Raw genomic sequence first — 144179 nt, forward strand, 5'->3', positions numbered from 1 at the left:
CCCTCTTCACTATACCCCAATCCCTGATCTTACCAAGATATTTGTTCAAGATACAGATTTGTGGGCCCCAGTCTAGACCTATTGAATCAGAGTCTCTAGGAAGAAGGGCCTGGAACCCTTCATTTTGAATCAAAACTCCTGGTGACCCTTACAGCCACTGGATTAGTCAACCTTACCCTTATCTTACTTTTTTCAGAGGTCAGGTTCTTTAAGATGACTGCTGTTGCTCATGCTGAATGCTTCATTTTGAATACCCTTATGAGAGTCTTCACATGGAAAATGAATTCCTATTCTTCTTCTCAGCTCAGCTGTCACTTCCTCTGTGAAACATTCACCACTGTCCTTTGCCCTCTGTTCTCCCAGCCCCTCATGTATCCAACACACCCCAGCTTTCCCCTCTGAGCACCCTTAGCTCTCTATACATCTGTCATGAACTTAACATGTTGCCTCGTCTACATATTCCCTTCATCTACCATCACAGATTGAGTTCCTCCAAAAGACGAACATTGTTTTTAACCCTCAAAACTGGCCTGTGCCTGGTATCTAGTGTGCACTTAATAAAATAACCCATGAATGAATCTGGTTTAAAACTTACCAACCTCATGATTAATAAATTATACATTACTTCATAGGCTGTTATTTATGCTTCCTGCATGTATGGATTTCTATAGATAAAAAAAAGCAACCAATCAATTTTATATAATTTTATTTATTTATTTTTTTCCCCCAAAGCCCCAGTAGATAGTTGTATGTCATAGCTGCACATCCTTCTAGTTGCTGTATGTGGGATGCGGCCTCAGCATGGCCAGAGAAGCGGTGCATTGGTGCGCGCCCGGGATCCAAACCCGGGCCGCCAGCAGCAGAGCGCACGCACTTAACCGCTAAGCCACGGGGCCGGCCCACAACTAATCAATTTTAAGTATTCAATTTTACCAACACATAAAAAGCCTAAGAGAATAGCCATGTACATTTCAAGACAACCTGACCAATTAATTGCAATTTATTTTAGAATCAATTATGCTGTGTTAAATGGTGCACAGTACTACAAGAGACATTAAATGACGATTTTATATGCATGCATGTTGACTTCTTTCTTATTTTATCTGGGCAATAATTTTATAAGGAACATGAAGGTTTTGTACAAGTTTCTACATAATGGGGTTTTTTTCCCCCTATAAGTTACAGTCAAAAATCCACCTGCAAGAGATTGCACAATTGTCCTGGACATCAAAAAATCTATCACTGAGCCCAAAACAACAACCACCACAAACAACCTAAACTCCATAGCTTCTCTTTTACACCCATACTACTGAATCATCACCGTGAGATTTTACTGGAGGCACAGTGTGCCATTGCATCGTGCCAGGACGTGTTTATGATGCTGAAGTGTTTGTTGTGATTATATAAATTAATTCAGAATACATAATTTGCCAAGCCTGATTTATCTTTCATAGTTCTGCCAGGAGGAAAGTGTTCATGAATTGAAAGAAGTTTGTGCGCTGCTTTTTCTGAGCCTCTCGATTTATCCATTGAAATAACAAAAGCCTCTCACGTCTTTATCTGTTTAAGTGCTTCATTCAAGGTTTTCAAAGTGCTTTTCAAGCACAATGCCATCCCTGCATTTGTTCCCAAGCTCAGGTGTGGATGGAATCAACTTTTGCAGAAAGAAAAAGAAAAACAAAACACCAAAGCTGTTTAAAGTCTCTCAAGCACCCAAGGAAGCAAGTTTAGAAATTAAAAAAACAAGAGTGGGGGGCTGGCCGGGTGGTGCAAGCCATTAAGTGCGCACAATCCCCCGGGGCGGCCCTGGATTCGCCGGTTCGGATCCCGGGCGGGCAGTGACGCACTATTTGTCAGGCCATGTTGTGGCAGCGTCCCATATAAAGTGCAGGAAGATGGGCACGGATGTTAGCCCAGGGCCAGTCTTCCTCAGCAAAAAGAGGAGGATTGGCAGATGTTAGCTCAGGGCCGATCTTCCTCACACACACAAAAAGAAACAAGAGTGAAACTTTCCTTGGGTTATTCATTTATGGGCTGTGGCTTTACTTACAGCAGTAAAACCAAAGTCTGATTTGGAGACTGTCCAAGATTAAAAGGACAGAAATTAATTTCACAGTGAAGCTGCAAGTTTCAGTTTTCAAGCGAGTGTATGAGACCCTCTTGTCATCTGACTAAATGATCATCTTTCTAGGCCTTCATTCCTCTTACATTAGATTTTAGTGCTCTGACTTTGAGCTCTCCTTCTACAGACGGGAGAATGAATATTTGCTTAAGTCCTACTGGCAACTGAGGAGGGCCCAAGTGGCCTGAAACACTCAGTGAATCTGTTCGTATTTTCTTGATCACTTTTTATGTTGGGGCAAAAATGTTTTATTTTTTTCTAAGTTACCGCTGAAAAATTTCCCAAGAAAGTTTTTGCCATAGACAATGCTTTTTTAGCGACCTATCTCTCTTTCCACCTCAAAATATAGACTCAACTAATATAGAAACAGGAAAAACTCAAGCAATGTGAGAAATCTAATGTAATTTTACAATGATGGAGTAGGCTGGCTTGAGGGTAAAAGAGGATGAGTCTGAATTAGTGAAAAAAATTAATTACACTTTAAAATAATGTTGCATCACTTTATATAACAGAAGATTTCTCTTATCCCATTTTATAACAAAATTAAAACAAAAAAAACCTGCTCCTGTTGGTGACAACTGTTGTGGGTCCTGTTCCTTTAACTGAGTGGCCTCTTCATGGAGTCTTAAAAAACCCGACCACAAGGCCTGTTTTGCTACTGGCAAGTATGTATTCTATGTCTAAACCTTACTTTATTTAAGTCCTGAATTTAGTACCATGCAATAATTTGCACGTGTCTATTAATTACCTATTACAGAACTCTGTGCCCACAATGTACAAATTAGGCACTCATTATTGCTAGATTATGCACACGAAAATTCTCTTCTGGGATTTTGACTAAGTTGTTCTTTAGGTTCCCTAAGCACCAGAAAAAGTGCTTAGTAAGTTGCTCAGAACATTAAGGTTGAATTTGTTACCACCCAAATGAGGATTTGTCTGCTCGCCGCAAGACATGCCAATAGTCAAGAGGCAAGGAGGTAGGAGAGAAAGGACTTTTTATTACAGCTTGCTAGCAAGAGGGAAGATGGCTGATTCATGCCAAAAAGAACCATCTTACAGAACAAAGACTACAGCCCAGTTACATAGAAGGCTGGTCTCCAGGTTGGGAAGGCATCTGGTCTCAGGGTGGGGGCATCCATCTGATCTCTGAGTGGAGGCATCTGGTCTCAGGGTGGGGGCATCCATCTGATCTCTGAGTGGAGGCAGACATCTGGTCTTAGTTCCTGATAGTCTTTTCTTTTACTGGATATGCATCAGAGACCGGAGCAATGCCCTATACTCTGATCTTTCGGTTGTCATTGATGATGGCTATGAGCATAGTCTCTCTGCCTGGGGGTCATCACATTCCTACAGGTTACAGGAAATAATCCACCCAGAAGAGATTGCACAATTGTCCTGGACATCAAAAAATCTATCACTGAGCCTAAAACAACAACCGCCACAAGCAACCTAAACTCCATAGCTTCCCAAAAGCTCTCAAAAAGGAACTCAAAAGAACAAAGTTATTGACTTATTGCAGCTGGGAGGGGCCATAAAATCCACAGAGCACGTCAGTTAATCAGAGGTCATTCAAAGTTACAACATGGTTTATTTTCTACAATATAGCTTCCCTTACATCAACCTTGTATTGAGCTGATATCAAACTTACAGATCAAATCTACTACTCTTTTATGCTTCATGTTATAAATAAAAAATAACGAACATAGTAGTGCTGAAAAAAATCAGATTTAATCTTTACAGAATATTTTTATATATAGACAGATCCTTAACATCACTTGATTTAGATTCCAAAAAACAAGTTGATAAAAATACATCTTAAATTATTTTTATTTCAGGGGGCTGGGGGGGAAGGGCAAAATAGGTGAAAGAGGATAGGAGGTACAAACTTCTAGTCATACAATAAATGTCATGGGGATGTAATGTACAGCATAGGCAATACAGTCAACAATATTGTAATAATTTTGTATGATGACAGATGGTTACCAGACTTATCACTTTGTAATGTATATAAATGTTGAATAACTATGTTGTACACCTGAAACTAATACAATATTGTACGTCAACTATACTTCAATAAAACAAGTTTTATTCCTATTCAGTCTGTATTCATTTTAAAATAATAACTACAATATAGTGAGTACTCACTATGTCCCAGATGCTATCTTAATCGCTGGCTATGTACTATTTTATTTAATCTTCATGACTCTAAGGCAGGCACTCATGTCATGCCCAAATCACAGAATGGAGTCATGGAGACTTAAAAGTACACAGCTCACAAGACTTTGGAAACTGCTTCCACACTGCAGGTGATGACCCATTAGAAGGGGTCATCAAGAAACCAATTTTGGAAATCACTATCAGCATAAAAAAAATTAAACAGAGTAAAATAGAATAGAACATAACAGAATAGAATAGAACAGAAGAAAATAGCCCAGGGCATCACAGATAGGGAAAGTATTATTTTGTGAGACTTTTGTTTTATACATACATGCACATATATATATGTTGTGGGGGAGGTATAAAACTCCCACCATCCCCTCTTAGTTCTTATGGTGGCCAAACAATTAAAATAACATAAGGCAAGTTAACAGGAGAAAATCAAATTTAATACATCTGCATGGGGAATTCACATAAGCATGAAAAATTCTACAGATAGGCAAAATGAGGTATATATGTCATTCTGGACTAAGGAAAAGAGGGCAGGGGTCTGGGACTTCAAAGAGAAAGGAGGCAATTTACAGGAAGATGAAAAGACTTAATGTTTGGTAAACAAGTGTTTGTTGGGCCATCTAGAGACAGTGAGACAGAGAAAGGACTTTGATCAAATGGGCCTTGCTAGGTTTCTCCCTGTCTACCATACCTAGTTCATATTATACTATAGTTATCTATGGTGATAGCTCCTTCCTGGAACAGATCCTCTATCTAAATTCTTTTTAGGCAGTTAAGGGGAGAGGTCAAAGTTCCCACCTGAGTCTTTTGTTTTTAAAAAAATAATCAGGGCCGGCCCCGTGGCTTGGCGGTTAAGTGCGCGCGCTCTGCTGCTGGCGGCCCGGGTTCGGATCCCGGGTGCGCACAGACGCGCTGCTTCTCCAGCCATGCTGAGGCCGCATCCCACATACAGCAACTGGAAGGATGTGCAACTATGACGTACAACTATCTACTGGGGCTTTGGGGGAAAAAATAAATAAATAAAATTATAAAAAAATAAAAATAAAAATAAATAATCAGCCTGGGGGCTGGCCCCATGGCCTAGTGGTTAAGTTCGGTGCACTCTGCTTTGGTGGCCTGGGTTCAGTTCCCGAGTGCTGACCTACACCACTCATCAGCAGCCATGCCATGGGGGCGGCCCATGTACAAAACAGAGAAAGATGGGCACAGATGTTAGCTCAGGGTGAATCTTCCTCAGCGTGCACACACATACACACACACACACACACACACACACCAGCCTAAAACAAACCTCAAGCCAAAGAGTCACATTTTGAGGCGGCAAATTTTGCTTCCCTACAGTGTGAACTAATTCTTGATGTCAAAGTACGTTTCTCACTCGGGGTTGTGACTTAAAAAATATGAAATATTAACCATGCTGAAATCAAAACCAATAGCAATCTGATTCTAAAATGCTGAACATTATAGCTTAATTTTTAAAAGATATGCATAGTGACTATCATAGGATGGAAGATACATGTTGGCTCACAGCTAAATATCCTATTCTGTTTTTTAAAATTCATGTTAAAAGGAGAAAAACATTGTAAGATTAATCCCCCTTCTATCAGATTGAGAGAACTCACAACAAAACAATAATGTAAACACAACATCTCATTTATTTTTGTCTGAAGCACAAAGGAGCTCACTCAGCACAGGAACAGTAAGCAAATCATACAAATATTGAGAAAAAATGTCCCGTGAATACATACATATATATACTAAGAGCAGCGATCAGGAGTTTAACAACAAAGTAAGGTGGTTTTGGATAAAAAATGCTTTCTCACAGGCTTTTGAGTAAGAAATGGACAGGCAAATCATTGGCACATATATCTGTTACTCAAGTCACTTGAACCCTGTGGACCATGAAGGCCTCGGAATTTATATTTAGTTTCATCGTTGGCCTGTTCAACTTTTGCATTTCACTAAATTTGGACCAGATTTGCAAACTAACCCGATTCTTGATCTCTCACACTCAGGGTTGTGGGAGGGAAAGGGAGGAAAGGCCGGGTGTGAAAACACGCATGGACCCTAACACTGGGGTTTTCTAATAGTGTCTGTTCATTTGTGGACTTATTTTCCACGATTCTCCTTTAGAGACACTAAAAAGTGTCAGGGTTCAAAGTCATACCTAAAGTTGGCTAGGTAGATCTGAAATTGCAAATGTCTCCTTTAAGCCTTCAAAAAAAAAAAGTGTTAAAAATTCACAACAGGGGCCAGCCCCATGGCGTAGCAGTGAAGTGCGCGTGCTCCGCTGCTGGCAGCCAGGTTGGGATCCCGGGCACGCATCGACGCACCGCTTGTCCGGCCATGCGGTGGCGGCGTCCCACATGAAGTGGAGGAAGATGGGCACAGATGTTGGCCTGGGGCCAGTCTTCCTCAGCAAAAAAAGAGGAGGATTGGCATGGATGTTAGCTCAGGGCTGATCTTCCTCACACACACACACAAAAAATGCACAACAATCCACACAATTTGAAAATTATTTCAAGACATCGCACATTTCTTAGTCCACTTTTTAATAACTCAGAACACTCTTTTTAAACATATGAATGTTTCCAGCATCATCAGAAAATGGACAAAATGAAAAGATGTCCAGTAGGCTATAGAAGCATCCAATTCTGGATATATTCCACGTATAGCACAAGGTAGAATTGACACAACGTGCCTTCCAGCTTGCCTTCAAAGCTTTCCATATGTCTGGTTCTGAGGTGAAAGATTAAAAATAGCAAGAATCTGGAAAGGAGTGAAGATTCAAAATACACTGTTGGATCTCACACCCATTACATCTCCTCTCTGAGATCTCAGCTGTAGCTGCCCACAGAGACATTGAAGGGCACGCTTCAAAACGAGCTAAGCATAATGGAGTGTCTTCCCGTTGTTTTCCTTCCTGTACCGCGGTGAATTCTCACGGAAGCAAAAAAAGAGATTCGATGGGGTTCAATGCTCACCACAGTAACTTAGAAAGACCTCTTCCTGGCATGAAGGGAGTTTGTTCCAAGATATTCTCTTGGATTCTAAAACCTTTGACAATTAAGTCAGAGAAGAAGCTGGGAGAGTAAATAAGAGCAGAGTCTGCTTGGTCTCAGTTTACCATTACTAGGACAACCTCTCATGTCCTAATCCCATGTTTTACTCTCTCTTGAAAATTCAATTCGCCTTAGCTGATTAGCAAGCTTTTGTGTTGTAGTTGCAAAAATATTTTTTTAAAAGTATCATAGTCAATACTATTGAATACAATTTTACCTGCCAAAGTGTATTCCATTAAAAATACCATGAAACCTGAGGCAAAAAGTGCAGGGTGGGGTGAGGGGGCTGATAAGAAGTTTTCATTCTTTCTTTCCCGTCAGAGAGCAAAATATTCAAACATGAAGTGACACAGAGGATTGGCTTGGAATACTGCCTCTCCACAGTTCAGAAAATCAACCCACACTAGGCAAAGGCAACATTTCACAGTACAGAACATCTGGCCACATGTATGGCTAATACCTATAGTACAGCAAAAAAGCAGATGCAATATTCAGGAACACTGCACTCAGAGAAATAAACATATAAGTTATAAGGGATGCAGGGAGGTCAAAGTACATGTAAACATTTCAACACATTCCCTCTTCACTAGAAAAGATATTCGGGTCTTATACTTTCAGGGCTAAATTTAATGTTTGACAGATTGGTTGTATATGGCCATTCTTCCTGCTTCTGAAGCTACATTTACGTATATTTACTACAGATTTAGGATATGAATCCTAAATCTAAATGACAGCTGATGTTCAAGATCAACAAGTACACCTGTAAGGAAGGTAAGTGTAGGAGCTCACCAAGGCTGGGACAGCTGCTGCCTACCAGTGGATCTTGCACTTCTCATCCAAATTCTTAAGCCCACTCACGTGGGTTAGACAGCAGGTAACCAGTTCCTTCAGCAGGGACTGAGAGACAGAGCGGAAAATACCCACCAGCATTCCAGAGAAATGGGGAGAAATTTGTGGGGGGCATCTTTGTCGTGGTTCAGGAATTAGAAATTCTGGAAATACAGAGACTGAGACTAGAAATTGGATTTACTGAGTTACTTAATATCCCACAGCACAAACTCTGTTGTTTTTTAAAAAATAAGACCACAAATGTGTTTTATCTTTAGGTGTAGTGCATACACAAGCAAATCTAAAAGTGTTTCCACCAGGAAAAAAAAAAAAACTGGGGAAATTACTTCTGAGTTGGCATGACTACGTGAGAACAAAATTTATAGTACAAGAGGGGGAATTTTGTTCTTAGTTCTGTAAAGACGGAGTTAGCTATATTACATAAAGTTCTCTACGATAAGGTAATAATAATGAGTCACAACTAAGCCCTAGGTATGAGTGTTATGATATATTAAGAAAATCTACTCCTTTCTCTTGTTGGTTTATAGTATTTGGTATTAAATGAGAAAAATATAGTATTTAAATAAGATTCACATCCATACTTCTTAAGGATTTATCATAAAGTCATAACTTGTTTTTAATTCTAGGTTATGGGAAAGCACACTATAGAGTTAGGAAACATAAAAAGACTCTGCTTTGTTTAATGTTCCTAGATGTCTAGTACAGATTAGGTCCTATTAATATAAATATTACGTGAGACATCTATATATTTTTCATTATCCTAAAATTCTAGCATCCTGAAAATTATTAGGAATTAAAAAGACAATAGGATACAATTGAAAAATAGAGTACTTACAATATGTAGGGTTTAAAGATTTTTAATAATATTTCTTTAAGAGGATTTGTCCTTCATCTTAAAGCTCTAGCAGACTGATATCTGAGTATGAAATTTCCAGCAACTATGGCATAGTGCTTGGGGAGAATAGGTCATTGCAATGAAACCCTTCTTTTTGGTATTGACAACTCCTGGATGCCCAGCACTTGCCCCAATTTATGAGACTCCAGTCTACACAACAGTGGAGTATGGAATTTGTTTCTCTTCTAATAAAACTGAAGCAATAAACAGCATCACACAGTTATACATTAAGGTGATTTTAAAGTACACAGAAATATAACTATTTATGCCATGTAGTTATGTGAATAATATTCCTAAGAGACTTTAAACCTTTAATACCCAACTTCTGTCAAACATGTTGAAGCACAGAACTATATTAAGAAAGCACGTGGCATTCAATTTCTGACATTTCATCCCCAAAGAAGGCAAAGCACAACAATAACAAGTCTCTGAAATGCAAATTCCATTAAACGCAAATTTCCAGAAAACAAAGTCAATCTAGAAACACGTTTTAAAATTCAACAAGTTCTCTTTTTAAATTAGTATGCTCAGTACATAATTTTCAAACACAATCTGAAGTGATCTCCCAAAGTTTGCTCATAGTCTAACTTTTTCTCCCTCATTAAAATATACTTACTAGTTCATTTTCCGTTTTCTGATTCTCATATTTATTGGCTTAAAATATCCAACTTTATAGGAATGTCTTTTCTCTCCACATTTCCAAATATGAAATCAATTTTACTTAAATCTCATAATAAGAATATCACCAGGAATAACATTCCCTTATGTCTGAGCTTAAAGTAAATCTGAACAGCTCAAAAGGGAGAAATTTTGAATCCTCCCAAGCAGAAAGTTGAAAATTAGTGCAACTTCCTTCAAACGATTTGTCAAGTGAATGCTGTAACTAGATACAGAAAGAGATAGTCACCCAAGAACAAGGTGCTGTGTTTCGACTTTCTAACCCCGCCTGGGCACAAGGGAGACGCAGAAGCACGTTATCCCAGGAGAACTGGCAGATGCCGAGGGTCTTACACCGAGCTTGAAAAAGGAACCACCTGCTTTCCGCCCACATAAACCTCCTCAATGTTTCGGTCATCCCCTGAAACAAAAATCAAGGGATCATTTATGAAGTGCTTTTGTGTCATATAAGTATTTTATTTGCCACTGGGAGGGATTTAAAAACAAAAAATACTTCTAAGAGAGAAAATACGAAAAGCTGCCTTTTTTTCCTCAGATTGCTTATAATCTAGAGAGGGAGACGTGACTAATGGAAGATGTTGCATCTAATTTGAGGATGAGGGTCTGAACTCTGCACCTAAGGCAGAAATCACATAAAGCTGAATTGACCACCTGTTGCTGCCCTTTCAGCAGAAGTGAATGGTTTGCATTTCCAGCCCCAATAGTAAAGGAAATACTTATCTTTATACCTAGAATCATACTCAGCACGGTGAGATGAAGGATTGTGCAAGAACTGAGCTCAAGAAACACCACGTGTCTCTCCCATCTCAAGTTCACTTAGGGCTCAGAGCTCACTCAGCTGGAGCGGGAGGCAGGGTAGAATCTTCCACACTCTTTATGTCTCTCAGTGAACAGAATTGAATGTACATTAAAAAATGTGTGTGACGAGACTCCACCGCATACTTATCACAAATACAACGTGGTGCGGCAGACTGGAGAGTACAGAAGGAGTGCAGGAGGATGGGACGCGATGACTTCTTCGCCTTGGCCTGCCATCCCCCAGCTTTCGATTTATGTTCTAGAGGACCATGCGTATTTCAAATAGTGCCTTTAAATATTGTGCCATAAATGCACTTGATGTTGAGGAACATTAAAAAAAATCACTCAAAGCAAATGATCACACATAGGGTTTAACATATGGTACAATAAATACAGAGAACCATACCCAAGAAAGAGATAAAGAAAGATTTTATTTAGCACTGAAACGTGTATCTACCTACCTAGATAGAGGAACTTCTGGATAACAGCCTAAAATGCAGAATAAAGATAATAATGAGAAAGAATATTTTGTACATTTAGAAAAGTAAATCCACAGCCAATAGTGGTTGGCAAAGCCCAGAAATACAAATTTATTTCTCAATGGCAAAATCTACTTCTATTATTGAAAAAGAAATGGTCTTTTGCTTAATAAACAATATTGGCTCTTGACAAATGTTTATCCATCGCCTGAAAGTTCTTGGTGTATAACCTTGAAATCTTCAGAGGAAAAGTGTTAACATAAGTTAAAGAAATTAATTGAATAAAATAATTCAAATATTTCAAGAGTTATATAAGAAAAATGACTGGATGAAGGGGACAGAGCCCTATTCCCACAAATTTACTTTAATGACGGAGTAAAATAATAAATAATATGAAAATAACAAATGGTACCAATGTCAAATAATCCAGCATCTTTCTTCTAAAAACCTCTATATGTTATATTTAGTATCACATTTACTCTCATAAGTGGATCAATTTATAAGTGGTTAATAGCTAATTTTTTTAAGAAAAATTCAATATCTTATAAAGAATTGTCATTAAAGTAAGAAGAACCAGTTTATTTTATACATAGGAAAACATTCCATAAGAGAAACAAAGTAATGAAACTCGTTTTCTTATAATTAAGAAAATCAATGTAGCATTATGGTCAAGAGGCCAGATTCTGGAAGTCAGAAAGTCCTGGGCTGGAATGCAAACTCTGTCTACTAATTACTAATTACTAGCCATGAGTCCTTAGGTAGATCATTTAATCTCCCTGAAGACTCACTGCTCCATAAATTACATGGCAATATTAACAGTGCCTACCTCTCATAAGAGTTGTGCTGATGATTAAACAAAAATGATGTATGAAAGTACTTAATCTCATGCCACCTAGCACATTGTGTGTCCAATAAGTGCTAACTATATTATGGCTTCTTTTAGCCAAATACTTTCAAATATACAAATATATTCAAAATACAAATACTTTGTTAATATCATTATTGTTAACATTAGTGTCATGAAATTATAACAACTTAAAAGGACCTAGCTTCCCTTTAAAAGATTCTCCTGCATTCCATTAAAATGTTTCAGTCTCTATTTTTTTCCTACAGGGAAGCTGTTGTGACCACTTCATGAAATAAATGTCTTTCGATTAACGTTCTTTTACTTACATCAGAAATATCACCAACAAAATCTCCACAAAACAGGTCAATGGGAGAGTCAGATGCTTTTGGGTTGATCAGGAGGGCATCAAATTCCTTGCCCACTTCAAAGTTTCCGATCTCTTTATCCAGCCCCAGGGCTACAGGGTGGAATAAATTAATAAACAGTCAATATTTCGAGCCATCAGACTGTGCAAATGTCCCAGTTTGCATGGACAAAATCTGCAACATGTTACTAGAAAAAAATTAGTATCTTAATAGTGAAACAGAAAAGCTCTCTCATTGCAATGGGTCACAAGACTTTGACTTACAGAAAGCAGAGTAAGTACAGGGAAAGCAAAATCTGAGAATAAAAACAGTTCCCTCCATCACCACGCTCACGATTCTGATGATGTCTCTCTGTTTCAGCTCTGCCAGTGCACTGCACAGTCCAGCTGGTCTATGAGTCTCATTCATCCCCTAAGAAACGTGATGACTGACATAATATCTTTCTTCTTCTTCCCTCCTAGGCTCCCCCCAACTTTCCAACTCCTCTTCCTGCTCTCTTTCTTCTATGAAATAGCTGACAAGATCTATTTTCTTGGCAATGAAATGAACTTCGAATAGACAAAAAATAATTATCCTTTTGCATATTTGCCAGTGCAGGCATATCCATCAGAAATTCCTTAGTTTAAATCTTTTGAATAGAAAAAATTCACTTCTGAAAGTAAATAGATCCTCCTAACTCAAGAGTCCCAATGTTTTTGAAAGCAGACCAATTTCTTTGTAACCTCAAAGATTTTCTGGCTGCCAGAGAAGAATGATATTTCTAAAACAGGGCATAGGTCAATAATGTCTATTGACTCGATCCATCTCATAGCTAGAATTCATGTTCCATGAACATTAGATGCCTAGGAAGAACATCTTTCATTTTTATGATTTAGTTTCAGAAGATGGAGGTAATGGGCTTTCCTAGTCAATAAAGATATTGAATCTAAAGCTTCTTAAAGCCTGTAATCTGAGTCACTGAGTGTACACTGAGGTACCAAATGGAAGCATGCATTAAAGGAAGGTCAGTTGGGATGCAGCATTATTTATGTGAATTTTTACATGTGTTTGTTGTATTCTGTCACTGTCAGGATATAGTCTGATGTGAAAACAATGGATCGCATACCCCTGTTAGACAATATCTGATACATTATATTTCTACGTATGAATATACAGAAGTCTTTTGGCAATTCTCCAAGCACTGACTTAGAAACCCCACTTGTTCTTAAAAGGCTATTTAAAGGGCAACTCTTTTATGCTCAGAAAAGAAAAAGATTTAGAAAAAGACTTAGAAAAAGAATTCTAAAGAATTCTTACAGCAAGACAGGAGTGCAAAACTAATTAGAAATGTTAAAAGCAGTTAGATGAGTTCTACTAATTGCATGGGGAAGGACTGAATGTAATAGAAAATCACTGGAAATTCTCTCCTCCTTCACCAATTACACTCGACTTCTTTTGCCCTTGACAAAGAAGCATGACAAATATGAGTTTTTAATGACTGTATTCAACATAAAATCATTGTGTGTTTAATAGGCCAGATAACCAGGTTCATTTGCCAGTGTTTGAGTGATATATATAACCTGGCTGGGCTATTTGTTAGGACCTGGAGAGTTCAGGCATGAGCTAACCAAAAAAGACAGAATTGCTTCCAATGAATTTGTAAACTGATCTAAGTTCAGATTATTGCAAGGAGGCCTAGCTGGGCTGGTAAGTGACTCAAATGCATTTCAGGAAATGCAGTGTTGCTGCCTTTGGAGCAAAGGTTGCCTCTGTGAAGGTGATTTACACACATCTTGATCTTGAGAGCGATGGTCAAGGCCGTGGCAAGCTGGGAAGACGCCACATTTTACACAGAGATCCATTCACCTCATGCCACTCAGACTCTCGTAGAGACACAAGCTAAGGAGAAGAAATTCCATACCAGTAAACCCAGTGGCCCAGAAAATAGATTAGAAAGCTATTACAGCAAGGTAGAAATGATTTGGTAAGCAACCCATGCCAGCTTGATCAGACTCAGGATCCTGACGAAGCAACTCACAGAAAGCCTAAAATTAAAAAAGCATTATTTAAGTAGAACTCGTTTGCACCATGAAAATAAGATGGCAGGCCATCTACTCAAACTCAGATGTGCAGACACTGGGGTGGGGGTGGGGAATGTCACACTCATTAAAAGAATGGGTGATTTAGAACTTGGAACTTTAGAAAATGAAATCCTAAGACTTAGGGAAATGCAAAGAGCACGACTTCTACTTGTTTTTCTTGAAATGTTCTTTATGGCATTCAGCCTAGCCCAGAACATTCAAAGAAGAGCCAGGAAGTTTCTCTTCCTAGGATACCCTTGGCCTCCATCACCCTCCATTTCTAAGACCCAGGGTATCTACCGTAAATCTATATAAATATCTCTATCTGTCTCTATATCTATGTTGTTATTTCTCACTAGCTATCGAAGGTTTCATGCTATGTTCACTATCATCCACCCAGATTATACTATAATACTAAAGCAACCGAAAGCAATACAATTACCCATTTTCTATTTTTTCCATAAAAATATGGTTACATTTGAGAACTGAAAAAAGCTGAACAAAATTTCCATATCAGCCAACTATATTTTTACATCTTTCTCCTTTTAAAGAGGCTTGGGTAATTAGCATACTTAATTATACAAACAAAATTCATAGTCTGAGCTGGGATTTATACAGGAAGATATCACAGTGGAAGCATGAGAACCTGCACTCTGGCATCAGATTTTCTGGATTCAAATCATGGCACGCTATAGCTTGACAGTTGTGTAAGCCTCACTCAGGTACCTTATCGGTAAAATGGAATTAATAACAGTGATTGTGAGGATTAAATAACAACATACATAAAACATGTTGCAGAGTGCCTATCACATGGTAAGTAAGACTTGGCTATTATTTTTACTGTTATTATTATCATCACTCAGGCCAATAGAGAGCGTGTCATGTGACTCAATGGAAAAAATGATTATTTTAAAGAACATGTATGCATGTGGCCAATGCAAATATCCATTAAAACAATTAATATGATAATTGTGTACCTAGTATCTCTTCTGCCAAAGACAGGGAACTAGCTGAAAGAATGATGCCTCCACCACATGCTTAAACATATAATTTACTTGTGAAGTTTCGGGGATGCTAAGTGAGGTGCAACAGTTATGAATACCGGATGTCCGCTGATGCCATATCACATGCCTTCATACTGCATCCAAGGACATGGACTGGCACGGTTGTAACACTGTTCCAGAGAGAAATAAAATAGTCATTACCTTGGCTGCCTCCGAGAGTGGCTAGTCTGAAAACATCCTTGAGGGTGAGGCTTTTCGCATTTATGTTATTAATTGAAAGGATATTGGAAACCATCACTGCTCTTCTGATTGCATCTAGCATGGAAGATGAATAACCACCAGCCACATCTATAGTAGATAAAATAAAGCCAAAACAGTAACCTTATGAGATAAATGGAATATTAGGTATATAAGGGTTTTTTTGTTTTGTTTTGTTTTTAGTGACAGATATCAGTCTTACTATATTAAAAAAAAAAAAAGATCTTATCTATAAACACAGAATAGACACAGATTAACATTTAAAGGAATTTAAAACTTTAAATCAATTTAAATTAGTATCAAATGTGCACCTGTATTAGTTTCCTATGGCTGCTGCAACAAATTACCACAAATTTGGTGATTTAAAACGGCAGAAATTTATTCTCTCACGGTTTTGGATGGCAGAAGTCTTACATCAAAGTGTCAGCAGGCCCACAATCCCTACAAAGGCTTTAGGGAAGAATCTTTCCTTGCTTTTCCAGCTCCCAGTGTTCCTTGGCTTGTGGCTGCATAACTCCAATATCTGCCTCCACCTGCAAATGCCTTCTTCCCTCTGTGTCTTTATGTGTCACTCATTTTCTGTTTCTTAATAAGGACATTCATCATTGGATTTAGGGCTTACCCTAATTCAGAATGATTTCTTCTTGAGATCTTTACTTTAATTACATCTGCAAAGACCTTTATTCCACAGCAAGGCATATTTACATGTTCCAGGTAAATATCTTTTTTTTTGGGCGGGGGACACAATTCAACCCAGTACAATGCCCAGATGGTTAATAAAGTTAAAAGAAGAAACTCTTACCTATTCCCACTTGCCAAATACCTATTCCCTAAAATCTCACAGAAATTGGTCAAATATGCCTGCATAGTTATAAAGATAATTTAGATAACATAATATGAGATTTAAAATAAGCTCACAGTTCTATGCTCTAAAAACTTATCCTAACTCTATTCCAATTCAGATGAGAACTTTGAGAATTAGAAAGCCACTTCTTTATGATTATTTTTCAGGAAGAGCTTTTAAAATGAACTTATGTATCCTGGAAAACCAGTGTAATAAATGAACAATGCTGATGTAGACAGCTTTATATGTTAGTTGGCATCATTAGATGAGGAATGAGATTTTTAGTGACTTAAATAAAGTCCCTAATCATAACTAAACTGAAATATTACCTTTGACAAGAACTAATGTAGAAGTTATTAAATGAGTTTATATAAATAAATGTCAAGCAAGTTAGCATGTGTTATTAAAGGAAAAGTACATCTATAGCTAATAGAATACACTTTGTATTTCAAGGATTCCTTCTGTCATTTCTAGGTAGACATATATAATTCTTAGTGCCTATATATATTGCAAAGATCAAAAGTAATAGCCTATTAAGTAACAATCCTAGTTGCAGTTCAATTTTAGGTTCAACTGTCTTCCATGTCCTTAGATAAACTTGGATGGAATTTTTTTAGAAAATGCTTTTCTTCAACCCAGAACAGTATTGCCAGAGGATCATACATTTCCTTGACAAGTTTTATTACATCTTCTTAAGCTATTAATCCATTTTAGTAACCATCCATTAAACTTTCATTTTACCATGCCATCAAACTAAGAAAACAAGTGAGATGTGGGAATAATGCACATTAAGCTTTGAAATACTTTGTCTACTGGTTCTTTCTTTATTGCTAGAAAAAAGAATACGTTAAATGTAAAGGCAGAATAAAAATGCTGTCACCGTATGATATGGAAACATGTAAAGATGGAAGATATATTTCAAAATATGTGGACAAAAACACGGAAAAACAAGAGTAAACCCATTAGGATGGTGTGAATACGGAAGATTTAAATACGTGGGGTTATAAGAACAGGTACAGAAAGTAGTCTTTTCCTCAATATCTAATCAAAACTATCCTTATAGAAAGAATAAAGATAGGTTAGGAAACAATGCTATGCAATTTATTGAGAAAATTTTGAGAGCTGTCTTATTATGTTGCTGACTTATAGGATGATTTAATCATCCTATATTCTTCTGGTTGTTACGTTAATGAGGTAACTTCCAATGAAGGAACAATACCGTGCAGATTAAAGAATGAACCTTAGACCACACGAACCACGGTATTTAGTCAGGCCCATTTGTGTTAAGAGTCAAGCTTTTCTTCCAGGGATTTCCATTGTGATAGTAACTTCCAGATCCCACCTTGCCCGGTGAGCTCAGTGGCTTCCTTCTCTCTCTGTAACACATTTAGTGCAGGCAGAATCCCTACTTTACTATATAACAAAAGGCAGTGTGATGGGGTGGAAAGAGAAATAATGAACTTCACATTTTACTGACCTGGTTTTAACCTGGGATCTGGAATTGTTTTGCTTTGTTGACTTTTGGTCAGTTACTTAGTATCTGTGAACCTCAATTTTCTCAGACAATAGAAATAACATCACCTACCTTAACAGTTGCTGAGAAAATCCAATTAAATAATGTAAGTGCTGAGGAATGAAGACCAAAGGATGGAAACTGCATGGGGGAATGGTGGAGGGAAGAAAATGGATGCATTTCCTCAGAAAATCTATTCCCAACCCCATGCCCCTCTACCATCGTGGTAAAGAATGGCACTATCACTTGCATGCCAGAGTCAACATAAGGACACTACTATTTACAAGAAGACTCTAAAGAAACCATACAAGAGTAAACTCTTGAGCCAGAGGGCAATGGAAAGATAAAAGGAAATGATTTTATATGTGTATTTATTTCTTACGCATTCTTTCATTTATTGACAATCATTTACTGGGCAGCTTCTATGTGTTTGATTTATTTAAGCACTCATAAATAAAACCTATGGGCTCTAGTGGAGGACAAAGAAAGGAGGCATATAAACAAACAAATATTAACTATAAATTGTGTTGAGTTAGTGAGAGAGAAAATGGAGGTGGAAAGCCCATTTAGACAGGATGTCCAGAGAAGACTTCTTTAAGGCAATGACATTTAAACTAAGACCAGAATGAGAACTCGGCCATGTAAAGAAAGGCATAAAGGGCACTCCAGGCAGAGCAACAGAATACACAAAGGTCTTTTGGAAGAAGGGAATGCGATGCATAGAGGGGATTAAAAGACAGCCAGTGGAGAGAGGAGAGAGTAGTGCGGGATGAGGCTGGGAGGTGGATGGGTGCCAAACCACGCAGAGCTTTGTGGGCCTTGTAACAAAGTTTGCATATTCAAAATCCCACTGAAGGGTGGTAAGCAGGAGGGGGTGAAACGGTCAGATTTTCACTGTGATTCTTTTGAAAAGAGAAGACTGTGGACTGGAAGGGTCCAGGATCAATATGAGACCAATTAGAAAGCTAGTGCAGGAGTTCAGGCAAGAAATGATGGCAGCTTGGATCGGATGGTGGTGCTGATATGGGAAAAGAGGATGGATTCAGGAGATATTCAAGAGTCAGGAGGTTGGACATTGTACTCGCTTAGACATGGAGGAGAAGGTGATGTAACGGAAGGTCCCAAAGACAATGATCAAATTTTGACATTGAGATATTGAAAACTCTGAAAAGGAGAGCCATTTAAGAGAACTAGGCTTAAATGTGTTTTGGAATATAATGAAGTTCAAGGTTCTATGAGGAGGAGTCAAAAGGGCAGGAGAAAGTAAGCAATTGAAAATGCATGTTTGGAATTCAAACGAGGAGTCTGGGCTGGATCTAAAAATCTGGAGTCATCTGCAGATATGTAATCATGTGAAGCCAAGGTATGGATGATGTCTCCTAAGAAGAAAGCATAAAATAAAAAGAGGAGAGAGCCTAGGACCGAACCTTGAAAAAAGCTTTTGAATGTCCAGGGAGAGGAGAAAGGACCCCCCAGAGAAAAGAAAGAACGGCTGACAAGACAGGAAGAAGGAAATCTAGAACAGTGTTGTTTCACTGAATCCAAGATAAGATTGTTTGGACAAAGGAAAGAGTGGTCAATCACGGCAAATACTACTCATAAGTCCACTCCGTTAAGGACAGAATGGCATCCTTTGGAGTTGGCACCAAAGAGACCACAGTGGTAATAGCCAGGGGAGAAAGGACAAGGATAGTTACGCTGAAGGGTAGGGCAAGAAGCGAGACTGAAGTGGCAGAGGAATGGACCAGTGCCTAGAACGTGACGGCAGTGAGGTTCTCACTCTTTGAAGATGTTTTGCCGTGAAGGGGAGCAGAGAGGTGGCGCAGGAACCAGAGCGGGGTGTCTGATTAAGAGAGAGAGGTGTTGTTTGTATCTTTGCTTAAAAGATCAGAAGATACTAGAGAATGTTTCTGTGCTGATAGGAATGATCCAGTAGGGAGGAGATAATCATGATGCAAGAGAGTCGGTGGCCAAAGGAATTACTTTATTAGGATACTGGGAGAGGGAGAAAATACAGAACACTCCAGAGGGTATTTTGGTTTTTGCCTTTGGTGAAGAGACTTTTTGTTTTTTTAGCTGTAGCAGGAAAAAAAAGAGAAAATGCAGGCAGATGCAGGAAGGTGTGTAAATGTGTAAATTTGGTGGTGCGAAGATGAGGGAAGGGTTTTTGATTGTTAATATTTCCTGAATGACTTATGAGATGAAGCCATCAGCTAGAAGTGAGGAGGGTGGGAGTTGGAGTAGAAAGTTTAGAAAGAAATAAGGAAAGGCTGTCTTGGAATATGGGACTATATGCCTATTAGAGAAACATAATTGTCTATTTGGGTAGTGCTGAGGGCCATTTGGGATTTGAGAGCAAAATTTAAAATGAAACCCCACTAGAGAATTTTTTTCCAGCAACTTCTAGCTGCTCAGCTGTGGACACTGAGAAGGGGAATAGTTGGGTTGGGCTTTTGCAAAGTGAATATAAGGAAAACGAGAGGCACATGAGAAATGAGGAAGTTCCTGAGGGAATGATTATAGTGATGTACTCCGGCATCTAAGATGGGTAAATTAGGAATGGAATAATGGAATTCAAGAAAGCATGGAATCACTGGATTGGAGTCTACAAGTTGATCAAAGAATTGTTGCTTTGGGAGTAACGGAACAAGAAAGTTAGAAGGCTAGGAAACTGTCGCTAGAAAGTGGGACACGGGTCCCATGTATGTCGTTAGTTTCAATGAATTTGTAGGTCTTGTTGATGTAAACTTGTCCCATACTTTAATTTTTTCCTTCAGATTACTGTTTTGTGGTTATTTGCTATGTCCCCTTTTTCTGAGACAAGATTTTATACACTTCTAATTTTGCTCCCACTTGCCAAATATATCTTCATCCACTCAACCTTACATACAAATCACAACATCCTGGTTTCTGTTAACAAAATCAGAAAATAGAAGAATTTTTAGTACTTGGAAAGTTCTTTTGCAGAGCATATATTATTTTTAAAATTTACAATAAAATATTGAAGACATTCAAATGATATAAAGAATACATAACACCAAAACTCAAGGTACCTGATACTCAGCTTCAAAATTAAGTATCATGTGTTCAGGTCACAGGAACCTCTTCCCAACCAGAGGGAAACACCTTCTTGATTTATGTTGCATTTTGAACTTTTTAATGTTTATATGATTTTGTTGTTGTTTTTTATTGACTTTATTTTTTTGAGCAATTTAAGGTTCATAGCCTGATTAGTTTTTGTTTAAAGATATTATTTTTAACATTAAATATATCTTGAGATTTAAAAAAGAACATGCTTTCATTTTTTAAACTCCTTTAACATTTTTTGATCTGATTTCTATTTTAACTGATTTCAGCCCTCCCTGACAGCCTATCGTACCATTACTTTACCATAGCCCTTCATTTTGCCTCATCACTCATTGGGTGATGTAGATTTTCAAGTCATTTTTTCAAAAGGTTCATGGGGAGAATATTATCCAAACTTGTGTACATCTGAGAATTTTGTTGCCTTCACACATGAGGGAGCATCTGGTCTGATACAATATTCTTAAATAACAACTACTTTGCCTCCAAAACTCTTTCTTGGTCTTGATATTTTGCGTGACAGCAAAACACCTGAAACCAAACTAGTTTTTAACTGTTTTATTGATAACTGACTTTTTTCCCTGACTCACTGTTCTAGGACTTTTTAAAAATTTTTCTTTGTAATTCAAATATTTTGCCACAATATGTTTAGCTATGATTTAGCCTTGAATGGGGTAAGTCCTTTCGATATAATACACAGTTCTTTCTTAAACTCAGAATAGATTTACCCTTCAAAGCTCTGATTATTGCTTCTGCTCCAATTGTCCTGGATCCTTGGTCAGGAAGATTTCATGGGTTGGTGCTATGCTTTCTGTTCTCCATGTGGATCCTTCTCAAACACCCCCTTTGATCTGTGGTCAACCTTGTTCTCTGCATCACTGATTTAATTTTCTGCAACAATAATTCTACTTCTCATAGCTTCCTACATGGTTTGTTTGTTGTTTTTTTAATTGAGGTATAATTAAGATATCATAAAATGCATGGAACTCAAGTGTCCAGTTTGATGAATGCTAATAATTGTATATAGCCATTTAACTACCTTTCAAAAAAAAAAGATATTAAACATGTCCATCACTCCAGCAAGTTCCCTCATGGCCCTTTCCAGTCAATTTCCCTTCCCACCTCCACCCCTTGGCAACCACTTTCTGACTTCTGTCAACATAGGTTAGCTCGGTTGTCGGGATTTCATACGTGTGGAATCATACAGTATGTGCTCTTTTGTGCCTGGCTTTTTTTACTTAACAAAATATTTTTGAGATTTATCCATGTTTTGCAATATCAGTGGTTTGTTCCTTTTTTTTAATGCTGAGTAGCATTCCATTGAATATGCCACATTTTGCTTATCTATGCTCTTGTTGGCAGGTGTTTGGATTGTTTCCAGTTTTTGGCTATTATGAATAAAGCTGCTATAAGCATTCTTGTACAACTCTTTTTGCAAACATACGTGTTCATTTCTCTAGGGCAAATACCCCAAAGTGCAATTATTGGGCCATATGTAGATGCATATTTAACTTTATAAGAAACTGCGAAACAGTTCTCAAAAGTGTTTACCATTTACCCTCCCTCCAGCAGTATACGAGCAATTACATGCTTCTCAATCTTTTTTTCTTTTTCAGTTTTCTTCTTTCATTTTTAAAATTTCCTATTCCATCACAACTTGTGGTCTTTTCATAGTGCCATGTCTTCTTGTACTCCAAAGTTGATGGCAATTTTCTGAAATTTTCTTCTGGATCCTGAAGTAGATCATTTTCAGAGATAAGCCCATCCTCTTATTCTTTTTGATACTGCCTTCTCTTATATTGCAATATTTTCATGATGCTTCAATAAGTTTCTCCTCTCTAATACTTGAGCAAGTACAGATCTGCCTCCACTTGTTATAGACAGGGTGAATGAACTGCCCTTGGACCTGCTCTCTGTCCATAGTATGAGGTTAAATAATCTTCTGAAGTCTACAGGGGAAGGGCAAGTTAATATATAAAGGCCATGTTTAAGAAATAGTGCAACAGGTGGCTGTTGCAACAGAGACTATGTAAAAATGCAATAAATAGCATTCTCCAAATTAATAAGCAAATACATTATATCTAACCAAACATTTGGTCAATATACTAACGTTGCTCTTTCCCTTTTAAGCCAATCTTTATTGACTAGTGCAAGGTGCCAGGTATATGCTAACCACTTCACATGCATTTTTTTCATTTAAGCCTTAAAACAAGCTTGTAAGATAGACATTGTTATGATTGTTGTTGTTTTTGTTATAGAAATTAGAAAATGAAGCCTTAGAAAATTAAGGTAATTTGCTCAAGGTCTTACAGCTAATAAATGACAGTTAGAGCATTACCAAAACGTTTTAGGCCATCACTATACACCCCAAAGTCAAGAACTGAAAGTCATGTGATGAATTTAAATCACGGAGACCAAAATTCTAGAAAATTTGAAAGCAATAGCTACCTGATTTTTATATGTCTGCTAAATTTTTCATTAATTAACTATAGTGTGTAACAAAAACTCTTGGCCATTTTTTTCTTATCCATTAAAGCTCTTCAGTGAAGTAAAGCAACTGGTTTCCTGCCTCAATACTTGTGACTTTATCTAGATATCACACAATCTTAATGATTCAAGGCTTAAATTAGAATTTAAAAAAAAAACTTAATTCCTTTGATTCATGTAAAATTGGGGAAAACTTCTAACCTAGCACACCTCTTTAAAAATATAAATATATCATTTTGTATTATTGTATGTCTTACTAATATTTCTTCGTATAAAATTAATTGAAACTTAAGTTATTGCAGAAAATGATGAAAACCATCATTGTCAATATGCAAACATCCTGATGCTCTTAAATAAGAAGACAAATGCATCCTGATGTCCTGCACCTGTTTTTTAAAAAATTTTAGTTCATTCACACAGCAATAAAAGAAGGTTCGCAGTATATATACCTAGACATTTAGGCCTGATGCACACTTTCAAAGTGAGCAGCACTGCACACACTCAAGAAAAACAATTAAAATGTACTGTGAAAAAAAGGAGACATCACTAATTTATCAGCCACCTAGAAAGTCCTTCAGCCTAGCAAACATCAGACTGCCTGTGGGAATTGGAATCTCATTTTGTTAAACACTGCTTAAAAGCAAAGCAAGTTCTTAACATATCTCAGAGTTCTCAATGCTGGCATGGACTAAACTTGTGCTCACAATGGCAAGGTCAAGTAATTTTCTTTTGAGACTGTATTTGTGATGACACAGTTATTGAAAACTATAAATATACAAATCTAAACCATTAAAACCTAGTCAGAAGGACAAAACAAAAGGGAAAAAAAAATCAAGGACTTTTTAAAAAGAATCTCTAAAAAGCTTGAGAAAGACTTATCCTTTATATCCCAGTCTCTCAACAGTAAACGTGCATAATGGCTTTCAGGAGTGTTATCAACACTTTTCCCTTTGCATACATCATCTTACTGCTTCCACCCTCACTATTTTATTAGCTCAAGATATTACTACCAGATAATAAAACTAACGTTTTTTAACAGAGAACTGTTATTGAAAATTTAGTCACATTAGAAAGTTATGCACATAATCGACCACTTTGCCATGGCTCCCAATGGCGACTACTAACCTGTACCCAGCCCTATTTTCACATCATGGTCCAGGACTTCCAACACATTGAGAAAGCCACTGCTGATCCTGTAGAGAGAGGAGAGAGTCAGAACAAGGAGACCCAGGTGGTTCCAACAAGAGAAGGACACCAACAACAATGATGGCGCTATCCCGGGAAATTGCGTTTCCGGTCACATCAGCTCTAATGCTGACCAAACACAGTCCTCAAATCAGACCATCTGAGTCCTGGAGGAAAAAAATGGTCATAAAGGGCTCTAAATGCTTAGGCTGAAGTTAATCTCAGGAGGGTACAAAGCAGCAAGAGCCAGAAGGGAAAGCAGGGAACCATTTGTAAAGAAAACTAAATGAAGAAATTAAATTTTACAATTAGTTCAAAAGTCTTATGAATTTTTATATTTTTTCAGCTTTATTGAGGTATAATTGACAAATAAAGTTGTAAGATATTTAAAGTCTACGACGTGATGATTGGCTATACGAATTCATGGTGAAAGCATTCCCCGCAATGAGTTAATCAAACATCCATTACCTCACATACTTACTTTTTTTCTTTTTTTTTTTTTTGGTGAGAGCATTTAAGTTCTGCTCTCTTAGCAAATTTCAATTATACAATACAGTGTTATCAACTATAGGTCTTTAACCTTTTTTCAACCAACTCATCCATCTATACTAAGAAGTAGAAATTATAAACACTGCCTTTCCTTTCTGTCTGGAATAATTTGTTACCCTGAATGAGTAGGAACTTGCAAGATCAAAGAAAAGGGGGCACAACTGGAAAAGGGGGCACAGGCTGGTGAGTCAAGGCTGACAGTTCAAACTCTGCCTCTGAGGACAGCAAGTAGGAGAGATGGTTCCTGGGCTGAATTCCGGACCTCATGACCCTGAGCTTAAGAGATATGCTCCCTCTCTAAAGAAACAGGAAAACTAAAGTGATCCTTAGAAGTCTGAGAAGACACAAAGGTCATAGTGGTCTGCTCGAAGACTCACATAATTGTAATTTTCAAAGCCCCAGTGCACATGCAATAAAGCTCTCAAAGTTGTTGGAGAAAGAACAGCAATGACCATTTAAACAGAAACATATCCATAAAGAGACCTAACTTCAAACCCAAGGAATGTTAAATCCTTTTCTCTAGGTGGTCACTAGACCATAATTATGGTCAGTAAGCTGTACATAGGCAAGATTCTCTGTCATGTGTGACTACTTTATAGCACTATGTAAACTAGAAGCCTCTGGAACCTCTCAAAACACTTCAGAAATATATCACTGTGGCTCTCATGTCTTTCTCATACTGCCACTGAGGTACACCTTTTTCACTGGCAAAGTCCCTAGACTTCCAACTGTCCGCACCTCCAACTCTTTACCGGGGACTCTCTTTAGCTGCTAGAGCCTGCTCTGCCATTGTTTGGGGAAGGTCAGAAGCTCTATGGGATTAACGCCCCTTCACCCCTACTCAGCAGTCCTCCACCAATATAACTGGGGTAAACTACCCCAGCTCCCCCACTCCTTGGGCAGGATAACTTGGTGGTCTGTTTTGCACACCGGCTCCCCGAGTTTTCCAGGAGCTTACAGTGGTAACTTGGTTGATGATGCACTCTTTACTGACTTTCTTCCCTTCTCTGTCTTACCTACCTAAAGGTATTTCCTGAGATCACCTCCCAAATAAACTACTTATGCACAAATCCTTTCTCATGGTCTGCTTCTGCAAGAACCCAAAACAAGAGAATATCAAGTAACCCTCAAAAAAACTAAAATCTAACAGAAGCTAAATAAATTTGTTGAATGAATATATGAATGATCCACCCCAACCTGCCTCCAAGGGGGAGGAGCTCTGGTCTGGATCAACTAGCACCAGAAATGAGAGACCCTTTCTGTATGTAATTCTGGAGCATGGATTCTTAGCCTAGCATCCATGGATCAGCATCATGGGATCTATGAATTCTCTTAAATTAGATTTTTTTTTATACATATAGGCTTTTTTTCTGAAGATATAGATCATAACTTTCATCTGATTCACTTATGGATCTATAACCTTTCAAAAGGTTAAGAACCAGATATACATAAAGCTTTTGCATTCTGGAAAATTACAATAGGACAAGGTCCCTCTTATGTGAACTGACACTGTCAGACCCAGCACTATGACATACACCGAGAGCATTGGCTTCTAGTTGCACTGCGCCATTTCTGGTAGTTTGTACAGCACAAAGTAACAGGAAGTCAGTACCCTCTCCCTGGAGCACCTGGCTGGCGTGTGCGCCCTTTCAGTCCTTAGCTGTAAATTCCAAACGCTATTGGTTTTGAACTCTTTCTGTTGTATTTCCTACTGTCCTGTTTTGTGAAAACTCGGAAATTTTAAGAGATGTGGTGCTCTTCAAATGCACACTCTGCAAAAAATATCCTCTCTTAAGTGCTCTCTTTCTCCCCACCACAGCACAGGTAAGTGTCAGTCTATCCAGTCCCCGTCCCAATCAAACATGACTACAGAAGAGAGATACTGGAGGAATGGCTGAGAAAACAAAGGCATTTGGCTGCTAATTTGCAACCTAGTCATTCAAAATCTACCAATCAATTATTGCCTACTTACGATAAATTAGAATTGGGACAATGTGAGATCGATGCTCCTCGTTCTCTGAATACATCCAGTTCTTCTGCGGAAAGGTAACAGCCATGTGCCATCACTGTCTGGAGAGAAGAGTGTCCCATGTGGAGTTTACCACTTAAAAATGCTTAAGTTAGTCCTTACTCACAATAAGATATTATAGGTACAGATACAAGCTGTGACTTGTCTGTTAGCATCTTCACAAGAACATTTACGATTACCTGTACGTATAAAATCACTGCATACAAATTACACCTAAAAAGAGGCCTGTAAGAACATTGGATTACAAAAGCCTTGCAAAATTGTGGACCTCATGTTGTTTTTTTTAATCTATAAAATAATGAGGGTTGGTCCAGGTGACCTAACGCATAGGATATCCATCCAGTTGGAAGATATTGTGATTCCTTCATCTCCACTTTAAAAAATAACCAAGTTACTGTCTTTTCTAAGTCTACAGGGTGAGCAACTGGTGAAGCTGTGCTCGTTCCGATTCTAATCAGAACTTTCTAGAAGCAAGCTTTCCTTTCTCAGTACATGGAAGCTATGGGAGTGATCCTGCAAAGAGCTATTCTTTGTTGCTGCTCGTTATTAAATATAGGCACCAATGGTCTTGACACATATAACCAAATAAACTTTATTTTATCACCTATATTTACCTGATTTTCATAAAAATCAGGAAATGTGATATCTTATAAGCATTAATTCAGAAGGTAAAATCGATCCAAGAAGGGAGGCACTGCACACATAAAAACTTCTCTTAATTTTTAGTCTTGGTAATATTTGTGGGTTTTCATGAATAAGACTTTACTCTTTCAAAATTCTTTTTCCCTCAGTACAAAACCTGTATCTAAATAGCTTTCACTTTTGGGAGGCATGGTTCAGTGACCATAGAATTATTATTAAAATAAAATTTTCCCAATCTCTGTGCAAATAAAATTAACATGCAAACTGAAAGTTAATTTATTAATCATATGGAAATATATGTAAAGGAGGATGAAAATTATGGTGTAGCATTTACAAGATTTAGGAGAGTATTAACCTTTCAAATTAGTCAGATTCACATCTCCATTCACATAGTCCCTAAGAATTTATTTGCTGCAGTAGCTAAACTCTCCATGCAGTTTGTACATTTCACGAAGGCCCAGGCCAAGGGGTATGTCGTTGTAATGAGGTCCCTCCTCACTCACATTAATTTTAATTAACTTAAAATTGTTTAATTATAAGAAACAATACAAACTCATTTTTTTAAAAAAGCAATCTCAGAGTGTTTAAAAATAAAAAATAAAAAGTCCTTCTGTTTTCTCCCCCAGGAAGAATCACTTTTAACATTTAATGTGTGTCTTCCAGGCAATTTTTCCTAAGTGAGCATGCACCCACACGTATATACACATACATCAAACAATATTGGACATTCTTCCTTGCAAGCCTGTATATCTCATTCTTTGTGAATGCAGGACAAAATTCTAATCATGCATGTTCTATAATCTAAACAATCCCCCACTGATAGCCATTTTTTAACTTTCATATGTAATTAATATCCCTATTCATATTCCTTACAGAATGGATCCTTAGAAATGCATCTGCTAATTCAAAGAAATGCACGTTTACATTCTAACGGATGCTGACAAAATGTCCTTGGACTAAAAGACATTCCCACACCCTCAATGAGGCCTTCAGATTTATTTACCAGGATGAAACTTCAGTCCCATTTGTAACTATATATACACACATATGCACATGCTGCGCTTTACTCTAGTTTGGGAAATGCACGCATGCCATGGAAATCTGAAGATTATTACCGAGATTTTAAAATCTAGATAAATATGCCCTACTTTACACAGATTATGTCATGATATGCAATTTACCTTATTTGTCAGAAGATTGTTTTTGTCATACACATCTGTGTAGTTTTTATAACTGGGATATAAGTTTTTCACAGCTTCCATTTCATCACGATTTTCACTTATATGGCTCTACAAAAAAAGAAATAATATTTTCAATTTTTTAATGTAAAACACCGTTAAAAATTATATTTCCAAACTCAAAATGATATGGATGGTTTCTACTTGCTTATATAAGGGACCACACAGAAAGACAACGAAGATTGTACATGTGTTTTACTTAAAACAATTATATATATCATATATATAATGTCACATATATACAACAAAGAAGCTATGAACATGTAATGTTCTAACTCTAACCCATGTAATAGTCTGCCAACAAAGTCTTTTGAAATTCCAAACTATAGCAAGAACAAATAAAAATAAAAATACTCCTTGAAGAGAGTCAGGAGCCTAGCTATTGGTTATTACCTGTCTCTTCTGGTGTCGAGAGTTTAAGAAAAGAGTTCAGTGGCCATCAAAAGGACACACAGCATGGTTCACTCATAAGAAAACTGGAATTTGAATAAAGAGAGCTGAAATCTAGCCTAAGTTCTGACCCTAGTTATGTGTCTTTGGGCGAGCCAGTTCTTTTCTTTGGGCCATTTTCTCATCTCTCAAATAAAAGGGTTGGGCTAGATGAACGATTTTCCAAATTCTTTTAGCTTTGGATATGTTATTCATATAAAAAGTCATAGAAATCCACTACATAATAGGCATTAATAAGTTACTTCTCAGGATGAAGCAGGGTTGGGACTCTGGGACCCTGTCTCCATTCTGTTCCCTTTGCTGGCTTCCAGAATGAGTTCTTCTGCAGAAAACAGTTTGAAAATAACTGAACTAGTCACTAAGAAACAGCCCATAAGAATCCACATGCAAGCAAAACAAGTGAGTCCTGACCCCCACACCAACCTTTCTCCAGGGCACCACAAAACCTGAGAGGGCATTGTGGGGGGTCAGAATTTGCGACCCCAAAATGTGTCTCTCTGGCATGATTATTTTTAAGAACAAAAGATTCAGAAAGAAACTTTGACCTTCCCCCTAACTGCCTAAGAGAATTTAAGATGGAAGGCCTGTCCCAGGAAGGAGCTATCACCATAGATGACTCTAGGTGTGGCAGACTGGGAGGAATCTTGCTAGGCCCATTTTTATCAAAGTTCTCTCTCCAGTCACATTGTCTATAGATGGCCCAGCAAACATCTGTTTATCAAACATTTGCTTTTCCATCTCCACGTAAATTGCTTTCCTCCTCTTTGAAGTCCCAAACCACTACCCCTCACTATCTATCAAAGTTCCAATGATATTTTTCACAGAAATAGACAAAGAATCCCAAAATTTATATGGAACAACAAAAGACCCCAAATAGCCAAAGGAATCCAAACCACAACCCCCAACATCCTCCTTTATCTTTAACTAAAGATGATATTTAAGGTGGTGGCTTCAGCCATTTTGGTGAGTTACTCAGATTTCCTGGGTTTCTCCCATGTATACATATTATTAAACTTTGATTTTCTCCTGTTATCTGTCTCATGTCAATTTAATTCTTAGACCAGCCAGAAGGACCTAGAGGGTAGAGGAATAGTTCTTCCTCCCCTACAGCATAAAGTGTTTTTGAGACATGACACTTTAGTGTGACCACTCCAACCCCTAGCCTAAAACAAAAATAATTTCAGACCAAATAGTGATGAGCATATATTATGGAAAATAACTCATGAGCAAGTCACCACTTCCAAGAATGGCAATGCCATTTCCCTGTCTCCATGAGGAAGAGTATGCACAGCCAAACAAATAAAAGGAAAAAGAACAATGTTCTAAAACCAGAGTATTCCACCTAGAGGATGAGCTCTATACTTGGCCTTGAGGAAATCCAGAACACTGAAGAAATGCACGGACGTCAGAAGAGAAGAAAAGACGACCAGATGATTCGTGTCATTTTGATAAATTTGAGTAAACGCATATCCACACATACATACACCCCCAGCGAGGATATACTTGATTTTGTTGTGTGTTGATGGGGTTCAGGATGCACCATTTCAAAATATGGCACCTTGGCACATTGAATATTTTAAGCTGAAGGAGGCTGAGAAAACAGCAGAAGCAGGAAGGTCATGCTGATGTTCCCTACCCTTCTCCCCTGAAACAGGTCATAAAACCCTCCTGTGAGACGTGCCCGCCCTATACTGGGAGGAAAGGAGCATCCTTACATCTGCACACAAGAGGACACTCAGAAGAATCCTAATAAGCAGGACTTGCTAAGCTTCCCACTTACTGCACTTCCCTCCTAGTCCCCCACCTACCATGGTCTGCCACCACTGTGCACTCGCCATCAAATCGAGCATAAAAATACTCAGGTCTAACTGTTCCTTTGGGTCTTCATTTCCTTACAAAGGCTCCCTGTGACGTAAAACTTGTATTTAATACATTTCTCCTGTAAATCTGTCTTTATCAGTTTAATTTTCAGACCCAGCCGGAGACCCTAAGAGGGCCAAGGAAAATGTTTTCCTCCCCTACAATTGTGTGGGATTAGATCAAAACTGCCACAACCACAAAAATAAAATGGAGAAAGATAAGAACAGTTAATGAGCCCTGAGAAGATAAATCTTTAAAAAACAAACAAACAAAACACTTTCCACCCTACAAAAAGGAAAGAGTCAATGTGTTGCCTTTCTCCTGACTTGCCCTTTGTTATAAGATAGTCAACTCACAAGAGAGAAAATTTTAGTGCACTATGTAATGATGCTTGGATGGGGGAAGAGGAGCTCCCAGCTCCCAATTTTAACCCAGCTGGAAGCTTTAAAAAGTGTTTTATTTCTACATTGCAACTGCTTAATGACAAAGTAAGATATACGTTTTTGTTCCTGATTTTAAATTAAGAAACTCGGCACAAAAGGGCTTTTAAATGCATTTTTGTAAGGTAGAAATTAGGCTCTTTTTGCTTTTCAAATTATAAGTGGTTCCTCCAAAAATGAAGGACTAGAACACTGAGAAACTATCAAATAAAAGAGAAGTAGAAAAGAAATGCATTAAATTCTCTACAGAGAATAGGTAACCAGTTTATCATTGATCTTGCTTGGTTACTTACGATGTCCTCACCTCTCAAAGCCAGATCAGAGAAGGTTGAGGATAAAAGGAACTTCAGGTTTCTTAATGAAAAATTAAAGAATTGGATTTAGGTGGCTTCCAAAAGGGCCCTTCCTGTCCTATGATACTGTAACTCTAGGAGATCTCAGTAGGAAATTGGAGATTACTGCCAGAATTTAGGGTACTGAGAAGTTCTGCAAGGCTGGACAGAGGCACAAACAGGAGAAAAACGCCCACCTGAATGTGCAAATCATGGGTCTTCGCGATGTTTCCAAGTTCACTCATCAGAGTCTCAGAGCAGGAAAGGGAAAAACGTGGTGTCACTATGGGCTTCACTCTAGAATACTGGAAATAATCAAAAACAGTTGGTAAGGAAACTATGGATATAATGAATGTGTAGCATGCCCCTAAATGCATATCATACAAGAAGATGATTTTACATCTTTTTTGGGGACAGTCTCCCATTCTAAGAGTGGCTGGAAGTGCTGGGTTTCATGGAAACTGCTCGTGGCTGAGGACAAAGGAGAGTGTATTCTGTAGCACCCAGTTCAATGGAAAAAGATCCCACCCCAAATGGTAGACTCTCCCTGCTCCATATCCACATGGAGGCTCCGCTGAGGCCCACACTGGGTGGTCTTTATGAAGAGAATCGGGAGGCAGATGGAGAAGTTCTAAAGAAGAGCACTGGGGAGACTACATGTGAGGTGGTAGCCTATTCCCCTTTCTTTATCTTGGGGAGGTGTGCTGGCCATGGCCTCCCTGAGGACTATTCAGTTGCAGGATTGGCTCTGATGTCACCTGAGGTGAGGGGCCGAGCAGGAGAGGACTCATAGAGGGGTGGTGAGGATAAGGATCCACAAAGGTTCACCTAGGTCTCCCAAGTTTAAATTGAAAGAAATTCTGAGGTTTTCTATGGTTTCCAGTCAGACCTTAAAAGATGGTAAGGGATGGGTCTGGCTTGCCAATCTAAGAGATTGCACAACGGAGCCACGAAGCAGCCTGCTGAGGTGGCGGCAGGAAACAGCACTGCCTTCATAGGCTCGCTGACGCCGGGATGCTGCAAAGGGGGGGTGCCTGGCTGAGTGCGTACAGGCCATGTGACATGCCACACACAGATGGACCAAGGCAGCCAGGGCTGGGGCGTCAGGGTGGATATCACCAGATCAGGGGGAACATGAGGCCAGAGCCAATGTTGATGTAGCCAACAAACTGTGCCACAACTTCCAGTTGCCACCAATCTGTCCACATCCATGAATCCCTCTCCCACCTCCCCAGAGACCAGTCTTGTGAAATTAGAAGTTTCCAGAGGAGAGGGAGGGAAAACCACTGAGAAAGCAAAAAATGCCTGACCTCACTGAACTGAGTTGATGGGTCCTTTGTGAAAACAATTTAAGATTCTAGGAAAACACTTCTGCACCCATGGGATAAGCCAAACGCACACAGACTAATCTCTGCCAAACAACTTAATAACGAACCCTACAACCAACACAAAGGCAATCCCAAAACACACTGGGAACAAGTTTACTTACATTCCTTTGGAGCATTTCTGACACGAATCTGAAATAAAGCAATGAATGGGAGGTTAGAAAATTTAGGCATTTTCAAACAAATTTTGAAAAGGGTGGAAACAGGATCCTTACATGTCCTCATTTCCATGCAAACATTTCCAACACTGCACATGTTTCATTACCACTAATTAAAGATTAACAAGTGGTAATTACTCTGCCTTCTCATTTGCAGCCAGAGAGATGGAGTGCAAAATCACAGAGAAACGCAATCTTATCATCTAACATCAGCTGGGCTATTCACGAGCATTCCCGCAGCACTCAAGCCTTTCTACTGGCTTAAGCTCTGTTTGAGGGAATATTGCAACATATTATGCTCCACAGATATTAGAGTCCTGGACTCCTGTGCACCTGGAGGTATTCAGAAGCCATGGGGCTCTCTACTCTTAATTTCCCTAAAGTGGAAGCTACTTGTTTACGTAACATCATTTACTCCAAAGGCAGGGTCCTACTGGGCAGGGATGTTGGAGTAAGACAGAAGGAATAGGCCAGGGGTGGTTGTGAAATGGGTGGTGACAGGGGTGGTGATCTTACCAATGATTCCTGCAGGGATGGTGATATCTGTGGGGCTTATGAAATGGCTATTTCTGCCCTGGCTGGAAATACTTACTAGCTATAGCTTCCTGCCTTCTGGTATTCCTTTGTTTCAGAATAAAATGTGAGTTAAGGTTTACTATGACCACAAACATGGATTCATAGAAAAGCTGAGCATATGGCCAATGCTAAGAGGAAGGTGGTGCTTCCCTCTCTCTGTGAGCACGTAGCAGCCCCGAAGCTCCCCTATTCAGGGGACACACTTAAGGCCACGGAGACCTAGGGAATGGAGAAAAGTTGGACTTTTAAAACTTGCATTGGGATAGGTTTGGTCTTGGGGAAGGTTTAATCTAAAGAATTTTCTTCTATATGTCTTGGATGTTGCGTGTCATACAACACAATTCCTTGTCAAATCCTCAAGGCACCATGGAAAAGCCATCAAAGAAATGTAGAAAAAGTACTTATAGGATCAGTGGAATATCCCAATGCAATATAAAAAGAACATAAGAAAAAGTCACGATCTCAGGCAATAGTATGACCCACAACCCAAAATAATTTAATGAGCAGGCCACACACACTTAAAGCAAATCCAATCTACAGGAGAAGCCCAGGTCTATAACAAAGGAGAGGGAACGGGTAAATCATTTACTTTAAAAAAGAATACTTCACTTTACAAAGGGATTTACCCTGGGACTCCTATAACAAGTTCCCAGGGGCTTTAAAATATCATTTCATATACAAAAAGAGTATTGACATGCCATGATTTTTTTTTTAGGACCAGGTTAATTTCATAAAGTTGGGCAAACCCACACAGTGACATATGTGCTCATCCCTCCCGGTTCAGAGAGGTTTCCTCTCTCCACCTCCAACTCCATCAGGGCAGTTGAGGGACCGCCCATGGGACAAATCAAGAGGAACACACCTCTCTGTTTCCTTGATTGATTCCTCTGTGGTTTCCTTGTACTCTGGAACAGCGTCATTCAAATCCATGCAGACTTTGCCCACAAACGCCCGCTGCCCAAATTTATCTGTAAGGCACACACAAAAAGAATCTAGTCATGTTTCTTTCCTACATAGTGCCTTTCCTGAGCCTTTTAAAAATGTTTTTAAATTAAAATCATTATAAAAACATAAGTGAGAATGTAAAAGATCATCACACCATTTAAGAACAATAACAACACAAAACCCCACTCAATTCTGTATGTAGTAAAGCCTCTTCCATTGATGCCTTGTTCCTCTGATTACTCCCAGAACAGAGGATATTATTTGTTTGTATGTGCCTAGTGACCTCTGCTATGTGCAGGGGTATGAGGAATACACCCAATGATGTATATAAAGTGTCTGGCACACAGGGCTCACAACAGATGCTGCCGCTATTCTTAACTGTAGCAACACCAATATTATTATCTGTGGGGAACTTTACTTAGTCCTATTAGCAGCTCTCAGCACTAAAGAACCTTGTCCTCATCAGAGCAGCTAGAGGAGTTCTATTTCAGCTGGAAAGTTGAACTACATGGGGCAATGTTAATTTTTGTTTTTCCAATGTCTCCACCTTTGTCATAAGTCTTTGAGAAGCCTTTCTGCCTCTGTCTCTCCCCTGTAATTCATCTTAATACCTGGCCACTAGATTACTCTTCCTTAAAACACCACCTCCATCACTTACCTCATCTGGCTCAAAACGTTTTTTGAGTCTTTGATGTGTATTTGAATCTCTCCACAGTCTGAACCACCCCATCTGCCCAAGCTCCTCTCCTGCCCCACCAAGCAATGAATCCTCTCCTCTAGTTCAGCTACTCTGTGTCCTGCTTCCTGTGTCCACCATGGACATTCCTGTCCCCATACCTTTGTCCATGCCAGTTCTCCTGCCTGAAAGACGTTTTCCTTTCTCCCCTTCCCTTCAAAGCCCAATTTAAAGGCCCTTTTAATGAAATCTTCCCAGATGATCCAATGCTGAGTTCGCTCTGTCTCCTCCAAAAACGGCAATCTTTACTTTCAGCATCACCCCTCAGGCCTTTGGCATAAACTACCTTAGCCAGCAAGCAGCAGCGCCAGCACATCAGTCAACAGTATTTACTGAGCACCTGTTATGTGCTAGGCACCATGCTGGGTACGAGTTTTGGAACCATCCATCGAAATCCAGTCTCAGCTCTGCTTACGAGCTGTGTGACCTGGGCATGTTACATAACCTCTCTGAGCATCAGTTTATCCACCCTTAACATGAGGACATTACAAACTACCTCAAAGGCTGTTTGCAGCTGAGCTGAGATGATCCATGTAGAGTTCTTTTCACAATATCAGGCTTCTAGTAAGAGCACTATATCTGTCACTAAAGTTATTAATCAATGTGTGTACTTATTAAACAATTAAGCCTATCTGGTTCCTCGAGGGCAGAGACTATTTTCTGTTTCATTGTGTTCCCTGCATCTAGCACAATACTTTGAGTCTCGCCCACAGCCAAGACATATCTCTTGATTACAATAAACTGTTGCCACTGTTAGAATTAGTAAACCTGCTCCAAAAAGCCCTAAATTAATACACAAAATTCAGATCCATACACATCATTTTGTAACCAAAAGCAAAAAGTAAATAATGAAACTACTTAGACAACAGAAAAAAATTCAAGGGCCACAGTGATACGCAAACACCTAATTACTTGCAAGCAATGCAATGCACAAATTCTAGCAATTAAAAGGCAGGACTGCTCACAAGTATCAGTTATTGCCAGGCCTGTCTGGCCGTCTGCTTGATGCACCCATAAACCAGGCTTTCATCTCCTCACCTGTAATTTCTGCAAGGAGCAGAGATGAGTCAGTGTGAATTGTTCCAAAGTAACAAGCGGTGGTTGTTCCATTCTTTAGTGTTCGCCTCTAAAAATAAATCACAAAACCATGAATCGCCTGAGCCCAGAAAAGTCACATGGCATATACAGATGAAAATAAAATTCCAGTTTTTAATTTTAACATGCTTTTATATAAAGGTATGCCATTTGATATGAAATACAGTTAAGGTAAATGTCAAAAGTATTTATATTTCAAAAGTGTTAGCTGGAAGAGATGTTGATACTTTTGATATCCTAGATTCACACAGTTCTGTGTCGCAGAATTCATAAAATGTGATACTAACTAATTCTTTATTTTTTAGGATTGTTTAAGGATATGCAAACTTCATTGCATCTGGGAGTGAATAAATGAAATTTTTCTATCTTTTACAGGATAAAATTATCCAGCCAGACTTCTAGTTCAACCCGGCAGATTGGTCACATGTATCTGTTTTCCTTTCTCAGCAAATTTCCACCAAAATAACAGTAAAAGGGTATAAAATTTATTAATGCATAAGAAGAGAAGAGACTTGAGCAGAGGAAACATTTCAACATCTTCTTGGAAGCAAAAATCATGGACGAGAACCCAGGGGCCACTTGGAAAGAGAGAGAGAGAGAGAGAGAGAGACGCACATGGTTGTTACAGGGAATTGGCTAAAAGTCTGTAGACAGATGATTAGACTCCGACAGGACCTTGCTCCTCCCTGTTGGAGTCAGCCAACCACCCCTAACCTGCGCTTTGCAGAAGAGATTCACTCTTCGTAGAAATTACATAGTGGTTTTTAGAACGTATTTAAATAAAACTTTGTAGTATTTAGAGTGTACAAACCCCACAGGACCAGGTGAGGCACGGACTGAAAAGAAGAAGTTTAAGTGGGTATCCAGCTGACCTCTGGGACCTTCGCTTTTCTTCCCCCAAACACCACATGTACTACTCCCACTACTCCTGGCAGGACTGAAGGACTCTTTCCTAGAGAAGATGAACTGCTGTAGAAGAAAGATGTCCCACAATGATATTTGGGGCCCACAATGAAAAGGCCGTTTACTCCTTCACGGCTCATCCTATAATTAAAGTTCACCAGTCAACAAGTGCTACCCCTACCCGGATCTTCCAGTCTGTGTCTTGGAGCATCACACTTAAATATGAATGTACATTTGAAGTTCAATAGACACTGGAGGAAAGCTACGATAAGAGAGAGGAGAAGGGAATGAAGGAAGAATCTGGAAAATAATCTTGGAGAAAACAGGCAATCTATAGGGTCAGAAGGAAGCTTGATTAAAAAAAAACTGTGATTAACATTCTCAAAGAAATAAAAGAAGATATTTTATCCAAAAGACAAGAAGAGAATTCTAGGAAAATCAGAGAACAAGAGCTCTTTGAATGTAAAAATATTAACAATAAAATTTGGAAGTCAATAGAAGGGTTGTAGGGTAAATTAGAAGAGAATTTCTCAGGGAAAAAACATGGAAGCCAGGGGTGAAAAGATAAGAAAACTATGCTCAATCTAGGAGGTCCAACATTTAGAATAAGAGTTCTAAAAAAATTTTTTAAGCACAGGAAATGGAGGGGGTGAAATTATCTGAAAAATAATACTATTCTCCAAAGTGCAAATCCTCATAGAATGCTCAACACAGTGAATGAAAAACAGAAGCCAAAGTAAGGCACACAATTGTGAGATATTAAGTCTACAAGTAAAGAGAAGATACTAAAAGCTTCCAGGAAAAGAAAAGCAGTCACAGACACACGACAGGAATCACAATGGCACTGGATTTATCACCAGTGATGCTGAAAGCAGAGGAACAAAGCCTTCAGAATTCTGGAGGAAAGTTATTTTTAATGTAGAATTTTATACCCTGGTAAATTACCAGTCAAGTATGAAGGTAGAAAAGAGATATAATGAGATATACGAAGACTTGAAAATTTTTCCCTCCTTTGGAAGCTCCTAGAAGATGTGTTCTAACAAAATGAGAGAGTGATGCAAAGAAAAGGAATTCCTGGATCCAGAAAACTGGAATTAAACCCAGGGGAGAGGGGAACGCCCAGATTACAGCAGTGCTAGAGAATCCTGATCAGAGAGAAACAGGGAATGGGAGGCAGTGGGAAGATTTCAGGAAATAAAGTGATGCTGATATTGCCTGATCTGTCTGAGCACTTGGAAAAAGTACTGGTTGACCTGAGTGAGGTCTGTCTTTAGTAGAAGTTTTTTTTTTTCTTCTTTTTATTGTTAGGACAATTTAGGTTAGCTAGGTTCACAGCAAAATCGAGAGGAAGGTACAAAAGATATCCCCTATGCTCCCAGCCCCCAGACACAGCAGAAGCTTTCTAAAATGCAGAGGAGGGGCCGGCCCAGTGGCGCAAGTGGTTAAGTGCGCGCGCTCTGCTGCCGCAGCCCGGGGTTCACCGGTTCGGATCCTGGGCGTGCACCGACTTACCACTTGGTAAGCCATGCTGTGGCGGCGTCCCATATACAGTAGAGGAAGATGGGCACGGATGTTAGCCCAGGGCCACTCTTCCTCAAGAAAAAAGGGGAGGATTGGCATCAGATGTTTGCTCAGGGCTAGTCCTCCTCACAAAATAAATAAATAATAAATAAATAAATAAAACGCAGAGGAAAACCCTCCAGACCGGGTTCTCACTTGCTTCTTGCATATTATGAGCCATGTGACCTTAAGAAAGATTACTTCCTCAACATCAGCTTCCTCATTTGTGAAATAAGAGAGCTCTCTTGACTAGAACAGGGGTTGGGTTAGCAACTCGAATGTCTGCAGGAACAAAGTAGTTTGGACTTAAGATAATAAGGAAGAACAAGCTCTATCTTAGCTGCCTCCACTCAGCTTCAGCCAATTGTTGAAAAAAAGCAAATGAGAGCCCAGTGATATCAGCTAGTCCCAAAGGTCAAGAGAAGGAAATCTGGATTTTTATGTCAATCTTTTCAAATTTTAAGACACTTTGCATGTGAAAGAAAATAAGTTTGGCTGCCAGTGGAGGATGTTTAGAGCCTGTCAGCCCCAGAAAAGGGTGGGCTAGCTCTCTATCCGAACCACAAATCCAGGAGAGAAGCTAATACCATGACAGAGGCATCCAATTCAACTCCAGCAACTAGAAAAGTGCCTGGATCCTAGTGTGTGCTCAGAAAATATCTGCTGAATGAACACCTGAAGAAGCAGAATTACTAAAGCAACAAGAGGTATAAAATGAACTAAATTATCATCCTTAAATGAACAAGATGGGACACTGTATCCTTGAAAGAGGAACAGGCTATTATAACACAAGAGTGAATTAATAACTTGCAAAATTGGGCCCCGGCATTCTCTAAGAATGTAGCACGAAAGGGCCACGGCATTCTCTAAGAATGTAGCACGAAAGGATATACAGAAGTGTCAACATTTTTCTAACAGGAGTTACCAAAAGAAAGAGCAGATTGGAGGGAAGAATATACCGACACAGAGAGAAAGAGAGAGAGAGAATGAATTTGTGTGAGAGAGAGAAATTTATTTCCCACAATGGAAGACAGGAGTTCTCATACTGAAAGAACTATATATTAAAGAGAATGAACTGAAAAAAAGATCTGTAAGTGAAATTTCAGAACACCAAGAATGAAACAAATCCTGTAGGCCAGTAAATTAGCTAAAAAGGAATGAGAATCAGATTGACATCAGCACACTGGATGCTGGTGGGCAAATAATTTCAAATAGAATTCTCCCTACAGCTAAAGCGGATCATTCAAGAGTCAGAACAAAGTAAAACCACTTTTTGGTAATTCGAAGATTTGAAATGTGTATCATTTCAAATGAATTATTAAAAAGAATTATTAAAAGAATTATCAGAAGCTATATTACAAGAAAATGAAAAATGAATCTAAAAGCAAAACAAGGGATCCAAATAGCAAAAGAAAAAGTAAAGCTCTTTGTTAAATTAAGTGCAGATGTTGAAAAATAACAAACTGGAATTAAATTAAGATAAATTTTAAGATATTAAATTTAAAAGTTAAAACTTACTTTAAATTAAATATAGATGGTGAAAAAAATTAACTGGAACTAAAATCTCAGATGCTATAACACAGGACATGGTGGGGGGTCATACCATGAAGAAGGGAAGAGTATGTAAGGTTCTTGCCTTGTTATATGGGAGAAGATAGAGGGAAATGACAGAAAATGTTTAACACTTTTAACTTAATCTAATAGAGATATAAAAGTGTCATCTCGACAGAGAAAACATCGTATTTAAAAAAGTGTACAGAATAAAAATTGACCTTTTGTTAGGTCATAAAAGAACAGTGAACTAATTCCCAAGAAAAATAATCACACAAGTTCCATTTACTAACCAGAATAAAATGAAACTCAAAATTAAAACAGAAGCGTAATCTAACATTCTCTAAATTCTCAAAATTTTAAACATCTTCCTAAAACCTAGGCTTGACGATGAAATCAAAATGGAAAATTTCGGCTATTTAGCAACGAGGACAATGGAATTACAACCCAGATAGACAACAACAGCGAGTCCTTCCTCTGAGTCAGGGGGAGAAAAGCTTCTCATCCAGAAAAGCTTCTGGATGGACTGGAAGGAATTAGAAAGACTAGAAAGTTCTAGAATCTGCCCAAATTATAATTAAAGGACAGGACAGGGAGATCCCACAGAGGGACAGGACAGGGAGAGCCCACAGAGGGGGAAAAAAAGGAAGGGACGAAGGAAAGGAGGGAAAGAAGGAAGAAAAGAATTCTCGAAGCTACTCCTGTTTGTTCCCATCGAGTTCAGCCTATTTAACAAACTAGCCACCTGTGTGTGACTTATGTAATTGAAAAAAATAAGAGTTTGGCTTAAAAATCTTACTAGACAGGCCATCTAAACTGCAGCTACTTCCCTCTTCATCTATTTTATGTTCCAAACCCATTCCACCCTAGTTTCTCATAAGCTTTTGAAAGGGCTTTTCCATAATGATGATTTTATATTTTTCCCATTTATACAGAAATAGCATGAAACTGTTGGCTGTGTTTCCCAACCTTTCCTCAGCCTTCCATTCTTGACAAGAAGGGTCTTGAGACCAAGCTTTTTTTTTTTTTTTGTGAGGAGATCAGCCCTGAGCTAACATCCGCCAATCCTCCTCTTTTTTTGCTGAGGAAGACGGCCCTGGGCTAACATCTGTGCCTATCTTCCTCCACTTTATATGGGACGCCGCCACAGCATGGCTTACCAAGCAGTGCGTCGGTGCGCGCCGGGGATCCGAACCAGCGAACCCCGGGCCGCCGCAGCGGAGCGCGCGCACTTAACCACTTGCGCCACCGGGCCGGCCCCAAGACCAAGCTTTTTGAGCTCAAAGTAGATTCCAAACTTAAGATGAACCATGATCTTCAAGGCCAGTAGCAATGGCCCCTTAACAGATCAGACAATTGTTATGAGCTAAAATAGGGGAAAATGAGTGACCTGACTCCCTGTCTTTTCACTTTGTACTTTAATGACCTGATACTCCTTTGGAATTATCTGGATTCATCTGTGGAATCTTTGACAACCCCGTAGAGTAAGCATATTCATTCTATTATCCAGGAGAATATTTGCACCTAGTTTGTCTTGGCACATTTACCAGGAACCTCACTCTCCAGTCCCATGTCTGTCATATAATACATAGATTCCTGAACTTTCTAGTCTTTTTAGTTCATTACAGTCCAGTTTGAAACTGCAATCCCTCACCCAGTTTGCAGTGTTTACAGGGAGATATTCCAGGATTGACTTACTGGGATTTTTTTCTTAATAATCTCAGGAGATGTTTGCTAATATATACTTAAAATTATTTGCAGATTGAATGATCACTATCAAAATCTATGGTGCAAAACTCTTGGGTCTTGATTGCCCATTTGTTGAAGTATAGATCTAGGACTGTTTTCTCAGAGAGAAAATAAAAAAAATTCTTGGTTCTATTCATGGGTACTGCCTTCATACACCTTTACATTGCCATGGGCAGTCTCCAGCCTAGGGACAGGTTGTAGTTAACATATCTCAACTTTCTTAAACAGAGGTTAACCATACCCTCTGCTCATCCAACTCTTAAAGTGTGTGGGCCCGCTCATAATCAGAAACATAACTAGAAACACTGCAAACATTTGTAGAAAATAACACCCATTTTGTACTCCTTGGCATCAAATACTTAAACAAATCTCTGATGTAAGAAATAATATTTGTGGAGTAGTGCCTGAGGATAGATAGTTCTAAATACTCTCTCTAAACATAAAAGACTGACGTAGTACTTTTTGATACTACAGCACCTCGAAAATATAGATTTTGTCAACGTAGCATGTAACTATATTGAAATATTGGGATTGATTTTCTTAAATTTCAGTATGAAGAATAGATATGCTTTATCTTAACAAATGTTTTATTTTTTATCATACATACAGAGTAAATTTCAAAATTGATTTCCCTCTCTGGGTCAGCTGTTAGATACTTAAAGCTAAATTTGTGACAAATTCTAACCAGTGCATGGACCCCCATGGCATACACTTACTTCTTGGTTTTATTTTATTTATCCTCCCCCCTTTTCTTCCTTTGCTGTGATTTTGTGACTCACTTTCTTCTGTTGTATACTATGTAATTTTAAAACATCTCAAACTCTTTTTAGAACAATGCAAGGTATAAATAAATTTTGAGAATAAAAAGATTTAGCGTGGTTAACACAATCCATTAACACAATGTGCCAGCAACTTCATACACAGCCTTAGCACTTCTCAGTTTCTCTGGTGTCATGTGGATGCATGCTAAATATGTAAGATCCACAATTACACTGAATTTATAATTAAGTGAAGAAAGTGTATAAACGATAGAGCTTGCTTTTACTCCTCAAGGCTTGAATGACGCAAGACCAGGGAAACTGGCAGGATGGCTAAGTCACTGTATAAGGCTTATAATATTGTCACCATCACATAGCCATCGCTTTAGGAGAAAACCCATCAATGGGTCCAACAAAAATGCAGGAATCTTCAGACTAAGTATGCTGAATGACAGGAGGTAGTGGTCAGATAAGAAGCTATTTGCGGCTTTAATTCTCAACTGCAGAAGCTGTTTCTGGTTGCTGAGTGGAGTGGACACAGGGCTGGAGTAAAAAGAAGGGAACTAATTTTCTTGAGAGAGTGGAAGGAAGGACATTTTCAGAGCCTTCAATACATGGTGGGCACACAACCGCAGCTGCTGTTCAATGACTGAACTAGCTCCATAGTTCCCTCTAGTGGTGCTCATGCTCATCACATCTCCACATGCCCTGCAATTGGGGGCGATCCTATTTTCCCTCCTTGCGAAGGTACCAAAATAATGTGACATCCTTCTAACTGTAATTTGAAATTTTAATTTGAAATTTCCTTGGGTATTTTTTTAAAGCAAAAACATAGAGTACTTACCATGTGTCAAGTACTATTCTAAGAATCTCACGTTATTACTAACTTGCTTAATTATCATAATCATAATAATCATATGAAGTAGGTACTATCATTATCTCTATTTTTTTACAGATGGGGAAAATGAGTCACAGAACTTTCCAAAGGTTACACAGCTATTCCATATGGTCCCCAGGACAGTATTGTGGATTGGCAGGAGTAAGAGAACACACATATGCATTAAACCCAAATTTAGTAAAGTAAAACACAATAAGTAAAAGAGAGTAATGGAAGCCCAGGGGACTCAGGAATTTGGATTCAAGTTCTGTCTTTGCTAGTGACTAGCTGTGAAGGTGAGGTGGTCACAAACCTACCTGGCTTGTGAAAGAAATAAAAAAATCTCTATAGTCCATTCTAGCCTTAACTGCCTGAGTTTTATAATCTAAATTTGCCTCAAGGAATGGATGTTTCTATAGATGACCAGACATAATACACCAATACTCAAAATCGGGATACTTACGACAACTCTGGTATATACTTCTTCAGCAAAGTCGATGCTCCGGAATCTGTGTTCTGTGGGAAAGGTGTACTTGGTCAGCCACTCCAAAAGTGGCAAGTCTACATTACTCCCAGCAAAATAATACTGAGGGGCATGGATGTGCGTATCAACCAGCCCAGGTATGAAGAACTCACTGGAAATGAAGATGAGAGGAAAAGAATTTAATAACATCTGTAGTCATTTCCCATATCTTTAAATCACATTTTCTCTTGGAATGATGTATCATCACCCCACCCAGGTTTAGAGCTGATGCAATCAGACGACTGTAAATTATACTATTATTTAGAGGTCAGGAAATAACAATAAAGCTCTGCTAGGAGGAAGACAGCTCTTAAGTTGCAAGGGCAGCTGTGAAGTTAACAAAAGATGATGAAGGAAGAAAAAAGCACAGCATTGAGTAGAAGCAAAGCAGTCGTCGCACAAGATATTAGAGAAGCTATGATTTCATCCTGTGACCTTGTTCTCATAATTGGGGCTGCAGGACAGAGAGCAAAGATGAGACAGCAGGTCTTCAAAACTTCTAGAGCCATGCTGAGGAAGTGCACACAGCAACTAAGGGTGACTGAAGACGAGAAACAGAGTGGCCACCATTTTAGACCTAATGGTCATCTTGACCTTAGCTAACTAGCAATCTAGCCCTTTCCCATGTGATGTAGGGGCAGCAGCCAGAGGAAACTGAGGCTGGTTAGAGACAGCAATCTTAGGTGATAAGAGTATCAGTGGGTGAGTGGTGTAAATGGTCAAGAGAAGATACAATTGCAAAGCTATGACCACCATTCTCCTCGTGCTTCTGAACACTCCTGCTGGTACTCTGATCCACCAATTAATTTTCACATTTCTGTTAATTCTTATAACAGGAAGTCCTGGAAAGATGTTCTTAAGAGTTTTCAGAGACACTACCCACAGAATTGAGGCAGCCCAATGCTAACAGATACTTAAAGCTTTTCTAAAGAACTAATCCAGTTCACTGTGTCTATTAAGTGTCTAATCTCATCCAAACAGGTATTTGTTAAAAGATAGTATGCACCATCACCTCAAGTAGATATTAATTATATTTTACATACATAAGGAACTTGAACTTAAAATTTGACATAACAAAGAATCCCTTACACTACCAATTCAAATGTATACTACCTAAATGGAAGACAAATAAAGCCATGATCTTCTTTATATGCTTTATTTTTAAAAAATGAGAACTAGGAAGGGTGGTGATAATGATAATGATGATGGTGAGAGCAGGTGATGTTTGCTGAAGACGTACATGTACTGGGCACCGGGCACAGCGTTTTCTGTGCATCATATTCTTTGTTGGAGGCAGTTTATTATAAGGGTTAAGTATATACATTCTTGACTCAGACTGCCTGATTTTGAGTTCAGGCCCCACCATAAAACAGCAGTGGGCTATTCAACATGTTATTTAACCTCTCTGTGACTCAGTTTCCCCTTATGTAAAATGGAGATAGTAGTAGTGCCATAGGGCTGTTGTGAGGATTGAGGATTGAGCTAGATAATGGAAAGCCAACAAAAAATATTAGCTGTGATGATGATGCAACGCTCACAAAAAACTTATGAAGTAGTATTGTTATCCCCATTTGCATAAGAGTAAACTGAAGCTCAGGAAATTTAAATAGCTTGAAAAAAGTAATCATTCAACTAGTCAGCTCTGGAGCCTGGATTCAAACCCAGGTAGTTCGTCTGCAGACTCAGTACCCTTGTCACTGCCCTCTGTGTGACAGAATTCTTCATTCACTCTGGAAATGAAGAGCATGACAACCTGTAAGTACGGCAAGAAGGGCCTACAATGTGGGCCTACAGTGGGGGCAGGGTGCAGAGAGGGAGGATGAAATACGGATTCCTCTCAGGTGTCAGTCACTGAGCTCTGCAGAATATTTCAGTCCTTGGGGCGTTTACTGTCTCCACCAGCAGAAAATGGGATGCAGTGTGATTTCTTCATGTAGTTGAATTGTTCAATCAAATAATATTTCCCAAGCACCTACTATGTTTAAGAAACTCTGCTAAGCCTTATAGGGAGTTCAAAGAGAAATAAGACATCTTCTTGCCCTCAAAGAGATTATAATCTAGTTGAGGAATTAGGGAAGAGTGAGGGCATCTGTGTGTGTGTGTGCATGTGTGTGTGACAGAGAGAGAGAGAGACAGAAAGGAAAGGTGGAAAGAAAGAGAGAGGTAGCTCTGGTCAAAATAGAAAGGGTCTTAGTGATTTACCCAAGTGAAACAAAACATATGTTTACAAAAAGGGTTGTACAAGAATGTTTACAGTAGCTTTATTCATACTAGCCTCAAATTGGAAATAGTCCAAATACCATAGGAAAATAAACTGTGGTATATTGACATGACACAATGGAATACTATTCAGCAAAGAAAAAGAATGAACTACTGATACACACAACAGTACAGATAAATCTCAAAAACATTATGTCAAATGAATTCAGACATAAAAGAGTATATATTGAGTTATTCCATTTAAATAGTGTTCAAAAACAGTCAAAAGTAATCTATGTGATAGAAATCAAACGGTGAGGGGCTGGAAGGAGCACAAAGGAACTTTCTAGGATGATAGGAATGTTTTATATCTTGATTGGTGTGTTGGTTACATAGGTATCTATATTTGTCAAACCTTATCAAATTATATAACTAAGATCTATGCATTTTACTATATAAAAATGTTTCCTAAAAACTACAAAAAAAGTTGTTTTAGAAAAGGTCTTGAACATTCAGTTAGTGAATTAACATGTATTTGTTATTCTGTAGCCAAAAGGGAGCGGATCATAATGGTATTTGTTTCTTTGTTTTTTACTTTCTTTGCAGAACTGTGACACACTGAACCTAAGGGTTAGGAAGACGAACCTGGTGGCGGCAGGCACACGTGGGGAGACTCCTGCAATCTCTCCAGCGTGAGATTTCTGAACAAAGATTACGGGGATGGGAACAGAAAGGAAACAGATGAACACAGGAGAAGGCACTTGGTCTTTTATTAGCTCTAGGAAGCAAAGGAGAGGAATAGTCAAAGAGACTACATTTTTGAGCCTGTGAGGCTGAACACGTGGCAAAGTACAGAGACGACAGAAGGAAAGCCTGTTTGATGTCATCTTCAGCCTACAGTCAAAGTATGACCTCCAAGTCTGCAAATAGCAATTGGAAACGTGGGATAAGAGGCCACAAAAGTTACAGATGAGATTAAGATCTGAGAGTCTCCTCTGTTACTTCTAGAAGTTGGTCCTAGAAATTGGCAGTGCCAGAGATTTCTATGGAAGGAAGAACAAAACTAAACCTTCAGCAGGACCCTCCACTTAAGGAGTAAGACTGAGGAAGAAGGTCCTGCTCCATCTCGGAAGAGTCATTGTCAGGAGGATAGAGGGAGACCCAGGACAGAGAGCGTTGAGGAGAGCAATGAAGGGAGGGAGTACAGGACAGTGACCACTGTCAAAAACTGCAAGAGTCAAGGACAAGTGGCCTCAGGAAAGACCCAGAAACCTCATTTCTGTGCAGTGATTGGGGAGGCACCCAAATTCACATGGATTCAGGCCTTCATTATATAAGTACTTACTGAGTCTCTAGTATGTGTTAGTTACTATCCTACTGTCTGAGGTGCTGAGGACAGAGCCACGCACAAGAAAGAGGTGTTAGGGGAAGTAGTGGGCAACAACTATTTGGTGGTGACAGTTAGAATGGTAATGTAGGGAAGAACGAAAGTCACTTTTTGTTTTCCACGTTGGAGAAACCTGAGTATGTTCCAAAGGCAGCAGAGATGAAAGAAGCAAAGGCGATAACTCAGGCTACGAAGTCTTCAGAGGCAACAGAAGAGCAAGGAATTATTGCATCTGAAGTGTAACTTCCGTCCAGAAAAGCTAGCAATCCTTTTTAGGAAACAGGAAGCACTGTGAAAGGCATAGTAATAGGAACATTCACATAATCAAAAATTATAGTCCAGGATTGTGACAGATATCGGCACAGGCAAGAGTGGGGACTGTCAGAACTGCACGTGAGATTCGAGGTCACTGAGCCCAACTATTCATTTTACGGAGAGAGCGAAAGGAAGCTCTGGGTGGTAAGCTCATTTTCAGACGTGCTATTCATTAGTGGCCCAGCCAGGGTTAGGACTCAGTTCTCCATTCAAGACATCACTTGCAGCTAAATCGTAGCCATCAGAAGTCAAGGTGCAGGCAAAGCAGAGATGTGGCTTGGAGGCTGAAGCAGCAGAAGGTGAAGAAGCGCTCCTTTCTCCTTCCGCTTTTCAGCCTTCCTCTTTGCACTTTCCTTAATTCCCTTAGAAAATCTCGACTTTCTCCAGATAAAAACCGTCAACTTCATATTCTAAACCCGCAATGCTGGCCAGGCTGTATTAGAACCTGAGGAAGAAGAACAGTGTGCCCCTATAGACACTTATCAAAACATCCACCCATCTTTTAACCAAGTGGAAAACATTAATTAAAGCCCTACAATCAAAACACGTGACTGTATACAAAAGTCTGAGTTGCCCAATCTATTCACACACCAGTGTCAACCCTCACCAAACCAACCTGCAGGGGGTGTGATGGTCCCAGGCCTGGGAGCCCCGGGCTGTTTGAAAATGACTGTTTTGTTGCACAAAAATGCAAGGGTGTTAAACAAACAACAACGTCCCGTCTGTATTTAAAATTTTGGTATTTTGTTTATCATGGATTTTTTGCATTAATTTTGATTTTTAAAAATATTCGTTAAACTATTACTTATCTTGATCACTGAGTTTTTTGCCCTTCGCACCACCCTTGAATTCTGTGCCCAGGGGGAATGCCTCACTCGCCTCACCCTAATCTTGGCCCTGCCAACCTCTCCACGGTCCATGGCCACAATCTGACCCACTCCCACCAAAGCACTGCTCGGAATGCTCCAGTTGTAATGTTTATTTTTTTAAAAAATCCACATTATGCTGATATAGACCTGAAGATACACTGAATCTATTACAGACTGTCAGAGATATCGTCTTCTGTGGTATTTTAATCCTAACAAAGAAATTCAGCTTCATATATCCTATGTGTTTAAGAATTACTTTGCATTTTAAATATGAATTTTCTTCAAAGACTTCAGTCTTCCACCAAAGTTTAAATTTTTTCTTATCTTACCACTTTTCTGTGTGTAGTACTTACAAGTCCCTGAGAATATGCACTTGTTTGATGGATTTAACTCCAAAAGCAGCCTCATAAAGAGGGACAGGAGGATGTAAAGACCCATGGATGTGTTCACCCGTCTCCCCATCCGCCAGCCACTCCAGTATCCTCTCACCCCCTCCCGCTCCATCGCGTGCACTCCCAAGCCTTCTTCTAATCCCTAAGGCACACAGGCAGGTGACTATAAATGTCAGTTGTTCCTCAACCTATACTCTCCTGAAACTCTAGCAAGAGGAAGTAGACAGTAATAGCAGAAGTATCTGGAATTATCTCTAGGCTCATTGCATTCATCTCCATGCCCATGGCCCGCATGCTTCCAAGCCCATAGAGAGGCAGCAGCGAGAGGGAAGGAGGTAGGAGATATGAGTACAAATGTAAGTGCAACAAAACTTTACGACTAGTCACCCCATATCTCTGGACGGTGGCTGGCCCTCGGCCTCAAAGCCTTAGGGGTAACCCAACTCACAGATCTGCTGCAGGGGACGAGGCGTCCACATGATACAGGACAATCCTTTTGCTAACAGCCTAGGAGACAAGCTCAAGAAGGAAGGTGGCTTGCTGTACATCTAACAGCCACAAAGCTCTAGCATGAGGATCCAAGCCAGGTGCTGTAATTCCTGGTGCAGTGTTCTCAGTATGTTACTCTAAAGTCACTTCCCAAGTTATAAACATGTTTTTAGAATGAAAATGATTTTGATTGACCTTGGAACTTTTATGGACTGTGGAAACACACTTGGCCTAACACAAGATCAAATCTTTGAGTTTAAAAAAAGCATTCCCATTTCTATAAAACAAATCAACCAGGCTATGAAACAAATAGGCCATTCATAGGAAACACATTTTGCACAAACATTAAAAATAGCTAAAAGTAGTTGGAACATAAAATTGCAGCTCAGATGCCCTTGTGGAGATAGGTCTTCCCCAACCACACTATCAGAATTACTGCTCCCACATCTCCCTGCTCTCCCTCCCACAGCTTCTATCACGCGCCCTCATCACTTCCCTTACAGAAGGTATCGCAACCACCACTGCCGTGCTTATGTATCTGTGCCCTTGTTTACACTGTTCTCCACAGGCTGTAAACCCTGGGAGGGCAAAGACTTTATAGAGCATATTCACCTCCACATCCCAGCTCTTGCACACAGTAAGCTCGACAAATATTTGCTGAATAAATAAACGAATGATGGCAGCCTCCAGTTCTTGAACTTTCTGTCCTACAGCTTCCTGTTCTATATTTACCTACTCCTTCCCACCTCACCCCTCCAAAAACAAACAAACCAATGTCTCTCTGTCTCTCAAGGCAGGTTTCTTATCATTGGAGACTGGCTAATGGTAAAAGAGAAGAAGTTGGCTAAGACTTACTGGTGGCTGAGTTCTCTTACTTCACATGGCTTGAAGCCCCATTCTTTGGCCAGCTTTTCTTGTTGGGATGCTTCTTCTAAAAACACTATCTTTAAAAAAAAGAAAGAAAAGAATCATGAATTAATGAACCATGGTCATTTGTTGTTATTAAATATCTAAATCTTTTTAAAAGAGACTATACTGTAGTTGAGTTAATTTTAAAAGGTATTTGATACCAAATGGGATACAGTTTGGAGGCAAAAAGACAGGTGTCTGCCTTTGCTTGCCCAAAGAAGTAAACTGCAGGAAATTTCTCCTTTTCTGCCATTCTATCGATTAAGTAAGACTTAAAAAATTCTAATTTGAAAGTATGGGTACTAAAAATGGCTAATTGATATCTATTTTCCCCACCCCCTAAAAATGATTAAAGGAAACAATTGTTTATAGAAAGTGTACCCCACTGCAGAAAAATGTAAGATTTTTGCAGGCTGTCATGGGAAATCCAAATGCAGAGGATAGTAGTAGTACATCACGGGGCAATTTATTAACACCGAATATAATTGCATGTAATAATTGCTGACAATTGAATCTTGGCATGAACTATGTTGACGTTCTGAGGCTATACATCTGCTATCAAGAGCTCTGCTGTATTTTTCTAGTACTGTGTATGAGACAGTAACAGAGTGATCTCTGGCATGGGGCTTGTGAGCCTGAGGGCAACAGCTGGAAACCTTGGAGGGGGCTTCTGATCTCTCTTAGTCTGGTTTCCCCATCTGCAAACTGGGGCTACCACCAGTAAGTACTTCACAGGGCTATTGTGAGGACTAAATAGGATCATTTCAGTCAAGAAGTCAGCACATCCCTGGACCAAGGTTAAATGTTAGATACATTATATCTATTGTCGATTCTTTTTTAAGTACAGTGAGATTGTTTTCTCCATAAAAAATGAATTGCAGAGCAATAAAGGACAAGGAAGAATGAAATATATATGCAGGAAATATCCTGTTTCATTTTTAAATGCAATATTGTGAGAATAAATGTTTCATGGAACGTGAAATACTGAAATGTAAAACTGGTAGATAAAATGTATCTAATTAATTAGAAGCAAGGCAATATACTGCAGGAAAAATAGTTTGTGGAACTGAAAATAAAATAAAATAAATATTGACTTCTCTCTTCATTGATGATATCCCTTTTTAAAAAACTGGGATTTTTTTTATCAGAAGAGAAAATAAAAATGTAATTCTTACAAATAAGGAAAAGAAATTCAATGATTCTAAAAACATATTTGGATCAATAAATATCAAAGCAGATATAAAATTAGTGAAAAATCACAAAAACAATTTATCAATATATCTGAGAGCTGATTTACCATTAAAGCCATAAATAAATGAATAAATAAATATAATATTTGTAAAGCACTACATTCACATATTTGAAAATATATTTGAAATAAACAGTTTTTGAGGAAAATATATATAATCAAAATTTATTCTAGACAGACAAGAAAACTGAATGAACTAGCAACTCTAGAAGAAACTGAGGAAGTTTTACTAACCTTTCAGGAAAGCTCATGGTTCAGAACCATGCTGTCTAATAGAAATATAATGCCTGTCACGAATGCAACCCATATACATAATTTTAAATTTTCTAATAGCCACACTAAAAGTGTAAAAAGGAAAAGGTAAAACTAATTTTTTTTTTTGTGAGGAAGATCAGCCCTGAGCTAACATTCACGCCAATCCTCCTCTTTTTTTTTTGCTGAGGAAGACTGGCCCTGGGCTAACATCCATGCCCATCTTCCTCTACTTTATATGGGACGTCGCCACAGCATGGCCTGATAGGCAGTGCACTGGTGCACGCCCGGGATCCGAACCCGGGCCACCAGCAGCGGAGCACATGCACTTAACCGCTATGCCACAAGGCCAGCCCCCAAGTAAAATTAATTTTAATAAAATATTTTATTTAACCACATAGGTAGCCATGATAAAAGATTATCATGTTAATATATGAAATCAATATAAAAGTTAGTAATTTTAGTTTTGTTAGTACTTAATCTTTAAAATCCCGGATATGTTTTGCATTTAGAGAACATTCCAATCTGGTCGCTAAATTTTCACCACAAATACTTCATCTGTATATTTAGACTTTATATAATTTGCAAAAAGTAGATTCACATACCCAGGTTGTTCCAAAAACACTTAAAAGTTTTACAAAACTGAAATGAGTATCAATTTTTAAATGAAAAATTAAATTAAAAAAAAATAAGAAATAAAGAATTTAAAAATTCAGTTCCTGGGCCGGCTCGGTGGCACAGTGGTTAAGTGTGCACGCTGTGGTGGCCCAGGGTTCGCATGTTCGGATCCCGGGCTCCCAATGACGCACCACTTGTTAAGCCAGGCTGTGGTGCTGTCTCACATAAAGTAGAGGAAGACAGGCACGGATGTTAGCCCAGGACCAATCATCCTCAGCAAAAAGAGGAGGATTGGTGATGGATGTTAGCTCAGGGCTGATCTTCCTCACACAAAAAAATTCAGTTCCTCAGTTGTACTAGCCACATTTCAAGTGCTTAACATATCATATTAGACAGACCACTTTCGGAGAATTTCATAGTAAAGTTCTTTTCAACTTACAAAGAACAGATAATGTCTGTACTAGGTAAAGAGCTCCAGAACGTGGAGAAAGAATGGACACTTTATTTCTAGGAAGCTAGCATAATCCTCATACCAACTCTTGACAAAGTGCACACAGATATACAAACACAGATACGCAAACAAAGAGAGAAATTGCAAGCCAATGTTGTTTAATAATATAGACGCAGGGGGCCGGCCCTATGGCTTAGCGGTTAAGTGCACGCGCTCTGCTACTGGCGGCCCAGGTTCGGATCCCGGGCCCTCACCAACGCACCGCTTGTCCGGCCATGCTGAGGCAGCGTCCCACATACAGCAACTAGAAGGATGTGCAGCTATGACATACAACTATCTACTGGGGCTTTGGGGAGAAAAAAGGAAAAAAAAAAAAAAAGGGAGAGGCGTGGCAATAGATGTTAGCTCAGGGCCGGTCCTCCTCACAAAAAGAAGAGGACTGGCATGGATGTTAGCTCAGGGCTGATCTTCCTCACAATAATAATAATAATAATAATAATATAGATGCAAAAACAATCCCAAAGATATACTGGCAATACAAAGCAAAAATATATTAAAATAATAATTCAGCATGTCTGCAGCACGTAAGCCTCAATTATTCTGACCAAGCAAGACACTCATCGTCTATCAACTTACAGCAGATGTTTAGTAGTTAGGCAAGGGCTTAACTCCCCAAAGACTGCTGGAAGAAATCCACCTACCCTCTTTTCTGTTTTCTGCAGTCGACACTCAAACTAGAATTTCCTTGCTCCTCACATACACACTAGGGTCTTAATCTCTACCATTATCTTCATAGAGCTCTGTGCTTCCTTGTTCCTGACCAAGCTCCCGCGACTCTCTTTTTACCGAAACCCTTCACTGTGACCTCTTGTTACCGCCCCTCCATAAGCAGCAAACTCCCCTGTGTCTTCAATATCTGCTCTGAGTTTCTCCCTCCTACAACTAGGGCTCTTCCCCAGGACATGGCTTCTCCTGTGCTTCTCAAATGGCAGGTATTTATACACCAGGGTCAGGGAATGAGTTTGGTACCTTCTGCACTCACCATAGCCATTTCCAAACCACTTTTCCTCCAGTTTCTTGTGAACATACAAAGCTCATTTAAGACGTGCCCTTTCAGGTTTCAAGAGCATCTTTCCCCTCTCTTAGTTCTCCTTTACCAATCTTTCTCTCATGTTCAAATCTGTTGACAACTGCCCCACACTCTTTCTCTCCACTCCAAGCCCTGCCTGCATTCCTTATAAAATCAACATGGACAATCCTTTTGACACCATGGCCACCTATTTCTGTAAACCTATCTTCAGTGATTTGTTCACGAACAAATAAAGTTCATGAACTTCACATCATGGCCATATCTTGGACACGTTCATGAATCGTCACTGCTCCACCTCCAAAACCACTGAATCACACATCTGACCACAACTTCCCCTTTTTCCTGTTTGCCACTTCAACTATTCCAATCAATCATCCACCTTAAAAAGCCTTCCCTTTACTTTCTCTTGTCTACTTTCCCCCAGTCCATCAGCCGTCTTCTTTCACCATTTTCCTTGTCCAGCTTAGATCCCACCATCTATTATTTCATATTTCTTGTGTCTTATAGTTAACACACATGTGGTAAAAATTCAACCCTGACTGAACCCAACTCTCCCCTTCTCTGGGCTGCACCTGAGGAGACAAGCAGCAGTGGAGCAAAGCACACAACACGGTAGATGGAACATCTATAGTCATCAAGCTCCTATGCGCTCTACCAGTGCCTGTGCCTGGCACCTTAAGGCATCTCTCTAACACTGTGGTCTTTACTGTCAATAAAACTGACAGCAGACCTAATTACCTATCCACTGGCAGATCATTAGAAATATTTTTTGGTGATAGATTAATACACAATTTTTATCCAATAACTCAGAAGGAGAGCAAAGAATTCAAGGAGATTGCTATAACAAAGCTCCTTGCATTCCCATCTACTTGATTTATATGAAAATGCACTTATATCTACAAAAATGGAAAACAAGAAAAGAAATAGATGCTGCTTCTATTTCATTCTACCAACAAGTAACACTCATCCCTAGATATATTATCTAGTTGGAGGAAAAAACAGCCTTTTTATTTTACATTTAACAAATTACCTTTCAAAACACGTAATAGACATTTTAAGATTTCCTTATGGTCTCAGGAAATTTTAAACACTTAAGTGCATGCACAAGGGTTTTACTGCAATGGTTGATCAATAAAAGACTTTCAACTGTAAAACTATATTGCATGAGCACAAACACTGTAAGGAAAGTAGAATAGAATTAGTAATTTAAGAAGAAAAGGGACTATATAGCATTTCGGATCATTAAAGAGAAGCTAGTTCATGATTTTTTAAAAAGAAGTTAAGGTAGATATCAAATCACTTTGATATCTATTTGATTCCATCAGACACATTTTAAAAAGCAATGGTACAGCTTAATTTTAATATGTATATATTTACGATTTGCCAGAAATTATGGGCTTTATACATATTTAAATCTAATAAGAACTATACGTATCAAGTTTTAAAAATACGAAAGCATGTAGAGTTTTTCAAAATTCTTTTGGGGGCACGTTAGTGAAAAAATGTGAAGAGCATTTCTCTAGTCAATTCATGTTCCAGCCTCCACTGTGATGATTTCAAATCTACCCTCTCTTCAAATCTCTCAATCTACTTGTCCCCAAAATGTACACCAAACATGTGCAATAGTGAAAAATTGCAAACAATTTCAAAGTCAGTCAATAACGGATTGGTTAAACACAACTAAACACTGTAGCAATGAAAAGTATTAGTGAATACTTAGATTTACTAAATTATCTTTGATACAATCTTAAGACTTTAAAAAAATGCAGGTTACTAGAACATGTATGGTATGATCACATTTTTTATAAGAATATGGTGTGTGTGTGTTTGTGTGTTAGGGCTGGTGTGTCTAAACGTTGACAGTGGTTATTATTTCTCTTGGTAGATTTTAGGGTTAATTTTTGCTTTAATACTTATAACTTTTTAGATTCAAAATTGTTAATAATAAATGTTTTATTCTAGCTAAAACAATAAAGTTAATTCCATTTAAAATGTATATGAAAATGTAAAGTAAAAAAAATAGAAATACATAAATATAATCTCTAGTCATGGAGCCTGTGGTTGAGCAGTTAAGACACACAGACAGATAATGAACGAGACGGGGGAGGGCATGACGACAGAGTGCAATGGATCCTACCAGTTCAGTGACAGCGGGCATAGTCAGTGAAGGTTTCAAAGAAAGGACAGAACTCTGACAATGACAGGTAGGATTTGGTACTTGATAAGTATCCACGGCTGGAGGGAAAGGGATGGCAAAGTACACAATGATAGGAGCAGAGGCATAGAGGCAAAAAAGCTACAAGTGGTGTTATGGACAGGAGTGTACTTTAAATAACATTGGAGCACTGGGTTGGAGAGAACATTAATCCACAAATAAAGTATTCAGATTTTTTTTCTTGCTCTTATTCATGTAGTCACTCGACAACTACTGCCTGAGTGAACCCTATGTGAGAAGCACTATCCCAGGGACTAGGAACAATAAACTGATAGATGAATATAAGATATACTGTATATGAGTGCTATGATGAAAAATGAAGCAAAGTAAATGAATAAGATACAATATGGGGTGTGATGGTCTCTCAGAGATGATGTTTGAGCACATATTTGCATGAAGGGAGGGTGTAAACCAGTTACATATTCTGAGACGAGCATTCCAGGTAGAGGCAACAACCAGTACAAGGGTCCTGATACGCATATTTAAATTGGGCATGCTTTGAAACAACAGAGAGGCCAGTGGGATACAACCCAAGGACTAGAAGAAAGAGTGGTAGGAAACCAGATGGAGAAGATAGCCAGGGGCTTTGTAGGTCACGGCCTGGAGATTTACTTTTAGGAAATCTCTAAAAGTATTTTGGAAAATGAATGCGGCAAAATTACAAAATATCACTAACGTTTTCTTTATGGGGCAGTGATTCTTTCCTCCGGAGGTTACCTGGGCTTATGTGGCTGTTCATTTTCTTATTCCATCATTCACCATCAGGAATGCCTATCATGGCCCACGGCCTTCCTCCTCACAGGCCACAGTCTAGGTGGGCTGTCAAGCACATACAGAAGTCGTCAAAAACCAAGTTTCATAAAACCACAGATGGTGCCACCTGGCAGGAATCTTCTCATCCGACTCTCTTGTTTTCCAGATGAGGAAATTGAATCCCTTCTGTTAAGCAAACAATTCCACGTGCTCTCTTACTTGAAACTGGGACTATTTAGGATGAGCAATAACCAGAATGTCAGGAATACTAAAGCCAAAAGCAGATGAGTAATGACTGTCAGCTAATGAAAAAAATCTCTGCAAGATAGAGGCTTCAAACACCAGATGGCGAATTTGGGCAATAGGCTTGTTGCTATGGAACAGAGTAAACTGCTCTTTGGGACATTGTAAAATAGCCTGGCCATCCAACAAAATAAGGTAACGTGTATCAAAATCCATTACACAAAATCCACGCTTTGGCACTGTAATGGGAAATAAAATCAGATAAAAATATGAGGTCTCAAAGATTTCTGAAGCTTTTGGACAGAGATGAAAATTGCCATATTAGCTCAATTCACATTAAGCAGATTAATGGAAAAGAAAGATGAAGTGAGATTGTCTTAAAAAAAAAAAAAAACCTGTCAGCCTATAAAGGTAGAATCAAGTGAATCCATGTTACAAAGACACCAAAGGGTAGCACGAGGGACTGAGATCTTCTGGATTGATATTTTGATTTCACAGATAAGGAAACAGACCAGGTTACGTGACTTGTCCAAGGTCACAGGGCAAGCCAGGAGTATCTGGTGGACTTGACCCCTCTTCCCAGAGTTTCTTCCAGACCTCTGTGACTGCATGTCTAACATAAACCAAAGGTCAGCAAATTTTCTGTAAAGGGCCATATAAGTAAATATTTTAGGCTTTATGGACCATATTGTCTTTGTTGTAACTACTCAGCCTTGTCATTGTAGATCAAAAGCAGCCATAGACAATACATACACAAATGGGTATGGCTATGTTCCAATAAAACTCTATTTAGAGAAAATGAAATTTGCATTTTATATAATTTTCACTTGTCATGAAATATTCGTATTTTTTAACCATTTAAAAATGTAAACACCACACTTAGCTCACTGGCCACATAAAAGCAGGCAGTGGGCTTGATTTGACTTGTGGACCACAGTCTGCCAACCTCTGATGCAGACTCCTAAAAAGACGCATGTAAATTAAAATTGTATAATTTGAAAACCTTCCCAGGAGCTTACACTAGCATTTCCAGGAAGCTTTATCTTAATTTACAATTGGTTTTTAATTGGTAATAACTTCTAACAATTTTTCCTTTAACTTCAGGGCCTGATAAAATACTCTTGGAAAAGTGCAAATTCTGGCTGTCTTAGAAGCCCCATTTTGCTGTAGAAAACATATATATATATATATTTGTGTGTGTGTGAGGAAGACCAGCCTTGAGCTAACATCTGCCAATCCTCCTCTTTTTGCTGAGGAAGACCAGCCCTTGGCTAACACCTGTGCCCATCTTCCTCCACTTTATATGAGACGCCACCACAGCATGGCGTGCCAAGTGGTGCGTTGGTGCGCACCCGGGATCCGAACCGGCGAACCCCGGGCCGCTGCAGCAGAGCATGCGCACTTAACCGCTTGCGCCACCAGGCTGGACGGAAAACATATTTTTTGATAGACTAAAAAAGTAACTTTAGTAATTTTTTTGATCTCTACTGAAGACATCAGTAATGATTCACTGGTGTTTAATAACTTTTTATTAGAAAAATAAAGCAACATGTTTCAAAATAATAGGATGTCTGATAATAATAAAAATACTTAAATGTACTTACTGTGTGCAAGACACTGCCCTACACACTTTACATGTATAAACTCATTTAAACCTCACAAGAACCCTATGAGGTAGGTACTATTACTAGCCCCATTTTACAGTTGAGAAAACTGTGGCACAGAGATGTTAAGTACCTTGCCCAAGATAACACAGCTGGTAGGTGACAAATCCAGAATTTGAACCACAGTCAGCCTCCAGGTTGGGGACTATTAAATACTATGTTATACATTTGTAAAAACTCTCTTTCATACAAAAATATGGAAAACAGCCCTCGCTTCCCTTCCTTTTTTCTTTATAAAATATTTCTTGATGCTTTTCCTTTTGCTTCCCCTCCCTTAACATAGCCCAGGCTGGCAGGCCTGGTAAGGCCAAGAATGTGGAGGTAGTCAAGTTTATGGGGTGGTCAAGGCTGACAGGGCTAACAGGGCCAGGGGGACTGGGGCTGGAGAAGTGTAGAGTCAAGGAGGCAGGTTAGGGGGCAGAGATATGGTGGAGGAGACAGCCACCAGGGCCAGGAGACTGATTACATATAGGGGCAAAAAGAAAGTATGTAAATATATTGTGGATAATGACAGCCAGGCTTTTCAGAAGGGAATTACAAATATGGAAAGGGGGGATGCTGGAACAAACTCTATGGTACCGGATTTGAATTGGAGGTATTGGTGTCAACTCATGGTGTCTAATTTAGGTAGATCAAATAGATGTGTTTCCTTCCTAGCTCTATCTATTGAGAGGGCCTAGAAATGATACCCTGTAGCAATCAGTACCCCCCATGCTCAGATCTTGATTTTTATATACCATTCTCCACCAGAAAGAACCACAGTGACTCCAGAGCTGAAGCACAGAAATACAAGACATATTTGGAATATAATTTTGTGCCAAAAAGTAAGGAAGTGCTGAAAATAGAGTTGGAGAATGGTAAAAAGCACACAGGAGCCACCTTGAAGAAGCCCCTGCTAGCCAAATATGGGTCAATTTGAGCATCCAAATAAATAATAGTAGTAATGAATTAAAACCCATTGAATAAAATAGGAATCCATGAGTCCACCCAAATGAATGAATGAATGAATAAATAAATAAATAAGGGAGAGTTCTTCCTTAGAGTAGAATACCAACTAATACATGTGGAAGGAATGATAGAAACAGAAAATGAGCATTTGGCAATCATTATCATAATAAATGATTCATGCAAAAACCATCAACGAGTGTTAAAACTAGTGGGTGAAAATGTGTTGAGGAATAGGATATTTATACAATTTCAAAATATCTCCCCACAAAATTTATTTTGCAGAGAAAGACAATTGCTTTATGATGGAGAAACCTGGTAAACACCACCTTCACCAAGTGAACAAAGCTAACATCACCATTAATGAGACAAATCAACATCATGTGCCTCCTGATCCATGCACTGAGAAGAACACAGCATCACTTCTGTGATATTCCTGCCCGAAAAATGCATAATCTGAATCTAATCATGAGGAAACATTAGGCAAACTCAAATTGACAGATATTCTTAAAAAAAAAAAAAGATGTTCTATATTCTTGAAAATTATCCAGGACATGAAAGACAAAGAAAGACTGAAGACCTGTTCCAGATGGAAAGCAGCTAAAGAAACTTGACAAGTAAATGCAACTTGCAATTCTGGAAAGGATTCGGAATCAGAAGGGGGAAAGAAGGTACCAAGGACCATTGGCCCAATGGGCAAAGTTTGAAGTACGTGGTAGAATTATGTCTATGTTAATTTCCTGACCTAGATGATTATATGGGATTATGTCAGACAGCATCCTTATTTTCTTGGGAAATACACATTGAAGTAGAACACACATGAAGTGGAATACACATTAGACTGGAACAGCATGTCTGTAACTTACTCTCAGTAGAAAAATTATATATATATATATATATGTGTGCTTATGTGTATTTGCATACGTATATCTACAGCTATCTAAGGGGAAGAATGATGAAGCAAATGTGGTAAAATGTTAACACTGGAGAACCTCGGTGGAGGCTATACGAGAGTTATTCATACTATTCTGGTAACTTTTTTATAATTTTGCAATGATTTAAAAATAAAAATTTTTAACTACAAAAACAAACAGTATATTGTTTAGAAATACAAATATTTAAAGTGAAAGTATAAGAAAAGGCAAGGACATAATAAACATAAAATTTAGGGTAATGGTTTCCTCAGAGGGGGAAGGGAAGGCAATGGGATGGAGGGTATACAGGGGGCTTCAGAGATAAGACACAGTCTATGATGTCTTTATTCATTACACCTTACACAGACATTATAACTAGTTTTTATATGATCAAAGACAAATTGTCTGCTCACACTAAATTCCTAAATTCAGAATCCCTTGATGCCTTAACCAGTTTGTAGAATAAGGAAACTAGTTAGATGGGTGTATAATTATCACGAGGCACTGAATCAAATCTACCACAAATCCCAGATCCAAGGTTAAATGACACATTTGAATCCTGAAATCATTGAATAAGCCAATAATTTCAGCAGCTGCCTCAAAAAAGACATCTTCAGAGACTAAACAAGCGGACAACTGAGAATGAATTTAGGAAAAGCTTTCTTTTGAAAACTGAAAGGTGATGCCAACTGCCCACAAAATTTATCTCAACAGACTACATCAGATATACAGATATTGATAAGAAAATGCAGGCATGCACAGAAGTACTGGCTACAGAAGCCTACTCCATTGGTCATTTTTTAAAAACATGAAATCTGCCTTAGAGATCTGGTATAGGTTGAATTGTGTCTCCCCCAAATTCTCCAAAATCTCCCCAAAATATATTAAAGTCCTAAACCCCGAGTACCTCAAAATGTGATTGTATTTGGAGATAAGGTCTTTACAGAAGTAATCAAGTGAAAATGAGGTCATTAGGGTAGGCTCTAATTCAATATGACTGGTGTCCATAAAAGGGGAAATGTGGACACACAGACATGCATAGAGGGAAGACAATACAAAGAGATATAGGGAGAAGACAGCCATCAACAAGACAAGAAGAGAGGCCTGGAACAGATCCTTCCCTCACGGCCCTCAGAAAGAACCAACCCTGCTGACCCCTTGATCTTGGACTTCCAGCCTCCAGAACTGGGAGACAATAAGTTTCTGTTGTTTAAGCAACCTAGTTTGTGGGGCTTTGTTACAGCAGCCTAGCAAACTAATACAAGACCCTGTGGGAGGCAGGATTATAAGGAGAGTCTAATAAATCAACAAGGAAAAACACTACAGAAACCTTCTTTTTTTGTTTTCAGTAGGCACTCCATCTAGAAGTTTGAGGTGGTGAAAAATACACTAAACTTACTGAAGAATCAAGATTCTGCTATTAACTAGCTTTGTGAACAGACGCAAATCCCTTAACCTTTCTGATTTACCATTTTTGAAAATATGGTAATAATAAATGCCACATCTCCTTTCAACCCTATAAACAAAAATATTTTAAAAGGAACGCTCCATGAACTATAAAAGTTCTCCATAAACATGAGGTATTATCAGTAGTGCTAATTTTTGAGATAAGCAGAGTGGTATTTCAGGAGACAACTGCTGACACGGTGTGCTTTGATTCAGACAGTTAGCTTTGTCAGGCAAACTCAAAAAAGGAAAGCTAGATGACAGCAGAGTCAGAGAAATCCACATCTAGTTGTATATTCCTACTCAAAGGATTGATTAATAGGATGAGCGAAGCATGGCTGGAGAGCTTAGAGACATATCACTGAGCCCTGCCCCAGCCATGTTCTTATTCACAGCTTAGATGTGAAAAGAATAACAATTTGGAAGGGACAGTTTGTTCCCTATATAGCAAAATCAAGTTTTAAAAAGACATCTACAGGCTAAGGTTAATAATACGAAGCTTAACAGGAATATAAGTAAAATCCAACATTTACATTTAAGAAAAATTAAATGCACAAGGTAAAGATGTATGAGACCTGGTAAGAGCAAGGACTATGAGCTCAAAATAAACAGTGTGGAACAGCTGCCCATAAAAACAGATTCTAACTAAGGTCAAATTTGTAGAAATACAGGCATTCCTTGCTTTGCATTGTTCTGATATACAGAAATTTCAGACACCATGGTTTAGGCAAATAACACCAGTCCCCCAACAATGTGGTTCAAATACCAGTTACCATGGTCTATTAACTTTGAGTGGCTGCATAAAGTACAAACTTGGCTTCTAGACCTTCAGTCCATAAGTCACTACATACGTGACAGATGTGCATCATGATCAGTGTCCAATCATGTCACTTCTTCCAAAGCCTATGAAGATTGCTCACTGTGCATCAGTTCACACACAGACAGCAAAGCATGTAGTTGTGTTGCCTCCTTGTCTCCCAGCAACAAACTCATGTGGCATTTTAAAAAAATGGATAATCGAAAGAGTGAATTGCTTAACAAAGATGAAAGTGCAGCAAACAAATGAAAAGTGATAGCACAAAAAGTGAACTTTAAATCTAACATTAATGGAGTTGTAGAAGAAACAGCTGATCATTGGGAATGTTGACATCGCCACCATTCAAGCAACTCTAGATCTACGGCCAGAGGAACTTAGTGGAGGTGAACTTATGGACATAAATGAGGATAGTGATTGAAGACGTCTCAGAAGAAATGACACCCGCAAAAAACTTCACATTAAAGGAATACTTGGAGCAATATCTCAGAGAAATTTCACGACATTGAGAACTTGAATGATAAAATGTTGAAAGCTGGTCCAAATTTATAAAACAGGATGACAATTTGCCAAGGCAAACAAAAGATGCTCATTCTGTATTAACAGTTTTATGAGAAGAAAAAGGCAAGCACTGTTCAAACGACTCAAGTTTTTTTTTATCTTTATTTTTGTGAGGAAGATTAGCCCTGAGCTAACATCCGATGCCAATCCTCCTCTTTTTTTCTGAGAAAGACTGGCCCTGGGCTAACATCCGTGCCCACCTTCCTCTACTTTATATGGGACGCCGCCACAGCATGGCTCGACAAGTGGTGCATCGGTGCGCACCCGAGATCCGAACATGAGAACCCGGGGCCGCCAAAGAGAAGCGCGCGCACTTAACCGCTACGCCACCCGGCCAGCCCCTCAGGTTTTTTTTAAACAAAGAAATAAAACACTTTCTCTATGTTTCTAATGTTTTAAATTACAGCATACTAAATGAACACTAGTTTCACTACTTTTTTTTCCTTTCCCCACGCATTTAAATATGAAAGAGTTTTTAATGTTTTAACAGAAATTTTTAAAGGTCTCAGAGTAATTGTAATTTTCCCATTGCTTCTTAAGATTACTTTACATGATTTCAGCTTCTATGGTCCTTTTTTCTGTCTCGCGCTATTGTGCAAAGCGAAGACTGCTTTGTTGTGTTCTGTGAGACTTAGCTTGGGGTACAGAACTAGTAGTTGCTATTCAGTTGTGGAAAAATGAGCTGAATTGAAATGTTTTTATAGGAAGGTAACCAGAATGTGAAAAAAAACCTGAAATCAAAACATGAGAGGAAATTCGGAGTAGAACTGACAGTATTTTGTCCGAAGAAAAGAGAAGTCAAGAAGATTATCATCATTGCAAATAATGGAAAAGCTGTCACATAAAAGTGCCATCTTAGAGCAGCAGAATTAGCATCAATAATTAAGTATTCAGCAATAGAGTGTTCAATTTCATGAATAGAACAAGCTTCGAACAATTAAACCTGAACATAAATGGAATTCACTGACTCACAACGTAGTGAACTCCTCATAGTTGGGAGTGCCAAGCAGAGGCTGACCGACCATCTGTCAGGAATGTTATACCAGAAATTAATTCCTACACAGGGTGAGAGGGGAGGCTCCATCCACAACTCAGATTCCAAACATCCACGTGGTGGCTTTAAAATATGCCCACAGGGGCCAGCCCGGTGGCGTACTGGTTAAGTTTGCAGGTTCAGATCCCGGGCGTGGACCTATGCACCACTTATCAAGCCATGCTATGGCAGGCGTCCCACATAAAGTAGAGGAAGACGGACACGGATGTTAGCACCAGGCCAATCTTCCTCAGCAAAAAAAAAAAAAGAGAGAGAGAGAGAAGGATTGGCAACAGATGTTAGCTCAGGGCTAATCTTCCTCATCAAAAAAAAAAATGCCCACAGATTCTTAAACACCCCTCTCTTCAAAAGGTGGAGTCTAGTTCCCTCCTCCAACCTTGAGGTGAGCCAAACTTAGTGATGTGCTTGGAATGAAGCACTCACGACTGCTAAGGCTAGCTCACAAAAAGGATAGCTCCCACCTGCCTCTTTCACTTTTGGATTACCAGTCTCAGGGAAGCCTCCAGTCATGCCATGAGGATACTCAAGCAGCCCCGGGAGAAGCTCTTGTGGGGAGAAACCATGGATTGCTGCCCACAACTGTAAGAAACAGCTTACAGTCATGTGAATGAACTTGAACCTTGGAAGTGGATCCCTCAACCCCAGTCAAACCTTCGGATGACTGTGGTCCTGGCCGATATCTTGACTGAGATGTCAAGATGACATCTCTTGACTGAGAGCACATGAGAGATCCTAAGCCTGAGCTTCTCAGCTCCTGCTCCTAAATCCCTGACCCAAAGAAGCTGTAAAGATAATAAATTGTTGTCGTAAGCCCCCATGTTTTGTTACGTGCTAGCAGTAGCTAGCACATACAGTCAATTTTGTACGGAACACTGAGGGTACACTGCAGTCTTAAGAAGCCAGCTTACATGCCTTTTTTTTTCCCACCAGTCTCCTTTTTATTAGACTCAAACCACAATTTCCAAAAACTAGTTCCTATCATTGAAGGATAAATGATTAGCCAATAGTATTCTGTTGTAAAAAGTAGAAAGTAGAGAAGAAATCTAAAATTAATTCCTCCCACTCTGGCTGATTATCACCCCAGATTTAAATCTCCTGCAGGAGATTAACACAGACCTCACAAATAGGGCTTAAAGTTCTCTTTAGCAGGAGAGAAGTTCTTCAGCAAGTTCATCTCTCAGCTGCAAACTGTCAACAAAACAAAGCCTGGCGCTTCCACTCTTTATATATGAAGGAACAATTTCCTTCAATATGGCACCATCTGCTCACTCAAAATTAAATATCCAGCCCAGACTTCTCCTATGAACTCCAGGTCCATATATTTGACATTTTCCTTGATATCTCATTAGTATTTCTCACAAGGTGCTTCAAACTCAACATGTCCAAAACAGAGGCCGTGATCTTATTCCCGAATCTAGTCCCTTTCTAGGGTTCCTATTCAAGAGAATGAGACCACGTCAATTCAGGACACAATCCAGAAACTTTTGACACATTTTTCTCTTATCCCTTGCTTAACACTCGAATGGCTTCCCACTACATTTAGGTGCAGGAAGAACATTCATAGTACAGTCTAAGGGTCCTAGGTGGTTTGGCACCTACCTGTCTCCCCAGCCTAATCCCATCTCAACCTAATCCCAGGCCTTGCTCCTCCCCCCACCTTGCTCTCTCTGCTCCAGCACACTGGTCCCATTTCAGATCCCATTAGCTCCCTACTCTCCCCACAACTGGGTCTTTATGCACGACCTTTCCTGCAGGGAACACCTTTCCTTTCCTCTTGCGCAATTAACCCCAACTCATCTTTCCTATTCCAGTTTAGCTGACCTTCCTTAGGAAGCCTTTCCTGACTAGCTCAAATTCCCCATCCCTACCCCCATTCATACCCCCACTCCCTTCCAATTAATGGTTCTCAAAGCAGCAGGAACCTCTTCTTTATGGAAATACAACGTGGTTAAATGCACATAATCTAGAACCAGGCTACCCAGCTTAAATCCTTTCTGGTTGTATGAATTTGGGCAAGTAACAAACTCTCCATGCCTGTTTTCTCATCTGTAAAGTGGAGATAACAGTAAAGAACATATCGTAAGGAATAAATGAGACAATATACGTAAAATGCTTAGAATGGTCCAGACACATCACAGACATTACATACATCTGAGCCATTGTTTTATTATAGTTGCAATTTCACACATATTCATAATTATTATTTTATTCGTATCTGTCTTTACAATTAGATGGCAAATTCCACAAAAGTGGAGATGTCTATTTTTACTTACTATCATACTTCCACTGCCTAGCACAGTCTTAACACATCACAGATGCCTAATTAATATGATGAATGAATAAATGAAAGTGATATAGGGCCTGGACTTTGGAAAACCTTGAAGTGTCACATTAAGGAGTTTAGAATTTTTTCTCTAGAAGTTTTTAAACAAGATTCACAAATGAAAATTAATGGAGCAATGATTATAAGGTAAGTTGGGAGGAGAATTTAGAAACAGAGACAACCCTTAGCCAACCATTCAAATGGTTCATCTGGGTGGAGGCAATGGCCAGTGTAGAGAGGAGCACAGGGAGAAGAAAAGAAGTGTCACGTGGGCAGAATGTTAGGGAAGGACCCACACAACTTGCTGGTACACTGGATCTGGAGGGAACGGTGAAGGATATATATAAATACTAAGTCTGAATGAGAGAACAGAGACAAAAAGACAGAACTATAGAAACCAAAGGAGATGTTGGTTTGGAGGTGTGAGGAGAGATGATGTTGATGGGCAGGACTTGCAGATAGAGCTGCCCAACAGCAGGTGTGGACATAGGACTGAAGCTCTGGGGGTGACCAGGTCTAGAGACAGAGATTGAAGACATCTGTGCAGAGATGAATGTGAACCCCATGCGAGAGGCTGACATATCTGGAGAAGAGAAGAGGGGGTAAGAAGGGCCGATGGGGGAGGCCTGGTGTTTGAAGCTGATTTAGAGTCTAGAAGGTGAGGGGAGCCAGGAAAGGAACTGTAAAAGGTAAAGTCAGAGAGACAGGACTGGGAAGTAACAACAGGGTGGCTTACTCTCACTCACTATTTAAGAATTCAGCTGAAGGATCAGCCACTTCCTCGGGCAACATTTTTCACCTGTCCCCCAAGCTAAATAATTTGCACCCTTGGCACTGTTTGCATGCATTTGCCAATAGCAATGTGGTAGGCTGAATAACGGCCATCAAAAATATCCAGTTCCCTGGCCAGCCTGGTGGCATAGTGGTTAAGTGCGCGCGCTCTGCTTCAGCAGCCTGGGGCTCACAGGTTCGGATCCTGGGGGCGGACCTATGCACCGCTTGTCAAGCCATGCTGTGGCGGCGTCCCATATAAAGTAGAGGAAGATGGCCACAGATATTAGCTCATGGCTCATCTCTCTTAAAAAAAAAAAAAAAATCCAGTTCCTAACCCCTGGAACCTGTGAATGTTATCTTATATGGCAAAAGAGATTTTGCAGATGTGGCTAAATTAAGAATCTTGATATGGGGAGATTATTCTGAATTACCAGGGTGGGCCCTAAGTGCAATCACAAATGTCCTTAATAGAGGGAGGTAGACAGTTGTATTTCCATAGTCTTGACAGAGAAGCAGAAAGCAACGTGACCGCTGCTAGCTTTGAAGATGGCGAGAGGGTCCAGGAACCACGGAGGTAAGAAATGTAGCTCTAGAAACGGGAAAAGGCAAGGAAACAGATTATCCCTTAGAACTTCTGAAGGGAGCAGGGCCCTGTCAACACTTTGATTTTGGCCCAGTGAGACTGATCTCAGACTTCTGACCTCCAGAAATGTAAAAGAATCAGTGTGTGTTGTTTTAAGTCACCGAGTCTGTGGTAATTTGTTACAGCAGCCATAGGAAATGAATACAAGCTCTTAACTCACTGCAGGATCATCTGGAGTTAGAGTATCTGTCTCCGTCCAAAAGTATAACCTCCTCCAAAGATAGTGATGCTCTTGGACCTTGGTATTTCTGGCACCAAACAGAGTGCTAGACCCACAAAAGCACTCAAATAAACGTTTGGAGAAAGGCTGGAACGAAAGAATCAGAACAAGAAGAAAAGAGAGGGAGGGAGTTTTAAAATAGAGGAAATGGTTACCAAAGGCCTATCCTTAAACATATGGAAAGGACAATAGAAGGCAGAGAAACTGGGCGGGGTTGAGCCAGGCAAGAGCCAGCAATCCCAAAACAGACTGGGCCACATCCAGGCAGGGCATGAGGGAGAGAGGGAGATCCTCAGGAGGAGGCGGACCATAACCCCAGCCTTAACTCTAACCCTCATCTAGTACAGAGGGGCTGAGGGTGTTGACCCCAAGTCAGCTCCCTCTAAAAAGCCAAAGGTCGCATCATCTGAGGGCTGACAGCGCGTGCTCCGGAACCATGAAGACCTGGGTTTGCCTCTGGGCTCTGCTTCCTACTATCTGAAAATCTTTGGACAAGTTTCTTAACTTTTCTAAGGCAAAATGCTCAAAAGAATACCTGGCATAGAGAAATGAAGCATTCAAAAACATCAGCAATTTCTGCTTTCAAAAATACTTCAGGCAAGATACTCTAAAGGGCCTTCCAGCTACAAAATAACCATATGCTGCAGAGGACTTACTAAGTAGCACTTGCAGGACATAGGGAAAGTATGAAGGTTTAAAAAAAAAGAGGAAGACTAAAAAGAGGTTCTAATCTTAGAGGAACAGTGAGCAGTCAGCTCAGATGGGATGTATGGGGGCCCCAATGGTCCCTAGCTCCCAACAGAAAATAAAAATCCTTTCTGAAGGACTACATTTGAATTTAGGTCCCCAGATTTTTCACAGAATAAGATTAACTAAAATTGAACCCATATTCAAAAGTTACCAAAATCAAAAGGCAACAAACCATCACGGGTAAAGGCTAGCAGAAACCACAAAGTCCAGATTTAGAACCTCATGGATTTCAGATACTGAAAGTAGCTAATACAGGGCATATAAAAGCATATATGGTACGCTTCAAGAAATAAAGAATGGAATCACAAAATGGAGCAAGCAACGAAAGATAATCAAAAATGATCAGGCAGATTGGAAAAAGAACCAAGTAGAACTTTTTGAAATGAAAATTATGATTTTTGCTAGTTAACAGATGGAATAAACAATAGATTAGATACAGCTGAAGAAAAGTATCAGTAAGCTGACTGTATAAAATAATAACAATGTATAAGTCACATATAGCCAGCCCTGGTGGTCTAGTGGTTAAGATTTGGCACTCTCATTGCCACAGCCGGGTTTGTTTCCCTGTCTGGGAGCCACACCACCCATCTGTGGGTTGTCATACTGTGTTGGCTACATGTTGCTGTGATGCTGAAAGCTATGCCACCAGGATTTCAAATACCAGCAGGGTCACCCACGGTGGACAGGTTTCAGTGGAGCTTCCAGACTAAGACAGACTAGGAAGAAGGACTTGGCCACCCACTTCTGAAAAAATTGGCCATGAAACCCTATGAACAGCAGCAGAGCATTGTCTGCACAGTGCCGGAAGGTGAGAGGATGGCACAAAAAGATCCAGCAGGGTTTCGCTCTGCTGTACACAGGGTCGCTAGGAGTCGGAATCCACTAGACGGCACTAACAACAACAAAGGTCATGTGTAGAATGTCACAAATCTTGAACTTCTTTTCCACTCTCGTTTCTGACCACTTGCCATACTCATTTGCCACTCACCCCTCCAGGCACAGGCGTCTTGCCTCTGCTGTTTGCTGTTGTCCTTCCCAATGCCTTGGGATGCCTTTCCCAGGAGGGTAAAACTTTTGCAGTCTTCAAGCGTCAATTTGGATGCCACCTCCTCTGTGAAGCTCTGCTGGAATAGCCTGGTCAGAATTAACTTCCTATGCTCTGTACTCCCATGGCATTTCTTTTGTTCATATCAGAGGTGACTTTGTCCATTAGGCACAGTGGGCAGTCGGCACAGTGCCCAAGGGCCCACTGATTCTTTCAGGGGACCATCAAATGTTTTATTAATTTCTTTTAAAATCAGGAAAAAAAATATAATCCAGCCTGGATTATAACTATATTGATCTTCATACCAATACGGTTCTTAAAGTTATATACACATAATTGGTAACTATGGAAGAAAGGGCCCATGATACACCAAAGGACCCAGGGTCTGTGAAGGTCATAATGCAGCCCTAGTTCATAACATTCTTGTTTAATTTTTAAAAACTTTGAATATTGGCCAAACACTTTCAATTACACTGCCTTACTTCACCATTAGTCACTTATCACAGCCACATGGTTAGCCACGTGCAATTCACCTGCCTCACTAGATCTCACGGGCAGAGAGACAAGGCTCCTTCGTCTTTGTAACCCTATCACTTATCACGGCCTGGCACACAGTAAGCACTCAATAAATGTTCATTGACTTGAAGCTCTTGCTGATTTGTTCACAGGAGAAAAAGATTTCTAAAGACACAAAGAAAGGGATCGGCAGAGACACATTTGAAGTCCTGGTGAGGTAACAGCAAGCCTTCCTATACCCATTTCACAGATAAGGAAGAAAGATGTACAAAGGATGCTGACTAGCCCATGATCACACAATCCTTTGAGTAACAGAATCCCTTCTATAGTTCAGGTAGCCTAACTTCTGGCCAAATATATTTTTTCACATTATTTAATTTATAAAATCTCTTTTGCATACAGCTCTACAAAAATCCAGTTATTGTGTGCTGGGAAAGATCTATACTGGGATGAAGAGAGCACTGAGCTCTACTTTTCTCTCAGTATTTATGTACATTCCTCGCTTCTTGCTATATTCTTATATAGTACTAGGAGAGTCATTTTTGCCAACCAGAATTCTATCTTGAAAATTAATATATGCAAATGCCCCCCCAAAGGTACTGCAATTGGTTCATTTCAAGAGCTCAGGGATAATTATGTGTGTTCATGAGCACAGCATTCATTAGTCAAACCTGTGGGTCTAGTCCAACTTTCCTGGTTTATTTTTATGGCAACGAAAGAATGGTGTTTGATGTCATATTCCCTAATTTTAAAGGGAAAAAAATCTTTATGTTTCATTCCATTTGTTTGATTTATAATTCATCTCTCGTCATCCCATTTGATCAGTAGGACACAGATACATAAAATGACAGAGAACATCTCCTCCTGGAGGTTCAGATGCAGGGGATCTCTATCTGCTCTCCGAGCTGGAGGATACACTTTTTAAATTACTGTTTTTTTCCTATCTTACATGGTGAAACCGAAAACATCTTTGTTTCATTTTTCCCTCTGTCATATTAATTGCAAAGACTTTTCCAAAGCCCCTGGAAAACCAAATGTTTTATCATTTCTAATACTAGTGTGAACTCACCACTTGTTGTTTGTTTTTTATAAGATTGACTATATATAGGGAGCTGGATGAGCATAGAAACACAAAATTTTGGTTTGTTGGAGAGTTAGTCCAAGGTTTGACAAGGTTTGCTTTACAAAGCCTACTTAAAAGTTGATATGAATGTGTAAAGAAATCATGGTGGCCATCTAGAAAGTGTCATTCAGAGTAGCCAAATTAAGTCAAATCATAGCTCTGTTTCCAAAAGCATAGACATAAAAATAAAATCTGAGTCCAACAAGAAATGTCCCATGTGACTCGATACTCCGTCCTTGTTCGTCTCTGTTCTCTTCCAGCGGCGCTAATAGACTCCACATTAGGTTTCTCACGACCAACATTGTGAGCTTCATTGGACAGCCTGCTCAGCTCAACAAACTCAACTCCTGAAGCTAATAAAAGAAACTCAGAACAAGCCCGTCTACTGGCCTTGCGAATTCCTCTCGTGTGTGAAGAGGCCAGCCATGCACTGACACTAGTTTACTTTTCCCCACTCCCAAAGGCCAATGCCTATTCGCCCGGTTCTACAGCTCTGATATGTAACAACACAAGAGTGTCACTGAAAACCAATTAAGAACTAGCAAATTGTTGATGTTGGAAAGAACACATAATTGCTTTAGAAGATTTACTGACTAATTGCCAGAATGCCTTAGGAGTTTTCTTTAGCAAGACAAAAAGCCAAAATCCAACTAAAATTTTATTTATTTTTAATTTTTATTTTTTTGGTGAGGAAGATTGGCCCTGAGCTAACATCTGTTGCCAATCTTTCTCTTTTTGCTTGAGGAAGAGTGGCCCTGAGCTAGCATCTGTGCCAATCTTCCTCTATTTTGCATGTGGGTCGCCGCCACAGCATGGTTTGATAAGTGATATAGGTCTACACCCGGGATCTGAATCCGTGAACCCTGGGACGCTGAGCAGAGCACACCAAACTTAACCACTATGGTACCGGGCCAGCCTCTCAAACAAAAATTTTAAAACAGAGACTGGTAGCTATATCCTAAGGCTTTCGTATACCCCCAGACATTTGAGTACTAGTATAGCATTTAATTTCTCCCATAGCAGAGCTGTTAAAAGTACAGACTTTAGAACTAGACCACGTGGATTTAAATCCTAACTCCACCAGTGCCCAGCTATGTGACCTTGAACAAAGCACTCAAACTGTCATTGACTCAGCTTCCCCATCTGCAAATGGGAGATATAACAGTACTTAATTCACAGAGTTGCTGCAAAAATTAATGTGCTAATATGTGTAAAAGACTTAGACCAGTGCCTGGCACATTACAAGTGCTATACAATCTTTTACCTTTATTAGAAAGAATCATTTTCCTTTTTTTCTTTTTTTTGTGAGGAAGATCAGCCCTGTGCTAACATCTGCCAATCCTCCTCTTTTTTTTTTTTTTTTTTTGCTGAGGAAGACTGGCCCTGGGCTAACATGCGTGCCCATCTTCCTCCACTCTATATGGGACGCCGCCACAGCATGGCTTGCCAAGTGGTACGTTGGTGCACACCTGGGATCCGAACTGGCAAACCCCGGGCCGCCGCAGCGGATCGTGCGCACCCAACCACTTGCCACACCAGGCTGGCCCCAAGAATCATTTTCTTACTGACCCATTCCTCAAATATTTGCTGAGCACATTCTACCAGGTCATGTGCCTAGCCCTGGGCACATGATGTGAGCAAGACATAATCTCTGTCCTCAAGTGGCCTATAGTCTATGGGAGCAGCAATACTAGTAACAAGAAACTGCTCTGACAGCAGTACATCTTCACTTGCTCATTTTCTGAGAACGCTATAACATTTTATAAAAATGCTAAGTTTGGGTTGTTTTTCAACTACTTTGTGAGAGTCACTGCATATACAACAAGGACGAGAAATTGCACTGAGGAGCTGATGCTGGCGGCCAGCTGGGCTCGCTGGCTGGTTACGTGAAGCTGACCAGCTCGCCAACGTGCAGCTTTCAGGATTCAAACATCCGCCTCCACAAAATTACAAATATCTTCTAGGTTCATCTGTGAAAGTCACACCTGTGCACGCCAAGGGCCTGTGACAGGGTGCCTGCCAATCAAATCATTGTGTACAGAGGCTGGGAGGAGAAATGCCAACATTTGGTAGGAAGTTGTGTTTCTTGGCCTACTTTTTGTCATGTCCAATAATGCATTTCAACTGGCAACGATTCAAGGCAATGCACTGTTTAAATGTATATCACAGGCCCATCAAACTACTAAGGATTCAGAAAAATGTATAAGAAATAATCCTCGCCTTTCAAGAGTTTATTTTCTGGCTGAGGAAATAAAATTTATGTGCATATAGGAAATTGAGAACAATGAATGCATGGTGGCATGTTTCTAAAGGCCAAATGGGCATTACAGACTGAGCTGTGAAAATTCAGATAAGGGAGAAATTAGTGAGGACTAGAAAAATCAGGTTGTTTTTTGGAGGAAGTGAGGGATGAGGTTTGTATGGGGGAGAGTGTGGGGTGAGGACATTCAGAATGTGGACAAAAAGATGGGGAACCCAAAGACATGAAAAAATGTAAATTGACATGTGTTGCAAATTGTCCTAATCATCATGTGACTTCCTTTCCACATTGTTTCCTCTCACTGTCTTCTCTCTTTGCCTGCCCAACGATTTGGCATTTTTGAAGCATCCAAGCCTGTCTAGATTACAGGGATGGTTTTCCTTATTCTAATTTCAACTGGCGTAAATCTAGCATAAATCTTGTTTTTCTCCTCCTTCCTACATGATTGTCTGGACAGAGAAAGAGAAAAGAATGATTGTACAGGCCTCCATTCATCCATATAAGGGTTGTAGTTTTCCTTCTTAATGTGAGTCATTTATGTGTTGTTTTCTCAGTGGGATTAAATCGTCCTTGTATAATCATCCACCCAGGAGGGAGAGAGGGCGAGAGGTTTTCTCAGTTCCTTAGAGAAGGCAGAAGTCGAAAAATGCTTCACACTGCTAGAATCAAGTTGCAGTTTTGAATACAGGAAACATCTGGTTCTATTATTGCCCTACCTCGTTTTATTTGTTTGCTTTAATTTCAAAACAACCTCAAATTTACGGAAAAATTATGCCTTCCCTGTTGGATCTTAACAAAACGAAAAGAATTTCACTACTGGCATTCCACACTTTAAAACAAAAATACTGCTAAATACCAAGATTTCCAGTGACACTGAGATGTTACACTATATTTCTGGGGTGAGACAGTAAAAGGATTATTAAGAAGGCTGCAAGTAATTCTAAGCCCTGGCACATATATGTTTTCCAATGCTTTGGCATTCACTCAAATTAAATATTTGCAAATGGGCAATACCAGCATGCTTACATAAGTTTTACAAGTGCAAACGTTTAAATAAAAATCCTCAAATAACTTAAGAATTGGGGGAATAAAACATATGTAATGTATTTGTGTTTACTATCGAAGGCATTTTATTATTTTTGTCATATGATAAATAAAAATATTACAAATTTATTATCTCAAAATAATTATCTATGATCACCATCTGCATTTTCTTATCTTCCACCCATTCCAAAACCAAGCTGATTGCCACCTTCTCTCTCCACCAAAATAAGTCTTCCTAAGGTCAACAATAATCTCAAATTGCTGAATCCACTGGACACTTTCCAGTATTATTCCTCTTACTTCTCCTTCAGTAACATGTGACACTTGCCCTACTCCTTCCCTCTTGAAGTATCCCCATCCTTTGCCTTCTACGACACCACCCTTCCTAGGTTTTCCTCTGACCTTCATGTTGCCCTTCTCATCCTATTCATCCTCTTTTACTACAAACTCAACCACTGGAGTTAATCTACTTCCTGTTCTCTTCTCAACCCTTACTCCGCATTTCACATCTCCCACTCAGATGTCTCCTCTGAGCTCCAGACCTGCAAGCCGACACCTACTTGACATCTCCACATGGATGTCACAAGGGCACCTCAGTTCAGCATGACCAAAACAGATCTCTGGATAGGCCCTCTCTGGCGGAATTCTTCCTCTGTTCCCTAACTCAGTGATGGCTCCACATCCATCCAGCATAAGCCTGAAACTCAAGGGAAGCTTGTCCCTCTCCCTCCATATCCAGTTGGTCACCAAATCCCATTGATTTTTGCTTCCTTATTGTCTCACAGATGTACCTACTTCTCTCCAGCTCTACACCTACCTGTCTCTTTCATGGTCCACTGCAATTATCTTCTAACTCATCTCCTCCAGCAACTACTCTTGCCTGCTCCAGTCTCCACTTTGCAATTATTGTTTCTATATTTTTAAAATGCAAACATGATCTATCTTCCTCTATCTAACACCCTTTATTGCTATCCATTGCCTTTGCGATAAAGGGAAGGCCTACAATAGCCTCTTGTGGCTATTGCTGATCTCTCTGGATGCATCTATTTCCACCACCCTCTCCTTCTCCATCCTCCACCACACACGTTCCCAGTTCCTCTTCCCCACTGGGTCTTCGCACAGGCCTTTCCCCTATCTTTCTCTGCTGAGTTAATGCCCATTTAACCTCCAGACTCAGCTCAAATGACACTTCCTTATGGATGCATTCTTGAAGCATCTGCTCAAAATAAGCCAAGTCCTCTGGTTTCACACTTCCACAGCACTCTGCATTTTCCTTTTTTAGAAATTATATACTTATCCATGCTCGTTTGATTTTTTACTCAAGACCTGCCTCTCTTTTGCTCACCATTTTGTCTCCAACCCCTTGAAAGTCCTTGCTCTTCATCAGCTATTGTCAGTTCTTGTGGGCTCCAAGCATACCAGCTCCACAGGGCTAGTGAGTCCATACCACACTGGAGCTTGAGGAGGTTCACACGCCCCCCCTGAGCTTGGGACCTGGAATGGCTCCTCTGTGTTTTGCACTTCAAAAAAGGGTTAGGGAAGGCCAGCCCTGTGGCATAGTGGTTAAGTTCCCCTGCTTCGCTTTGGCAGCCTGGGGTTCACAGGTTAAAATCCCAAGCACAGACGGACACACCGCTTGTCAAGCCATGCTGTGGCGGTGTCTCACATACAAAAAAAAAAAAAAAATAGAGGAGGATGGGCACAGATGTTGGCTCGGAGCCAATCTTCCTCATAAAAAACGAAAAAAAAGGGGTTGGGGCATACACGAGACCACCCTACACATGGCAGGAGGAAAATAACTTCTGGGCTAAATAGTACAGAGGAAAAAATCTGCTCTGCTGTGTGGAAGGCATTAACAATGTTGCTTCTTGGGTTGCACCCTCCAACATATTGGCTACAACAAGCTGAGAATGTTGTTTAACTAGTTCCTGCCTACTCTGCCAGGACTATCTGTGCCCCAAAAGGAATAGTGTACAGAGCACAGCAATCCATTCTACTCATTCTTTCATTCAGAAGCACTTACTGAAGGTGGATTTTGTGCTAAAGCACTAAGTAAAGTACTCTAAGGGACAGGAGATGGATAATAAGAGCTATTGTTCATGGAGGGTCTACCATGTTCCAGGACTGTAAATTTTAAGTGGCAATTTACAAGCAACATTTTAAGTAAATTACCATTATATGAAGAAATGAACACTTAACAAACCATAATATAAAACCAAAAGGAATAAGCGGGCCTGTATAAGCTATATTATTCCAGATACTTAACATAGTCTGAGTTAAAGGCATTTGAGAACTTTATGAGGTCTCAGAGTTCCAATTAAAATCGACTCTCCCAGAGTTCTTAATTACTCACTAGGACATGAAACTAATTACAGCTCCCAGTAGCCAAATATGTTGTATTAAGCATCCAGATTAGAAAAACCCAGAGTTCTTATTCAAATAATTGGTTATTTGGAAGATATTTTTAGCTGGCTGTACATTTTGGTGACTTCTAAAGTGAACTTTTCCACCCTGGTTATCTTGGGGTAAAAAAGACCCAAGTACCATTTATCCAACAAATTTTCATCTGAGTGCCTATGCCTACCACATACTAGGAGTTGTGGATACGAAAGTGATAAAGTCATAGCCTCTGCCTTCATGATTAGGTTATGGGGGAGACTCGTGAGATAAAGTAAGAGCCATAAAGAGATGCCAAACAGAAAGTGGGGCACAAAAGGAGCCAGGTAGCAGCTCTGCCTGTGAACAGAAGGGCAGGAGCAATGTCAGCAATGACCTTATTGAGGAAGTGACTCTTAAATTAGTCTTGAAAGGTCTTCATCCAGTAGATGGAAGGTGAAGGAGGATCAGAGACAAAGACACAAAGTCCTAAACAATATGGAAGTTTGGTCAGTCAGTAAGCCCAGGCCTAGATTAATCCCATAAATTAAGCAATGGAGAGCCATAAAAAGATTTTTAAAAATAAATTGGTTTTAAAAACCTGCACACGAATATTCATAGCAGCACTGTTGACAACAGGCAAGAGATAGAAACAACCCAAATGTCCATCAACTGAAGAATGGATAAGCAAAATGTAGTAAATCTGTACAATGGATTATTATTCAGCCATAACAAGGCATGGAGTTCTGACACATGCCTCAGTATGGATGAACCTTGAAAACATTATGCTAAATGAAAAAAATCAGGCACAAAAGGTCACATGTTACATGTGTCCATTTATATAAAACACGGAGAATAGGCAAATTTGTAGAGAGAGAAAGCAAATTAGCAGTTGCTGGGGGTGGTCGGGGGGAAGAATAGGGAGTAGGAAGTGACTGCTTCACGGTTAACAGACCTCCCTCAAGGGTGAACATATTCGGGAACTAGATAGTGGCGATGGAGGTACAACATTGTGAATGTAATAAATGACACTGAATTGTATACTTTAAAATGGTGAATTTTATGTTAAATTATAAAAGTAAAACAAACAAAGTAACAATACTGGAAGTTATAAAGTGGAAAGTAGAAATTCTCCACATCCCCAACTCTCCACTCCCACTCTACAAAAGAAAATATTATTTGGGTTTTTAATTTTAATATTGCTTTCCAGAAATGTGTTTTCTAGGCGTACATAGAAGGGTGTGGGTGCATGGAGCGGGTTGTATGGTCACACGATACACTTTTACTGTCCATTTAAGCTATTGGGGTACTTTGGGCCTTTAAAATTCCTATATCATTATGTGTGAGCCTAGAAGAACTCACTTTAAATTAAAATTACCTTGTAATTTTTTTAACTCATGAATCAATAGTTTGTCAATAAATTGAGATCAACACAGTTGGGTTTCAAGGTGGGGTTTACTGGGGAAGGTTCATCCTGTCAAACCAATTTTTTAAAACCCAGTAACAGGCTGAGAAGAGAAAGAGCATTGTGCCTATAGAAACAGGTCCCAGGATGATGCCAACCTGAGCAGGGCCTTGAGGAGAAGAGAAGACACGAAGGGTATTTTAAATATGAAATCGTCTCAGGGAATAGTACATAAATAACTAGCTCATGGGAAACAATTAGCATTTCACAAGCAGAAGCACCAACTTCAACAGTCATAAAGGTTTTGAGGGCCGGCCCCGTGGCTTAGCGGTTAAGTGCACGCGCTCCGCTGCTGGCGGCCCGGGTTCGGATCCCAGGCGCGCACCTACGCACCGCTTCTCCGGCCACGCTGAGGCCGCGTCCCACATACAGCAACTGGAAGGATGTGCAGCTATGACATACAACTATCTACTGGGGCTTTGGGAGAAAAATAAATAAATAAATAAAAATTAAAAAAATAAATAAATAAAGGTTCTGAAAAATAGATCTCAATTAGAAGTTAAATTTAAAGTTAATGTAAATCATCCTTTAGAGTTAATAAGTTAGTTTGATAAAGTTAACTAAAAAATGCTTTCATAAAGGAAAAAGGTGAGGCTTTTTAGCAGGAAGGAAACAAGGCAAAGTCATGCACGAGATAAGATCTTTCGGGAGATGATCAACATTTACTGCTCAGTCTCAGAAAATGCATTACCATTATCTTAGGAATTGAATCCATATTAACAATTTAAGGATGGGAAGCTATTGCAACTTTGTTTGACTCTGAAAACAGGGCTACATAATGGCTTTAGCAGATAGCAAAGTCATCCAATGTATAGTCATCAGATATTTATTTCAGAGTTAGGATTAACACTCTGAGCCTCAGTTTCTTTCTCCATAAAATAAGGAAAAGAGTTTCACCTCATAAAGTAGTCAGAAGAATTATGCTTTGCAAGGAACTCAGCACAGGACCTAGCACATAAGTATCCAATAGATGTTGGACATCATTATCGTTGTTAATATGATCAATATCATCGTTGTTAATGTGATCAATATCATCATTAACATATCTCCTGTCTATGAGTTTATAATCCATGTCATGGGCAAGAAGCCAAATGCAATGTAAGAAGATGCCTTACACACAAAATGTATCCTCTTTTTATTCATATTATAGTATTTTAATGCACAACTGCTTAAAATAAGAGATGTGCTACTACTTTTAACGAATCAAACTTTTTAAATCATAATTTAAATGTACCATGGAACATTTACTTTAAAAAGGTACCATTGTAATTGAGTGACCAATTGAGAATTTATCTTCTACTTTGTTTTCTTAGTGCCTTGGGTGCACCAGGAAAGAATGAAACATCATTCTTCTCCCTAGAGAAGAAACTAAATATTAAGACCAGAGTGACCATTGGGGTCTCTATGAGTTTTCTAGAACAAGCTGAGCACAGAGGTGTGGTATTGCCACTGAGCTGCCCTTGAAGAAGGCCCTTTCCAGCCTGGATAGGACAGCATAGTAACAGCAGGCAGATGGATGGGATCAGCACCCAAGTGCAGCTTCACGTGCCCATGAAGCACAAGAGCAGCCGTGGCCATGGTGGACTTAGAGACAAGGGATTGTCCTTGTTTAAAAACTGGATGTCAAGCCAGCCCTGATGGCCTAGTGGTTAAAGTTCAGCCCGCTCCACTTAGGCGGCCCAAGCTCGGTTCCCGGGTGCAGAAGCACACCACTCATCTGTCAGTAGCCATGCTGTGGCAGTGGCTCACATAGAAGAACTAGAAGGACTTACAACTAGGATACACAATTGTGTACTGGGGCTTTAAGGGGGAGGAAAAAAAAAAAGAGGAAGATTGGCAATAGATCTTAGCTCAGGGCGAATCTTTCCCAGAAAAAAAAAAGTTCTTATAACAAGAAAAAAATTAAAAACAAACTGGATGTCTGGAAGATCCCTTTTCAAAACTGAAGAGGGTTTCCATGAGGGCAGCAGCTTTGTCTTGTTCACAGCTGTGGCACCAGAACAAGAATAGCATCTGGGACATAATATACACTGAATCAGTAGGTGGGAATGAATGAACTCTTAGATCATAAAAGTCTCTGGGAATCCTTGCAGAATGGAAGCATAGGAAAAAGAAGTCCCAAAATGACTGATATTGGACTTTCCAATAATTGTGTGGGTAGGGCCCAAACTGGTTCTCTTAAAATTTGAGAAATGAAAAAAAGAGTGACATTATTAGCACCCAATGAGTAGATCAGTACATTTCTGGTATATTAATCACTGAGACCATTTAAACAAAGGCTGGACAGGGATATTGTATAGATGAAATAGTCCTATTTGAGGGACAAGATTGGATAATCTAAACGTTTTTGACATTCTGAAGTCACTTAATCTTCTGATATCTGATGAAAGTTATGAATCCCCTCAGTAGAAAGAGCCATATTCGGACATTGCGGTAATCACAGGAGGGAGGGGAGAGATTAATGGGTAGCTAGTTAAAGAAAAACAGGATAAGAAGAATCTGAGGTCTCTTTTGAATTTATCTCTGTCAGACTGCAAAAAACATCTCTTACCTAAATTCTTATGTAAAGCACACATGTATCCTCCCTTAATCAGTTCTGTAAATTCAGATTTACGCCTATTGATTAGATCAGCTTAAGAGCCACAATTTTTGCATTGTTTGGGGAAGCCTGGGGTTGTAAGAAGGCTGTACATTGGGAGTACTTCCAGATTTGCTTGAGTTTTATGGGTGCTGAGAACTGAGGCAGGAAAATAGCTTTATTGACATGAGCACAGCAAATAGGACTAAAGGAAAAGATCCAGAAAGAGGCAGCACAGTTTTAACATGGAAGGAACCAGGAGGTGAATAACAGGACGTAGCAGGAGATCTTGGACTTGCAGAATGAAGGATCGATTTGCTCTCTAGAATTCAAAGGCATAGCAAGGAAGGAGGCAGGGCTGAGAGAGAGTCTTGAAATCAAATCCAGAGAGACAATAAATGTTGGAGAGGAAACAGACCTGGATTCAAATCCAAACTCTATTCCCTCCTAGCTGTATCCCATTGGGCAAGCCACTAACAATTTCTCTGAGTCTTGTGCGCTCTAAAATTGTATCCACTGATGAAGTACAACCCTTTGCCCCATGACACCAAGCATTTGGCTTTAAGGGGTAAATCCATATTTCACTGTGGTTGAAATGTGTTGCTTGTGACTTCACCATTGCCCACAGAATTCAGTTCTTTAGTATACTAAACATATAGCATATAGTAGGTATTTGATATTTGCAGAATGAATGATTAAAGGCATAAAATATTTATAAGTAGTGGAGTGCAAAAAAAAAGTAATCTCCAATTCCTGTGTTTTGATATAAAACAAAAACCTCTTAAAAGCAATATATTTTCAAACCAGAATAAATTTAATCAACAAAACTAACAACTTCTGAACATCTATATTTTGTGTAATAAAAGTCTCTCTTGAGACAAGATTAAATTACGTGCAATAGTGTACTTTCCAAGGTACACACAAATATGTTTTAGAAATATTCTCAACAAAGATTAAGACAAATTGAACAACAGTTTCTATAAATTTTCAGAGCTTTCATTCATTTAATAAATATTTATTAAGCATCTATACTCTTTGCAAGATCCTGCGCCTGCTAAGAAGTAGTGGGTATTTTCTACTTTTTGTCTTATGTCACGCGAATAGGAACTTATAATCAATTTGAATGAAAATACATACAAATAAAGTACATGGTCAGCAAATGTATGTAAGTACTCTATAAGAAGAATAGACAATAAAAGAGACGTTTATAGGACAGAGAGATCACTTTGAGATAGGGAAGTGGTAAAAAGATTTTAGGGGTGGTACTTGAGATAAGCCTTAAAGAATGAGCTTGAGCACAAGCAAATTGGAAAGCTCAAAACTGTCATACTTCTAAGAAGAAAAGAATATTTCTCACCAACATAAAAGGATTTGAAACTACTGAATAATTTCTTATTAGGCTCCTCAACACCCACACAGCTGGATTATCAGTAAAGGCATGTGGTTCTGCATTTTACGGGGAAAATGAAACAGTTGCACTCCAGGCTTTTGCCAAGGAGAACTACTCAGGTTCCTGCCTCTTAGTGTTCATCAAAAACTCCATCCAAAGGACTACTCTTAGGAGGTATGCCTGGAGGACATGAGGTCCTACCACCCCTCTGACATTCTGAAGTCTATCTCTAGATCATTTCAGATCAGCCAAGACCTGGGTATCTGGACCACCTCTCACTGCCCCTCCCCATAGCCTCAGCCATACAGAATAGTTTTTTGGACCCCTTCTTTTTGCCACGTCTTCAGCTCAAATCAAAGGTGCTCATGAGAGGCAATCTTATGAAACTCTATCTTGTATAGGAAAATTATTAAGCCTAATTATAAGACACAATGTCTATCCAGGAGAAATTCCAGTCTGAACCCAGCATCAAGAATACGGGTGTTCCAGGGTGGGCCCAGTGGCATAGCAGTTAAGTTCGTGCACTCTGCATCAGCGGCCCAGGGTTCACCAGTTCGGATCCTGAGTATAGACCTACGCACCGCTCATCAAGCCACGCTGAGGCAGCATCCCACATAGAGCAACTAGAAGGGTGTACAACTATGACATACAACTATCTACTGGGGCTTTGGGGAGAAAAAAGGAAAAAAGGAAGAAGATTGACAACAGATGTTAGCTCAGGGCCAAGCTTCCTTAAAAAAAAAAATGCAGTATGCACACACACACACAAAAAAAGAATAGGTGTGTTCCATGACAAGCCCACAGCTAACACCATACTCAACAGTGAAAAGCTGAAAGCTTTTCCTTTAAGATCAGGTACAAGCAGGCCCACTCTTGCCACTTTTATTCAACATAGTATTGGAAACCCTAGCCAGAGCAATTAGGCAGGAAAAAGAAATAAAAGGCATCCAAACAGAAAGGAAGAAGTAAAACTGTCACTATTTGTGGATGACATAATTTTATATATAGAAAACCCTAAAGACTCTACCCAAAAACTGTTAGAACTAATAAATGAATTCAGTAGAGTTGCAGGGTACAAAATCAATATACATAAATCTGCTGTGTTTTTATACATTAACAATGAACTATCAGAAAGAGAAATTAAGAAAACAATCCCATTTACAATTGCATCAAGAAGAATAAAATACATAGGAATAAATTTAGCCAAGGAGATGAAAGACTTGTACACTGAAAACTATAAGACGTTGATGAAAGAAACTGAAGAAGACAGAAATAAATGGAAAGATATTCTGTGCTCATGGATTGGAAGAATTAATATTGTTAAAATGTACATATTATCCAAAGTAATCTACAGATTCAGTGCAATCCCTGTCAAAATTCCAGTGGCAGTTTTCACAGAAATAGAACAATTCTAAAATTTGTACATACACATTATAAAAATATATATATATGTGTGTGTGTGTGTATACATACATGAAGGAAGCTAACAGGCCTTTGAAAAATAATATGATTCTTTGAAAAAACAGTGTAATAGTTAGAGGTTCCCTGGGCTGCAATTAACAGAGGTATAGACAATACAGACATTTCATTATCTTGCAAAAGAAGTCTGAATGTAGTAGGTAGTCCCAAAGACAGTTAACTATTCAATGATGTCATTCATGTATGTTTTCAATGATGTTCAAAGAGGAACTAGGGTGGTGCCTCTGAAATCCTCTTAATTTTTTCCTCATAGTCTCAACCAGTGGCAGCCAAAGCTTCACGCCTCACATGAGAGCATCCAAAAAAGGAAGGACTTCTTTTCCCATATCTGTGTCTTTCCCAGAAGCCTCTGAGCTGACTTCCTGCATGCCAGAATGTCACTACTGGTCACCTTTAGCTACCAGGAAGCTGGGAAAATAAGTATCCGGCAAATGGGATTATGATTACCATGACTGGCTTACACCACGATGTATCCAAGAGCCAAGTATATTACAGGCTGATCAAATTCAGAATGTGTTAATAATCAAGAAGCGGCTATGGCTATTGAGTGGGTAACCGACAGTGTCTGCCATGAGCATTTTGAACAAAGCAATCTGCCTTCCAGAAAATGGGAATTTACAAGCTAATAATGTGACACTTTGGCATGAACGCATGTTTCTGATGAAAGTAAAGCTCTGATTCGGCAGCCTCAGAAGGGATGGCTTAGCCCAAATTCCCTTCAAGATCACAGGATATTCTGAGGTCCTTAGCTTGGCAGGAAGATGAGTCTTCCTCTGCCCAAGGAGAAGGAAAGGACGATATAGAACCACTAAGATTTGTGATTCCGACTGTGAGAACTCCTGGCAAAGCAAGGTGATCATACAGTCTCGGGTGAACTATAACTCTTGCTCCTCTCAGCAGTTCTAGGAATTGAAGAACATTGACTTATTCCCTCCACCAAAGCTAGTTAACCCTTTTCTGCATGTTCAAGTCCAATGTGTTCTTGAATGTCCAGCTCAATTTTGGCTTCCTTCATCAAGCTCTTCCTGTCACCAGCCAGTCTGTATCCCACCATACTATTCAATACATTCACAAACGTCTTTCTAGCCCTATCAGCAAGTCCAGTTGACTTGACCTAAATAGCTACCAATTCTGTCCACCTTGCTCCGTCTCCACCACTGATGATAACTGCTCATGTTCATTGAGCACATCTTACATGCAAGGCATTATGCTATGCACTTTACAATTATTAATACATTTAATCCTTTCAACAATCCTATGAGGTAGACTACAGTAATTATTTTATACATGAGGAAACTTGGAAATAGAATTGTTAAGTAACTTCATCAAATTCACATAGGTAGAAAGTAACAGAGGCACTCTTAAGAGTTCATATCTTAATTGATACACTTCACTGCCTCTCTCTGCTAAACCATGTCCCATTTCACCTAAACTACTGCAACAGGCTCCTATCTGATCTCCTTGCCTGCACTCAACTCCTCTCCAATGCATTCTTTATCCTGAAGCTATAATGATTTTTTTTAAATGATTTCTTTAAAAAGACATTTTAAAAAAATGATTTTTTAAAACAAAATCCCTCCCCCCACTCCCTATGCCCTCCAAGATCTTGCCCTGCCTATCTCTCTAGCCTCAGTTATCCTTCTCCTAGAACTTTTGACTCTAACCACCTTGATGCTTTCATTTCTTCCTACCCCAGGGCTTTTGCGCAGGCTGTTCCCTCTACCTAGAAGGCTCTTCTCTACCTCAAATCCTGCCTGCCTTACCTACTTTACATCTATTCATCCTTTAGATCACAATTTAAATGTCACTCCACACTCACAAATCCTTCTTTCCACCCCCATATTAGTTTAAATTCTATTAATGCAGATTTTGTTAATGTATCAGATTCTGTTAATGTATCACTATGTTATGAATCTCACCAGCGTAGAGTTTGCATGCTTCATTCATCAATGTGTCTCTAGCAATGAGCCCAGATTTTGGCTCAGGAATCAGTCCATTTTTATCACAGGTCCAAATCTAAGCTCCCTTGCTAAAAGTGCAAGCTCTTTGAGGTCAGAGACTGTGCCTCAAGGAGGCAGCCTGCTACAGTGAAGAAAACGTGGGCTTTGGCCCATGTTAATTCAAAATCCAGCTACACCACCGTCTCTGGAGACACGATTTCTCGAGTCTCAACTTCCCCACCTGTAAGTGTGAATAAGGACCTGTGAAGACTAAAAGAGATACTGAAAGTAATGTGTGCCAGCAAAGCTGGCAGCAAATGCTCTTTAGATCTTTCTTCCCAGATGCATCTTTGTGCCCCAGCAGGTCAATGATGTGAGTAGTGAGGCTGCACAGCTGAGGTCTGGTGACCTCCCCTGCTTCCCACATAGTTCATCCCAGGCCGTGGCTTCCCTCTCCACTGCTTGCCTGCATGCGTGCCACCATGTGGAAATATGCAAAAATGCTGCAATGAGCAAGAGGTTAAGGATTTGTGAAGGCCAGAGGGAAGGGAACCGAGTGAGCATGTGAAACCAAGGCTCAAGGAGTTAGTTTCCCTGGATTAGGGTGAAACCATGCCTGTACCCTCAAGGATAACGTGGGAAACAAAGTAACCAAAGTTTCCTAGCTTGCCTTGCAGAACAGCAGGACCGCTGGTAAAGAGAGTAGTTTGCTGACAGCCCTCCGCCTGACTAAGCATCTCGCAGGAGCATTGAGAAGCTAAAATGATCTACTGTGAGCTTCACACATCATAGACTAAAGATCCACACATGCACACGTAGAACCGCCCCGAATTTGCACATGTGATCCATGAAGAAATAGGAAAGACAGTAACCCCTGTGCAGAGGACTCTTAGAACTTCAGCCCCCAAGGCCACATGCTCCTGCTCCCCATCTTAGTCTCCCAGTATGCTTTGGAAAAACACTTAGAACTGCACATAGGCAAGCTAATTTGTAACCACTAGAAAGAATAACTTGTTAGTGGAAAACTGATGTCCTCTGCCTAAACTGTTCCTTCTGTCCCAGATAAGTAAGTAACTGAGGTTTTCTTAGATTCCTCAGGAATGTTGCACTCAACAGGTCTGCTACAGAGAGGTGCCCAATGTTCTGTGGTCATCCGTCACCTGACACTCCTGAGCCCCCTTCCGAACCCTGTTTGCCTTATATAAGTCATTTCCAAATCAGTTCCCCTTTAAGATGGTTTTTTCTGGGTGACAGTCCACCATCTTCCCATTTGCTGGCTTATCTCTCATTAAAGTTCTCTCTCCACCACCTTGCCTCTGGACTGATTGGCTTTTGTCTTGTGGCGAGCAGATCAAGCCCTTGCTCAGTAACAAAATTGGCGACACAGATGGGACAATTAACTTCTGCCTGTGGCTAGCTCACCTTGGATGAGTAAGGTGGGTAAGTCCCTAACAGCTGCCAAGACCCTTTTTGCCTCAGGGATCTGTCTGTTTTGATTTTCCATGCTGATGCCTGCTGTCTCTAAATGCTATCTGTGGTGGAAAAAGAGAAGCAACTGTCTCTGTTGAGTCGTTGGGCTCAATCTGGAGTAGAGTAAGTCACCTCAGGAGTATACAACTGAGAACTTCCTTTCCCTCCATCTGGGGTCCTCCCCTCTTTGAGAGGCAGGACTGTCTGGTTGATGGGGTGCCCTGCCAGAGTGAAAATAGTTGTAGGACTTTTACCAGGAATCTTGGAACCTGTTCACTGGTGTCTGGGTTTTCTGTGTCTGGATCTGTGTGTCTGTCCATCCCTGTGTATCAGAATGGGGAATGCACCATCTGTCCTCAAGTGGAGGCATTGGGACTGATTCTGAGTGGAGGGTCTGATTATAGTTATGAGCCAATGTCTAAGAAGATGATGATATTCTTCTGTAATACCACATATGGTCACAATATTCTTTAGACTCCAGAGAGAAAATGGCCAAACAATGGATCCTTAGGTTGGAAAAACTTCTAAGTTGGAAAAATTTCTAGAGAGCTTTCATCATAAATAGCTGTTTTACTGGTACCTATGAAAGGTGAAATTAAAAAGGAAAAACAATGAGTAGTCTTAAGTTAATCAAACTTAGGGTCTCAGCTTCCTTTCATGGTCTTATAGATGTTAACGAAAATATTAAGTTAACAAAAGAATAAAAAGAAGAGAGAGAAAGCTGAGAAAAAAATAAAGGGACTCTTCTCAACAAGGTGGAAATTTTTGTTGTTGTCGTCGTAGAGGAAGATTGGCCCTGAGCTAACATCCATTGCCAATCTTCCTCTTTTTGCTTGAGAAAGATGCACCCTGGGCTAACACCTGTGCCAATCTTGCTCTACTTTGTATGTGGGTCGCTGCCACAGCATGGTGACGAGTGGTATACGTCTGTGCCCAGGATCCAAACCCAGGAACCTAGACCACCAAAGTAGAGCATGCCAAACTTAACCACTATGACACAGGGCCATCCCCCAATAAGGTGCAAAGTTTTTGTTTTTTGTTTTTTTTTAAAAAGATAAGGTAAATCAGACAGACAGTGGAGTAAATAAAACAAATATTTAAAGAGGGAAAAACAAAGAGGAATCAGAAAGGGAAGAGTCACAGGACTCATCTCAGCAGAATGGAAATCTTTAGCTAGTTATTAAAAGAAAAATGAGATGAATGAAACAGACATGAATGAGGTTAAAACAAAGGTTTTAATAAAACACTGCATAAAGTTGGGTGGGCTTAAGGGACCCCCGACTGGCCCCTCAATGTTAAAGGACCTCAGATGGGCCCGTTCTATTCACCCCAGTTTGAAAAATTTAAAAAGCCAGAAGGCGGAAATCATAATGAGAAACCTGACCAGCAATTGTTTGGGTAACAGTTAGGCTGCTAAGGTTAATAAGATTATAGAGATTAAAGTGTTTAAGCTAATATTATATGAAGAGGTCATGTCAACTTTGCCTGAATGTGTTTAGAAATGGATGTTATGTCTAGCTGGGAATGCTTCCCCTACACAGTATTATAATACCGAAACTTGTTGATGGAATCCTAATGGAAGTTATAACTAGAGGTATAAGAGTTGATGAAATTAAGATAAAATTTTGTAAAAATTGGTATATTTAAATGGGCTTTATGTAAAATGATTGCATCTCTTTTGCCTGATTGTATTAGAGATTATGTTATGGGGATAAACATTGTGTCTCACTGGGGAAAAGTTTCCCCTGCCTGATACTGTAAGACTACATAAATCCACCCTTCAGGCAATGTTAATTAAACGTGCTAAAGGAGATCTCACTTTAAAATGGCCAAAATGGGGGCAATTTCAGTTTACCCAACTGGTATATTTGCATATGCAATTGGAAAAAGCCAGCTATAAGAGGAAACAACCAATAAGGAGCCTATTTTAACCTTTTGAGGCTTCTAAATGAAATCAAGAATACTTTACTGCCTCTTTAAAAGAAAATAATTAAATAATTTAACCTGCCACATTGGCGGATGTCAGCAGCCCTGCTAGCAAAACGAAACCAAGTCTGCTCTTTTGCTGAACTTCCTTACTTCAACTCACCAAAAGTTCCTGATCTAAAATTAGGCAAGTGGAAATGGGTAAACTTTTGAGATAATTTAAAATTGTAATGGCCATTCTGGGGAACCTCTGTTCCAGATAAGTCAGTCTTAAGGGGACACCCTTAAAAGAGAGGATTAAAAACCTCTCACAGCGGAATATAGTCTTTGATTAATATTCAGAAACTTCAAAAAGACAAAAAGATTTCAAAAACAGCTCTGAAAAGGATCCTTACAGCAAAAAGAAAAGAATCTTTAATAAAAACCTTTAGTCATCTGAGCAGGTCTATCTGCCCAGGAGCAGTTTGGACCAAATGTTCTTCTGCATTTTGTACCTGGTTAAAATTTTGAAGATCTCTGTGTCTCTCTGTCTCTATATGTATTTGTCTGCCTCTAGATGGTATAATTTCTAAAGGATTTCTATTTAATTGGCTTGAAGTAAGTGCTTGTATAAATTATTTCTACATGTAATAGAAACTAGCCAAGATGTCTTTCAAGTTAACATGATAGAAAATGATCTTTGGTAAATGAAAGCTTCTTTAATTTTGTTGGTTTAATTGAAATAAACATGTTTTCAGAGTTATCAGCTTTGGATATGATATAGACATGTTATCTCTGTTATAAAATTTGTCAGCAAAAATAACCTAGAATAATAGCTGATTTTGTCTGATGCCTCATGAGGGCTTTGTTGGCAATCTAAATATAATAATTGGGAACAGGTAAATCAAATGGATGTGAAAAGGACAAAGGTTTTTGGGGGAACTTTTTAACAATAATTATGTACTATGGTGTATGTACTTAAAACAACTTAAGATAATGGCTAACGGCTTTAATGTCGCATGAAGTTTTTTGTGAGTAATCCAAACATAATTATTAGGAACAAATGATTTAGATAGATGAAAATGAGTAAGAGTTTTTGGGTACAATAATTACGTTTTATGGTTGTATACTTGGAAAACAGCTTCCAAAATCTTTTTGGTAACTTGAAACTTTAGAGTTTTGCTAAGTTAAATTAAATGCTAAACACTTTTTGAGTATCTAGGTCATTTCCACATAAGATAAAATATTAGAAATTGGTTACTAAACATAGATTTGTCTGTCTTTGGTTTCTCATCTCAGAGAAACTGAAAGATGCTTAGGTTTATTGATGAACATGTTCTGTGCCATGCTGGGCAATTTTCTGTGAGAAAGTACATATTTCTAAAAAGTCTGTATACAAGGAAAGTAAAATGTATGTTTTCAGTAAAGAAGGTATAAATAACAGAGGTATTTTTGTTTGTTTTGTTAAGAAAGATAAATTTGTCCTAAAGTACTAGGAGAGAAAAAAGGAAAGAAAGCATGGGACAAATTCTGAATGTAAAAAGCAAGTGACAGAAGGTTTGTGGAAGTAAAATCCTGAGGAGTTTTGTGCATGGTCAAGTTGGCTGAGATTAAAATGAATTCAATTAAATTAATGAGTTTCAATATCAAAAGTAAAGTAGTGCAAAATTGGAATTTGGCTTTCTCTCTCTAAAAAAGGTAATTTTCTTGGGGCCAGTCCAGTGGCATAGTGGTTAAGTTCACGTGCTCCGCTTCAGCGGCTTGGGGTTCACAGGTTCAGATCCCAAGTGCGGACCTACACGCTGCTCATCAAGCCATGCAGTGGCAGTGTCCCACATACAAAATGGAGGAAGATTGGAACAGATGTTACCTCAGGGACAATCTTCCTCAAGAAAAAAGAGGAAGATTGGCAACAGATGTTAGCTCAGGGATAATCTTCCTCACCAAAAAAAAAAGGTAATTTTCTTGAACTTTTTGGTCTGCTCTTGATAAAGAGGTTATAAAAGGTTTCCCTTTCCCTTTGAGTAAGTTTACCTAAAAGACAGAAAATCTATGTTTTGTTAACATAATTTCTTATGTTAAAAAATACTGAGGTCTCTCTATTAAGGTCTTTTTTTTTTTTTTTTTTTTTTTACTGTTTCTGTTGTCACCTTGACTGAATGGATAACTAAGCATTGTTTCCTATTTGATGAAGTGTTTTAAACCCTTTGATAATTTTGATGAACTTCCCCCAAGGTTCAAATTCCTGGGTAAAGTCTTTCTTTTGACTTAAAAAGGAAACTTTGAGAATTTCTAATCAGTCCTGAGACTTCTCAAAGAATTTGTTCTCTTTCTATAAAGAGGAAAATATTAAACTAATTAAACTTATTTGGTATATTAAATCACATGGGAAGCATTGTCAAATAAATGATGATAAATCTTCCAAGGTTATATTGTGTGGGTAAATGTTATTAATATGTGTTTTTTTTTAAATTATATAACATTCCTAAAATTCTGATATGTCCTGGTTATCAATCATAATTCTGGTTATTATTTCAAAGTGTTATATGTCACAGTCTTTATTAATTGCCATTTTTGAAGGTTTTGTTATTTGCAGACAGTTGTTTTACTCTGATGATTTTGCAAATATGTTTCATCTTCAGGGAGATTCAGGGAATGGACTCTGACACTTGCTCTAGAATACAGGTTTCTTTTTTTTTTTTTAAGATTTTTATTTATTTATTTTTTTCCCCACTAGATAGTTGTATGTCATAGTTGCACATCCTTCTAGTTGCTGTATGTGGCATGCAGCCTCAGCACGGCTGGAGAAGCAGTGTGTCAGTACGCGCCCGGGATCCGAACCCGGGCCGCCAGCAGCAGAGCGCGTGCACTTAACCGCTAAGCCACGGGGCCGGCCCCTAGAATACAGGTTTCTGATAAACTTTCAAATCATAAAACTGAGCTGGATAAGAAATTATAAAATTGTAATGGAGAAACTGACGGTCTCATGAAACTGCTAACAGGAGATCAAGAGTAGATATCATGGGACTAAATAAACTGATGAGGATGATTATAATTTTTATGACTTTTTGTTTGAAATGTTGCTGACTTTTTTAAACGTTTTGTTTTTCCAGATTTAAGGAAATCTTTTTCTCTTTTGTCTTAAGGAACTATGACTTAAAGCAATTTGTAAGCACAATTGAAACATTTATCTTTTTCTCCCTATCTGATCCCTCCAGAATTTGAATACTGTTGATGAGTAAGTATTCTTATATTCATGGCAATATAGTTGTTTGCATAAGTTCAATAAAAATCTGTTCTCCTTGTAACAGGACACAATTGGAAACAGTTATATTACCAAGGCTTTGACTGGAATGTCATATTTGAGAGAAACATGCACAGACTCAGATATGACAAGACAACTTTTGAGGAATGAAGGCTGACTTTATGAAATAAAGCCACCTGGAAATATTGGCCTGGTACCTTGCTTACACGGTTCCTAGCAACCTTAGTGGGTGAATAAAGAAGGTCACTTTCCTGGCAGGTACAAAGAACCTCAGGATATTTTAGGGACCTCAAGGAGAGAGGAATTCACCCAAATCTCTAGGTGTTTCAGGCAGAGTCTCATGATAAGTCTTTGGTCTGGCTTTCCTGGTCTCAAGAGGCCTACAAAGTTCAATCTAAGATTCCTTAGAAAAAGTTCCAGCAAAGCAGATTTAAAAAAACCTGTATGATCAATTGCTATTCTTGCAGTACTTATGTAAATCATTGGGCCAAGTTTATTGAAATCAGACTTAGTTTACAAACCAATGAGTCTTAATTTGGCTATCTTTGGTAAAAACGAGAGTAATTTTTGGGAGAAAAATTATGTTTCAATAGAAATTATAATACATATTTGTGGATGCTATATTCTGGTTCTGTTAATTATCTTTGAGGTTTTTGTTTCCTATCGGTAAACTGGACTGGATCCTGAATTCTTCTAGTTTCCTCAAATATCTGGTACAGATCTCCCAACTAACGTTTCCAGTTTTTTTCTGTCCTTTTCATTTGGAATCATTGAGAATGAAAACCACCCTTTTTCCTAAAGCCATGAAAACTGAAGCTAGACAGTTTACTATAAGCCTAGGAGAGAGCACCATGATAGCCCATGGTTGGACAATCTTCATACCTGTTGCTGTGTAAGCCACTTAAAAGGTTTACCTGAATGCCTGATGACATCATCAGAGACATTCTGAACAGCAGAGGATGCTTCAACCCTGACATCTAGAGATCTTCTTGACTGACTGTCCCCTAGACTCAGAAATTGGTTTATAATTTGCTCCAATCATTAACCTTCTTTTTCTTTTTGTTCTTCTAGAAATGCTTCTTATTAAATACCTGGTTACTTACTTATACAATATAGGCCTAACTTTGGAATGGACAAATGAATCCATGAAGACCACAAGTTGCTGTTCAGAAGACAGTCTTCTAAAGATAAGTAAAGAGTGACTCTCAGGTTCTTACCTTACTTGTTGGACTATTAGACAACAGGCTACTCGGCTACATCAGATTTCACCTGAGGTTCTAGACACTAACCTTGATTGGTTTACAGGCCTCTTCTCTTGGATTTCCCAAGGATTAAAGTCCATTATGGAGGGTATACTAAAATTTGGGCTATTTTGCTAATATATATAGTCATCTATGTAATTATAAGATGTGGATTTAAATGTTGTTCCAAAGCCATTGATTAGAGTACTGAAATATTAGTCATGCAAAGCATATCTCACTCTCCCCACCTGGTACCCAAAAATATTTAAAATAAAGGTAGAACTGTTTCATTCCTCTGACCTTGATCTTTGCCCTTCACAGCAGGAAGCAGCTGCAGTGGTCTTCGCCCCCATTCCTCAAGATTGAGAAATGATCATAAGACAATGGGGACAGAAATGGAGGATGAAGGAGTTAAAGTCTCCTTGGATTAGGGTGAAACCATGCCTGAACCCACAAGGTTAATGTGGGAAACAAAGTAACCAAAGTTTCTGAGCTCTCCTTGCAGAACAGCAGCAGGACCACTGATAAAAAGAGTAGCTTGCTGACAGTCCTCCATCTGACTAAACATCTCACAGGAGCATTGAGAAGCTAACATGATCGATTGTAAGCTTTACACGTTAAAAATCTTTAGCTTTACAAACTAAAAATGCACTGCATGCACACATAGAACCCCCTCGAGTTTGCACATATGATGCATGAAGAAATATGAAAGACAGTAGCTCCTGTGCAGAAGACTCATAGAACTTCAGCCCCCAAGGCCACGTGCTCCCTCTTCCCATCTTATTCTCCCAGTATGCTTTGGAATAACACTTAGAACTGCACATAGGCAAGCTAATCTGTAACCACTAAAAAGAATAACTTGTTAGTGGAAAATTGATGTCCTCTGCCCAAACTGTTCCTTCTGTCCCAGAGAAGGAAGTAACAGAGGTTTTCTTAGATTCCTCAGGAATGTTGCGTTCAGCAGGTCCACTATGGAGAAGTGCCCAACGTTCTATGGTCATCCATCACCCCACACTCCTGAGCCCCCTTCCAAACCCTGTTAGCCTTATATAAGTCATTTCCAAATCAGTTCCCCTTTAAGATGGTTTTTTTGGATGACGGTCCACCATCGTCCGATTTGCTGGCTTATCTCTCGTTAAAGTTCTTTCTCTCCACCGCCTTGCCTCTAGACTGATGGGCTTTTGTCTTGCAGCGAGCAGATCGAGCCCTTGCACAGTAACACATGTATGTGTTAAGCATCCACTAAGTGCCAGGCATTTTCATACATTATCCATTTAATACTTAGCAATAGTAAATCTGATTCTACAAATCAGGAAACTGAGGCTCAGAGAGGTTAAATGTCTCATCCCTGGTCTCAGAGAAGGTAAGTGGTGGAGACTTGACTTGAACTCAGTACTCTGCTTCTCCAGAGGACTTTCTCCTGCCACCCCAGGGCACTACCTCCAAAATGACTCTCTTCCTCACTGTCGCTTCCCGTAAGTGTGCATCAAAAGACTCAAGGCATCTTTATGTATCTTTAAAGTCAACCTGACCCTGTTGTATGTGGGAATAATCAGGTAATTTAGTAATATTTGAGTGCACAGTGTGTCAAGATTAATTAAATATCTGCAAATGAATTATATGTGCTGGAATCTTTCTTTTAAAAAGCTACACGCCATCTGAGTAGAAAAACTAACTCTGAATTCAAAATGCCCAATACTAAAATGTTAGCTAGAGAATCTTTTTAATTAGCCTAATTTTGAATGAGCTTTAATTCATGAATTAAAGATACTTAGTCATTCTCATTCTCTGGGCCTAAATGAACTTATATGGAACGAGGGGTGAGGTCTAGAAGGGAGAGAGAGGAGGACAGAGGACGTCCTGTCCCCCTCTCTGAGATGCTACCCCAGACCTGGGCTTGAAATGGAGAATGGAGCCCCCGAGACCCCACACAGGGGGTCTGGTTCCATCACACAACCTATATACTGCAGTTACCCAAAAGGTAATCCACCCATGACCTGTGTCCAAATCTCCTGGGGCCTTTGTTGGAATGCCACCTCCTGGGGCCCACGCCAGGCTTACGGAGTCAGATTCTCTGAGGATGATGCCCAGGAACTGGCATTTTAACAAGCACCCCTAGATGTTTCTGATTCATTCCAAGATTTGAGAACAGCTTCAGGAGCTCAGTAAAAACATAAAGATCATGATGATTCCTCGTATTTACTTATTTCACAGGGACATAATTTTCTGTTTATAACCTTGAAAATTCTTAAATAAATGAGATATTTATCCCAGCAACTCTAAAGGTGAGGCATTCCCACTTTCAAAATAGGGGAAATTGATCCACGACATATATATATATATATATATATATATATATGACATGTCCTTTCTTTATACATGGTCAGGAATCAACTACCTTGCACCTAGGAGGAGAGCAATAAATAGTTACCAATTCACTCATTAAGGAGTTTTATACTGTAAAGCTAAGCCACTTGATTAACTCACTTTTGTATCCAGTTCCTAGTTAATTTTATCTTGCAGGGGAAGGGCATTTTTCTAAATTTATAACCTCAGTATGCTCCTTGTTAGGAATACACTCCCTGACTCAAGTACTGATTGCATGTTTGAAACACTCTTTCATTCTTCTTCTGTAGAACCCCTAGAAAAGGTAATTTTTGAGGTAAATTACTTCCTTTTCTTACTTCTCTCCACTGGTTAGAGCCAGTCCTCAAACTCACTCTCTTGCCTGCTATCCTACTAATTAAAACTCTGGATGTAGGACATTATTTTAAAAAAAGAAATGAAGAGTTGAACAGCTCCTTGTGATTAGGCGACTCCTCTAATCTTTCTGCAGTTTAGCAGTTTCTGTTCCTTTGCTTCTTGGGACTTGCCCAATCTGAAGGGTTCTCTGAACCTTGAAGGTCGAGTACCCAAGGCAATGATTCATCAGTCTCAGGGTTTACTGCTGTCTTCCCATCTGGGGGAGCTCTGAGAGTCTGATCACCTTGGAAACACAACAGCAGGCTCCCTGAATATGCACAGAGAGAATATTTTTTTAAGCACCGTAAGAAAACATGGTTTAGTTATCCCCAAATGTAAGAGTCATGATTCAAAACTGTTACTGACTCGGAAGCATCTTTAGTCAGGAATAGTATCTTCAAGCTGACAAGTCACAGATATGTGTACTTTTGCTAACCAAACTGATAGTTGAGAAAAACCTCAAAAATATCCCATTCCCATCTTTATTTTTCCTGCTAAAAATGGAATGGCTTTCACTTACCAAACTGGCCAGGCCATTGCTGATACAGTTACCATGGGTGTACATGGAACAGTAAATATGAGACAACAAGTTACCCATGTCATTTGTAGAAATCCTGATTCTGGAAAAGGACGTGTAGAAGATACACTCATAGAAGACATTTTGAACCTTAAAATGGAACTGCTTGCTTTGATGCAAATGGCTATGGGTGTGCATCGTGGGGGGATAATTTCTCTCAGACCATCCTTTCTAGTATCACAAGTTGTCTAGCCTGAATCATTAGTATATTGTTTCAGTTGACCGATCAGGTGAATGAAATCAGTTCTTTGCTTGTTCTATGCACTCAACGGGCTAAACAACACTGATCAAATGACCTCTCCTCTGTTAACTCTTTTACAATAAATTCAATGAAATCTACAGAGCGCCTAGCCTGTGCCAGGCACTGTGCCAGGCGCCAGAGGTGCGAAGATGTTATTAATGATCTCTTAAGACTGGGGGTTGGGGGCAGGCATAGCCTCTTCCCCCTCCAGCGCAGCCTGGACAGCTGTCAAATCAGTCTTGAGTGCGAGTACTCCGTGGCTCCCGGCTTCTGGGAACACGTTACTCCCAGGTCAGCCCACACACCAGGTTCTCCTGGCGTTCCCCCAGAGCCACTCAAGTTCAACTCCGGAGCTGCGGCGCTCGCTCGGCGCTGAGCGAACTCCGGACTTCGCCGCGCGCGGCGCCTGATTCTTTCCCGCCCGTCGGGATGCGCCAGACCCCGCTTACTTTGCCGCCGTCGCTCACGCCGAGGAGGTGATCCCGCAGCACTTCCATGGGGCAGGTCCAGGTGGAGTGGACGAACGTCCCTCGGAAGATGTGCGCCAGGGGCGGCATCTGGGCGGCACACATGTCAGCGGCGGTGCGCAGCGCGGGATGCGCCGGGCGAGGAGGGCGCACCGGGCGGAGGCGCGGCAAGGGCTCCCTGCGGACGCGGGTGGCTGCCGAGCGGGCCCCTGCTCCCCCCTCGTACTGCCCCCGCTTTCCCGGATGGTCGCCTGCCCCCTGCAGGCCGCGCCCAGGGGCTGGCACCCTGCCTCCTCGACGCCAATAGGCTTTTTCTTCCGCGAGTTGGCTCCGCGCACCCGTGGGGTGTGGTCTCTGTCTCCTCCCCTGCGTTAGTGTTTGATATATTAACTCTTTGAGTTTCCAAAATCACAGCTTACATTGCGGTTCTTTTAACACGTGGTGGCTGAGTCACTCACCCAGGGGATGAAGGAAGGAGCTGGAGGTGCCAATGTTTCCAGCCCTGTTCCTTTAACTGGTCACCAAATTCGCTTTTGCTTCCTGCTCCCCACCCCCACCCCACCTCCTCCAGCTGTCTTCAATCGGCACACCTAGGGCTGCGTCTGCCTGCTTTCTCAGCCCTTTCAACTCTTAAGGCTATTTGTGGCTGAACCCTGCACCTCTTCACCCTGTAGCACCCGCAGGGTCTGGCACAAGTTCAGCGACCGGTAAAAGGTCAATTAAGGTTGCCTGCCTTCCTGACCAGTTTCATTTTCAGTTTCTGGGGGCTGCAAGCTTTGTCCTAACTTGATGTTCTGGAAGCATGCCTCACAGAATTACTGGGGGCCCCACCACTGGAGGTTAATCTGGACCCCAAAGTTCCTCTCTTCACCTTGGGGCCCATGTTTTGGCCCTTGTGTCCGTCCACAAACAATTCCAATTCCAATTTTTCTCATGCCTAAAATAAGTGAATCTCTTTGATTTACTTCCAATTGTACACGGGGAGAAAATTAAGTACTCAAGCCGAGTAGCTAGGAATGGCAGTGTGGCGTGGCCTGGTGAAGAGTGCTGGATTAGGAATCAAGAGACTATGGTACACAGGTGGGCCTCAGCATCCTTATCATCCTCATTTGTGAACATGGCACTCGGACTGGGTAGCTGCTAAGATTGTTTCTAGGTCAGCATTCCTTCCCTACACTACACTCACAAACCCCTTTACTAAGTTCCTCCAGGAAGACCAACTGGTCTCCATTCAGGGCCTCTGCGTATGCTGCTGCTTCTGCCCTTAATGCCTCCTGCGGATCTTCACATGCCTGGCTCTTCTCATCACTGGTTTGCCTCAAATGTCAACTCTTTGGAGTAACCTTTCCCCACCGCCAAGCTAGTAGCACACCCATCCTCCCCTGGCAGTTTGTATTCTATTAATCCATCTTATTTCTACCATTGCATTTATCATATCCATCCTCATTTATTTCATGTTTTTTCATTTATTTCTGCTTTCCTTCCCCCAATACACACACACACACACACACACACACACACAAACACACACAGAGAGAGAGAGAGAGCAATGGAAACACCATAAGAACAGGGGTCTTACGCCTACAACAGTGCCTGGTGTTTCACACATGTTTGTTGAATAAAAGAATGAATGGTCTTTCTAGGAGCAGAGCAATAACCTGAGATAAATACCTATTTTGGCTCCTCCATAAAGAATAAGAGTTTTATTGCAGTGCATAAGCAGGCTTTCTCTGAATTGCTTTTATGACACAGGGCCAGCTCATATAAAATGATTCACTCCCCTCTGAGTTCTTTCACCTCCCCCATACCAAGGTCTAGGGTCAACAACTCGTCCCAGTTTACGGGAAACTTTCCTGGTTTTAGCACTTAAAGTCTCGAGATCCAGGAAACTCCTCAGTCCCAAGCACACCAAGGTGGCTGGCACGCTGCCAAGGACTCAGATTAGGAAGCCCTCAAGCTGAGAAAATCACACTTGCCTCTTGGAGACAGTAGTCTTTTCTCCCTGTCACTTTCTCCTGATTCTGCAGACCACACTCCCTCCTTGTCCCAACAGCCAGTGTGCTGAAAACATCCTCTTGAGCTAGGCTTGTACACACAAAAACCTCAGAAAGAAAAGTGAAGAAAATGTCTGGCTGTTAATGTAAAAGAAGAGTCAATTGAATGTTTCTAAAAGATATACTGGTTCTCTGAAAGAGATACAGCTAATACTTTTTTTTAATGAAAGCCACCTGAATGTTCAACAATTGAGACTAGTTTAATGAAGTAGGATATATCTACTCTGTAAAATATTATGCAGTTATTAAAAACAATAGGGGAAATATGGGGCCATGTGGGAATTATATATAATAAAATATTAAATTCTTCAAAAAGGCATTTATGTTATGGTCAAAATCATGAAAAGCCCATAGGCATATAGGCTAGAATTGACAAGGTATACCAAACAATGGTGATAGTTCTGTTGAGGTAATGAAATTGCTAGGGAATTTTGTCTTGATGTTTATTGATGTTGATGCGTATGGTTTATACAATGAGTCATTGTTGTGTAGCTTTACTTAAAGGTAATCTTCTTATTTATTTATTTATTTATTTCTTCCCCAAAGCCCCAGTAGATAGCTGTACGTCATAGCTGCACATCCTTCTAGTTGCTGTACGTGGGACGCGGCCTCAGCATGGCCAGAGAAGCAGTGCGTCGGCGCACACCCGGGATGCGAACCCCGCGCCGCCAGCAGCAGAGCGCGCGCACTTAACCGCTAAGCCACGGGGCCGGCCCAAAGGTAATCTTAAACAGAAGGAACAGCCATGCCTGCAGATGACAAGGCACCAGCGCCCCTCAGGTGAGTGTTAGCTCTTCCGCACAGTGCTCAGCTCTGCTTCCATTCCCAGGCAAGTTGTAGGCCCTCGCTCAGGATCCCGAACCCTCAGCTCAGCCATGTGTAGGCTATCTTGGCTTCCCTACTACTCTCACCCATTCTCCACTTTCAGACTTGGTGACTCCTTTAAATTGCTGGTCCTCCTGCAGTTCTGACTCCCATCCTGGTATCCCAGGGAAATGTTCTGCAGACTACTGAGGGTTGAAGGAAGAAGGGAGGCCAGAGCTTTTATATTCATCTTTGAAACATAGCCCGAGCACATAGCAAGCCAGCTTCTGATTAATATGGTTATTCTGACAAGGGCAAAGTATGTAACAAATGGTATTTATTGTGCCTCCAAAGACTCAAGGAAATAGCAGTTCCAATTCTTCAGCTCTTTCTATAGCCCGTGTTTAAATCTAGGCAATAATAGAACAGAAAGAGCCTTAGAGATCACTGTTCAATGGCATTTCGCTGTTCTCTAGTGTCTCTATTCCCTGTCAGTAATGTCTCGTTTCAACGCTCACCAGCTCAACTTCACTAAAGAAAATCCAGCAATGGTATGCACTTCCAGTGCCCTAACCTCACTTAGCACTTCCTTTGGAATAAAAGAGACTCTCCCTGGTACGGATGCTTCCTGAAGCCCTGGCTGCTTCTTCAGGCTCTTCTCCCTCCAGTCTCCCACATCCTATGCATCTGCTCTGCTCACATGTCTCTGCCTGCGGTGCCTGTACGCCACCTTACACCACATCTGCCTCATTTTACTAACACTCTCCTCTGGCTAAATCCTTCAGCTTCATTGCCCACTCCCACCCCCGTCAAGGAAATCTTTACACTCCTCTCTCTCTCAGGTGTTAAGTGCTCCTCCCCTGAGTTTGTGGGGTGCTATAATTACTCTTTTACTAGTCTATCTCCCCCAGAAAATTGCAGTCTCCTTAAGGACCATGTCTTCTTCCTTTCTCTTTTTCTCTGTCTCCCCTTAACACAGTGCCTGGCCAATAGGAGCTGCTCAATAGACTTATACGAATGTTGAATTTCAAGAGATGGCTCTATTGTCTATATTTTAGCAACAAAAGATAAGAGGCTATAGTGCATGTGTGCCACTGGCGAGCAATTCATTGGGACCAGAACCTACGAAAGAGCTTTATTTCGTTTATTTCATTTTCCAACATTGTATTATGAAAATTTTCAAACACACAGAAAAGTTGAAGAGCTTCATTTCTTAAGATCACATTTCTCCCTACTTCAGATGGAGCCAAGTGGTCTCAAAACTCCCCAAGTATTGGGTGGGACCAGAATATTTTAAACCTCTAATTGCCTGAGGCAAAGACAAGACCATAGCATGATCAGATTTGACGTTTGGGTCCCTCCCACTAGACAGAACTTGACTGTTCAAAAATGCTTTCTTTTCTACTATCTCATTTTGAGCCTCACAACAACCTATAAAGTAGAAACAGGATGTATTTTAACCATTTCACAGATGGGGAACCTGAGGTTCAGGAGGGTTGGCTTGCCTATCCCGTTAGTATAGGATGGACCTGGATCTCGACTCCAGTTGTTCTCACACATTGTCTCATCACCGTCGATTGCAAAGAATCGCCATTCCATTTTGCCATGACTCAACTGGTAACTGCATTGTGGGTTGTCATCTACAACTTTCGCATTGTACATGGTTTTCCAACCATGTACACGGTTTGCCAGTGACACACAGATCTACCCCAAAGTGAAACCCAAGTGGGAATAACAGACCTAGAGGAGAAGAACAATCTAATCAGCATTAGATTAGTCAATCAGTAAAATGACCCAGTGAGAATACCATGTTTTCACGGGGCACAGAGAGCAAAGGACAGGCAGGTTAAATGAGAAGTCACTTTCTTCTCCTATCCAGGAGGAAAGTTGTCATTTCACAGTGAAATAAATGCCTGCCTATTTTATTTATTCTTTTCGTGTAGCTAAATCTATCAGTTTCCATGGTGCCCCATGTTCACCATGGAAACTCTGACAAGCTCATTATGCTTTAGGAAAAAAAAAAAGGCACACCAAAAATCTGAGATCGGATAAATGCATTCCTCTTAAAACTGTGTTCTTCTGAGTGGGAAGACTTGGTGGATAGCAAATCATAGTGATCTTGATTTTCCAGTTCTTAAGTGAGAACGCAGGTTTGCATACCCATTTTGTCCCCCAAAATTACTTTATCTGGGTAGCAGTAGTTATGTCTGTATCTCACCTCTACGTTTACTGGCAATAGACAGATGGCTCAATCCTCATTTTGTGGATTTTTATGAGAATATGGTGTTAGTCCCTATATATTTTCTTCTTCTGTTTGTTCATTCAACCAATATTTATTGGAAATCTGTATTATGATAGGCAGTATGCTAAGTACAGTGGATATGACAATGTATGAAACAGATATTACCCTACCCATATGCAATTTACATGAATCTTCTTTCTCTCCATGACCTCTGGCACTAGGGATTAATAGTTTTCATAGTGTTACCAGAAGACTTCCTCAACATGATTGGTGAATAGCGTATTATCATGTATACTTACGTATCAAATTTTAATGATATGAATATAATAAAAGGTACTTAAGACTAAAGTTGAAGTGACACATTGATAACAAGGCAGAGGTATGTGATTTCTTTAACTTGTTTTTATAATTTTTTTTATAATTATTTATTTATTTTTTCCCCCAAAGCCCCAGTAGATAGTTGTATGTCATAGTTGCACATCCTTCTAGTTGCTGTATGTGGGACACAGCCTCAGCATGGCCAGAGAAGCGGTGCATCGGTGCGTGCCTGGGATCCGAACCCAGGCCGCCAGCAGCGGAGCGCGCGCACTTAACCGCTAAGCCACGGGGCCGGCCCTTTAACTTGTTTTAAAGAAGTCTATTATTTTTAAGTAGCTGCTTTATTACTTTTGTAAAATTGATATATGTTCATTTTTAAAGATTTGAACACTAAAAAAATACTCAAATCTCACTACCCAGATATATCATCACCATTAGCACCCTTGAGGTTTTCTTAGAAAAGTTCAAATATAGAAAAGTCAAAAGATAACAGACAGCCTAGAGGTTTGTAGAAGGGAAAAGTAAGCTAGAGAAAAGCTACCTCTACGTTGTAGAACAGCAATTAAATTTGGAGAAAGACATATATTTTACCTGAATTTTAATGAAGAAAGGAAAACTTCAAAACAAGAGGATTGAGGTTTTTTTTTTTTTTTTGAGGAAGATCAGCCCTGAGCTAACATCTGCCAATCCTCCTCTTTTTCTTTTGCTGAGGAAGACTGGCCCTGGGCTAACATCCGTGCCCATCTCCCTCCACTTTATGTGGGATGCCGCCACAGCATGGCCTGACAAGCAGTATGTCGGTGCGCGACCGGGATCCAAACCCAGGCCGCCAGCAGCTTAGCACACTCACTTAACCGCTACACCATGAGGCCAGCCCCGAGGATTGAGTTTCAACTTGAATTAGATTTTATGCCAGGCAGGTGCAGGAAGATGTTTTTCCTGACTGGAAAGCTTTCGGTGCCATGTAAGTAGCTGTCTCTATCACCTACTCATAATGCTGATCCTTAGAATCGTGTAGCATCTTAGCAGAGATTAGCTTATGTGACTTTTCCTCTATGACAGCCAGCTCAAAGCAAATACTATTGACCTAGTATTACTTTGTCTACATTTCTGCCCTAACATGGATTATAAAGATATCCTACATTTAATATCAAGGGATAAGCACCAGACAGAATCACTATCTATAGGTTTCTATTCCAACTCAGTCACTAGCCAATGATGCCTTGGGAAAGTCATTCCACCTCTTTAGGCCTTGGTTTCTTCATTTGTAAAACAGAAGGTCACAAACTATTACTGGTTCCAAACTTCTTTACTCCCAAAGACTCATTTTCTTATTTCTCCTGTTTACACCTTAAGTTGTAAAATATTTTATCCATCAAGAAGACAAGATAGACACTGGATATAAGTTGTTGTTGAATTATTTATCCGTTTTTCATTAATTAAAGACCAAATTACCAATCAGAGCTTCTGATCAACATGAACTGTCTAGTACTATCATGTTGAGTTAACATAATTCAAATCAAGAGCAGATCTAACATTTCATTTGCTCATGCTATCTATTTTAAGTTGGAAAAACTCCATTAGGCTTTGTGAAATGTCAGAAGTAGCTTAAGGAACACAGTTTTGAATTTATTGAAGTATCCTGGGACTCTGGGTTGATGTAAACCGAAGCAGGGTTGAGAATCATTAACATGATTTCACACATTTTTTGGGAAGTAGTCCATTTTTCTGCCTTGAACTAGTAGAGTTTACTTTACACATATCCAACATGCCACATCAACATCTGAGACCCAGAGGATGAAATGAACCTTATTTAGGTGCTACTTCTTGAGACCACGTAGAAGGGTTGGTTTTCCTCAAGGATATCAATGTGCGGCTCAAGTGGCTTGAAGTTGGGAAGACACTGGCCCCGGCTAAGGACGTGATGGTTGATAGACTAAGAGCTGTTGCGAGTCCATGTTCCTAGAAGCCGTGCCAAACCTGGGCTCTACCCTAGCAGAAAGCCAACCATTACCATTGTTAGAGAAGCTACAGTTAGCGCTCCTTGGGATAGGTATACATTTCATATGGAAATTAAAGACTAACTGAAACTCAGGTTAAATGACAAAATAATGATTTTTTAAAGAAAAAAAGTCCTGAGGAAGTCTTGCAGTATTATTTGAATATATAAAATTAAACTTATTTGAGAAACTATAAATGAATGTCAAAAATTCTTTCCTCTCTGTATATTTCTAAAGGGATGATTTTTAATAATATGTATAAATGAAGGAACTTACCATTTACAGAAGACTCTTCCATATGAAATGCAAAAGCCACTAGTTATGTTTGTGACAAAAATCTAGCCCTAATAGGAGAGAAAAAATATCTAAGAGAAGCAATTTTTATTGTTGCTTTTATAAGTTTGGCTTATGTTTCCAGAATTCTTTGTGTAATGGCACATAAAAGGGACTCAGTAAATATTAGATGAATTAATGTTACATTATATACACTAAAATAGCAATTCAGACTCATTCACGTTCCTCCCTGGGGCATTAAAATTGCCATAGTGTACATAATACTGTAATATGCTGTGAAATGAAGAAAATGTAATTTGAGTTTCGGGCATGTGTAAGTAAAGACTATGAGTTGAAAGTGGCAGAAAACCAGTCTAAACTCCTTAAGCCAAAGGAGTCCCCCCTCCCTCCCTCCTTCACACAGACTTCATTCTCTGACATCTCTTTCCTCATGGCTACAAGATGGCAGCAACAGCTCCAGCCTTTACACTCTCTTAAATTCAAGTGAGGGAAAAACAAAACAACTTTCCTCAAAAGCACCAGGAAAAAAAAAACCTCATCACCTCATTTGCCCCAGTTGGACCAATGCTCAGTCCTGAAGCAATCATTGTAACAGGGCAATGTGAAATGTGCACTGTGACTTAAGTCATACGCTCCACCCCTCAAGGATGGGGGTGGGGACTTAAAGCACAAGAGCTGAGAGTGGGGAAGGGAGTGGTTTTCCAGACAAACTAAGATCAAGTGTCCGGATGAAGGTGAATGGATGCCGGGTAGCAAAAACAGCAGGTGTTTATTAGGATGTGATGGGTACAGGTTTCTTTATTCAAAGTCATTGACTTAACTCACTGCAATGATAAACACAGACATAATTAGAAATATAACCAACATAAATATGGATAAAGTATGATAGAATACATGATGTACATGAAATAATTATATTGTAATGTGCTTTCTGTTTCCTCTCAACAAACTTTGTTTTGTGCCTAATATGAGTAAGATAATAAGCTACATGGTTATGCAGGATATAAAAATAAGTATGATGTGGTTCCTGCCCTCACATTAAGAATCAATCACAAGCAGAAGGGACCTTTTTAAAAATAAAGTTCCTAGTGGAACTACTCTTTTAATTTTTATTTACAGATTGCTCTCTCCTTAGAAGGACATGAATACATAAATCTGGTCAGAGATTTAGCCACTGTGACTTACAAGAAAGATATTTAACATTTTTGATGCCATGAGGAATTTCTCTATTTGCCATGTACTTACTTTATGTAAATTATGGACATATCCAGATATGGGAAATTTTTATGTGGTTATTTCAATGGAGAGATATTTTAATGGCCTAGAACACATAGCATTACAATGTCCATTTGATCATTAATCTTCACAATCTTTACCTATCCCTTATGCCATCCTGATATATGGGTAATGAAATTCAGTAAAGTTGCAGTTGACCTAATACACCAAAATGCCTGGTTCAAATGAGCCACGTAACAAAGTCCTGCTTGGATCATTTCTGTCGGTAAACTTAACTTTAAGGTAAAGTGCTAGAAAGCGGGATGGCAGGCCATGCCTGGTTCATGTTGTGTTAGGATAAGGGACCATGCTCATAAAAACGACCTATGATGAAACTCATGGAAAGATGCAATAATATTAATGTTTCATAAGACCTAACAAAAACTTAACTACATAAATTCTCCTCCTTCCCCAATAATTAAATATGGTTGATTTTGTTGTTGTTCTTATTTAATGTGCTGGGAAGGTTACCACTTCCTGCCCTTATCCAATCACCTATTCTTTCATTCATTTAGTCAGCAAACACTTGTTGGGGACCCACTATATTCCAGGCATTCAGCTAGGCCCTGGGAATCAGAAGATTAAAATGATATGGTTTTCAGGGCTGGCCCAGTGGCACAGCAGTTAAGTTCACACCTTCCACTTCTGCAGCCCGGGTTTTGCTGGTTCAGATCCCCAGCGCGGACCTACTCACCGCTCATCAAGCCATGCTTAGGCAGCGTCCCACATAGAAGAACTAGAAGGACCTACAACTAGGATATACGACTACATATATCCTTTAAGATCCTTTAATCCTTTAAGAAGCTCACAAGATAATGGTGGAAACAGACAAGAACACAGGTTAACTATGATGAGCTTCATACAGGTCTGTCTCTTCTCCCCTCAACCCCTGCAACCCCATCCACCCACCACAGAGCTCTGTGTGGACTGGGTCTGTCTCCTTTACCACTGCAGCCACAGTGCTCAATGCAGTATCTGGCATGTTGTACTCAATCGATGTTTGTTGGATGCATTAAGTGCAATGATAAAGGTATGCATGAGATACAAATATTTAAGAAACTTCTTATTAATTCCTATCTCAGAAGAGTAAATACGCACAGAGAGAAGTGGATCTAGGGCAATGATTCTCAACCAAAGGTGGTCTGCTCTCTAGAGGACATTTGGCAATGTCTGGAGATATTTTTGGTTGTCATAACTTAGGGGTACTACTAGCATCTAGTGTGTAGAGGCCAGGGATGCTGCTAAACATCCTACAATGCACAGCACAGCCTCCTACGACAAAGAATTATCTAGTCCAAAATGTCAATAGTGCTGAGGTTGAACAATCTTTGTCTAGAGTAAGATCCTCAGCCATAGGATCTTAAATGTCCAGAGATATTTGAGCTACTAGAAGCAACATGGAGTCTTAGAGAATGATGGAGTTGAAAAGGATCTTAAAGTTCTAAAGGATCTTGAATTTGACTCAATCACCCAAACAATAAAATCAGTTCTTTTACATCAATCTTGGAAGATGGCCTGCTATCAGTTCTTTGAGCAACGGCCATTTCCTTTGTTAGTTTTAATGTTCATATTGTATATTATATTGAGCTGAAAATTGCATTTCAGAATGTCACATATTTTGTCCTGGTTTGGCTTTCTTGAGCAAGAAAGAAGAATTCAGTACTACCTCCCACATGCCAGCCTTCCAGGATTTGAAAGTGGTGGTGATTGTCCTAAGTCTTTTTTTCCCACCACGTTAATCATCCCACTATTCTTCTAGGCAATTAAGAATGGTAAAGAGGGGCCGGGCCAGTGGTGTAGTGGTTAAGTTTGCGTACTCCGCTTCAGCGGCCTGGGGTTCACAGGTTTGGATCCTGGGCATGGACCTACACACTGCTCATCAAACCATGCTGTGGTGGCATTTCACATACAAAATAGAGGAATATTGGCACAGATATTAGCTCAGCGACAATCTTCCTCAAGCAAAAAGAGAAAGATTGGCAGCGGATCTCAGTTCAGAGCCAATCTTCCTCACCAAAGAAAAAAAAAGAAGAAGAAGAATGGTAAAAAGTATATTCAAAAACATTGGATGTGAGCAACTGGTGGAACGTGAGATCTCTCTAGATGGTTTAGGAGATGATTTTAACTATCCAACAGACACTACATTAAACAACATTGAATTACACATTATTACAGTGAGAAAATTACTTCTATTTGAATTTTTCAATCCTCCTTAAGTTAAGGAGACCTCAGTTTGATACTAAAAGGTTTAGTAACCTTGATAATTTCCCTTTTTAACAAAGAGAGAGGACACCACAGAGTTAGAACTTTCTGCAGGCAGTAGTATCTAGCTAGACTCCAACAACATTATTTTGTTTACAATGTATTTATGTTTATGGTTTCTTCCTGTTTGTGGCAAGAGACGCTGGTTTCTCTTTTATAGATTTAGCATAATTTGTTTCTCCTTTGTGGTTTTGTGTACAGTTTTTTAGTTAAATAATTGAGTGTCAGTTTTAAAAAGTGAGATTTAAAGAAAAATTAAGTAAATAACAATGCAGATTTACAGATTGGGCAAAATCAATATAGGTGCCATATGTAATTTCTGAAGTTGGGGAAACCATAGCAAACTATGTTACGGAATCAAATAGATGAGTAGCCTGATCTTGATTCCACCACTTATTTATTAGGTGATCTTAGGTGAGTTATTTAGCCCTTTAAACCTCAGTTTTCTCATATTAAAAATGGGGATGTGATAATACCTGTTTCATTGCACTGTTGTATTAATTGGGGCTATGGAAGTATGCATGTCTAGCAAATAGTAGATGCCTAATAAATGTTAATTCACTTCTTGTCTACTCTCACCTACCTCCGTTCATTCCCACCCCCAGGTATCTCCCTTCCATGTGAATGTGAGCTTTTGAGTTACATCAGTCTGAGATCAAATCTCAGCTTCACTACCAACAACTTATTAACCCCTCTGAGGTACAGTTGCTGCAGCTTTCTTTAAAAATGCTTCACAGGGATGTTGTGAGATTTGGATGATACCTAGCACATAACCTGGTCCATGGTAGATCCTCAGTAAATGTCTCTGTTGCCTCTCACTGCCTGGCCAATATCTCATTTAAAGGAAGACACCTAGAACTGTTGCAATATTTTCACAACATACATCCAATGTTGAATACATTAAAACATGTCTTCCTAGATCTGAACAGGATGTTTCTATTCATGCAGCCTAAGGTTACACCTACTCCATTAGCAGCCATATCATGTTATTTAGACATACTGTACTTTTCAATCTTTTCTAGCCTAACTGTTATTAGCATGAATGCTACACAAATGTAATTGACTTTCTGAACCTAAATCCAAGGCTTTACATTATCCTTAATGATGATCACCTTCTTAGTTTTTAATGCAATGTATCAGTTATTTCTCAAAGTCTAATGCCATTCACAGAGTTATTGTGTGCCAAAGAAATCAATGACCTAATATGAAATAATATACATGTAATTCTTAGGACAGTAGTTGGAATACAGAATGTGCTCAAATATTATTGTTATTTTTGTTATTTGATCATGTGATTATTTTTGTTAATTGAAATTGAAAACTCAAAGAAAAAATAAGCCATGATGTTCAGGACCACATCTTAACTCTTTCTTGGGTAAAAATGTATTTATTCAGAAGAGGATGTAAAAATGGGTCAGTCTTGCAAATGAATAGCTAATTGTGGATACTGATGTGCAAACAAACAGAATAGGTGCAGCAGAAACTCTGTATTTAGCTGACATTGTCTTCCCTAAACTGTAGAACCTTGTGGCTCCAGAGAAGTATCACTCAGCAGGGAAGTAATCAATAAGAAATCTGAGTTATTGCATACCATAGACCCATGGGACCCGGACCAACCACCTTGTTTGCCAGCACTGCAGTTCCCCCAAAGGAGTCTGGTGAACTGGGATGTCCTCAGCTCTGTAATAGGAGCACCAGGATTGCTACTAGGCAGAATTCTCAAGGGGAAGCTTTACTTCTTGATATGTCTACTAAACATTAATTCAGTTCTATGTACCCAACTTCTTTCCCAATAGATTCTGAGGGAGGATTTATGCATGCTTACAAACCCATAACAACAATCAAGTACCTTCCTAGAGCACAGTATGGTTTATGGAGTGTCTTCAGAAATATAAATTTGGGTCTCACAATCAGCCAGGGAGGAAGGCAGGGCAGGCATAGTATTTGCATTTTACAGGTGAAGGAACTGAGAAAAAGGAACATTAAATGCCATGTCCAAGATCACAATACTGGTTCTCTAAGATCTTCAGACCTTTGGCAATTAGGTCATGGCTCTTTCCATCACTCTATTTAGTCTTTTATTTGAACAAACTCTTTCAGCCAAAAACTGGTGTTTATCCCTATTTGCCAAGCCCCTTCCTGTTCCTTTCCACTTATTCTCTTTTTCATGGTCTTCTTGCTCCCCATTACAACAGTGGTTTCCACTCTTTGACAAGGAACAAAGAGAGAATCTGATAGGTTCTTATGCAATAAATGAGAAACACAGGGAGAGTTCAATGCAAAACCCAAAGGACCAGATTGCTAAACATTGAATGAAACTTGATAACACGCTCACTCCTGTGATAGCTCAGATTCCAATATAATGGGATTGGGGATTGGCTTCAGTCCTCACAGCAGGCTCCCCTGGCTTACACCTTGAACTTTGCACTCAAGCAGCACTGCATTATACAGAGTGACTATTTTGGACCCCATTCGTAGAGTTACGGTAGTGTTTTATTATAGTAGAATTTCTAGCATTGTTTGGGAGAATATTTCTAGGAAGCCAGTTAGTAGAAGAAGAAATGAGGGAGCTCTCCTAATTCTCCTTAAATTGTAACCAGAGTGAACATCTGTTCTGCCCATGGGAAATCAGGATGCCGGAAGGCCACAGAGTTTAAAAACAAATGACCAGGGAATAATTTCTCTGTGGGCTAAGGTCACTTGGCTAATCTAAAAGCAAGCATTCTCAGCTTGACATTCCCAAAGAACAATCATCGTATACATAAGGGATGTCCAAGTAGTATCCAAACTATACACATGGCTGATTTTTAAAATAGAAAAGAATTTGTGAAAAATAGCTGATATGCTGGAACCTGCAAATCAATAGAAAATATAGATTAAAGCCAAAAAAAAGAAAGCTCAGAGATTGCCTCCTGAGCAAAAATTACTTCTGTTATCAGAAAGGAATAGTTCTTCTGAAATTGATCATCACTCGGGGTACACCTAGCTGCCTCCTTGTCTTCCTCTGTTACTTTGTCCTTGGAAATGATGGGCCCCATCTCATAGTCAGGTACAAACATCCGGGACTGCCCTGCATAACTGGGTCTTGTAAGCCAGAGCCACAAATCTGGACCATTAGGCCATGTACAGGGACATTGTTCTGGATGGGGATGGGGTGGTGGGAGGTGAGGGGACTCCAGGAACTATAACTACTTGAGTCCAGCAGAACCATCAATGGCCTGGGAGTCTCTTGGTGTATCTGGGCTAGTGGGTCCCTATGGGACATTCTTGGAGTACTATTCTTGACATCAATCTGCATCCTCTTGATTGATTTGGAGATCTTCAGAATGATATAGCAATAATAAAAATAGATTGAGATTGCCGCATAGGTCACTTGCTATCAAATTGGGCAAGGGAAAAGAAGTGCCAAACAGGTTCTTCCTGAAATAACGACTCTTATTTCTCAAATGCCTGATATCTCGCACCAGCCAGTGCATCCCCTTCCACTGGTATACATCCCAGGTCACAACTGGTGGGAGTGTTAACAACTGCACAGATGCCTGGGCTATGCGTGTTCCACCTACCAGTAACAGCATTCTCACTGGCAGCCAGGAGATGGTGATCAGCTCCAAAACCCCATCTTAGTGTCTGTGCTCGTGGACCAATCTGGTACCTACTGTCACGGGTTGGGATCACTGGATGCAGACCCTGAGAAGGAATTAGGGAGTGCTCTTGGGATCAACACCTGTGCTGAGAAGCAGGATTGGGCACAGGAAAAGACTGAATTTCCATGATCCATAGGTGAGCTCTGGTACTGAGATGGCTCCTCAGACAGATTCAAGTTGGGCGTTAAGCAACCAAGTCTTTATACTTCCCAGAATAATAAGTCATTTGATGAGGGCTACCCCAGAAAAGAGTCATGACCTGAGGTAAAGTTTTCTTCCAATACAGCAGAAGGCTGACAGCTAAGTGCTATCTTTTGACAACTGAGGGAATAAATCCTCATTCTGAAGAGGGACCAGGGTGGCACATCACAGCATCCACCAAATACACAGCATCTCATTTAATCATGATAAAAACGTGTTGTGACTTTTGTAATTATTGTTATGATACTCATAAGGAAAGTGAAGCACAGAATGGTTAAATAGCAATTATCTCGAAGACAGAGTTTTGGAGGCCGTACCATCTCTGAAACAACTACTTAATTCTGCTGTTGTAACATGAAAACAGCCATAGATGATACTGGAACAAATGACCATGGCAATGTTCCAGTAAAACTTTATTTATAAAAACAGGTGGTGGGCTGGATTTGGTTCACAGGCCATGGTTTTCTGACTCCTGGTTTAGAGGGTGCAACTAGAGCTAGGCTTTGACGGACGAGTAAGCTTTTTAAAAAGTAATACAGGAAGGGCATTGCCGCAAAGGGAAAATGCATGGCATGCTCAGGAGTGGCAAGTAGGTGGCAAAGCCACAGCACAGGGCCCATGAAGCAGGGGTGCGATGGGATGTGGTTACAGCTTACAGCCATGGTTATGAGTGGGGATGAGAGGCAAGGAGAATGGCAGATGTAGAAAAAGGAAACCTCTGAGTGTTTGCTCAGGCCCCTTTACCTGCTGGAACATTTCTCTCACATCATTTGCCTAATTAAACTCTACTGACTCTTCACAACTCAGCTCAAGCAAGAATCATTTTCACAGTAAAGCCTTCTTGGACCCTCTCCCCAGCCTCAGGCTGGGCTGAGTGCCTGCCTTGTTATTCCCATAACCCCTTGGGAACCTTCATCATATAGAACCACACCTAGTGGTCTGTTCACATATATGTCTGTCTCACTCCACCAGTGGTTTTTAACTTGAGCTGTACATTTGGAAGTAGAGCTTGGGCACTCTTATATTTTAAAAGCTCTCCCACGATTCTAAACTGCAGCCAGGCTTGAGAATCACTGCACTGTACTGTGAGTTCTTCCAGGGCAAATAGCTCCTCTAACTTGTCTTTTATCTCTAGCAATGAGCACATAATAGATTCTCAATAAATGATAATGAATTAGGGAATGAACGGAAGATCAAGAATGCCAGGATAAAGAGTTTAGACTCAATGTGTGCAGACAATTGTAGAAAAATGCTCAGCCAGATAAGCCTGTTATCAGCAACAGCCTGTGTATTATGGTAGTAAATTTGGATGACTCAGCGCCTACCTTTTTTTTTTAATTTGTACTGTCCTATTCCTTACCCAAAATTCAGTTCATAGATCATCTTCTCTGAAAAGCCTTCCTTGACCACTCCCAATAGATTTATGTTCTCCTATCTCCATGTTATCACCATGCCTTATGCACCCTTGGATCATTGGGTATAAGATGCAGTACTATAATCGCCTAAGTGAAAATCTCCTCTATTGGACCATGGCTTCTTGAGGGCAGAGACAGGTGCTATTTATCTTTGTGTCCTCTGGGTTAGGCCCAGTGCCTATCTCAGCACAGGTGCTCAATAATTATAGAATGAAGTAAAATGAGATTGCCGCACTCTCGTAAGTTATCATTAACCAGAATCTCCAGGTCTCAGTGTCGTCATCTTCCATGGCTGTTTTCCACTCATGTACTTGACGCTGAGTGTTTTGTGTTTTACAAAGCTGATGCAGTTGAAGTAGTAGAACAAAAATCGACCAAAAACCCTTGCAGCAGGAGAAGGCTGGTGACCAGCTCTAGGAAAATGGCAGAAATGAAGATGTCCGCATGGTGCTCTCTGCACCCTATGACCTTCCACTGCGGCTCCTCTCAGGTCCACTTGCCCCTACCAATGTCTCATTCTCAAAAAAGCACCCCTGCTCCCTCTCCCTCTCTCACAAATGAAAATTCCCTTTCCTTATTTGCTGCATATCAACAGACATTAGCAGAAAAATAAGTTGTGCTTAATTGTGCAAAAAACTTTGGACTGAGAATTAAGAAAAGCAAGTGTAGATTTTGCCTCTGCCTCTAACTAGTTGTGTGTCTTCAGCTCTGTAGGTCTCGGCTTTTCCTTATGGAAAGTTCTTAATCATCACTCTCTGTAAATCAAGCTTTAGACCTTACCAAAAGATTATTCATTTAAATGCACTAAGTTATGAATATTAGGTAGATTTAAACTTCCTGGGAGAATCTGTTTTTTAAAACAGCTTTTATCTACATCAATAAGCCATTAAACATTGAAAGATATCTATATGAGATTTGCACCCCACCCTTACCCTGCCCACTCTTTTTTTGGCTTACTTTAACCTACCACCTTTATTCTCTCACTATATGAACTAAAGAAAACTACTTGGTGTCTTATTTCAGAAAGATGATCACTTGCTACTGTGAATGCAGGATTAGAACAAGGGCATTCTACGTCTATGTGCTATAGGAGTTTGGTGTTTAACTATCTTTCTCTTAGTGCCTGCTTAGCATAGTGTGTTGGGGGAAGGTGCTAGCGTCCAGGGGAAATATTTCCAGTGTCATCCAACAATTTCCAGTGGACACAAGTCATCTCCAGGGCAGAGAATTTCCAGGGAAGGAAATGCTCTGGCTCAAGAATTTGCCTTTTCCCATCTTGGTGGCAGCCTGATCCCAGGCTGATATAACCTGGGGCCTTTAAAATGCAACTCATTCTGCCAACTCCCTTGCCCTGCTTTCATGCTAACCAAGCCACCCGCTCTTGACGTTTGGCTTCTCATGCAGATTTCATTAGCCGAGATTCTTTTCGGCAGTTACATTTCTCGTTGTCAGTTAAATATGCTACAGTTTTGGTGTTTACGCGGAGTCTGATGTAGGCTAAGTAAGCATTACTCTGTCTCCCTACATCTGGGAAATTCTGGGCCTCTAGCAACATCTGGAGCTGTAAGACTGAAGCCCAGGATATGGAATGAGGAAAAGATACTGCAGCAGATGCCATGAGCCCTGTGTGGGTCCCCACCAATAATTTTTCTTCAGTACATCCCTGACTTCATTCTATGTGCCAGCAGGTTCTAACTTGGTCTGGAAGCAGAGGGGTAGTGATTAACACTACCTGAGAACAGTGGACACAGCTAGAGGATGCCCCAGGGTCTGAAGGTAGAGTGGGCAGAACGAGCTCAGTACGCCACGGCCAACATTCCAGGAGGAGTGAAGCAGTCAGTGGAGAATCCAGTTGTGCCAGGCTTATTCTCTGGGCTTACTCATGGAGAGTGGCTGCTGGCCCATTCTGTTGAAAGCTTGAATATTTTTTTAATCAAAAGAAAGCTTGGGGCTGGCCTGGTAGTGCGTAGTGGTTAAGTCGGTGTGCTCTGCTTTGGTGGCCCAGGGTTCGTCGGTTCAGATCCCAGGCACGGACCTACAGGCTGCTTATCAAGCCATGCTGTGGGGGCGTCCTACACACAAAAAATAAAGGAAGATGGGCACAGATGTTAGCTCAGGGACAATATTACTCACCAAAGGCAAAAAAAAAAAGCTAAAATTGGTGTAATTTTATTCCATCTTTCATTGCCAGGCAAGGGCATATTTCAGACACTCTAAAAGATACTCCAGTGAGACAGTCCCTCCACCCCCGCCACCGACCTAAGAAGTGAATTTGTATTGTTTTGATTATATTGTTATTCACTATTTTATTTTTATTACCACTTATTGCATTCTAAAAATAAGTTAGGTGCTAGGCAAACAACTGAATCAGGCTCAGGCCCTGCTTATGTAAAGATGCTGGCTGCCAGCCTGTCTCACAAGACTCCTGTGAGGGTTTAGAGCTGGCTTGAAAACCGGTAAAGAACTCCTACAAGGAACTGTCGAAATCCTAAGGCAAATAACTGGTCCACTCTAATTATATCAACATTTTATGTTTATTATAGGATATTATATATATATATGCATATATATCAGCATTGGAAAGTGAATAATAGCATCTATCTTCCATTGTGGTTGTGAAGATAAGGGATATAAAATGCCTAGCACGTGGCAAGTGCTCAAAAATGACAGTAGTTGTTTTTAAATTATCATTATTACTATTACAATTAGCAAAGAGATTGCCAATATAAAGCAAACTTTTCAGAAAAATGGCAATAGAGCCATCCAACACACTCCCACCCTACCACATTCCACCATTCCAGTATTTGAACCCCTTATTTAAGAGAACAGGGAATGGTGGGGGCTGGCCCGGTGGCGCAGTGGTTAAGCGCGTGCGCTCTGCTTCCGCGGCCCGGGGTTCACAGGTTTGGATTCCGGGTGCGCACCAACGCACCGCTTGTCAAGCCATGCTGTGGCAGCGTCCCATATAAAGTAGAAGAAGATGGGCACGGATGTTAGCTCAGGGCTGATCTTCCTCAGCAAAAAGAGGAGGATTGGCATCGGATGTTAGCTCAGGGCTGATCTTCCTCACAAAAAGAAAAAGAGAGAACACAGAATGGTGAATGAGCACATTTGCCATTTTCCATTCACTTAATTATAGAGATAGCGCTGTAAATATATCAAGGATAATATCGTGTAACAGGCAGGTGCAGAAGCAACCATGCAGCTCTCCTTTATCTTACCTATTCATTTCTATGCCAGTCACATTCACCTCCTTTTGATGTGAAATTATTTTCCATTTATCAGAAGTCCCTTTTCTGTGGGGATGTGGGTAACTAATAACAAAAATCCAGGAAACCACTAAACAGGAAAATATGAAAGTCTTTGGCTCAAATGAAACCACCAAGCAGGATAGCTGACAGAATTGAGATAAGATTCAAAGTCCTCTCTAACAAATGATTTACAGTCACACATGGATAAGAAAAAGTACAAACAGGCCAAAAAGAAAGGATAAACAGATGCACAGAAACTGAATGGAGAAAACCATTTAACCTCTTTTGGAGGAAATGATTTCCTAGGTGATCAGTTGATAGTGACAATACCTTACTTTTGCATAGAGCAGTAGGGTTTACAGGGCCCAGCCTCGTACATCACTTCACTTGGTCCTCACAATGATGATGTAAGTGGATAACTTGAGAGAATGTTCAAGGACTAGCGAGAAAGGAAAGAACTAAGCCCACAGACATATTGTAGATTCTCCCAGGAAAGATTTACTTTCATATCTTTGTTTTTCATTTGAGAAGAGATTTATTTTCCCATCAATCAATTTAAAATAAAAAACTGGTTTTGACTCGATTGGATTCAAATGCTTATTTTTTTTTAAAAAAGGGATATAATTTCTACTCCACTCCAAGTTAAGCAGCCCATTAGATAAAGCAAGTGTCATGCAGTTTTAAAAAGATCAGGCAAAGTTAGACATAAATAAATGAAAATTTAGGATGCAACAGAATTCCTAATAATTTTGAACCATGCAATGGCCAGTTTGAATGATTAGGGTCACAGAGAATTTTTTATTCTGGGAAATTTCCTAGGAATGACTTTGTATGCTCTCTTTGAATTGATCTGACTATTGCAGGCTGGCAGTTTGCTCAAAGAGAGACCCAAATACTCTCAGAATAGATCAGGCGGATTTTAGGACAAACTTGAAATAGGGAGCAAAAAACCAACCAGTTCCTCAATATCACTTTACAATTCTTTGTAAACCTAATTCCTATCTTAATCTAACTGGGCAAGCAGATGTGGTCAGACTTAAGGTTGAAATGCCATTTGGCTGTCACTACAGGTCAATAACTACTACTCAACCTGACAAGTTTGTGAGTCATCAATTTATTAGTCACCAGTTTATTAGATAGCCCAGCATAGTGTCTGGAGTATAGCAGATGCTAAAAAATGTTTGTTGGATGGATGGATAGATGGATGGATGGATGGATGGATGGATGGATGGATGGATGGATAAATGAACTAGGTACTGAGGAGCCCAATAAAGGAAATATCACTTCTTTCAGTCAAGTTAACAAAATTCAGTAAACCAGAGTCAGAATACTATAAAAGGCCCCTGCCTTTATTTAAAAACATTCCTGAACCCGCCCTTTACCTTCCTAATTCATAGAAAAGCCATACCCATTATATATCTACAATTTTCCTCTAAGTAACTGTTGAGGAAACAGTTTGGGTAGGATGGGGACAAACTTAGAAGTTTCTAGAGTCTAAGAAACATGAGAATACAGTCCATTCACTCTTAGAAGCCAGAGAAACCTAAGTGCTCTGAATCTAAGACATTACCCTACCCTGAAATATCTCTCACACCCTCACCCCCCAGGAACCCTAATGTTCATAATTCTGCCATTAACCTGCTGCAAAATCTTGTTGTTGAATGTGTTGATAAACATCCAAATCACTGTATCACAAATTTATTCTTTTAGTATTTTGACAACAGGATGTCATATAGTTGGTCTCCTTTGTAATTCTAAGTGTTTTATTTTATGCATATAAAATTTTTTTTTTGGAGGGGGGGAAGATCAGCCCTGAGCTAACATCTGATGCCAAGCCTCCTCTTTTTTTGCTGAGGAAGATTGGCCCTGGGCTAACATCCATGCCCATCTTCCTCTACCTTTTATGGCACGCTGCCACAGCATGGCTTGACAAGTGGTGCATTGGTGCGTGCCCAGGATCTGAACCCGTGAACCCTGGGCCGCCAAAGCGGAGCACGCACACTTAACTGCTTGCACCACCAGGCCGGCTGCTAAAAAAATTTTAAGAAGGAGTCCTAGGCTTCTCCAGGCTGCCAAAAGGATCCATGGAACAAAAACCATTAGAAATGGCTGCTTGAAAGGCAAGATCCTAATTTGCATACCTCATTTCCACTCTCATCCAATTGGCAGAACTTAATCACATGGTCACATCTCACTACAAAGGAGATTGATAAATGTAGTCTTTATCTAGGTCAATGATGAGTCTTTTGTGTCCTCTCAAATTATCCAGGATTCAAACATAAAAAATCTGACAGCTCTAAAAATAGTTTTCATTTGTTCTAAAGAAGGTAATAAATATTTTATTATACTGGAGGTTAAAACTTTCCCCTCTGTGGTTTCCAAATAAGATTGATCATCAGAATCAGCTGAATGCTTTAAAGTGCACATATTCCTGCCTCCTATCTCCAGAGATTTTTGATTCAGTAAGTCTGGAGAAAAATCCACATGCATGTATCTGAAATTCTCTGTGGTGATTCTGATGATCACCAGATTTGAGAAATGTGACTTTTTTTTTTTTTTTTTGGTGAGGAAGATTGTCCGTGAGCTAACATCTGAGCCAATCTTTCTCTATTTTGTATATGAGACGCCACCACAGCATAGTTTTACAAGCAGTGTGTAGGTCCGCACCAGGGATCGAAACCCGCAAACCCCAGGCCCATGAAAATGGAGTGCACGAACTTAACTACTTCACGCACAGGCTGGCCCCAAAATATGAGTCTTGATTATTATTTACTGAGTACTAATCTGTGGGAATACAACAAGTCCCTCTTAGTGAATAATTTATACCCCTCCTTCTCTTCTCTCTCTCTCTTTTATAGTTTTTGATCCATAATAAATAGGATACCACAATATTAAAATAAAGGACATAACATCATTTTCTCACTTGATGGAGTGGCAGGTGGCCTGCATAATAATTATGAAAAATAACCTGCAATGATATAGTAGTGTCTTTATTTTTATAAGACCTGTTTGTCTTAAAAAGAGAAAAATCATATATGGGTATGTGTTTGTGTGTGTGCTTGGTAAGTGCGGGTGAGGCGAAGAAATGGAGATCCAGAGAGATAAATGCCCAGAGGTACAGGGTACCAGGTGGTGGTGCCAGGATTCAAGCCCAGCAGTTTGAGTCTGGACAGGATGCCCTCAGTACCTCACCACTCTGCTCCTGTGCCTGTGGGACATGTAAAGTCAGATGTGAAACAGGCAGCAGATCTGCAGGTCTGAAGGTCAGGATAGAGACTTGGGCTTCAGACAGAAATGTGAGATTCATCAGCAAATAGAAGTAGAGCCATGGGAGTGAATCAGATCCCCAGGACAGTATTTGTAATGAAAATATTTGTATTTGTAATAAAAAGAAGACAGATCTGAGGAATTTTAACACATAAGGGCCAGGCAGAGAAAAAAGAAGCAACTCACAACCCCAAAGATTGATTAAGTAGGAGAAAAACTAGCAAAGTGGGAGTTTTATGAAAGGCCATGGAAGAGACTGTTTCAAGGAGAGAGCTGTCAACAGAGTCAAAAGCTGCTACAAGTCAAGTTAATGAAGGGACTCAGAAGACTCTGTGGCTTTAGAAATGAGAAGGTACTTGATGATGCTGCCTGGAGGGTTTCACTGATGTTGTGGGGCCCACGCCAAGCTGCAGTGGGTTGAGGTGTGAGAAGTGAAGCAGAGACAGCAAGTGAATACAAGTCTTTCAGGAAATTTGTCTATGATGAGATAGAAACTGAGTCCGAGAGAGGGTTTTCAGAGATGAACAAGTACAGAATAACAAAATGGTTAAGATATAATCTTGTAATCAGACAAAGTTTGGTTTCAATCCCTGCTTTGCCACGTATGTGTTCGCAATCTTAGCTGGTGCTTAACCTTTCTGAGCTTCAGTTTCCTCATCTGCATAACATGGAAAACAGCAGCAACCTTAAAAAGAGGTTGAAAGAAATAAGTTAATAGATTTAAAAGCCTTTAGCTCTGTGCCTGGTACAGACTAAATGCTCAGTAAGTGGGAATTGCCATTTTATTAATGCTATTCATATACTATTCAAGAGGATATAGAAATGCCATGGTTGAAGTCAGAAGCTGAAGATGTAGGAGAGGGGGCTAATTTGTGGAGTACAGTCCCTGAGAAGGCAGGGGAAGACGTGAGCCAAAGCATAGGTAGAGGAATTAACCACAGAAAAGAGAGTGGATGGGTAGCTGCTAAGGTAGGTAAGTTTGTAGGTTAAGTAGAGCAAAGTAGAGCCCGTTTCTGCCAGATGCTTTCTATTTTTCTGAATGATAGAAGTGTTGAAGTCATGTGTTAAGGGGCAGGCAGTGGAAGCATAGCCTTGATAAAAGCAGAAAAAATTTTAAATACCCACCATGGAGAACCCAGGAAGCTACCTGAAGGTTGCTGATAAACATGGTGAGCCTTATAGAACACATTAGGGAATACGAATCATGTTTTAGGGAAAACGAGTTTACTCTCAAAAATATGTGCATCAAATGAGCCATGTTAAAAATACAGTGTTTTATGTTTACTGGATCACTTGATTTGTTTCTCACCTACAATGACATGGAATGATCGAAAACAACAAAAGACCCCACTGCTTCTATACAACCCCTAATATCACTCAGTTGCATAAAGATGCCATTTTGCTTACAGTTTCTAAAAAAATGCTGCACATCTTTGAGAAAAGTATTGCTGTTGCTCCTAATTATTGATATGACTCATACATCCTATTGATAAGGGTGCTTACACTGCTCTTTAAATAGCACTGGCAAAGAAAGAGGAGCAGGCAAGCAGCTTTTTAAGACATTAAGTTGCTGTTCTTGCATATGAGATATACAAGGTTGAAGCTTGACTTCAAGTACAATAGATTAAATTTTGAGGGTCAAAAGTAAAGGATGTGCTTCTACAGTTTACACAGCAATTTGTGACTCTTTTTGGTAATCTTTAAATTATCATTTAAAAACCTGTATCTTTGCTGCAGAAATCACAGTGGGAAAACATCCCACAATCTGTCACAAAAAATGCCACTAATTGGTTCTTTCTGCTTAGTTTGGTTGAGAAGTGTATATCTTTATCAAGCCATCATTACTAAAATAAAATAATGACATTTGATTAGGAGTAATCAAATGGAGAGAGATTTATTTTTTCAGATGACTCACTTGAATAAAAGAACATTTCTTCTTCTCTTCCTTGTTACAAAAATGATACATGTTAAGTATAAAAAACATAAAAGAGAATCAGCTATATTCCCATTGTAGTGAAATAATCACTGTTAACATTTTGTTGTATATATTTCCAGCATTTTTTCTAAGCATTTACACATATCTGTGTGTTTTTGTTTGTTTTTTTTTTTAGTAATATTAGCCCTGAGCTAACATCCATTGTCAATCCTCCTCTTTTTGCTGAGGAAGATTGGCCCTGGGCTAACATCCGTGCCCATCTTCCTCTACTTTATATGTGGGACACCTGCCACAGCATGGCTTGATGAGCAATGAGTATGTCCGCACCCGGGATCTGAACCTGCGAACCCTGGGCCACCAGAGCAGAGCAAGTGAACCCCACCAGGCCGGCCCCCACATATCCGTGTTTTTAACAAAAGAGATCATGCTATTTTGAAACATTTTTTGATTTGATAATATATGTCTATGAACATCTTCAGTGCTATTAATCTTCTGCAATTTTTTTTCTTTTTTTCTTTTACTGAGGTCATATTGCTTTATAACATTCTGTAATTTCAGGTGTACATTATTATATATCAGTTTCTGTATAGATGACATCATGCTCACTACCCATAGTCTAGTTTTTATCCATCACCATACATATGCACCTCTTTACCCTTTCCATCCATCCGCACCCCACCCCCTTGCACTCTGGTAACCACCAATTGTTCTCTTTATCCATGTTTTTGTTTCTCTTCCACATATCAGTGAAAGCACACAGTGTTTGTTTTTCTCTATCTGGCTTATTTCACTTAACATAATACCCTCGAGGTCCATCCATGTTGTTGCAAATGGGACAATTTTGTCTTTTTTATGGCTGAGTAGTATTCCATTGTGTGTATATGTGTGTATATATATATATGTATATATCACATCTTCTTTATGCATTCATCAGTTGATAGGCACTTGGGTTGCTTCCACATCTTGCCTATTGTGAATAATGCTGCAATGAACATAGGGATGCATAGATCTCTTTGTATTGTTGATTTCAAGTTCTTTAGATAAATACCCAGTAGTGGTATAGCTGGATCATATGATATTTCTATTTTTAATTTTTTGAGAAATCTCCATACTGTTTTCCATAGTGGCTGCACCAGTTTGCATTCCCACCAGCAGTGTATGAGGGTTCCCTTTTCTCCACATCCTGGCCAACACTTATTGTTTCTTGTCTTGTTAATTATAGCCATTCTGACAGGTGTGAGGTGATATTTCATTGTAGTTTTGATTTGCATTTCCCTAATAATTAGTGATGTTGAACATCTTTTCGTGTGCCTGTTGGCCATCTGTATACATTTTTTGGAAAAAATGTCTGTTCATACCCTCTGCCCATTTTTTGATCAGATTGTTTGTCTTTTTGTTGTTGAGTTGTATGAGTTCTTTACATATTTTGGAAATTAACCCCTTGTTGGATATATGATTTGCAAATATTTTCTTCCAGTTGGTAGGTTGTCTTTTAGTTTTATTCATGATTTCCTTGGCCTTTCAAACTTTTTAGTCTGATGTAGTCCCATTTATTTTTTCTTTTGTTTCCCTTGCCTGAGTAGACATGGTATTCAAAAAGATGTTCTAAGATGGGTGTCAAAGAGTGCACTGCCTATGTTTTCTTCTAGGAGTTTTACGGTTTCAGGTCTTACATTAAGTCTTTAATCCATTTTGAGTTAATTTTTGTGTATGGCACAATATAATGGTCTACTTTCATTCTTTGGCATGTGACTGTCCAGTTTTCCCAACACCATTTGTTGAAGAGACTTTCCTTTCTCCATTTTATGTTCTTGGCTCCTTTGTCAAAGATTAGCTGTCCATAGATGTGTGGTTTTATTTCTGGGCTTTCAATTCTGCTCCATTGATCTGTGTGTCTGTTTTTGTGCCAGTTTGCTGTTTTGATTACTATAGTTTTGTAGTATATTTTGAAGTGAGGGATTGTGATCTCTCCAGCTTTGTTCTTTTTTCTCAGGATTGCTTTGGCTATCCAGGGTCTTTTGTTGTTCTGTATAAATTTTAGGATTCTTTGTTCTATTTCCATGAAGAATGTCATTGGGATTCTGATTGGGATTGCATTGAATCTGTAGATTACTTTAGGTAATAAGGTCATTTTAACTATGTTTATTCTTCCAATCCATGATCAAGGAATATCTTTCCATTCCTTTATGTCTTCTTTGATTTCTTTCAATAATGTCTTATAGTCTTCAGTGTATAGGTCTTTCACCTCCTTAAATTTATTCAAATATGTGGAGACTAAACAAGATGCTATTGAACAACCATTGGATCAATGGAGAAATAAAAAAATACCTGGAGACAAATGAAAATGAAAACACAACATACCAGCTCTTATGGGATGCAGCAAAAGTGGTCCTGAGAGGGAAATTTATAGCAATACAGGCCAACCTCAACAAAGAAGAAGAAAAATCTCAAATATTTAATCTTAAACTACACCTATCAAAACTAGAAAAAGAAGAACAAATAAACTCCAAAGTCAGCAGAAGAAGGGAAAAAATAAAAATTAGAGCAGAAATAAATGAAATAGAGACTAAAAAAACAATAGAAAAGATCAATGAAACTAAGAGCTGGTTCTTTGAGAAGATAAACAAAATGACAAACCCTTAGACAGACTCACTAAGAAAAAAGAGAGAAGACTTAAATAAATAAAGTTAGAAATGAAAGATGAGAAATTACAACAGATACCACAGAAATACAAAGGATTATTAGAGAATACTATGAAAAACTATATGCCAACAAACTGGATAACCTAGAAGAAATGGATAAATTCTTAGACTCATACAACCTCCCAAAACTGAATCAAGAAGAAAAAGAGAATTTGAATAGACAAATCACAAGTAAAGAGATTGAAATAATAATCAGAAACCTCCCAAAAAACAAAGTCCAAGACCAGATGGTTTCTCTGGAGAATTCGACTAAACATTCAAAGAAGATTTAATACCTACCCTTCTCAAACTATTCCAAAAAAATTGAAGAAGATGGAACACTTCCTAACTCATTCTATGAGGCCAACATTACTGATACCAAAACCAGACAAGGACAACACAAAGAAGGAAAATTGCAGACCAGTATCACTGATGAACGTAGATGCAAAAATTCTCAACAAAATATTGGCAAATGGAGTACAGCAATACATTAAAAGGATCATACACCATGATCAAGTGGGATTTATACTCAGTGAGCCTAAAGTCTAGCTAAGACAGAAAATTAAAAATCATTTGTCACATATTGTTAAAATGACAACCAGAAAGGATGCAGCAAGTTCCAATCCCTCTGTCAGTATATGGGAATGTCTCTTTCCTTACGCATTCACCAACCTCTAATACCAAGCCTAAGGAAAAAAAGTTGCCAGTTTGATGATTGAAAATGTTTCTCCTGCAAAATTTCATTTCTTTGGTTACTAGTGAAGCTGAACATTTTTTCATATATTTTTACTGCTCTGATATATTTTTGGGAAAATGCTGCTTTAAAAACATCTGTGCAATTGTTTGGCTTCTCTATGCATCTCCTAGAGTTTCATTTTTCTTTTGATGAAATTTCTACAGTTCTTTAGAAATAGAGTTTAAATAATCAATATTGTGATAAAAACTTATATTTATGGTATATGACTTTATAGATCTCGTTTATCTGTATAGCACCCTAATGAAGAATGAAGGAGGAATGTTACAGGGTACATATAAATGCACATTATCATAAATTATAGAGGTATTTGATGGCTATAAGAAAGGAATGAGGAATCAATTTCCCTTTTCTCAATGCCTGAATTTACATGCTTAATATCTTTCTCCTACACGTATATTTGTACTTTCCTCTACTCATTCAACAAGTATTTTGTGCAGTAGGAAGATGCCTAGAATTAGTCTGGCATGGTGGACCTTAATGATTGTTTATTGACAACAATTTCCCTTTCTTGTTCTGTGTTTGCAGAACCCAATTTTGTTCTGTTTTCTACTCCTCAGGAAAGCTAACTGGAAACACAACTCAGGGGTACATCCTAATCAATCATGTTTACCCCATTCCTTTTTCCACAGTGATTGGTCTGGGCCTCAGCATGTGACACATCTTTAGCCAATGAGTTGAGAGAGAATTCTGCTGGTAACCTCTGAGAAAGATTTCCTCACTTTTACAAAAGATAAACACAGAAAGAGACCATCTCTTCCCACTTTGTCAAACACTGACATGTCTGCATAGGGTATTTAGAACCGTGACTGCCACCTTGAAACCATAGCCACCCAGTTGAAGATGGCTGAGGGGGAAATACAGAAAGAATCTGGATACAAGATGACATCACTGAGCCACTGAATAAATCAACCTTGCATAGGGGTCTTTCTTCAAGACTTCTTCATATATTCTGTATTGTTTATAAGACATTTCATTTGAGTTTCCTGTTACTTATTGCCTGTAATATCCTGACGGATACAATTCAGTCAGAACTTACAATGTAACCATAAGGGGTTACTTCACCTTTCTGAGTTCAGTTTCTCCATTGGGAGAGAGAGAGAGATAGCGAAAGAAAGAGAGGGAGAGATTGTTCTGTATATCTCAAATTATCATTTTATAAAAGCAAAATAATTTTAACATTAAAACAATTGAAAAGGCATACTTCCAGGAAAAAAAAATTTTGGAGGTTGAATTAATTAAACCTTTTAAAAAACCCAGCATTCCATCTTTATTTTCTTCATTTCTTTGTGGAGTGAAAAATTCCTCCAGACTCTGGTTGGGAAATAATTTGATGAAACAAGTCATATATTCATAAACTAAATAATGGTATGAATAAATTTTGGTTCCATATAAGATAAAAGCTCTGAAAAATCAGAGACCATGGAAGACAGGAAGGCTGGGGAACCTTCATAGAGGTGTGGGGGCATTAGCCATGTGGTCAGTAGGAGTTAGAGGAATTTCTGAAAAGAAAGAAGTAGACCATTCTAGGCAGGTCAGCTGCATAAACAAAAGCCCAAGGCGAGAATAATTATGGTGAATGAAGAGGCATGGTGGAGTGCTCCAGCCTAAGATGGCAATTCCATTAAGGGTGATAGTTCCTAAAATTGGGGCTTATGGACCTTGAGGATTGTATATGTCTTCTCAGAGGTCTTTGATTTTTCAAAGACAATTTTTACATACAATGTTTTCATTTCAGTGCTAATCTAAAACATTAATCTAAGTATATGTAGATCATCAGGATGGCCACTTAAACCCGGTCCCTGCTACATCATTACAGGACTCATGTTGGTATTTGTGTTTATGATCTGGTTCATATAAAAACTTCTGGTTCACTAAAAAAATACTGGTTTTTCATAATAAGGAAGATTCTGCTATATAGTTATTGTTTCCTTTTCCTGTTTTAGCACAAAGCTGGACTACATTTCCTAGCCCCTCTTGCATTTGGGTGTGGCCGGGTGACTGAGTTCTGGCCAATAAAATGCAGGCAGAACATATGTGTGCCCTTTCCAGGTCTGGCCCATATAAGCACCCACTCCTCCCAGCACATACAATCCTTGCGCTTTGCCCATCTGCCAGCTGAATAGAAAGGCCACTGAGGACTAAGCGTAGGTAGAGTCACAAAATGGAAGGAGACCTGGTCCCTGAAAGACAATATGGAGGCTGCCTGACCAGACTGTGATGTGAATGAGAAGTGAATTTTTACTGGGTTCAACCATTGAAAATTCAGGACTCGCCTGTTATAACAGCTAACACTATCCTTCGTTAGTACATAAAATGTTGAAAAGAGAAAGCAGATGGAGAATTGAACCATCACATAGCACAGCAGTAGTTTAGACTTGCTGAACCCAAGCGAATCTGCTTCCCGGGGTACCATCCGCACCAGTTTGCACTGGTTCAAAAATAGTTTTGTAAGTCAGTTTACACATAATGAGAAAATTTCGGTTTCACATTCTAGTGATAATTCGATTAGATACTCTTTAATGTAGATTTCCAAAAAGGCAGAATGCTAACCATTGTCCTCAAATAAATAAGGTAATTTAAAGAGTTACAAATGACTCCATTAAAATTGGTATCTGAGTATTTCTCACTAACCTTAAAATTATTAATAACATTCTGAACATTACATTGATATGAACATCCCATTGCTGCAGACTCTGATTACCTATAATAGTGATTAGTAGATACCTTTTGATATTTTTAAAGCGAATCTGGGCAATTTAGTTTCAGCAAAACAGCATCTTCTGTCATGTTAATGATACTAATTTAAATTTTATTAGTTTTGTAACTTGCTTGGTATTTAATTTGTAATGTAGTTTCGCTTTATGCTAATGTAAGAAATATGGGGGGGCCAGCCCCGTGGACTAGTGGTTAAGTTCCGCACACTCTGCTTCAGTGGCCCAGGTCCGTGGGTCCGGATCCCCAGCGTGGACCTACATCACTTGTCAGCCATGCTGAGGCGGCATCCCACATACAAAATAGAGGAAGACTGGCATGGATGTCAGCTCAGGGCTAATCTTCCTCAAGCAAAAAAAGAGGAAGCTTGTCAACAGATGTGAGCTCAGGGCTAATCTTCCTCAGCAAAAAAAAAAAGAAAGAAAGAAAGAAAGAAAAGAAATATGAGTATAAAAGGAACATATTTTTTACATATTTAAGCTTCTGATAAAAAATAATTTATGTCAACACTGAATCCACATGAGTTGTTTTTCTTAAAGGGGAACTTGAGGTTGAGAAACACCAGACTAGATCAACTCTAAAATTTCTCTGAGTGCTAAAATGAAAGCAGTGTAAACTAGGCATTAGGACAAAGGTCTGCAACCAAGCCACCTCATCTTGAGCCCAGGGTCTGTGACTTACCAGCCGTGTGGCTTTTGGCCAGTTGTTTAACCTCCTCAGATGCTATGACTTAACTGAAAAGTTAGGATAATAATCATTGCCTTTTAGGATTATGCTGTTGGTAAAGCACTAGCACATGATAAATAGTAGCTATTCCTGTCATCTGTCGAAGCTCTACTCATTTGCACTCTCTCACATTTTCAAGCAATTCAGCCTGGTTGAGTTGTGATTTACATTTGTACAAATTTCTGATCATGTTAAATTCATATCATATTCAAGATTAATGACTTAAGAGAATTGCTTATACTTAAAAAAATTTTGGTATTATTTTAAGTATAAATTAGTGATTTTAACAACCAATAATGCATAGCTTCTACATATAAAAGCAGACTTAGCTGAAGGTTGACTTGGAAATACTTTAGACCGAATTAATTCTATTTCTTAGAGGCAAATAAAAAACAAATCTTTCTTATCATATATTAACCTATAATTCAGAGTTTTATTAATTCTGGCTAACCTCCCTCCTAACTAGCCCAAGCTTATAAACATGCAGATTCAGAAGCCTGCATTCAAAAAGTCCTTTGTTGTGTGGGATGCTTGAGGAGGTTCCATTGAATTGACATTCTAGTAATACACCAGTAATGGACCAACTCATTCTCTCTTAATCTAGGTTCACATTGTAACCTGTGTACCACAGAAAAGAAATCCTAGCATCATTGGGTTGAAACTAATCAGACTTTCAGACACAGACAGTTGTTTTTGCTAGAACAGGCAATAATTTAATTTAAAGGAGTTTCTGTAGACACAGAGATATCAGCGAGGCATTGAAAAGAAAGAAGGTACAAAACAAAGGAATAAACTGTCCCCTCGGGTGGTGTGGAACCCCAGCAGCTTTTGTCTGTCTGGAACATTCAGTTTTACATTCTAGGGACACAAGGCAGTCTTTCTCTATTAGAGGAATAATCACGTATAATTTCTCACGGACAGCAAGAGCGACTCAACAGTTAGTCCCCTTAGGAGCCCACAGTGAAAAACCACTGGCCATAGTAAAAGGCCTCCTGTCAGAAAAAGGTTATTGGGGAGTAGTAAGGGGGCACTTTCCTTTAGAAAAGCGTGTTCAGAGCCATTAGAATGCGCAGAACTGGCTAACTGAGGGCATTTGGACTTCTCCTTGCAGAGACGAAGTAGAAGTCATGCTGTGCCACAGTCACGACTGGCCACCATGGGCATCGTCTCTCAGAGTTGGTCCAGCTTCTTGCATTTCACTCCGTGGTAACCCCAGGCCAAGGAGTTTTGCCCAAGACAGGAGGATTTTTATATTATTTTAAATTCATCAAATGCAGGCAGCTTCAACTGGAGTCTCAAGCATCAGCAGATGAGTTGGGAATATTTGGACAGATGGTGAGTGGTACAGGTGTCTGACTTGGGATTGAGAGGGGTATCAGTCTAAATCCCAGCTCAGCGGCTAAGAAACGCAGCCATCTTGGTAAATTACTTAGCCTTTCACTCAACCTCCTGTTCCTCCTCCGTAAAATGTGGATGAAATGCTCTTGTGATTATTTTTATTGGGATTAAATGCAATAACAATAAAGAGCCAAAACATGGTCGGTCCTCAATAATCATTCATTTCTCGCCTCCTGCCCTTCCTCCTCCAACCCCTTCTCCACTCCCTTTCTCTCTCCCACCCATTCCCCCCATCCTTTTCTTTCTCAGTATAAACCTGGTGTGTTTAGATCAATTCATCCATCAATTGTTGGACACCTACCATGTGCCAGGTACCCAGCTAAGTATGTGAGTTACACAATGTAAGGTCTAGTCAGGGAGATTTTTGTGATTTATTGATATTCTAGTGTGGTGTTATAACTTAATAGGCAAATTTAAAATTGTGTAATTTTTTTTGACTCAAGGCTCAAAAGTTGGACCTCAGTTTCGACCGTTAAGGGCTAAGCTTCCTCTGCCTTCGTAAGAGATCTTTGCTTTTCAAAATCTAGGCTCAGTGATGCAAAATTCTAGATGCTTGAGAAGGGAAGTGCTCCGAAGTTTGAAGGAGTAGGGAGCAGCCCCACTCTGGGAAGAAGTAGACTCTCCCAGGCTGTAAGCAGAGAGGGTGTGTTCCCACCAGTGGTGGGGACATGCTTTCTGTTCACAGGCAGCACTCCAAGGGTGGATGCCTAGAGACTCCTTACTGAGTGCCATGTCCCTGGAAGCCACAGTCATGTCCCAGGAGCTGAGTGGAACAGACAGAGAGTGTGTGCCTGGAGCAAAAAGCCTCTGAATGGACCAGGGGCATCACAGGAACCCCCACCCTGGCCTTGCCCCACACTGTAGATTGAGCAAGTTAGGGGTTTTTGTATGATGCACAGGGAAGAGAAGGGGATGAAGGATCTGAAAAAATAAATGATATTGTATGTCATAACAATTGGTTAGGGCAGACTTTGGAAAGACAAGCCAAAATTAATTTGATTTAGAAAAATTAAAAAGTCTGACATCCTGCACCCAAGGTTTATGGAACTGCTCAAGCTATTCTCAAATAACCATTCTCCAATGTATTATATGCTACACTGATAGCGTGATTGAAGTAGCAAACTGAAACTTAAGAAATTGCCATTCAGCAATTTCCTATGGTGCCATCTAATACTATGGTTGCACAGAGGAGGGCATGACCAAGGCAGAGATGGAAAACTGGTGGCCCACTCTACCTGGCTTGTTTTTGTTTTGGGCCTACAATATTTTGAAAAACTAAAACTCTAAATGTATAAAATTGGGAGATTTCACATAGAATACTGGTTCCTGGCTTCTCTGGAGTAGTCAGACTATTTGAAAATGAAGAGCCCATGTTCCATCATGGCAACAATTTGCTGAAGCTGAGTACTGAATGCCCCCTTTTAGCATGTGTTCTCCAGTTTGCCAGTCTCTACAATTCCCTATTGTTTCTAAGACACTGAGGTCAATATCAGTAGAATTTTTTTCCTTATACCCGTCCCACCTCACTCATTCACCTGACAACTACACATATTTGCATCTGTGACTCCTGGAGCTATCAAGGGATGCTCATAAAATGGAGGTGACCAGGCAGACAAAGTGAGGAAGATGCTCCAGAAAGAAGGAACGCCATTGTAAAAGGCATGGATGCATGAGAATCCCTTTCATGGCAAAGTGAAGCTGGAGTGGGTAAGAAAAGGGAGCTGAGGATGATTTGGACAGATAGGATGAGTCAAGACAGTGAAGAGCATTGTTTGTGACACTAAGGAGTTTATACATGAGAGGTGATGGGAGCTATGGGAAATTTTTAAGTAGAAAAATTAAACTATCACGTCTAGAATTTGCAAAATCACTCTATTGGCTGTGAGGCAGATGGATTAGAGCAGGAAGAGGCTGGAGGCAGGGAGCCCAACTTGGAGGCCCTTGCTATACTCTAGTTCCAAGGATGATGAGGATCTGGGCTTTTTCTTCATTGAAATAATACAGGCCAGGTACTCTGCCCACTTCTATCTTAAAAATGAGGACATGGTTTATTATTTTATTCCAATGACCAAAGTGTGCTGTAAGTAAGGAAATGGAACAAATACAAAAACTGGGCTTGGGAATGTTGGAAAGGGTGTCAAAGACACTGTTGGTTAGCAACCCAAGAGACATTCTCTTCATTCTTGCTACCAATTTTGTTTGGGCTGCAAAGTGCTCAGACTCAACAGATGAATCAAAATTTTTTTAAATCAATCGCAACAATCCCATATCTCTCTTATAGTTATTGGTCTAGGGGTGGGCTTATAATCTATTTCTGGGTAATGAAACATAAGAAGGCAGCTGAGGTTTTCTTGAAAAGATACATGTGGATAGTGTCATTTATCCCCCAGCATCCTTTATTCTTGCTTTGGTCATCGTACTATGAGAACATGATGCTTAGAGCAGCTGCAGCCATCTTGTGCTTGTGGAGAAAAGCCAGGAGACTCGCACAGACATTCATTTGTTCATTGTACAAATGTCTATTGGGCACTTACTATTGCCAGGTGTTCTAGGCTATGGGGATACACTAGTAAATAAGACAGACAGTCTTACATTAGACACTTGTCCACAGCATATTGTGGAGCAGAAGATATTAGTGCCATTACTGTTTAAGACACTGTAAACAAAATATTCTGTTACTCGCAGTCCAAAGCATTCTAACTGATATAAAAGGTTTATTATTACTAATATTAAAAGTTTAATGCAGTATCTGAGCTGAGCAAATGTTAGTAACTTCCTCCAACCCCCAACCCCAGAGATTTATTTGCACACATCACTCAATATGCAGGATTTATCCCCTCCCCCTCACACATACACACACACACACACACACACACACACACACACACACAGACATAGAAGGCAGGGAGGTTTTGCATGGTCATCCAGAACAGAGAAAAGAGCGATGTGGAAAAAAGGATTTAACAAGTAGCTGTTATCCACCCCAGCTCTCAGGGCCTCCCCATAGAGAAGCAAGGTTTATAAGTGAAAGCTAAAGCATTATGATAAGAGATTTATAAGACACATTACACACACAATAGCACTAGGTGCCAAATTGCTACTGAGAGAGAAGAGTATGTCCCCAATCTCTGCAGAGCACAGGGTGACACCTGGCAGGAACCTCAGGGCAGCTGTGAGGCAGGAATGCCAGGAAGCAGCACTCCCACTGGGGATCCTGGCCACAGTGGCTGTGCTGAAGCACTGCAATACAATGGCTAGTAGCAATGGACTTCAGCAAGGATACAGAATTAGAACATGTGTGGACGTATTCCTGAGCTCAAGTTAGACACTCATGAAATTGCCAAAAAATTGGAGACAAGCTGAGGTCCTGACATATGGCAGGAAGGGCCGTGAGGAAGCTAAAGTCAGGCCTTATTAATGTTCCAGTGACCTCTTTTATACCACTGCCTGGTGAGCCGGGGACATTCTGGTTACACTGCAATATTAAAATTAGGGAAAATGACTGTAGCTTCTCTTTCCTTCATTATTTTCTAATTTACAGATAGTTTTTCTCTGGCCTTAATTAAAAACTCCCTCTAAAAAACAAAAAAACACATGTTAATTTGTCAAATTGTAGATCTTGAGTATCCCAGTAGAATTTAATCTTTTCCTAGGGAAGGGAATTACAAGCTTTTCATTAGAAAGTATGGGGCTTAGGAAATTTAAATAAAGAGTATGCTACAGAAAACAACACTAGAAGTTTCCTTACGGTCACAGGCTCTTTTTTTTTTTTTTTAAAGATTTTATTTATTTATTTTTTCCCTCAAAGCCCCAGTAGATAGTTGTATGTCATAGCTGCACATCCTTCTAGTTGCTGTATGTGGGACACGGCCTTGGCGTGGCCGGAGAAGCGGTGCGCGTCCGGGATCCGAACCCCGGGCAGCCAGCAGCGGAGCGCGAGCACTTAACCGCTAAGCCACAGGGCCGGCCCCGGTCACAGGCTCTTAAAGTTTGTTGAGTCAAACACTGCTTTGAGAGTCTGAGGACACTCTGGGCTTCTCTGCAGATAAAGGTTGTTTACATGAGTACATCTGAAGCCAGTCCGTTCCGCCTAGTCTGGGATGCAGTGGGATCTAGGTTAAAAGCTCTTGCATCAGGCCTCTGGCTTCTAGAGGTAGTTCCTTGTGGGAGTTAGAGTGGGATGCTGATGAAACAAAGTCCATGAATTTGACCTATCTGCTGGTCAGTTAGTATTCTGTGAATCCCCAGTACATCCCTAAACCTCGTCAGGATCCAGCAAGTGTAGATGGATTCAGCGCTGACAAATCATCTCTTCGAGTAGGGTCCTTTCGGGCACAATTAATAGTTTCATATTTCATTGTGTCCGACTGAGAGCCTCCTTTTCCAACACAACTGATCACCATCATACAGAAAGGTTATAAAGAGTAACTGACACTTCGTACTCATAGAAGAGTCCTAATAACACCTATCTGAACAAAAGGCACTTCATCAAACACTGGAAATGTTATCCCATTTCATCCTCACGGGAGCTGTATGAGATTATGAAATATGACTCTCATTTTACAAATGAGAAAACTAAGGTTAAGTGTCATGACCAAGGTCATACAGGTACTAAGTGGCAAAACACATAACCCAGTGTTGTGGTCTGAATGTTTGTGTCCCCCCTAAATTCATATATCGAAGTCTTAACCCCCAATGTGATGGTATTAGGAGGTAGGGCCTTTAGGAGGTTTGGATGAAGTCCTGAGGATGGAACTCCCGTGATGGGATTAGTGCCCTTATAAGAGGATGAAGAGACGCCAGAACCTCCTCTCTGCACCATGCAAGGCTATAACAGGAATGTGGCTGTCTGCAAGCCCGGAAGAGGGCCCTTAGCAAAACCCAGCCATGTTGGCACCTTGATCTCAGATCTCCCAGCCTACAGAACTGTGAGAAATAAATGTGCGTTGTTTAAGCCCCCCAGTCTTTGGTATTTTGTTATAGCAGCTGGAGCTAAGATGTCCAGGATGGCTGAGACTGGGTTTTTCACCTCTATGCTTTTTTCATTCCAACCAATATAAACGTTATACTTTGTAATCTTAGTCCCATGTGGCAACCCCAAATTAAAAAGGTTAATAAAAGCTCAATGTAAACACACCTAAATCTCCCCAAATGATTTCAATTAAATAAGACCTGTTTGGGAAAGACAATATAATGTACTGGCATTGAAAGGAGAAAAAGATGTCTTTTCACTTAATTGTTAAAATCCCTCCATCTATATCCTGCCCACATAATTCTCAACTAATAATAGCCTATTTCACTCAGTGTCAGCAAAGAGTAGAGAATGCTGTAATCCACATGTGTGTTATTTTGTTGCACATGCCCACAAACTATAATTAACAGATATCTTCTTCAAACATCAAGTCAAACATTTTTGAGAGTTTTTTTCTTGCTTACAGAAAATTCAGAAGCAAACAGCTTGGAAAAACATTTAAAAAAAAAAAAGGACAAGAAAAACAAACCCTGTTCTATCTTATATCACGATTTGACTCTGAATCTATCATTACGTTTGCTAACCCTTTTTAAATCACGTCTGAAATAGGTGTGACTTGAAGCAAAAAATATACCCATCATAATACAAACATCAAAGAAAACACATCCAAGAAGATGACAGCAAGGGAGAGCCATATAAGAAAAGAACTGAAAAAGGACTCATTGGATTTAAAAATATGAAGATTATTGGTGACATTGGCAAGAGTCATTTCATTATTGATGAATGTCAGAGCACAGTTGCAGTGGATTGAAAAAATTATGGCACCTCCATACAGTGGACTGCTCTGCAGTGGTTAAACAGATTCAGGTGCATCTTTAAGTACTAAGTTGGAAATATGTCTATGAGAAAAGCAAGTCATAAACAACATGAATAGCATGGTTTCATATTTGCAACAATAAAAATATCAATATATAAAAATGTATGTAGGTATAGATATAAATAGATAGCCTTATTTGTATATTTGTAAATGCATGGGAGAATTGTCTGAAAGAACACATACTCATACTCATGCCAGAGACCTTTGGGGGCCCCGTGTCGCATCCTCTTGGTCCATCTCTGTTTCAGCCACAGCTGTGGTAGATGATTTCACACAAGCTCAGACTCATGCTGATGATGCTCCACCAAAAGAGCATGCCTGTGGTCTTTCTCTACTCTGCCCTGGGGACTTCTCAAGGGAGCCCACTGTGCCTTGCAAACAAGAGCCACCCAGAAGGACAAGTGACTGAACGCCCTTATGAGAAACACTCAACCAATGGGGAATAAGAGCTGATGGATAAATGCCCCATCCCACCAACTGCGGCCTTTGAATGGACAAGTCTGGGAGTTATTTTGTATACTTCTTTTTTTGTGTGTGATAAAATATGCATAACATACATTTGCCATTTTGACCATTTTTAAGTGTACAATTCAGTGGCATTAAGTACATTTAAACTGTTGTGCAACCATCACCACTATCCATTTCCAGAACTTTTTCATCATCCCTAACATAAAACTCTGTACGCATAACCCAATAACTTCCCATTCTCCCCTCGCCTTAGACCCCGGGAACCTCTATTTTTTCTGTTTCTATGAACTGGCCTATTCTAGGTACCTGTATAAGTGGAATCATTTAATATTTGTCTTTTTGTATGTGGTTTATTTCACCTAGCATAATGTTTCAAGGTTCATCCATGTTGCAGCATATACCAGAATTTCATTCTTTTTTTTAATTTGAGTTTGAATAATTTTTGCTTCTTTTTTTAATTGAGATATAATTGACATATAACATTGTGTAAGTTTAAGGCAAACAATGTGTTGATTTGGTACATTTCTATATTGCAATATGATTGCCACCATAGTGTTGGCTAACATCTCCATCACATCACAAAATTGTCATTGCTTTTCTGTGGTGAGAACATTTCAAATCTAGTCTGTTAGCAAATTTGAAGTATAGTATTCTATTGTATAAACTGCATTTCGTTTATCCATTCATCTGTTGATGGACATTTATGTTGTTTCCACCTTCTGGCTGTTGTGAATAATGCTGTTATGATCATGCGTGCAAGTATCTGTTGGAGTCCCTGTTTTTTAGTTCTTTGGGGTATATACCTACAAGTGGAAATGTTGGTCAGATGGTAATTCTAAGTTTAACTTTTTGAGGACCCACCAAATTGTATACTTCTAGGTCCTGAGAGACTGGTTCAAAAAGGTTCCTGAGGAATTGGACCTCAGAATCCTGATAATGTGCTCATTCATGGCTCCCTCTTCTTTCCTGCCTCTGTCTCCCACTCCCTGAGACTTCTGAAGTGGGGATGGAAGTAGGCAGTCTTAAAGGACTGAGCCTTTAACCTGTGGGATCTGACGCTACCCGCTGGTAGATAGTGTCAGAATTGAGTTGAATTGTAGTTCACCCAGTTGGTGTCCAAGAATTGCTTGGTGATGTAGGGAAAAAACCCACAGGTTGCAATTTGGGTGCAGAATCTCAGCAACTCTGAAAATGAAGTTTTTCCCTCATCTTAAGCAAAACTAGTGAACCCATCTGAAGATCCCATTCCTTCCTAACTCCATCAAGAACCTGTTCTATCAAATTCCTTGTCTCTTTCCTGTGTCTTCAATATCTCCTTTTTTGTTGTTTATTTCCTGCAGATGCTCAAGTCTCTTAGACTTCAATGTCTCCCCTTTAGAAGATAGAGTCAATGAGCCACACCAAAAGATAGAATTTAAAAAGTCAGAGAGATGACAATAAGATATAAATTATATAGAAATTAGATGATCGTTTCAGGAGCTTAAACATCTGATTAATAGGAGTTCCACAGAGAACAGAGAAAATAGAGTAAAGTATCAACGAAAGAGCATTAGAACATTTCCTGGAGCTGAAGGTCTTAAGTAACCAGGTTGGAAGACCCAACAAGTGTGTGGTGCAATAAGTGAAAAAGAACTACAGCACATCACTGTGAAATTTAAAAATGCCAAGAATAAATAAAAAGTCTTCAATACTTTCAGAAAGAAACAAAGAATGTATTAAATAGAACAGTCTAGAAATCAGAATGGCACTGAACTAGGACAATGGAACAAAACCTTCAAAATTCTGAAAGAAAATCATTTCCCAACTAGAATTCCATATCCAGGTAAACTATAAATGGACATCAAATGTAAAGGTAGAATATTGAGATTTTCAGAACTGTGAGATCTCAAAATATTTCCTCTCTTAGGAATGCTTTCCCAATAAACTCCTGGAGCATGTGTGTCTCCAAATCAAGGGAATAAAGCAAGAGAGAGCAAGGCACAGGACCTGGGGACAAGGGACGTCACGGGCACTCAGCAGAGGACAGCAAATTAAAGTCCCAGGAATACAGGTGTGCTTTAGGCCTGAAAAGCAAGAGCCGATAGGTGCAAGGGCCTAAGCCAGGAAGCAACGGAATTTACAGGTAGTATGAAGCATTAACTCTAGCAAAAATAGTGTTGAGACATATTTTATACAGCTCTTAGAGTGTTTGGGAAGAACTAACAAAACGTACACAGAAAAAGAAGTCAATAATTACCTTCAGAAAAAAGTTATACAAACAATGTAGCAATGTACACTATTTGGCAGGAAAATGTCTATACTATAAAGACATCATATTCTATTAAATTATCCATAAATGTCAACAGGTCTTTTTTCTTGCACTAAACAAGTGGATTCTAAATTTTATTGGAAAAATAAGCAAGCAAAAATAGCTAGGAAAATTCTGAAAAAGATAAATAACAAAGGTAAATTAGCCCTTATATTGTATATGGAAAGACATTATAAATCTACAAGTAGTTAAAACAGTTTGATAGTGGTGCCTTAATAGACTGATCAATGGAACAGAATGAAGAGCCCAGAAATAGATTGAGATACATATGAGAATTTAAAATATGATAAAGGTGGCATTTTAATTCAGTGTGAAAAAGGTTATTCAATAAATAATAATAGTACAGTACAACTGGTTAACAATCTGGCAAAGAGTAAAACTGGATTCCTTCATCATTTTTATAACAAAATAAATTCCAGATAGGAAAGAATTAAACCTAAAAAATGAAATTATAAATGTACTAGAAGAAAATATGGGAAAAAGTTTTTCTAATAGTAGAGTAGGTAAGACCTTTCTAAGCAGGAAACAAAATCTAGAGGGTATTAACAAGCCTATTGATATATTTAAAACGTGAATTAAATATTTCAGCATGGGGGCCAGCCCGGTGGCGCAAGCGGTTAAGTGCACACGTTCCGCTGTGGCGGCCCGGGGTTCGCCGGTTCGGATCCCGGGTGTGCACCGACGCACCGCTTGTTAAGCCATGCTGTGGCGGCGTCCCATATAAAGTGGAGGAAGATGGGCATGGATGTTAGCCCAGGGCCAGTCTTCCTCAGCAAAAAAAGAGGAGGATTGGCATCGGATGTTAGCTCAGGGCTGGTCCTCCTCACAAAAAAAAAAAAAAAAAAAATATTTCAGCATGAAAAAATGCCATAAACTATGTTGAAAGTCAAGGAACAAATCAAGGAAAGATACTTGCAGCACATTAGACAGAAAGAGGTTAACTTTGTTAATACATAGAAAGATCAAATCAGTAAAAGAAAAAATCTACATTCCAATAGAAAATGATCAAGTAATATGAAGAGCGTTCACAAAACAAAAAATACAAATAACTTTTAAAATGAATGAAAAGATAATTGCACATAAAATGGTACAGCAATATTTTTCACTTACAGGTGGAGAGGCAGATTTATAGCACACTTTACAGGCAAGAATGTTAGGAAATAGACATTATTACACATTTTTTGAGGAAGTATAATACGGAACAAATGCTTTGGAGGCAACTTGATAATAGCTATCAAAATTTAGACCCAGCAATTTCTTTTCTAGGAATATATTCTACAGATTTGTTTACACATGTGAGCAAACTTAGAATGATTGTAGCATATTTATAGGAGGAAAAAGCCAAAACAAAATTAAATGCCATTAGCATGATTTTAGCTATGGTGAATCACTTTAATGGGAAACTCCTCAGCCATTAAAAAGAGAAAAGATTCTGTATCGACAGATACGGAGTGATCTCCTAAAAACATTTGATACAGAAAAACAATCAAGAAACAAACAAACAAGAAACAGTAAAGTGTAATTTGTAGTCTTCTGGTTGTTTAAAAAAGGAAGAAGGAGCGTGTATATGGGCATATATGTGCTTGTGTATTTATACAGAATATCTCTTGAAGGATATACAAGAAACTGGTAACAATGGTTGCCTGTAAAGAGATGGGCTCAAAACAATGATTTGTCCCCCCATTATCTATTCTCCAGGTATTCCTTAGTAATAGAACCCAGGATTTTAGCTAACCTCATGTCCAAATGGAATAAAGATGACATTTCCCAGCTTTCTTTGCAAACAGGTATGGCTCAGTTCTCCCACTTCTTCCTGCTGGCCGGATTGTCGACCTGCTTCCTGGAACTCAAGCCGCCTACTTAGAGCATGAGAGAAAAGCCTCATTTTTTTTCCCCTCCCCAAAGCCCCAGTACATGGCTGTATATCCTAGTTGTAAGTCCTTCTAGTTCTTCTATGTGAGCCACTGCCACTGCACAACTACTGGCAGATGAGTGGTGTGGTTCCAAGACCAGGAAGTGAACCTGAGCTGCCAAAGCAGCGAGCACCGAACTTTAACCACTAGGCAATCAAGGCCGGTTCAAGAAAAGCCTCATTTTGACAATAGCAGAGCAACAGAAAGGAGTCAGAGTTCCTGACAACGGTGTCCTCATCATGCCCGCCTTGGACTGCTTGCCTCTGGAATTTGTTTCTGTGGAAGAGAAATAAGTTTCTATTGTGTTTAAATCATTGGTGTGTGGAGGTTTGTGTCATGCATAGCTAAGCTAACCCTACCTAATTCAAGAGCGAGGGCTAGGTGACTCGGGGAGCAGGGGTAGAGGGTGGACACCTATTACTGAGTCCATTTTATGGTTTAGAAATATGCTAGAGTATGGACAGGACCATGAAAAGTCTTTATAAAGGACTCTATTTTCTCTTTCCTTGAGCTCCTCTAAGCTTTCGAGGGCTGTGGGGGCATCTTCATCCCTTAAGGTTATCACAGTTTCAGTCTATATTATTCATTCAAAAAGCCTAAAAGCCCACATGACAGACCAAATGATTTCTTACTGAGTATTCTGGCCACTAGAATCTATGAAAATAGGAGAAATGTGTGTGTGTGTG

At 39.6% G+C, this 144179-nt stretch overlaps 1 protein-coding gene across 1 annotated transcript; it reads right to left on the reverse strand.

The window, feature by feature from the left end:
• Positions 1-9317: 9317 nt before the first annotated feature.
• Positions 9318-99855, reverse strand: GDA (guanine deaminase). The gene is made up of 14 exons (XM_058565650.1): positions 99701-99855; positions 51562-51650; positions 44996-45167; positions 37078-37165; positions 35221-35326; positions 33729-33756; positions 32437-32544; positions 29101-29208; positions 27221-27318; positions 24640-24707; positions 15530-15676; positions 12226-12356; positions 11035-11062; positions 9318-10175 (listed from the first exon to the last, which is right to left on the reverse strand). Exons 1-14 carry the CDS (start codon positions 99821-99823, stop codon positions 10105-10107), a joined length of 1365 nt encoding a protein of 454 aa, XP_058421633.1. The 5' UTR covers positions 99824-99855; the 3' UTR covers positions 9318-10104.
• Between the last annotated feature and the right edge of the window lie 44324 nt (positions 99856-144179).

The sequence above is a fragment of the Diceros bicornis genome, chromosome 22 (assembly GCF_020826845.1).
Source record: "Diceros bicornis minor isolate mBicDic1 chromosome 22, mDicBic1.mat.cur, whole genome shotgun sequence".
Classification (NCBI taxonomy): domain Eukaryota; kingdom Metazoa; phylum Chordata; class Mammalia; order Perissodactyla; family Rhinocerotidae; genus Diceros; species Diceros bicornis.

Bases quoted from the DNA above. Each gene is read 5' to 3' on its own strand.
- GDA (XM_058565650.1), bottom strand. From the start codon at position 99,823: ATGTGTGCCGCCCAGATGCCGCCCCTGGCGCACATCTTCCGAGGGACG. The intron at 33,757-35,220 runs GTGTGTTCCTCT...GCTTTATTTCAG, and splicing joins TCAATCAAGGAAACAGAGAG to ATTCGTGTCAGAAATGCTCC. The intron at 15,677-24,639 runs GTTAGTAGTCGC...TATCTACTATAG, and splicing joins GAAAATAGGGCTGGGTACAG to ATGTGGCTGGTGGTTATTCA.